The following is a 134,857-nucleotide window of genomic DNA, read 5'->3' on the forward strand; positions in this document are numbered from 1 at the left end:
CCATTATTTTCTTTATAAGTCTGGCAAATGGTTTATCAATTTTGTTTATCTTCTCAAAGAATCAGCTTTTAGTTTTATTGATCTTTGCTATCGTTTCCTTCATTTCTTTTTCATTTATTTATGATCTGATCTTTATGATTTCTTTCCTTCTGCTAACTTTGGGGGTTTTTTGTTCTTCTTTCTCTAATTGCTTTAGGTGTAAAGTTAGGTTGTTTATTTTGAGATGTTTCTTGTTTCTTAAGGTACACTTGTATAGCTATAAACTTCCCTCTTAGAACTGATTTTGCTCCATCCCATAGGTTTTGGGTCATTGTGTTTCCACTGTCATTTGGTTCTAGGTATTTTTTGACTTCCTCTTTGATTTCTTCAGTGATCTCTTGGTTATTAAGTAGTGTGCTGTTTAGCCTCCATGTGTTTGTATTTTTTACAGAGTTTTTTCCTGTAATTGATAACTAGTCTCATAGCATTGTGGTCGGAAAAGATACTTGATATGATTTCAATTTTCTTAAATTTACCAAGGCTTGATTTGTGACCCAAGATATGATCTATCCTGGAGAATGTTCCATGAGCACTTGAGAAGAATGTGTATTCTTTTGTTTTGGGATGGAATGTCCTATAAAAATCCATTAAGTCTATCCTGTTTAATGCATCATTTAAAGCTGGTGTTTCCTTATTTATTTTCATTTTGGATGATCTGTCCATTGGTGAAAGTTGGGTGTTAAAGTCCCCTACTATGATTGTGTTCCTGTCAATTTCCCCTTTTATGGCTGTTAGTATTTGCCTTATGTATTGAGGTGCTCCTATGTTGGGTGCATAAATATTTACAATTGTTATATCTTCTTCTTGGATTGATCCCTTGATCATTATGTAGTGTCCTTCTTTGTCTCTTGTAATAGTCTTTGTTTTAAAGTATATTTTGTCTGATATGAGAATTGCTACTCCAGCTTTCTTTTGATTTCCATTTGCATGGAATATCTTTTTCAATCCCCTCACTTTCAGTCTGTATGTGTCCCTAGGTCTGAAGTGGGTCTCTTGTAGACAGCATATATACAGGTCTTGTTTTTGTATCCATTCAGCCAGTCTATGTCTTTTTGTTGGAGCATTTAATCCATTTACATTTAAGGTAATTATCGATATGTATGTTCCTATTACCATTTTCTTAATTGTTTGGGGTTTATTATTGTAGGTCTTTTCCTTCTCTTGTGTTTCCTGCCTAGAGAAGTTCCTTTAGCATTTGTGGCAAAGCTGGTTTGGTGCTGCTGAATTCCCTTAGCTTTTCCTTGTCTGTAAAGTTTTTAATTTCTCCGTCAAATCTGAATGAGATCCTTGCTGGCTAGAGTAATCTTGGTTGTAGGTTTTTCTCTTTCATCACTTTAAATATGCCCTGCCACTCCCTTCTGGCTTGCAGAGTTTCTGCTGAAAGATCAGCTGTTAACCTTATGAGGATTCCCTTATGTGTTACTTGTTGTTTTTCCCTTGCTGCTTTTAATATTTGTTCTTTGTATTTAATTTTTGATAGTTTGATTAATATGTGTTTTGGCATGTTTCTCCTTGGATTTATCCTGTATGGGACTCTCTGTGCTTCCTGGACTTGATTAACTATTTCCTTTCCCATATTAGGGAAATTTTCAACTATAATCTCTTCAAATATTTTCTCAGACCCTTTCTTTTTTTTTTTTAATTAATTTATTTATTTATGGCTGTGTTGGGTCTTCGTTTCTGTGCGAGGGCTTTCTCCAGTTGCGGCAAGCAGGGGCCACTCCTCATCGCGGTGCATGGGCCTCTCACCGTCGCGGCCTCTCTTGTTATGGAGCACAGGCTCCAGACGCACAGGCTCAGTAATTGTGGCTCACGGGCCCAGTTGCTCCGTGGCATGTGGGATCTTCCCAGACCAGGGCTCGAACCCGTGTCCCCTGCATTGGCAGGCAGATTCTCAACCACTGGGCCACCAGGGAAGCCCCAGACCCTTTCTTTTTCTCTTCTTCTGGGACCCCTATAATTTGAATGTTGGTGCTTTTAATGTTGTCCCAGAGGTGTCTGAGACTGTCCTCAATTCTCTTCATTCTTTTTTATTCTGTTCTGCAGTAGTTATTTCCACTATTTTATCTTCCAGATCACTTATCTGTTCTTCTGCCTCAGGTATTCTGCTATTGATTCCTTCTATAGAATTTTAAATTTCATTTATTGCATTGTTCATCATTGTTTGTTTGCTCTTTAGCTCTTCTAGGTCCTTGTTAAACGTTGTATTTTCTCCATTCTATTTTGAAGATTTCGGATCATCTTTACTATCATTACTCTGAATTTTTTTTAGGTAGACTGCCTATTTCCTCTTCATTTTTTAGGTCTGGTGGGTTTTTACCTTGCTCCTTCATCTGCTGTGTGTTTCTCTGTCTTCTCATTTTGCTTAACTTACTGTGTTTGGGGTCTCCTTTTCACAGGCTGCAGGTTCGTAGTTTCTGTTGTTTTTGTTGTCTGTCCCCAGTGGCTAAGTTTGGTTCAGCGGGTTGTGTAGGCTTCCTGGTGGAGGGGACTAGTGCCTGTGTTCTGGTGGATGAGGCTGGATCTTGTCTTTCTGGTGGGCAGGTCCACGTCTGGTAGTGTGTTTTGGGGTGTCTGTGGCCTTATTATGACTTTAGGCAGCCTCTGTGCTAATGGATGGGATTGTGTTCCTGTCTTGCTAGTTGTTTGGCATAGGGTGTCCTGCACTGTAGCTTGCTGGTCGTTGAGTGGAGCTGGGTCTTGGCGTTGAGATGGAGATCTCTGGGAGATTTTCACCGTTTGATATTACGTGGAGCTGGGAGGTCTCTTTTGGACCAGTGTCCCGAACTTTGTTTTCCCACCTCAGTGGCACAGCCCTGACACCTGGCTGGAGCACCAAGAGCCTGTCCTCCACACAGCTCAGAATAAAAGGGAGAAAAAAAAGAAAGAAAGAAAGAATAAAATAAAATAAAAGTTATTAAAATAATTATTATGAAAAAAATTTTTAAGTAATAACAAAAAAAAAACCAGAACCCTAGGACAAATGGTAAAAGCAAAGCTATATAGACAAAATCACACACAGAAGCATACACATACACACTCACAAAAAGAGAAAATGGGGAAAAAAATATATATATCGTTTCTCCCAAAGTCCACCTCCTCAATTTGGGATGATTCATTGTCTATTCAGGTATTCCACAGATGCAGGGTACATCAGTTGACTGTGGAGATTTAATCCGCTGCTTCTGAGGCTGCTGGGAGAGATTTCCTTTTCTCTTCTTTGTTCCAACAGCTCCTGGGATTCAGCTTTGGATGGGCCCCGCCTCTGCGTGTAGGTTGCCGGAGGGCGTCTGTTCTTCTCTCAGACAGGATGGGGTTAAAGGAGCCGCTGATTCGGGGGCTCTGGCTCGCTCAGGCTGGGGGAGGGAGGGGTACGGAGTGCGGGGCGGGCCTGCGGCGGCAGAGGCCTGCGTGACGTTGCACAGCCTGAGGTGCACCGTGCGTTTTCCCGGGGAAGTTGTCCCTGTATCACGAGACCCTTGCAGTGACGGGCTGTAGAGGCTCCCGGAAGGGAGGTGTGGACTGTGACCTGTGCTCGCACACAGGCTTCTTGGTGGCGGCGGCAGCAGCCTTAGCGTCTCATGTCCGTCTCTGGGGTCCGCGCTCTTAGGCACGGCTCGCGCCCGTCTCTGGAGCTCCTTTAAGCGGCGCTCTTAATCCCCTCTCCTCACACACCAGGAAGCAAAGAGGCAAGAAACAGTCTCTCGCCTCTTCGGCAGGTCCAGACTTTTTCCCGGACTCCCTCCCCGCTAGCCGCGGTGCACTAACGCCCTGCAGGCTGTGTTCACGCCGCCAACCCCAGCCTTCTCCCTGGGATCCGACCTGTGAAGCCCGAGCCTCAGCTCCCAGCCCCCGCCCGCCCCGGCGGCTGAGCAGACAAGCCTCTAGCTGGTGAGTGCTGGTCGGCGCCAGTCCTCTGTGCGGGAATCTCTCCGCTTTGCCCTCTGCACCCCTGTTCCTGTGCTCTCCTCCGCGGTTCCGAAGCTCCCCCCCTCCGCCACCCGCCCTCTCCACCCGCGAAGGGGCTTCTAGTGTGTAGAAACCTTTCCTCCTTCACAGCTCCCTCCCACTGGTCCAGGTCTCGTTCCTATTCTTTTGTCTCTGTTTATTCTTTTTTCTTTTGCCCTACCCAGGTACCTGGGGAGTTTCTTGCCTTTTGGGAGGTCTGAGGTCTTCTGCCAGTGTTCAGTGGGTGTTCTGTAGAAGTTGTTCCACATGTAGATGTATTTCTGATGTAGTTGTGGGGAGAAAGGTGATCTTCGCGTCTTACTCTTCCGCCATCTTTTTTTTTTTTGCGGTACGCGGGCCTCTCACTGTTGTGGCCTCTCCCGTTGCGGAGCACAGGCTCCGGATGCGCAGGCTCAGCGGCCATGGCTCACGGGCCCAGCCGCTCCGCGGCATGTGGGATCTTCCCGGATCGGGGCACGAACCCGTGTCGCCTGCATCGGCAGGCGGACTCTCAACCACTGCGCCACCAGGGAAGCCCTCTTCCGCCATCTTGAAGCTCCTCCAAGTTGTACACACCCTCTGCCCGGGGAGAAATTCCAACGGCGGGTATTGGTGACACATCCTCTTCTTTAGCAGGTGGCAGACTGGCAACTCCTGGCACAAGGTGGCCATCCCTGGTTTCACATCAACATGATCTCAGGCACAAACCTCCTTGTTTTTACATTTTGTCTTTAAGTTACTTGTTGAAACAACTCGCCGACGGTCCCAAGGACTGTCGCGGCTTTCTGGTGGGGCTCCTCCAGAGCCAGCAGCTCCAGTGAGGCCGCTCTCCCCTCGGGCTCCAGGGCAGTTCAGTAGCAAGATCTTTTTTGATCCACCTCCGGAAAATTTTCCCCAGGACCAGCCTTCAGATGCCTCTCCTCACTGAATCACAGTTACAATATCTTTCATATTCTTCTGCGAGGCCGACGCCGTGTATGAGGTGCTGGAAAATGAAGCAGGAAAGACTTGTGCAACTCTTCCAGAGTCTTTGCTTCAAAACACTGGACTTATACCTTCCTGCGACCGGAAGGCTTCCCCAGCATTTCCCCAGGTCCTGGCTTTGTTAGAAGTGCTAACGAACGAGGTTCAGTGGCCGAATGCACAGCAAGCCAAACGCCAAGACTCCAAGGTTCTCAGCCCAGCGCAGATTTCTGACTGCCTGAAGCGCAGGGCTCAGGGCACTTGTGGGATCCCAACTATATTTCAATTTTTAAAAAAATCAGTGTAGAGAGGTCAGATGGAATTCTAAAGTATGTTCAAGGAAAGTCTGAGAAACAACACTTCAGCAGGGTTTCAGGCTACAAAATCAACACACAAAAATCAAACATACTTCAATATACTAACAACAAAGATGTGAAAAAAAATTAAAAACACAAGACCATTTATAACCACTCAAAAGCAAATGAAATACCTAGACATGAATCTAACAAAATATGTACATGATTTGCGGCTGAAAATTATAGAAGACTTTCTCATGTTTCCATGACTTTCCTGGCTTTAACACTTTTAAAGATCACAGGGCAGGTATTCTGCTGAATGTGGGTCAATTGGGGTTTGTATGATGCTCCTTCATGATTAGATGCAGTTTATGCATCTTTAGGATATGAGAGCGATCTGCTTGTGACATCTGTCACCCTATTGATTGCCAGGGTTGATCTGATCTGGCTGGCTAGGTGGGTGTCCCCGTCCTTGATCATGGTTCCACATGCTTCCTCCCAAAGCTGCACACTGACTGGGTCAAAGAGGACGAACTTCCCTGAAAGAGGAGGACTGATCTTCCACCAAGGGTATAGCTGTGTTCCCTGCTAGAACCTCCAAACGAGTTCTCAGGTTATGCATCTTTGGCGGGAATATCACAAAAGTGATGCTGCATTCTTCTCGTCGCATCCCCTCAGGGATCACAGGGCTTCAGTTTGTCCCATTACTGATGATGTTCACTTTGATTGTTTGATTAAGGTGTTGTCTCTCAGGCTTTTCCACTATTTGATGCACAGTTCTATAAGCTTGGACAAATACATAGAATCATGTAACCATTACCATAGACGAGATGCAAACAGTTTCATCACGCCATAAAATATTACTCCAGAAACACTGTAGTGAAGCCCTCCCTCTGCCCCTAATACCTGGCAACCACTGATCTGTTCTCCATCTCTGTAGTTTTGCCTTTTCATAATGCCGTATAAATGGAATCATACAGTATGTAAAGTTGCTCTATTGCCCTTTGTAATTAATAAATATTTAGGGGGAAGTAATTTTAAACTATGTAATATCCTGCTCCATATCAAACTTTCCGCCAATTTGTTTACCTATTTATATCAGTATGAACTTCCTGATTAATTAAATGGTTATAATCCATTACTATTATTATGTTTTTGATTCTCAAATTGTCCCTGACTTGACTAATGGGAATCCCTTCAAATTACTATCAGTGTCTTTTTGACATAGTCCTATCATTTTTGAGTACCTCCTGGCTTTCCATCAGAACATATCCCAGGCTTACTTGTGCTTATTCATGTTGGGATGTTCCTTCTCCCAGGTCCTTTCAGTAGACAGAGCAAGAGAATACATACGTATACACACACACACACACACACACACACATTTATTTCTATCTCTATTGAAAACTATAAGCTCACACCAATACCTTGAATTCCAATCCAACATCACAGGGTTTATTCAAGTCATGTTTGTAACGCCTTTCTCTAAGAGTGAGAAACGTGGCTCCATTCATCCTTAGTTATATAACCAATTTTGCATCACCGCCACCAGCCCCTCTCTCCTGCAAAATTCCCACTCAGGTTTTGACTTCTCACATAGGACAAGCCCACTGCATGAACACCCTCCTCTCCCTGCTTGGGCTCCAACACCCTATGCCAGGCTGGCCTTCTACATGGATGCCCACCTTTCCACTGCTCAGGCTCTGAAACCCAACTCTGGGCCTCCCCAACAACCCCATGTGATTTCCTTCCCCACCCTGCTCAGGACCTTACACTCAAGACAGCCCCTTCCCCTCTCCATTGGGATATCCTCCTCACCCTTCTTGGGCTCTGAGTCCCCAGGATGGGCCACCCCCACTTGTGAATGCATTTCCTACGCCAGCCTGCCCCTCCCCTGCCCCATGGACACCCTTGTCACCCTGTGCTGGCAGCTCTGCAATGAAATACCCTCCCCATGTTGTTCTGGCTCCTACACTGGGCCTTAGGCCAACTTCCTGCATGGATGCCCTCCTCAGACTGGCAGACAGACAGATTAAGGCAGATCACCTTGGTCAAGTTAAAGCTGGTCTATGTCCAGTGTGCATTTACCTCTAGAGCAGTACCTGTTCATGGGTCTCAGTTGGTGAACTTTAAACTCCTACATGTGTCTCCTCATAAATGTGAGACTGCCAAAATCTCTGCTTAGCTCTTTAGCCCCTTGGTAACTTTATGTTCATTTTCTTGGAATCTCATGAGCTCAGTTTAAGTGTCAACAAATGTTGAGATGGGATTATAAATAGAATTTCAGGCTCACTTCTTTGTATTTCTCTCTCTTCTGGGATCTTTTCCCCTCAAATCCCACCTACCTAGGTAGCCCTGAACTCCAATTTTTGTCTCCCTTAGCCCAGTAAACTTGCTGCAGGTTCTATGCTTCTGCTTTATATTCAGTCTGTGTGGCCAGAACTGTAAATTGGCAACCACTCTGAGAGGAAGAAGTCACTAAGAATGTAGAACACAATCGATGCACTTCTCTCTGCTTGAGGACAATAGTCCTTCAAGTACTAGCTATCTTGCTTACTCTCGAATGCCTTCAAAAGATAAAAAACAAAAAAAAATCGGTTTACAATCAGACAAGAAAAAGGAATAAAAGGTATTCAAATTGGAAGGAAAGAGGTAAACTGTCACTATTTGCAGATGACATGATACTTGATATACAGAATCCTAAACACTCCACACAAAAATTATTAGAACTAATAAATGAATCCCTCAAGGTAGCAGGATATAAGATTAATATACAGATATCTGTTGCATTTCTTTATACTTACAATGAAATATCAGAAAGAAAGTTTTTAAAAATCCCATTTAAAATCGCATTAAAAAAATACCTAGGAATTTAACCAAGGAGGTGAAAGACCTTTACACTGAAAACTATAAAACATTATTAAAGGAAACTGAAGGTGATTCAAAGAAATGGAAAGGTATCCCATGCTCTTGGATTGGAAGAATTAATATTGTTAAAAATGGCCATACAGGGCTTCCCTGGCGGTGCAGTGGTTGAGAGTCTGCCTGCCGATGCAGGGGACACGGGTTCGTGCCCCGGTCTGGGAAGACCCCACATGCTGTGGAGCAGCTGGGCCCGTGAGCCATGGCCGCTGAGCCTGCGCGTCGGGAGCCTGTGCTCCGCAACGGGAGAGGCCACAACAGTGAGAGGCATGCGTACTGCAAAAAAAAAAAAAAAAAAAAAATGGCCATACTACCCAAGGCAATCTACAGATTTAATGTGATCCCCATCAAAATACCCATGACATTTTTCACAGTACTAGAACAAATAATTCTAACATTTATATGGAAGCACAAAAGACCCAGAATTGCCAAAGCAATCCTGAGGAAAAAAACTGGGGGCGTAACCCTTTCAGACTTCTGACAATACTACAAAGCTGCAGTTATCAAAACAGCATGGTACTGGCACAAAAACAGACATATAGATCAATGGAACAGAACAGAGAGCCCAGAAATAAGCCCACACACTATGGTCAATTAATCTACAACAAAGTAGGCAAGAATATACAATGGAGAAAAGACAGTCTCTTTAACAAGCAGTGTTGGGAAAGCTGGACAGCTACATGTAAATCAATGAAATTAGAACACTCCCTCACACCATATACAAAAATGAACTCAAAACGGTTGAAAGACCTAAATATAAGACATGACACCATAAAACCCCTAGAAGAGAATATAGGCAAAACATTCTTAGACATTAATTGTAGCAATATTTTCTTAGATCAGTCTTCTGAGGCAAAATAAATAAAAAGCAAAAATAAACAAATGGGACCTAATCAAACTTGAAAGCTTTTGCCCAGCAAATGAAACCATCAACAAAATGAAAAGACAGCCTACGGAGTGGGAGAAAATATTTGCACACAATGTAACCAACAAGGAGTTAATATACAAAATATACAAACAGTTCATGCAACTCAATATCAAAAAAACAAAACAACCCAATAAAAAAAATGGGTAGAAGACCTAAACAGACATTTCTCCAAAGAAGACATACAGATGGCCAACAGTCACAAGAAAAAACACTCAATATTGCTAATTATGAGAGAAATGCAAATCAAAACCACAATGAGGTATATCACCCCGCACCAGTCAGAATGGCCATCATCAAAAATCTACAAATAATAAATGCTGGAGAGGGTGTGGGGAAAAGGGAACCCTCTTACACCGTTGGTGGGAATGTAAATTGGTGCAGCCACTATGGAAAACAATATGGAGGTTCTTTAAAAACTAAAAATAGAGTTACCATCTGATCCAGCAATCCCACTCCTGGGCATATATACAGAAAAGATGAAAACTCTACTTCAAAAAGATAGGTACACCCCAATGTTCATAGTAGCACTGTTTACAATAGCCAAGACATGGAAACAACCCAGTGCCAATCAACAGACAATTGGCTTAAGATGTGGTATATATATACAATGGAACATTACTCAGCCATAAAAAAGAATGAAATACTCCCACTTGCAGCAACAAGGATGGACCTAGAGAATATCGTACTAAGTGAAGTAAGTCAGACAGAGAAAGACAAATACTATATCACTTATATGTGGAATCTAAAACAATAATACAAATAAACCTATATACAAAACAGAAACATGGGAATTCCCTGGCGGTCCAGTGGTTAGGACTCCACGCTTTCACTGCTGAGGGCCCAGGTTAAATCCCTGGCTGGGGAACTAAGATCCCACAAGCTGCACAGCATGGCCAAAAAAAGAAAAGAAAAGGAACAGACTCACAGACATAGAAAACAAACTTATGGTTACCAAAGGGGAAAGCAGGGGAAGGATAAATTAGGAGTATGGGATTAACAGATACAAACTACGTATACATAAAATACATGAGCAACAAGGATATACTATATAGCACAGGGAACTATATTCAATATCTTGTAATAACCTATAATGGAAATAATCTGAAAAAATACATATAAAACTGAATCACTTTGCTGTACACCTGAAACTAACACAGTATTGTAAATCAACTATATTTCAATTAAAAAAAAACCCAGCTTTTAAGCAAATCTAGTTTTCATAGTGGTTTTCAGTAGGAGAATAACTCTGATACCAGCTCCTCTGCCATAGCTAGAAGCAGACATCTACATCTGAAGTTTTGGTTTTGTTTTTGTTAAATGCTTCTTTGAATTGGTGAGTCAATAGGTTCACTGTGTGATTTGGGCAGTGGGGGGAGAATTGGATTGGAGTATGTGTAGACCACCATCCTTCTAGAGCAATTGCCTACTTAGGCACTGGAAAAAAACTAGGTGTATTCTGTTCTTCTCTAGAAAGAGCTAATATGAAACCAGCCATCCTATAAGAGCAGTGTTCTCCATACCCTAAAGGGCTCAGATGAAGGTGGAAACTGTTTCTCTTAGTAGACAGCACATTTCTTCCTTTTATCAAGTCTATATCAACATAAAGAAATTTCAAATTAGGGTTACAAAAATTATAGCATATTTTAAGTGTTTATATGTAACAAATGTGACCTTTATAAAAAGGCGAAACATGCAATTCTTTACGTTTTATTTACTAGCTACTTATGAGAATATGAATTACAGTGCACTATCAGTACTGATGTTCATTAAAGGGCCACAGTTTAAAGCTGTAAGTGTACTTTGTAAAGAGAGATATGAACTTATTGGTATATGACATTTACAATTTAAATGCGAATGTTATTCTGTGAATTGTGGGTCCCTGGCCATCTGGCTATGACAGGCTCTAGCTGGGAGAACTTCCCAAAGAAACAGAAGTTATAAGGAAATCCCTGACTGTGGACCTTCCCCTTGGCATAAACTCTGAAGGAAGAGGATTAAGGTATTTAAAATTTACCACCTTTACAAGTGTTTTAGTAGGTTGTCTTCACACCCAAGTACCTGAAGGTAACTTAATTAATTTGGGGATTGTTTCCCCCAATGTAAAGAGAGATTATCCATCTTAATCTTACAGAGTTGTGAGAATTCAATGAGACGAGGGTACACGAAAGCACCTGGCAAATACTAGTTGCTTTTTTTAGTGACTATTTCCAAAGATGGTTCAAGATTTTATTAATGATTGCTAAGACTGTGTGGACACAATGTCTTGATTATCTGTTGCATGTGTAGAATACTTCCATTTTCCACAGTGGCTGGCAAAATTTTAATTCAGTAGTCTAGTTGGGTGAGAGCATCTATATATAATATACATATATTCATAGTTTTCATGAACACGAAATGATAAAGACCTAGAAGTCTCTTTAGGATTATCCTGGTTGGATCTCTTTATTTCATGGGTGAGGAAATGGAGACCCAGGAGGTGAAGTGTCTTGCCCTAGTATCCTCATTGGTTATTGGCAGTGAGACCAGCATGTGGGAGCCCAGACTTCTGACCGTGTTTACCTGGAGGCCTAGGGTCATAACTGGTGCTTTGTCTCTTCTGCCTCATTCTCATGGCCAAAGCAAGTCACATAGCCCACCCAGATTCAAGGCTGGGGAAGCGGGGTCCACCTCCTGGTAGGAGGAGCCACAAAGTCACATAACAACAGGCATGGATACAGGACAGGTTGAAGAACTGAGGATATTTTTGCAATCAATCTACCACAAAAAGCAAATGCTTCCCATGGCCCTGACACTTTTTTCAAGTACGAGCATTAAGCGTGTTTTTTGACTTTCTAGACATCTCGGCACTGTGGAGAGGCCTCGGGAAGGAAGTCCTGTGAGTAACTGCGAGCCTCTTGTGGGCTCTGCCCTGCGCAGGATGCCGAGGGGAGAACAAAGAGGTCGCAATATGCAGGACTCAGTGACCTGGCCCTGCAGGCTCCCGAGCAAGGTAACATACACATGGGGACAATCACGAGACAGTGAATGGCACGGAGGACAGGTGACCCAACGTGGAGAAGGAGGGGAAAGCAGACTGCCAACAGTCTGAACAACAAAACTTCCTTGAAAGAAATGAAATTTACACCAAGCAGGGGAAGGCAAATAGAACTTAACTAGCCAGACAGAGGGAAGAATGTCTTAGCTGAGGGAAATGATGTGATAGAAAGGGCAACATCAGGGGTGAGCTTGGGTTACTGAGGGAAGATAGCATTCGAGGTAGAAAGACAGGGTTAGGCCAGATAGTAGAATCTGTCCACCCAGGATGGCTGGGTCACAGTGAGGTGGCTGGAGCTGCACCTACAGGAGGGTCTGTGAGGCAGGATGTGGAAAAGGAGAACAGACCTGGTGGTACCTGTGAGGCAGGGCTGGGGCAATTTCCGGAGCAGAGAAAACAGAGAAGCCTTCTCTACCTGCCCAGGTGCCAATGGAAAAGAACTTGGGTTAAGGTCTGGGTGGTGAACCTAAAAGGTTAGCTGATTTGAAGGGAGAATTGGTAGGATTTGGAACATTTACGTCCCTTGCATTCAGACACTCATGGCAGACTGTATAAGCTAGTTCCGTGTTTAGTGATAGTGAATGCAGATGTGTAAAATTGGAGGTTCTTCCCCTCCATCACCACTGTCATCTCCACTCTTTTATCTTAAGTGCAAAAATATTAATCACTTGGTAGGTAAACAGAATTTGTCAGCTTATTTTTTCACCCCTGACAAAACATTTTAGTACCAAAACAAATCAAAAGTACATGTTAGGAAAGTTCCCTTTTGAAAATTCTGTATTTGATATTGCTCATCTGTAGCACTTAAAACCAATCCTATTTAGACTCAGTATTTCAGTATTTATATTCTAGACCTGCACTGTCTAGTCCAACAGAGAAGCCACTATTGAGTATATGAAATGTGCCCAGTCCAAACTGAAATGTGCTGAAAGTGTAAATTATATGCCACATTTCAGAGACACTTATATCAAAGAATGTGAAGTATCTCTTAAATAATTTTTATATTGATTACTTATTGAAATGATAATGTTTTGGATATATTGGATTAAATAAAATATATCATTAAAATTCATTTTACCTATTTCTTTTTACTTTTTAAACATTACTATTAAAAAATGTAAAATTATATATGGGTTCACTTTGTGGATCGCATTACATTTCTGTTGGACGGTGCTATTTTTTTTTCATATACACTTATTTTTTTTTGGCCATGGCGCAGCATGAGGGATATTAGTTCCCCAACAAGGGATAGAACCCACACACTCTGCATTGGAAGAGTGGAGTCTTAACCACTGGACTACCAGGGAAGTCCCAAGGACAGTGCTATTTTAAAGCTTCACTTTGTCTAGAAATATTATGTTATGAAGTGGCCCATACTGCAGTTAATGGCATTAACAAGTGGAATGATTTTACTTGCCTAATGACATGAAAAATTGTTCCGTACATTTCTATTTTCTTCCAGGTTGAATCTGTGATTTAGTGATAAATCATACAAATATCATGAAGCACATGCTATATTATCTGCTTTCAGGCACAGCTCTTTATGTGATTATAATTTCTTTTCCCATAAGGGAGGGAATATGAAAGAGATTTACAATAAAAATTTACATTCATTAAAAAATTTTAACAATGAGTATTTTAGATTATCATTAAAGCATGATAAATAATGTGCCTGCATCATTTTAGCATCAATTTACAAAATCTATATGCAGTCAGCAGTAGGCCCTTACTGAACAGGTGTTGTGTTTTGTTGCGGTTGTTATTGTTTAATTCGGTCTCTCAAATGTCTTTTTTCTTTTAAATAGATCTTTACTGGAGTATAATTGCTTCACAATACTGTGTTAGTTTCTATTGCACAACAAAGCGAATCAGCCATATGCATACATGTGTCCCCGTATCCCCTCCTTCCTGAGCCTCCCTCCCATCCTCCCTATCCCACCCCTCTGGGTCATCGCAAAGCACCGAGCCAAGCCGATCTCCCTGTGCTATGCGGCTGCTTCCCACCAGCCAACTATTTTACATTCGGTAGTGTATATATGTTGATGCTACTCTCACTTCACCCCAGCTTCGCCCTCCCACCCCATGTCCTCAAGTCCGTTCTCTATGTCTACCTCTTTATTCCTGCCCTGCAACTAGGTTCATCAGTACCATTTTCTTTTTTTTAAGATTCCATACATATTCGTTAGCATACAGTATTTTTCTCTTTCTGACTTACTTCACTCTGTATGACAGACTGTACAGCAGTCCCATTGCTGCTGCTGTTTCTTTTTCTTCATGGCATTGACTTTTTGAAGATTTTAGGTCAATTGCCTTGTAAAATATCCTACATGGCATCCTTTCACTTGTCCCACTATCCCCTGAATTCCTAGAAAATGGAGATCAGGTCTAGAGAAGCTTGATTACGTTCAGGCAAACGATTTTAGTAAGAATACTTAATAGTTGATGTTGTGTACTTAATATTGCCTCATATTAGGAGGCACAAATATCAAGCTTTTCTACAATTTGTCATGTTGAATTTGATCACTTGTTTAAAGTTGTGATCGCCAGACTTCTCCATTGCAAAGGTATGTGTTTCCATTTGCAATTAATATGTAATCTGGGGATGACACCATGTGGATGTATGGTTTCCTGACAATTGTTCACTTAATGGCTGCAGCATATATTACTAATCCTTGCTTGAACCAATTATTTCATTAGGAGTTGCAAAAAATGATGATTTTTAAATTCTATCATTCCTTGCCCTCTTCCATAAAGAATCACTTTTTTTTCTCTCTCTCTCTCTCTCCTTTTTATTACCATGAATTCATAGATTGTTATTTATGCATTATATTACAATTACAGTCATTGTTCTTTCTGATGCTCAAATTGTCCCAAATTTGGCCATTGTCCTTTAGACATGTCCCATCATTATTTGAGCACTTCCTTGCTTTTTGGCACAATGAAATGTCCCAGGCTTACCTTCTACTTTCTCTGCCCCAGATTGGGGCTGCTTTAGTGAAGAAAGATATTTAGAAGCCAAGATCTGAACATTAGGCACGCTCAGTGCTTCTAGGGTCTCTCAACGAACAGCTTTTCAAATTGAGATGTAATTACTATATGACAAAATTCACTCTTTAAAAGTGAACAATTGGGGACTTACCTGGTGAAACAGTGGTCAAGACTCCATGCTCCCAATGCAGGGGGCCCAGGTTCAATCCCTGGTCTGGGAACTAGATCCCACATGCATGCCACAGCTGAGAGTTCACATGCCACAACTAAGGAGCCTAGGTGCCACAACTAAGGAGCTGGCGAGCCACAACTAAGGAGCCCACCTGCAGCAACTAAGACCCAGCACAACCAAATTTTTTAAATTAATTAATAAAAAAGAGAGCTAATGCCTTAAAAGCAGCCAATTGAAAATGCAAATCAAAACCACAAGTGCTTGCTTCAGCAGCACATATACTAAAATTGAGATGATAACAGAGTTTAGGATGACCTCTGCACAAGGATGACATGCAAATTTGTGAAGCATAAAAAAAAAACCCACAGTAAGATACATTTCACATCTATTAAGGTGACTATCATTAAAAAAAATTTTTCTTTAAACAGAAAATAACAAATGTTGGCAAGAATATGGAGAAACTGAAACCCATGTGCATTGCTGGTGGGAAGATAAAATAGTGCAGCAATTATGGAAAACAGTATGGTGGTTCCTCAAAAAAATAAAAAACAGAGTTTCTCTATGACCCAGCAATTCCAATCCTAGGGATAAACCCAGAAGTACTGAAAGCAGGGTTTTAAAAAGATATTTTGAACGCCTATGTGCATAACAGCATTATTCACAACAGCCAAAAGGTTGAAGCAACCTGAATATATACAACCAGTGTATATATTCACATATATACTGAATATTATCTTCCTTTTAAAAGAAAGGAAGTTCTTACACATGCTCCAGCCTGGATGAACCTTGAGGACATTATCTCAGTGAAATAAGCTGCTCGCAAAAAGAAAAATACAGTACGGTCCACTTGCATGAGGTACCTAAAGAAGTCAAAATCATAGAGACAGAAAGTAGAATGGTGGTTGCCAAGGGCTGGAGAGAGGAGGGCGTGAGGAGTTATTGTTTAATAGGCTATGGAGTTTTAGTTTGTAATATGAAAAGAGTTCTGGAGATATATAGTGGTGATGGTTGCACAACAATGTAAATGTACTGAATTTCACTGAACTGTACATTTTAAAATTGTTAAAATGATAAATTTTATGTTATGTATATTTTACCACAGTTTTTAAAGTGTACAAGTTGATGATTTTTAGTGTGTTCACAACCATCACCACTATCTAATTTTAGAACATTTTAATCACCCACCCCCCAAGAAACCTGGTAGTAGCAATTACTATTAACAATCACTCCCCAGTCCCCATTTTCCCTAGACCCTAATTGACTTTCTATTTCTATATACTTGCCTATTCTGGACATTTCATATAAATGAAATCATAAAGTATGTGGCCTTTGTGTCTTTCACTTAGCATACTATTTTCAAGATTCATCCATGTTGTAGTATGTATCAGTAATTAATTTCTTTTCATGGCCAGATAATATTCCATTGTGTGGATATACCACATTTGCTTTTTCATTCATTAGTTGGTGGATATTTGAATTGTTTCTATGTTTTGGCTGTTAATGCTTAAAATGGACAACCTAGAAGAAATGGATAAATTCCTAGAAATGTACAGTCTCCTAAGACTGAACCAGGAAGAAATGGAGAATGTGAACAGTCCAATTACCAGTACTGAAATTGAATCAGTAAAAAAACAAACAAAACAAACAAAAATTCCCAACAAACAAAACTCCAGGATCAGATGGCTTTACAGGTGAATTCTACCAAACATTTAGAAAAGAATTAATACCTATCCTTCTGAAACTATTCCAAAAAGTTGCAGAGGAAGGAATGCTTCTGAGCTCATTCTATGAATCCACCATCACCAGACAAACCCAGACAAAGATATCACAAAAAGAGAAAATTACAGGCCAATATCACTGATGAACATAGATGCAAAAATCCTCAACAAAATACCAGCAAACAGAATCCAATAATACATTAAAAGGATCATACACCATGATCAAGTGGGATTTATCCCAGGGATGTAAGGAGTTTTCAATATCTGCAAATCAATCAATGTGATGCACCACATTAACAAACTGAATAATAAAAACCATATGATCATTTCAATAGATGAGGAAAAATCTTTTAATAAAATTCAACATCCATCTGTGATAAAAACTCTCCAGCAACTGGGCACAGAGGGAACCTACCTCAACATAGTAAAGGTCATATACGACAAACCCACAGCAAACATCATTCTAAATGGTGAAAAGCCGAAAGCATTTCCTCTAAGGTCAGGAACAAGACAAGGATGTCCACTTTCGCCACTGTTATTCAACATAGTTTTGGAAGTCCTAGCCATGGCAATCAGAGAAGAAAAAGAAATAAAAGGAATCCAAATTGGAAAAGAAGAAGTAAAATGGTCACTGTTTGCAGATGACATGACACTATACATAGAGAATCCTAGAGATGCCACCAGAAAACTACTAGAGCTAATCAATGAATTTGGTAAAGTTGCTGGACACAAAATTAATGCACAGAAATCTCTTGCATTCCTATACACTAACAACAACAAACTATCAGAAAGAGAAATTAAGGAAACAATCCCATTTACAATCACATCAAAAAGAATAAAATATCTAGGAACAAACCTGCCTAAGGAAGCAAAGACCTGTACTTGGAAAACTATAAGTCACTGATGAAAGAAATTGAAGATGACACAAACACATGGAAAGATATACCATGTTCATAGATTGGAAGATATAATATTAAAATGACCATGTTACCCAAGGCAATCTACAAATTCAATGTAATCCCTATCAAAATACTAAGGGTATTTTTCACAGAGCTAGAACAAATAATTTTAAAATTTGTACAAAAACAAAAAAGACCCTGAGTAGCCAAAACAATTTTTAGAAAAACAGAGCTGGAGGTATCATGCTCCTTGACTTTAGACAATACTACAAAGTTACAGTAATCAAAACAGTATGGTACTAGCACAAAAACAGACACGTAAATCAATGGAACAGAATAGACAGCCCAGAAATGAACCCATGCACTTATCATCAATTAATCTACAACAAAGGAGGCAAGAATAGACAATGGAAAAAAGACAGTCTCTTCAATAAGTGGTCCCTGGAAAACTGTACAGGTACATGGAAAAGAATGAAATTAAACCATGCTCTAACACCATATACAAAAATAAATTCAAAATGTAAGACTGGAAACCATAAAACTCCTAAAGGAAAACATAGGTGGAATACTCTTTGACATAAATTGTAGCAATATATATTTTTTTGATCTGTCTTCTAACGTAAGGGAAATAAAAGCAAAAATTTTTTAAATGGGACCTAATTAAACTTAAAAGCTTTTGCACAGCAAAGGAAACCATCAACAAAATTAAAAGACACCCTACTGAATAGGAGAAAATATTTGCAGATAATAGGACGAATACGGGGTTAATATCCAAAATATATAAATAGCTTATACAACTCACCATGCAAAAAACAAAAAACCCAGCTAAAAAATGGGCAGAAGATCTGAATAGACATTTTTCCAAATAAGACATATAGATAGCCAAGAAGTACATGAAAAGGTGCTCAACATCACTAATAATCAGGGAAATACAAATGAAAACCACAATGAGATATCACCTCACACATGTCAGAATGGCTATCATCAAAAAGAACACAAATAACAAATGTTGGGAGGATATGGAGAAAAATGAACCCTCATACACTGTTGATGTAAATTGATGCAGCCACTGTGGGGAAACAGTATGGAGGTTTCTCAAAAAACTAAAAATAGAACTACCCTACCATATGACCCAGCAATTCCACTCCTGGGTAGATAACCACAAAAAACACAAACAATAATTCAAAAAGAAACATGCACCCCAATGTTCATAGCATTATTTACAATTGCCAAGATATGGAAACAACATAAACGTCCATCAGCAGATGAATGGATAAAGAAGATGTGGTATATATATAATGGAATATTACTAAGCCATAAAAAAGAATTAAATTTTGCCATTTGCCAACAACATGGATGGACTTGGAGGGTATTATGCTAAGTGAAATAAGTCAGATACAGAAAGACAAATACCATATGAAATCACTCATATGTGGAATCTAAAAAATAAAGCAAACCAGTGAATATAACAAAAAAGAAACAGATTCACAGATATAGAGAATAAACTAGTGGTTACCAGTGGAGAGAGGGAATCAGGGAGGGGCAAGATGGGGGTAGGGGATTAAGAGGTACAAACTACTATGTATAAAATTAAAAAGCTAGGGAATTCCTTGGCAGTCCAGTGGTTAGGACTCCATGCTTTCACTGCTGAGGGCCCAGGTTGATCCCTGGTGGGGGAACTAGGATCCCATAAGCCATGCAGCACGGCCAAATCAATAAACCAATCAATCAATAAATAAGGTACAAGGATATATTGTACAACACAGGGAATATAGCCAATATTTTGTAATAACTATAAATGGAGTATAACCTTTAAAAATTGTGAATCACGTTGTACACCTGAAACTTATGTATTAATAATATTGTACATCAACTATACCTCAATAAAAAATTTAAAAAAAAATAACGCTGCTATGAACATCAGTGTACAAGGTTTTGTGTGAACATATATTTACATTTTTCTTCAGAATATTCCTGGGAGTGGAACTGGTAACTCTATTGTTTAATTTTTTGAGGAACTGCCAGACTGTTTCCCACAGTGGCTGCACCATTTTACATTCCTACCAATGTGAAGGTTTCAGGTGAACAGTTTTTGAATCTTGTCATTTTCTAAACTTTCTAAAAAGGTTGTATAATTTGGTTTAAATTATATAGTTTATGTTTTGTTTTGCAAATTTGTAATAAAATAAGCTGGGAATGCCACACATTATTTCAATAATAAAAAATATAATACTACCTCTGGTATCTATAAACTAGATTATTTTTCTATTCAACTCTAACACCTGTCGCCTTCTGACTACTTCACTGACCGACAGGAAAACATGCGGGTGATTCTCAGATAGACCTGGCACGTGGCCCTGGCGAGACTGTTTTAGCATTCAGCATCACTCCCATCCGTCCTCCGCAATGCAGAGCAGCAGGGAACTACATTTCCCAGAAGACACCCCCTTTCTCCACCTCCCACCCCTGCTTCCAGGCAGGAGTTTGCATGAAAGGAATTTGGGGGAAATTTGGAATGCAAAAAGGAGAGGGAATCTATTATTCTGCAGAGGTGGCAACAGCCAGATGCTGCACAGATATGAGTGAGAAGGCTTCCCAGCAAGCTCTCAGGAGCCAAACTTCAGGCTGACACCTTCCACGTCCACTTCTACCTTCGCAGTAGCTGCCCTGAGTTCCGCTCCCTCGGCTCTTCCAACAGTCCTGTAAGCCCCTGTTGCTATATTATGCCCTTTATACCCGGAAGACATAGAGTGGCTTGTGTTTTCCTGAACAAATCCTAAGTAATACACATGCATATTGGGACAGAGGTACCATTTAAAGTTTAAAATATTTAAATATAACGAGGGCGGGGAAATGCAGTGTGTCTAGAGACAGTGGGTTTTTTTTCACCAACGGGGAATTTCTGTTTCGGAGCCAAACTTGAGTCCAGGCTTGCTACTTTTTAATTTATCATGAGCATTTTAAAAAGGCGCCATTAAAAACTCATTGTAAACGCCATTTAATGGTAGAATAATCATCAGATATCCTGTGACTTAACGAATTAGTTCCATAATGTTGGCATTTAGGTTGTTTTTATTATTTTGGCTATTATGAATAATCCTGAAAAGAGCGACTTTTTTGATTGCTTCCTTTAGACAGATTCCAAAAAGAGACATTTCTGATTCAAAGAATAGAAACATATTAAAGATTATTGATACACATTGCTAGATTTGTTTCCAGAAATGTAGTAATTTACACTCTTACATGTGACCAAGTATTCGTCTTGCCACTCTATGACTGCCATCAAATACTGTAATGTAAAAATAATGTGTGCTAATTTGAAAGGTAAAATTTCAGGTTTATTTTTTATTCACTTGTTGATTAGCCATTTCTCTTCTCCCCGCCCCCCCTTCCTTTCCTTCTGTCCTAAAGTCCCTCCCCTCCTCTCCCCTCCCCTCCCTTCCCCTTTGCTCTCCTTTCCTTTTCTTTTTTCTCTTTCCTTCCTACTTTTTTTCTCTCTCCCTTCCTCCTTCCTTTCCTCTAGTCTTCCTTCCTTTCTAGAATTCACATACTTTGCCTATAAATCTGTCAAATGTTATGTTTTTATAAATCTCCCAACTTCCTGTTGCATTTAATTTTGTTTATATTTCATTATATAGCAGTATGTTTATGTAGCAGAAATCTATTCCTTTAGAGTTCCTAACATTGCTTTTAATATTAAATAGTTTATCTGCCATTCAGAAATCAGATGAGTATTAACTTCTGTTTTCTATTAGTTATGGCTTGATTTAAAATTGTGGCTGGGTTTTATACATTAACTCTTTGACTTACCTGAACTTTTTTTTTTTTTTTTGGTATATTTTAAAAGGAGAAGATGTAACTTAATTTTCTCCCCAAACAACTAGTTTCTTGAGCACCCTATGGTGCTCCCTACTATTATGTAATTATATTTTTTAGATTCTAAATGTGGCTCTTTTAAATAAGTAGGACATGCTTGTTGGAAAAAAGTCCAAATACTTCAGAAATACATAGTGTGGAAAGTGAAAGAATCACCCTCTAGAGATAACCATTGATAATGAATTTTTAAAAATTGGCCTTTTAAGTTGAAGCATACAAATAACATGCATAGATTTTAAGTGTATAGTTTGATGAGTTGTTGTTTTTGGGTTTTTTTGCGGTACGCGGGCCTTTCACTGTTGTCGCTTCTCCCGTTGCGGAGCACAGGCTCCGGACGCGCAGGCTCAGCGGCCATGGCTCACGGGCCCAGCCGCTCCTCGGCAAGTGGGATCCTCCCGGATCGGGGCACGAACCCGTGTCCCCTGCATCGGCAGGCGGACTCTCAACCACTGCGCCACCAGGGAAGCCCAGTTTGATGAGTTTTGACAAATATATACACTCATATAACCCCCATCCAATCAAGATATAAAACATTTCCACACCCACAAAGTTCCCTCTTGTCCGTTTCCAATCAATCCCCATTTCCCCAAAGCAACAACTATTCTAATTTCAATCTCTGTGGTTTTGTTTTAACTGTTCTTGAACCTCATATAAATGGAATCGTAAGCGTAAATTCATCTAGGTCTGGCTTCTTTCACTCGATGTAATTCTTTTGAGATTCAACCATGTTGTTCTGTGTAATAGCAGTTCCTATATATTGCTGAATAATACTCCATTGTATGGATAAACAACAACTTACCCATTCACTTATTGATGGACATTTGGGTTCTTTCCAGTTTGAAACTATGTCAACTAAATCTGCTAAGAACATGTTAGTACAAGCCCTTTTGTGGATATTTCTAGAAGTGGAATTACTAGGTAAGTAGGTGTAACTTTAATTTCATAAGAAACTGACATAAAATATTCCAAAGTGGTTGTACCATTTAACCATCTACCGGGGACAGCTGCTCTATAGCCTCACCAATACTTGGTATTATCTTTTTTGTGTCATTATAATTTTAATAATTAAAAAAAATAGCACAATCACAGAAGCTGCAAGTACGGTACAAAGAGTATTTTTCTTTCACCATTTTAGAATAAATGGCCAACCTGGTGCCCCAACTCCCCCTAATTCTTTAGTGTGTATTTAATACAAACAAGGAAATTCTCCTACATAACCATCATAAGTAGTAAGTTAATATTGGTGCATCACAACCATCTAATCTTCAGACACTATTCAAGCTTTAACAATTGTCCCAGTAATGTTCTTTCTAGTAAAAGGACCCAGTTCAAAAAGCATATATTGCATTTAATTGTCAAATGTCTTTACTCTCCATCACTGGAACTGTTCTTGTTTCCTTTTTTACAGTTTTGAAGTGTCCATGCCAATTACATTGTAGAATGGCCCCAAATTGAGGGTTTCTGATCTTTCTTCACAATTACATTCACGTTATACATCTTTGGCAAGATTATCATAGAAGGGACATGACTTTACTTTGTCCTTTTACTGAAGATGTTCATTTTGATCATTTGAATCCCCAGTGGGATCACCCTCTTCACTATGCTTACTCTCTGACACTCCACTCCTGATCACTCCTCTACCAGAACACCCTCCTCTCCTTGCTCAGGTTCAAGCTTTGGGCCTCCCATCCAAGTAGATGACCTTCTTAGTCCACTTCGGCTCTGACTCTACATGTTTGGCTCAGGCTTTAAGTCCCCATGTTGGGCTGTCTCCTGTATGGACTCTCTGCTCTTCCTGTTCAAGCTCTGACATCCAACGCTGGGCTTCCCTCTGTATAAGCACCTGTCTCACCCTGCTTATGCTCTAATATGCCACGTTGGACTGTCCCTGAACATGGTTACCCCCCTCACCCTCCTAGAGCGCTGCTCTAACCCATTGTGGCTGTTCCCTCTCCTCCAGTCTCCACTGTGTGGCACCTACCTTGCTTTGTTCCACATAATGGCCTGAGGACTGAGTCATTTTGAAAGGGAAGAACAAAAGGAAAGAGGAAGTGGTGTGGAAGTATTGTCATTCCTTTAAATCTTAGTTACTCTAAAGGGTATGACATGGTAGTCATTATGTTTTTAATTTGCATATCTCTGATGACTAATGATGTAGAACTTCTTTTAAGTGCTTATTGGGCATTTGTACACCTTTTGTCAAGTGTCTGTGTGAGGTTTTTGCCCATTTACAAAGTGTTTTTTCTTTGTCTTATTGATTTGTAAGAGTTGCTCATAAAGTCTGGATCCAAGTCCTTTTTAAATGTGTGTATTGAGAATGTATTCATCCACTCTTTGGCATGTCTTTTTATTTTCTTAATGGTATAGATGATCAGAAACATACTTTTTATGAAATCCAATTTATGAGTTTTAAATTTCATGGCTAGTGGTTTTTGTGTGTCATCTGAAATATTTGCCCACCTCCAATTCATGAAGATATTCCCCTGTATTTTCTTTTAAAGGCTTTAAAGGTTTAGATTTTATGTTTAGACCTTTGATGCATCTCAAATTAATTTTTGTGTATGCTGTCAGACAAAGGCCAAGATTACGTTTTTTCCATAGAGCTATCCAGTTGTGCCAACATTTATTGTTGCAAAAGATCTTCATTTCCTGATGAATGATCTCAGCTATTTTGTCAAAAATCAATTCTCATATATGTGTGAATTTATTTCTGGACTCTCTGTTCTGTTTCATTAATCTGCAGTGTACCAATGTACTAATACCCCCATTGTACTTGATTACTGTAGCTTTATATTCAGGTGGTGTAAGTGCTCCACTTTCATTCTTTTTCAAGATAGTTTATGCTACATCCTTTGGATTTCCATTAAACTTTAGAATCAGTTTCTTGATTAGCTACAAAAAAAATGCTGCTTGGAATTAGGATAATGTTGAATCTGTAGTTCAAATTGGGGAAAATTACCACCTTAATAGTATCAAATTTTCTATTCCAGGAACATTTTATATATATATATATATATATATATATATATATATACATATTCATTTAGGACCTTGTTAAATTTTCTCACAATGATTTATAATTGTGGGATAAATGTCTTACAGATCTTTCATCAAATTTATTCCCAAATAATTTGTTTTTGAATGATATTAAGTGTTTTTTTTGTGTGTGTTTTTTTTTGCAGTACGCGGGCCTCTCACTGTTGTGGCCTCTCCCGTTGCGGAGCACAGGCTCCAGACGCGCAGGCTCAGCGGCCATGGCTCACGGGCCCAGCCGCTCCGCGGCATGTGGGACCTTCCCGGACCGGGGCGCAAACCCGTGTCCCCTGCATCAGCAGGCGGACTCTCAACCACTGCGCCACCAGGGAAGCCCCTGTTCAGTGTTATTTTTTAAAGTACATTTTTTTCTATTGTTTTTGGTAGCATATACAAATACAGCTGATATTTATATATTAACCTTGGATCATGCAATGTTCTTTTTTATATTGAAATATAGTTAATCTACAATGTTGTGTTAGTTTCAAGTGTACAGCAAAGTGATTCATTTATACATATATATATTCTTTTACAGATTCTTTTCCATTATAGGTTATTGCAAGATATTGAGTATAGTTCCCTGTGCTATATAATAGGTCCTTGTTGTTTACCTGTTTTATAAAGAGTAATGTGTATGTGTTAATCACAAACTCCTAGTTTATCTCTCCCTGCTCCCCTCTCCCCCCGTCTCCACTATCCTCTTTTGTTTTTTATGTCTGTGAGTCTATTTCTGTTTTGTAAATAAGTTCACTTGTATCCTTTTTTTTTTAAGATTTCCCATGTAAGTGATATCATATGATATTTGTCTTTCACTGACTTACTTCACTTAATATGATAATCTCTAAGTCCATCCATGTTTCTGCAAATGGCATTATTTCATTCTTTTTAGAACTGAGTAACAGTCCATTGTGTGTGTGTGTGTACACACACACAACATCTTCCTTATCCATTCATCAGTCGAGGGACATTTAGGTTGCTTCAACGACTTGGCTATTATAAATACTGCTGCTATGAACACTGGCGTGCATGTATCTTTTTCAATTAGAGTTTTCTCTGGATATATTCCCAGGAGTGGGATTGCAGGATCATATGGTAACTCTATTTTTAGTTTTTTAAGGAACCTCCATACTGGTCTCCATAGTGGCCGTACCAATTTACATTCCCACCAACAGTGTAGGAAGGTTCCACTTTTTTACACCCTCTCTAGCATATTTTTTTAAACATCTTTATTGGAGTATAATTGCTTTACAATGTTATGTTAGTTTCTGCTGTATAACAAAGTGAAGCAGCTATATGTATACATATATCACCATATCCCCTCCCTCTTGCATCTCCCTCCCACCCTCCCTATTCCATCCCTCTAGGTGGTCACAAAGCACTGAGCTGATCTTCCTGTGCTATGCAGCTGCTTCCCACTAGCTATCTATTTTACATTTCGTAGTGTATATGTGCCAGTGCTAATCTCTGACTTTGTCCCAGTTTACCCTTCCTCCTCCCCATGTCCTCAAGTCCATTCTCTACATCTGCGTCTTTATTCCTGTCCTGCCCCTAGGTTCTTCTGACCATTTTCTTTTCTTTTCTTTTTTAGATTCCATATATATGTGTTAGCATACGGTATTTATTTTTCTCTTTCTGACTTCACTCTGTATGACAGATTCTAGGTCCATCCACCTCACTACAAGTAACTCAATTTCATTTCTTTTTATGGCTGAGTAATATTCCATTGTATGTATGTGCCACACCTTCTTTATCCATTCATCTGTCGATGGACACATAGATTGCTTCCATGTCCTGCCTATCGTAAATAGAGCTGCAACGAACATTGTGGTACATGTCTCTTTTTGAATTATGGTTTTCTCAGGGTATATGCCCAGTAGTGGAATTGCTGGGTCATATGGTAGTTCTATTTTTAGTTTTTAAAGGAACCTCCATACTGTTCTCCATAGTGGCTGTATCAGTTTACATTCCCACCAACAGTGCAAGAGGGTTCCCTTTACTCCACACCCTCTCCAGCATTTATTGTTTGTAGATTTTTGAATGATGGCCATTCTGACTGGTGTGAGGTGATACCTCATTGCGGTTTTGATTTGCACTTCTCTAATGATTAGTGATGTTGAGCATTCTTTCATGTGTTTGTTGGCAATCTGTATATCTCCTTTAGAGAAATGTCTGTTTAGGTCTTCCACCCATTTTTGGGTAGGATTGTTTGTTTTTTTAATACTGAGCTGCATGAGCTGCTTATATATTTTAGAGATTAATCCTTTGTCAGTTGCTTCATTTGCAAATATTTTCTCCCATTGTGAGGGTTGTCTTTGGTCTTGTTTATGGTTTCCTTTCCTATGCAAAAGCTTTTAAGTTTCATTAGGTCCCATGTGTTTACTTTTGTTTTTATTTCCTTTTCTCTAGGAGGTGGGTCAAAAAGGATCTTGCTGTGATTTATGTCATAGAATGTTCTGCCTATGTTTTCCTCTAAGAGTTGCATAGTGTCTGGCCTTACATTTAGCTCCTTAATCCATTTTGAGCTTATTTTTGTATATGGTGTTAGGGAGTGTTCTAATTTCATTCTTTTACATGTAGCTGTCCTGTTTTCCCAGCACCACTTATTGAAGAGGCTGTCTTTTCTCCATTGTATATCCTTGCCTCCTTTATCAAAGATAAGGTGACCATATGTGCGTGGGTTTATCTCTGGGTTTTCTATCCTGTTCCATTGATCTATATTTCTGTTTTTGTGCCAGTATCATACAGTCCTGATTACTGTAGCTTTGTAGTATAGCCTGAAGTCAGGGAACCTGATTCTTCCAGCTCTGTTTTTCTTTGTCAAGATTGCTTTGGCTGTTTGGGGTCTTTTGTGTTTCTACACAAATTGTAAAATTTTTGTTCTAGTTCTGTGAAAAATGACACTGGTACTTTGAGAGGGATTGCACAGAATCTGTAGATTGCTTTGGGTAGTATAATCATTTTTACAATGTTGATTCTTCCAATCCAAGAACATGGTATATCTCTCCATCTGATTGTATCGTCTTTAATTTCTTTCATCAGTGTCTTATAGTTTTTTTGTTGTTTTTTTAAAGGAAAGCCAACGTTGGGGGAAGATGTGGAATCTTTTTTTTTTTAATTAATTTATTTTTATTTTTGGCTGTGCTGGGTCTTCTTTTCTGTGCAAGGGCTTTCTCTAGTTGCGGCAAGCGGGGGCCACTCTGCATCGCAGTGTGCGGGCCTCTCACTATCGCGGCCTCTCATTGCAGAGCACAGGCTCCAGACGCGCAGGCTCAGTAGTTGTGGCTTACGGGCCCAGTTGCTCCACGGCATGTGGGATCTTCCCAGACCATGGCTCAAACCCGTGTCCCCTGTATTGGCAGGCAGATTCTCAACCACTGCACCACCAGAGAAGCCCAGTGTCTTACAGTTTTCTGAATACAGGTCTTTTGTCTCCGTAGGTAGGTTTATTCCTAGGTATTTTATTCTTTTTGTTGCAGTGGTGCGTGGGAGTATTTCCTTAAATTCTCTTTTGGATTTTTCTCGTTAGTGTATAGGAATGCAAGAAATTTCTCTGTATTAATTTTGTATCCTGCTACTTTACGAAATTCATTGATTAGCTCTAGTAGTTTTCTGGTAGCATCTTTAGGATTCTCTATGTATAGTATCATGGCATCTGCAAACAGTGACAGCCTTACTTCTTCTTTTCCAATTTGGATTCCTTTTATTTCCTTTTCTTCTCTGATTGCTGTAGCTAAAACTTCCAAAACTATGTTGAATAAGAGTGGTGAGAGTGGGCAACCTTGTCTTGTTCCTGATCTTAGAGGAAATGCTTTCAGTTTTTCACCATTGAGAACGATGTTGGCTGTGGGTTTGTCATATATGGCCTTTATTATGTTGAGTTAGGTTCCCTGTATGCCTACTTTCTGGAGAGTTTTTATGGTAAATGTTGTTGAATTTGGTTGAAAGCTCTTTCTGCATCTATTGAGATTATCATATGGTTTTTATCCTTCAGTTTGTTAATATGGTGTATCACATTGATTGATTTGCGTATATTGAAGAATCCTCGCATTCTTGGGATAAACCTCACTTGATCATGGTGTATGATCCTTTTAATGTGCTGATGGATTCTGTTTGCTAGTATTTTGTTGAGGATTTTTGCATCTATGTTCATCAGTGATATGGGCCTGTAGTTTTCTTTTGTTGGGACATCTTTGTCTGGTTTTGGTATCAGGGTGATGGTGGCCTCGTAGAATGAGTTTGGGAGTGTTCCTCCCTCTGCTATATTTTGGAAGAGTTTGAGAAGGATGGGTGTTAGCTCTTCTCTAAATGTTTGATAGAATTCACCTGTGAAGCCATCTGGTCCTGGGCTTTTGTTTGTGGGAAGATTTTTAATCACAGTTTCAATTTCAGTGCTTGTGATTGGTCTGTTCTTATTTTTTATTTCTTCTTGGTTCAGTCTTGGAATGTTGTGCTTTTCTAAGAATTTGTCCATTTCTTCCAGGTTGTCCATTTTATTGGCATATGGTTGCTTGTAGTAATCCCTCATGATCCTTTGTATTTCCGCAATGTTAGTTGTTACTTCTCCTTTTTCATTTCTAATTCTGTTGATTTGAGTCTTCTCCTTTTTTTTCTGGATGAGTATGGCTAATGGTTTATCAATTTTGTTTATCTTCTCAAAAAAACAGCTTTTAGTTTTATTGATCGTTGCTATTGTTTCCTTCATTACTTTTTCATTTATTTCTGATCTGATCTTTATGATTTCTTTCCTTCCGCTAACTTTGGGTTTTTTGTTGTTGTTCTTCTTTCTCTAATTGCTTTAGGTGTAAGGGTAGGTGGTTTATTTGAGATTTTTCTTGTTTCTTGAGGGAGGATTTTATTGCTAGAAACTTCCCTCTTAGAACTGCTTTGGCTGCATCCCATAGATTTTGGGTCATCATGTTTTCATTGTCATTTGTTTTTAGGTACTTTTTATTTCCTCTTTGATTTCTTCAGTGATCTCTTGGTTATTTCATAGTGTATTATTTAGCCTCCATGTGTCTGTATTTTTTAGGATTTTTTTTCCTGTAATTGATATCTAGTTTCATAGCATTGTGGTTGGAAAAGATACTAGATACAATTTCAATTTTCTCAAATTTACTGAGGCTTGATTTGTGACCCAAGATATGATCTATCCTGGAGAATGTTCCATGAGCACTTGCAAAGAAAGTGTACTCTGTTGTTTTTGGATGGAATGTCCTATAAATATCAATTAAGTCCATCTTGTTTAATGTATCATTTAAAGCTTGTGTTTCCTTATTTATTTTCATTTTGGATGATCTGTCCATTGGTGAAAGTGGGGTGTTAAAGTCCCCTACTATGAATGTGTTACTGTCAATTTCCCCTTTTATGGCTGTTAGCATTTGCCTTATGTATTGAAGTGCTCCTATGTTGGGTGCATAAATATTTACAATTATTATATCTTCTTGGATTGATTCCTTGATCATTATGTAGTGTCCTTCTTTGTTTCTTGTAATAGTCTTTATTTTAAAGTCTATTTTGTCTGATATGAGAATTGCTACTCCAGCTTTCTTTTGGTTTCCATTTGCATGGAATATCTTTTTCCATCCCCTCACTTTCAGTCTGTATGTGTCCCTAGGTCTGAAGTGGGTCTCTTGTAGACAGCATATATACGGGTCTTGTTTTTGTATCCATTCAGCCAGTCTGTGACTTTTGGTTGGAGCATTTAATCCATTTACATTTAAGGTAGTTATCGATACGTATGTTCCTATTCCCATTTTTTAATATGTTTTGGGTTTGTTATTGTAGGTCTTTTCCTTCTCTTTTGTTTCCCACCTAGAGAAGTTCCTTTAGCATTTATTGCAAAGTTGGTTTGGTGGTGCTGAATCCTGTTAACTTTTGCTTGTCTGTAAAGGTTTTAATTTCTCCATCGAATCTGAATGAGATCCTAGCTGGCTAGAGTAATCTTGGTTGTAGGTTCTTCCCTTTCATCACTTTAAATATGTCATGCCACTCCCTTCTGGCTTGCAGAGTTTCTGCTGAAAGATCAGCTGTTAACCTTATGGGGATTCCCTTTTATGTTATTTGTTGCTTTTCTCTTGCTGCTGTAATATTTTTTCCTTGTATTTAATTTTTGATAGTTTGTTTATATGTGTCTTGGCATGTTTCTCCTTGGATTTATCCTGTATGGGACTCTCTGCACTTCTTGGACTTGATTGACTATTTCCTTTCCCATGTTACAGAAGTTTTCAACTATCATCTCTTCAAATATTTTCTCAGACCCTTTCTTTTTCTCTTCTTCTTCTGGGACCTCTATAATCTGAGTGTTGGTGTGTTTAATGTTGTCCCACAGGTCTCTGAGACTGTCCTCAATTCTTTTCATTCTTTTTACTTTATTCTGCTCTGCAGTAGTTATTTGCACTATTTTATCTTCCAGGTCACAATATCTGTTCTTCTGCCTCAGGTATTCTGCTATTAATTCCTTCTAGAGAATTTTTAATTTCACTTATTGTGTTGTTCATCATTTTTGTTTGCTCTTTAGTTCTTAGGTCCTTGTTAAACGTTTCTTATATTTTCTCCATTCTGTTTTCAAGATTTTGGATCATCTTTACTACCATTATTCTGATTTTTTTTTCAGGTAGACTGCCTATTTCCTCTTCATTTATTTGGTCTGGTGGGTTTTTACCTTGCTTCTTCATCTGCTGCATGTGTTTCTATCTTCTCATTTTGTTTAACTTACTGTGTTTGGGGGTCTCCTTTTCACAGGATGCAGGTTTGTAGTTCCCATTGTTTTTAGTGTCTGCCCGCAGTAGGTGAGGTTGATTCAGAGGGTTGTGTAGGTTTCCTGGTGGAGGTGACTGGTGCCTGTGTTCTGGTGGGTGGGGCTTGATCTTGTCTTTCTGGTGCACAGGACCACGTTCGGTGGTGTGTTTTGGGGTGTCTGTGAACTTAGTATGACTTTAGTCAGCCTCTTTGCTAATGGGTGGGGTTGTGTTCCTGTCTTGCTAGTTGTTTGGCGTGGGCCATCCAGCACTGGAGCTTGCTGGCCATTGGGTGGAGCTGGGTCTTAGTGTTGAGATGGAGATGTCTGGGAGAGCTCTCACCGATTGATATTACATGGGGCTGAGAGGTCTCTGGTGGTCCAGTGTCCTCGACTTGGCCCTCTCACCTCCGAGGCTCAGGCCTGACACCCGGCCGGAGCACCAAGCCCCTGTCACCCACACGGCTTGGAAGAAAAGGAAGAAAAAAAAGGAAATAAAATAAAATAAATAAATTTTAAAAAGAGAGAGCAACCAAACCAATAAACAAATCCAGCAATGATAACAAGCACTAAAAACTAAACTAAGAGAAACATAAAAATCAGAAACAAATCAGTCACAGAAGGCAAACCCCAAGTCTACGGTTGCTCCCCAAATCCACTGCCTCAATTTTGGAAACATTCTTTGTCCATTCAGTTATTCCATAGATGCAGGGTTCATCAAGTTGATCGTGGGGATTTAATCCATTGCTCCTGAGGCTGCATGGAGAACTTTCCCTTTCTCTTCTCTGTTCGCACAGCTCCTGGGGTTCAGCTTTCGTTTTGGCCCCACCTCTGCGTGTAGGTTACCCTGAGGCGTCTGTTCCCGCCCAGACAGGAGGGGGTTAAAGCAACAGCTTATTAGGGCTCTCTTGCTCACTCAGGCCAGGGAGAGGGAGGGGTACTGCAGTCATAATTGGAATGCAGGGCGAGCCTGCAGCGGCAGAATTCAGCATGACATTGCGATAGCCTGAGGCATGTCGTGTGTTCGCCCTGGGGAAGTTGTCCCTGGATCTCAGGACCCTGTCAGTGGTGTGCTGCACAGGCTCCCAGGGAGGGTGTGGATAGTAACCTGTGATTGCACAGAGGACTCTTGGTGGCAGTGGCAGCAGAGTTAGCATTTCCTGCCCCTCTCTGGGGTCCAAGCTGATAGCTGCAGCTCACGCGCATCTCTGGATCTCGCTTATTCAGTGCTCTGCCTTCTGTGGGCACAGGGAGAAGGAATCCCCTCTCCTTGTGCACTCCCAAACAATGGTCTGTTGCCTCTTCGGCAGGTCCAGACTTTTTCCCTGACTCCCTCCAAGCTTGTTGTGGCGCATTAGCCCCCTTCAGGCTGTCTTCACGCAGCCAGCCCCAGTCCTCTCCCTGGGGTCTGAACTCCAAAGTGCAAGCCTCAGCTCCCAGCCCACACCTGCCCCAGCAGGTGAGCAGACAAGCGTCTCAGGTTGTTGAGTGCTGGTTGGCACCAATCCTCTGTGCAGGAAGTGCACTTTGCCCTCTGCACTCCTGTTGCTGCACTCTCCTCTGTGGCTCTGAATCTTCCACCCCGCCCACCGCCTGTCCCCGCCAGTGAAGGGGCTCCCTAGAGTGTGGAAACTTTTCCTCCTTCAGAGCTCCCTCCCAGAAGTGCAGGTCCCATCCCTATTCTTTTGTCTCTGGTTTTTCTTTTGCCCTACCCAGGTACATGGGGATTTTCTTGCCTTTTGGGAAGTCTGAGGTCTTCTGCCAGTGTTCAGAGATGTTCTGTAGTTGTTCCACATGTAGATGTGTTTTTGATGTATTTGTGGGGAGGAAGGTGATCTCCATGTCTTACTCCTCCGACATCTTGAAGGTCTCCCCTCGAGCATATATTATTTGTAGACTTTTTGAAAAATGGCCATTCTGACCAGTGTGAGGTGATACCTCATTGTAGTCTTGATTTGCACTTCTCTAATAATTAGCAATATTGAGCTTCTTTTCATGCTGGCTATCTGCATGTCTTCTTTGGGGAAATGTGTATTTATTTCCTCTGCCCTTTTTTTTTTTTTTTTTTGCAGTATGCGGGCTTCTCACTGTTGTGGCCTCTCCTGTTGCGGAGCACAGGCTCTGGACGCACAGGCTCAGCGGCCATGGCTTGTGAGCCCAGCTGCTCCACGGCATGTGGGATCTTCCCGGACCGGGGCACAACCCCGTGTCCCCTGCATCGGCACGCGGTCTGTCAACCACTGTGCCACCAGGGAGGCCCTGCCCTTTTTTTTAAATTGGGCTGTTTGGTTTTTTTATATTAATTTGTGTGAGCTGTTTGTATCTTTTGGAAATTAATCCCTTGTTGGTAGCATCATTTGCAAAACTTTTCTCCCAGTCCATAGGTTGTCTTTTTTTTTTGCTGTACACAGGCCTCTCACTGTTGTGGCCTCTCCCATTGCGGAGTACAGGCTCCAGACGCACAGGCTCAGCGGCCATGGCTCATGGGCCCAGCCACTCCGCAGCATGTGGGATCTTCCCGGACCGGGGCATGAACCCGTGTCCCCTGCATCGGCAGGCGGACTCTCAACCACTGCGCCACCAGGGAAGCCCCATAGGTTGTCTTTTTGTTGTGATGATGGTTTCCTTTCTTGTGCAAAAGTTTTTTCATTTAATTAAGTCCCATTTGTTTATTTTTGTTTTTATTTCTATTACTCTAGGAGACAGATCCAAAAAACTATTCCTGTGATTTATGTTAAAGAGTGTTCTGCCTATGTTTTCCTCTAGGAGTTTTATAGTATCCAACCTTACATTTAGGTCTTTAATCCATTTAGAGTTTATTTTTGTGTATGGTGTTAGGGAGTGTTCTAGTTTCATTCTTTTGCATGTAGCTGTCCAGTTTTCCCAGCACGACTTATTGAAGAGACTGTCTTTTCTCCATTGTATATTCTTGCCTCCTTTTTCACAGATTAATTGACCATAGGTGCATGAGTTAATTTCTGCACTCTCTATCTTGTTCCATTGATCTATATTTCTGTTTTTGTGCCAGTACCATACTGTTTTGATTACTGTAGCTTTGTGGTATAGTCTGAAGTCAGGGATGTGATTCCTCCAGCTCTGTTCTCTTTTCTCATGATTGTTTTGGCTATTTGGGGTCCTTTGTGTATCCATACAAATTTAAAACTTTTTTGTTCTAGTTCTGTGAAAAATACCATTGGTAGTTTGATAGTGATTGCATTGAATCTGTAGAATGTTTGGGGTAGTATAGTCATTTTCACCATGTTGATTCTTCCAATTCAAGAACATGGTATATCTTGCCATCTGTATGCGTTGTCTTCAGTTTCTTTCATCAGTGTCTTATAGTTTTTGGAGTACAGGTCTTTGCCCCTTAGGTAAGTTTGTTCCTAGGTATTTTATTCTTTTTGATGTGATTGTAATGGGATTGTTTCCTTAATTTCTCTTTCTGATATTTGTTGTTAGTGTATAGAAATGCAACAGATTTCTGTATATTAATTTTATATCAAGCAACTTTACGGAATTCATTGATGAGCTCTAGTAGTTTTCTGGTAGCATGTTTAGGATTTTCTACGTATAGCATCATGTCATCTGCAAACAGTGACAGTTTTACTTCTTCTTTTCCAATGCAGATTCCTTTTATTTCTTTTTCTTCTCTGACTGCTGTGGCTAGGGCTTCCAAAACTATGTTGAATAAAAGTGGTGAGAGTGGGAATCCTTCTCTTGTTCCTGATCTTAGAGGAGATGCTTTCAGCTTTTCACCACTAAGTATGATGTTAGCTGTGGGTTTGTCATATATGGCCTTTATTATGTTCAGGTATGTTCCCTCTCTGACCACTTTCTGAAGAGTTTTTATCACGGATGGATGTTCAGTTTTATCAAAGCTTTTTCTGCATCTATTGAAATGATCATATGGTTTTTATTCTTCAATTTGTTAATGTAGTGTATCAGATTGATTGATTTGTGGATACTGAAAACTCCTTGCTTCCCTGGGATAAATCCCATTTTATCATGGTGTATGATTTTTTTTTTTTTTTTTTTTTTTTTGTGGTACGCGGGCCTCTCACTGCTGCGGCCTCTCCCATTGCGGAGCACAGGCTCCGGACGCGCAGGCCCAGCAGCCATGGCTTACGGGCCCAGCTGCTCCGCGTCATGTGGGATCCTCCCAGACTGGGACATGAACCCATGTCCCCTGCATTGGCAGGCGGACTCTCAACCACTGCGCCACTAGGGAAGCCTGGTGTATGATCATTTTAATGTATTGTGGGAGTCAGTTTGCTAGTATTTGGTTGAGGATTTTTGCATCTGTGTTCATCAGTGGTATTGGTCTGTAATTTTCTTCCTTTTGTGATATCTTTTTCTGGTTTTGGTATCAGGGTAACTGTGACCTCATAGAAGGAGTTTGAAAGTGTTCCTTGCTCTAAAATTTTTTGGAATAGTTTCAGAAGGATAGGTGTTAACTCTTCTCTAAATGTATGGTAGAATTCACCTGTGAAGCCATCTGGTCCTGGACTTTTGCTTGTTGGAAGTTTTTAAATTACTGATATAATTTCAGTACTGGTAATTGGCCTGTTCATATTTTCTATTTCTTCTTGCTTCATTCTTGGGAGATTGTACCTCTCTAAGAATTTGTCCATTTCTTCTAGAATGTCCATTTTGCTGGCATACAGTTGTTTGTAGTAGACTGTTATGATCCTTTGTATTTCTGTGGTGTTGATTGTACCTTCTCCTTTTTCATTTCCAATTTTATTGTTTTTGGCCCTATCCCTTTTTTCTTGATGAATCTGGCTAAAGGTTTATCGATTTTGCTTATTTTTTCAAAGAACTAGCTTTCAGTTTCATTGATCTTTTCTTTTCTTTTTTCTTTTTTTTTAGTGTCTATTTCATTTATTTCTGCTCTAATCTTTTTTTTTTTTTTTTTTTGCGGTACGTGGGCCTCTCACTGTTGTGCCCTCTCCCATTGTGGAGCACAGGCTCCGGACATGCAGGCTCAGCGGCCATGGCTCATGGGCCTAGCCGCTCCACGGCATGTAGGATCTTCCCAGACTGGGGCACGAACCCATGTCCCCTGCATCGGCAGGCAGACTCTCAACCACTGCGCCACCAGGGAAGCCCTGCTCTAATCTTTATGATTCCTTTCCTTCTACTAACTTTGGGTTTTGTTTCTTCTTTATCTATTTGCTTTAGTTGTAAGGTTAGGTTGTTTATTTGACATTTTTCTAATTTCTTAAGGTAAGCTTGTATCGCTATAAACTTCCCTCTTAGAATTGCTTCTTCTGCATCCCAAAGGTTTTGGATCATTGTGTTTTTATTTTCATTTGCCTCTAGGTATTTTTTGTTATTTCCTCTTTGATTCTTCAGTGATCCATTCGTTGTTTAGTAGCATATTGTTTAGCCTCCACGTTTTTGTAGTTTTTGCAGTTTTTTCATTGTACTTGATTTCAAGCCTCAGAGTGTTGTGGTTAGAAAGGATGCTTAATGTGATATCAGTTTTATTAAATTTACTGAGGCTTGCTTTGTGACCCAGCATGTGATATATCTAGGAGAATGTTCCATGTGCACTTGAAAAAAAATGTATATCCTCCTGCTGCTTTTGGATGGAATGCTCTATACATGTCAATTAAGTCCATCTGGTCTAATATGTCACTTAAGGCCTGGGTTTCCATATTGATTTTCTGTCTGGATGATGTGTCCATTGATGTAAGTGGGGTGTTAATGTCCCCCACTATTATTGTGTTACTATTAATTTCACCTTACAAGTCTGTTAACATTTGCCTTATACATTGAGGTGCTCCTATGTTGGGTGCATATATATTTACAATTGTTATATCTTCTTTTTGGATTGATCTTTTGATCATTATGTAGTGTCCTTCTTTGTCCCTTGTAACAGTCTTTATTTTAAAGTCATTTTGTCTGATGAGTGTTGCTACGATGGCTTTCTTTTGATTTCCATCTGCATGGAATACGTTTTTCCATTGTCTCGCTTTCAGTCTGTATGTGTCTCTAGATCTGAAGTGAGTCCCTTGTAGGCAGCAAATATTTCGGTCTTGTTTTTATGTCCATTCAGCCAGTCTGTGTCTTTTGGTTGGAAAATGTAATCCATTTACATTTAAGGTAATAATCAATATATATGTTCTTATTGCCATTTTGTTAATTTTTTAAATTTGTTTTTGTAGTTCTTTTTTCCCCCTCCTTTTGTTCTCTTGTGACTTGATGACTATCTTTAGTGTTATGTTTAGATTCCTTTTTCTTTTTTGTGCATATATCTATTATAGATTTTTGTTTTGCAGTTACCATGAGGTATTTGTTTAGGAGTCTAAATTTTTATGTGCTTAAGTTGCTGATCTCTTAATTTCAAATGCATTTTAGATACCCTGCATTTGTAGTCTCCTCCCCTCACGTTTACTGTTTTTGCTATTATATTTTACATCTAATTGTTTTGTGCATCCCTTAATTGCTTATTGTGGATACAAATGATTTTACTAATTTTGTCTTTTAACCTCCCTACTAGCTTTGTGCATGGATGATTTTCTACCTTTATTGTATGCTTACCTTTACCGGTGAGATTTTCCATTTTGTAATTTTCTTGTTTCTAGTTGTGGCCTTTTCCTTTTCCTAGAGCATTTCCTGTAGCAATTGTTGTAAAGTTGGTTTGGTGGTGCTGAATTCTTTTAGCTTTTGCTTGACTGTAAAGCTTTTCCTTTGTCCATCAAATCTGAGTGAGAGCCTTGCTGGGTAGAGTATTCTTGTTTGTAGGCAGAAGAGGAAGTCAGAGGATTCCAAGCATGAGAAGGCATGGACGTGCTTTTGCTTGTTTGAAGATGGAAGGAGCCACATGAGAAGGAATGTGGGCAACTTCTAAGAGCAAACAGCAGTCCCTGGCTGATGGCCAGCAAGGAAATGAGGACCTCCATCCTACACCTGCAAGGAACTGAATTCTGCCACCACCTGAGTAATCTTGAAAGTGGATTCTCCTCCAGTACCTCCAGATAAGAGTTCAGCTGGTCCATAACTTCATTTACCCTGAGTAGAGCCCAGCTTAGCCTGCCCAGGACCCCTGACCTACACAATACAAGGTGAAGGAATTGCATTAAGAAAAACCTGGAGGGGAGAAGCGTCCAAAGTCATGGAGTAGAAGGAAGCTAAGCTCACCTCCTCTCACAAGCATACCCAAATCAAAACAGTTTGCAGAACAACCATCACTGCAAAAGACTGAACCCTACCAGAAAAGATCCTCTACAACTAATGTCATAAAGATGGAACCACAAGGAGATGGGTAGGAGGGGTGGACTTGCAATGTAATCAAACCCCATACCCCCTGGGTAGGCAACCCACAAACTGGAGAATAATTATATTACAGAGATTCTCCCACAGGAGTAAGAGTTCTGTGCCCCATGTCAGACCCTCCATCCCAGGGGTCTGGAAGTGATTAGAGAAGCCCCCAGACCACTTGGCTGTGAAGGCTAGTGGGGCTTGACTGCAAGAGCTCCAGAAGATAGGGAGAAATAGAGACTTCACTCTTTTTAAAAAAATTTTTTTATATATCAGGTTCTTATTAGTTATCTATTTTATACATATTAGTGTATATATGTCAATCCCAATCTTCCAATTCATCCCACCACCACCCCCACACCCGCTTTCCCCCCTTTGTGTCCATACGTTTGTTTAGAGACTTCACTCTTAAAGGGCACACACAAAATCTCAGGTGCACTGGGACCAAGGGAAAAAGCAGTCATTTAATAGGAGCCTGGGCCAGACCCACCTGTTGGTCTTGGAGGGCCTCCTAGGGAGGCAGGGGATGGGTGTGGCCCACCTGGGAACATAGACACTGGTGATGGACATATCAGGGAGTATTCATCTGTGTGAGCTCTTCTGGAGGCGGACAGTTTGGCAGCAAGCCCTGGCCCCACCCAACAGCCTGTAGGCTTCAGTGCTGGGATTCCTCAGACCAAACAACACACTGGGCAGGGACACAGCCCCATCCATCAGTAGACAGGCTGCCTAAAGACTTCCTGAGCCAACAGGCACCTCTAGACACACCTCTAGCCTTGCCCACCAGAGCACCAAGATCCAGCTCTACTCACCAGGGGGCAGGCACCAGCCCCTCCCACCAGGAAGTCTGCACAAGCCTCTAGACCAGCTTCACCCACCAGATGGCAGACACCAGAAGCAAGAAAACTACAGTCCTGCAGCCTGCAGACCAAATCTGCTAACATAGGCCAATCATTACCCTGGGACCATCTGGCCCCTGGCCCTTGGGTGACAAGAGAGGAGTGCACTGCTGGGATGCATAGGACATCTCCTACAGAGGGCCACTTCTCCAAGGTGAAAAAATATAACCTGCCATATACATAAAAATATCAATAGCAATTTAGACAAAATGATGCAACAGAAGAATATGTTTTAGTTGAAGGGACAAGATAAAACCCCAGAAGAAGAAGTAAGTGATGTGGTGATAGGCAGTCTACCTGAGAAAGGGTTCAGAGTAATGATCATAAAGATGATCAAAGAATTCAGGAGAAGAATGGATGCACAGAACAAGAAATTAGAAGTTTTTAACAAAAAATTAGAAAATATTAAGAACAACCACATGTAATTAAAGAATACAATAACTGAAATGAAAAATATACTAGAAGGAATCGATAATAGACTAAATGAGGCAGAAGAACAGATCAGTGAGCCGGAAGACAGAGTAGTGGAAATCACTGCCGCCAAACAGATAAAAGAAAAAAAAAATGAAATGAAATGAGGACAGTTTAAGAGACCTTTGGGACAACATCAAGCACACTAATATTTGCATTATAGGCATCCCAGAAGGAGAAAAGAGAGAGAAAGGGCCTGAGGAAATACTTTAAGAGATAATAGCTGAAAACTTCCCTAATCTGGGAAAGGAAACAGTCGACCTAGTCCAGGAAGCAGAGAGTCCCATTCACGGTTAACCCACAGAATACACCTTGACACATTGTAATCAAAATGACAAAAATTAAAGATAAAGAGAGAATATTAAAAGCAACAAGGGAAAAGCAACAAATAACATACAAGGGAACTCCCATAAGACTATCAGCTGATCTTTCAGCAGAAACTCTGCAGGCCAGAAGGGAGTGGCAGGATATACTTAAAGTGATGAAAGAGAAAAACATACAACCAAGAATAATCATATAAAGTTCTTAAATCCACACTTCAGTTTTAGTATTTTTTTCATAGATTTAAAAAGTTTTTAACGTAAACTATCATATTGTCTGTAGTAAAGACAGTTTTACTTCAACCTTTTACAATCTGTATACCTATGTCTTTCTCTTGTTTTGTCACATTGGCTAGGACTTCCAATACAATGTCAAACAGAAGTGATAACAGTGAAAATGCTTGCCTTTTTCTGACCTTAAGGCAATATTTTTCAACATTTCACCATAATCGTACTGTGTTAGCTCTAGGATTTTCTTAGATGCCCTTTATCAGGTTGAAGAAGCTCCCTGCCATGCCAGTTTAAGATATTTTAGTTGTGAACTGATGCTCCCTTTTACTGAATGCTTTTTCTGAATCTACTGAGAGTATGACATGGGTTTTTACCTATACCTTATTATTGTGACAAATTTCAATGACTGGTTTTCTCACGTTAAATTGCCCTTGCTACCCTGGAATAGTTCTCATTTGCTAAATTTTATTTAGGAATATGTACCTATGTTCATGAAAGATATTGTTTTGCTGTGATTGCCTTTTTTGTAATAGCCTTATAAAGTTTTATATCCAGGTTATGCTGAACTCATAAATGCATTAGGAAATATTCTCATCCTCTACTCAAAGAATTTATGTAAGTTAGCATCTTTGCTTCACTAAACATGTGATAGATTTCACCAGTGAAGCCATCTGTGCTTGGAGTTTACTTCATGGAAAGGTTTGCTATCAATTTATTTTTTTTAATATTTATTTATTTATTTGCCTGCATCGGGTCTTAGCTGCAGCACACGGGATCTTCAGTTGCAGCATGAGAACTCTTAGTTGTAGTGTGTGGGATCTAGCTCCCTGACCAAGGATTGAACCCAGGTCCCCTGCATTGGGAGGATGGAGTCTTAGCCACTGGACCACCAGGGAAGTCCCGCTATCAATTTATTTAATAGATATAGGACTATTCAGATTTTCTATTTCTTCTTGATTATATTTTGGTAAATTGTGTTTTTCAAGGAATTTGTCCATTCATCTAAATATTCATATTTGTTGGCATAAAGTTATTCATAATATCATCTCTTTCTTGATACTGTTGTGTGTATGTGTGTGTTCTCTATTTTCTTACTCAGTCTTGCTAGGGTTGTTTTTTTTTTTTCCCCTAAAAAACAATTTTTGGCTATATGGATATACTCTATATAGGTGTATATTCTATTTTGATTTCTGCCCTTATTTTTATTATTTCCTTCTTTCTACCTGCTTTGGATTTTTTAAAAGTTCTTTTTCTAACATCTTGCATTGGGAGCTTAGGTCATTGATTTACAACTATTCTTCTTTTCTAATATATATATTTTGATCTATAAATTTATTTTAACATATTGTTTTAACTGCATCTCACTAATTTTGATAGGTTGCATTTCCATTGTAACCTAAGCTAATGCTCAGATTACTTTATAATTTCCATTATAATGACTGCTTTGATCCAAAGTTTATTTTTGAAGTTTTTCCCTTAATTTCTAAATACTTGGAGATTTTTAAAGTTACAGTTCTGTTAGTGTGTACTAATTTAATTCTATTGTGGTCAGAAATAATACACTGCATGATTTTAAGCCTTTGAAATTTGTTGAAACTTGTTTTATGGACTGAAGTATGTTTTATTTGGTAAGTGTTACTTGTACTTGAAAAGAATGTGTATTCTGTACTTTTGGGGTATAGTATTCTATAAATACTAATTAGGTAAATTTGGCTGAGAGTATTGCTTAGATATTCCATTTTTAACTTTTCTGATCGTTCTGTGTTGAATTCTCCAAATATGATCGTGGATTTGTCTATCCTTTTACTCTGTCAATCACTGCTTTATGCATTTTATAGCTATATTCTTAGGTGCACTGTTGTTGCTTCTTGTTGAATTAACTCTTATCAGTATGGAATTTCTTTATTTCAAGTAATAGCTTCTTGGCTTAAAGTTTGCTTTCTCTGATTATTTGATTATATATGATTATATTAATGTAATCATACTTATTTTCTTTGGTTAGTTGTTTAAATGATATATTTGATTTGTCTTTTCACACAAAACTTATTTGTGTTTTCATACTTTGGTGTATTTTGGCATGTCTTGTGTAAGCAGCATATAATTGGGTCTTTTTAAAAAAATCTTCACCAGCCTATGTTTTTATCGGGTGTTTTGTTCTTTACACTTACACTTGCTCTATTATGACATAATTAAGTTGGGGTTAAGTCTACTATCTTGCTATTTGTTTTCTATTTTTTCCCATCTGTTCTTTTCTTCCTCCCTTCATGCCTTCTTTTTATTAATCAGGTATTTTAATATTCCATTTTATCTTTTTTGTTTCCCTTTTACTGTCAATCTTTCAGCACTTAATCCTAGAATTTAAAAAGTGTATTCTCATTACAATGTATCTATCATTGTCACAAATAATGCAAGAATCTTACTACAGTTTATCTCCATTTATCCCCACACACATATTTTTATTGATTTTATGTATTTTATTCATTATTATTGTTAATAGTCAATAGTCTTTTATATTTACTGAGTATGCTGATGTAGGATCATTTCCCTTTAACCTGAATAAATACCTTTAAGATTTATTTATTTATTTAGTCATGTAAGCCTGCTAGGGATACAATTTTGCAGCTTTTATTTATCTGAGAACATTTTTTTAACTCTCATATTTGAAGATTTTTTTTTTCCTTTTCTTTTTGGTATGGAATTCTAGTTTGACAGGGTTTTTTTGTGTTTTTTGTTGTTTGTTTTACCTTTTAGCAGTTTAAAGATGTTTTTTCATTGTCTTTCAGCATCCATAGATTTTTGTTAAGATATCAACTACTATTTTTATAATAGTTTCCCCAGGAGATACTGTGGCTTTTTTTCTGGCCACTTTAAAGATTTTCTTTTTAACTTAACTTTTCAGAAGTTTGACTATGGTGTCCTTAAGTGTGGTTTTCTTTTATTATCCTGCTCAGTGTTTGTGAAGCTTTTTGAATGTGTGTGATTTATCATTCCTTAGATTAGGAAAATTCTCAGGCATCAATCTTCAAATATCACATATGTCCTGTCTCTCTCTCCTCTCCTTTTGGGACTCCAATTACATGTATGTTAAACCTTTTGCCTGTGACCCAAATCTGTCTCATACTTTGTTCTTTTTCAGTATTTTTTCCTTCTGTGTTCGGTTTAAATATTTTATATGACTATCTCTGAATCTAGACTCATACTGTAACCATTCAACTAGTTCTTAATTGCAGATATTTCAACTTGCATTTCTAGAATGCCCATTTGATTCCTATTCTAGATTTAAATTCTCTACTGAAGTACTCTTTTTATCCATTTTGTCTCCATTTTCCTCCAATTTCTTTAACATACTAAGTATAGTTATTTTGAAGTTTTTAAGTGATAACTCTAATATATGAATCATCTCTGGGTCTGCTTCTTTTACTACTTTATCTCATGATGATTTGGTTGTTTTTTTCTTTTTCCTCTGCATGTCCAGTGGCTGGTTGTGTGTGTGTGTGTGTGTGTGTGTGTGTGTATCCACTGGTACAGTGGTTAATACAGTGAAGAGGCTCTGAGTTTGAATCTTGTTCTGGCAACAAGTGTCTATTTAAATCTAGTCCTTACTCCTATTGGTAACACTGCTAGTTCATGGTCCTTAACCCTAGAATGTGGTCTTTCTGGGGTCTCCATTAATGCGTAAGTATCTGTGAAGGTTTATACATTCTACATTAGGCTGGACCTAACCTCTCATGTCTCCCCATATTGTGAAACCTCTGAAATCTCTGTTCAGCACTCAGCCTCCCAGAAATTGTCCTCTGCTAGGTCTCCTGGAGTCTTGCCCTGCTCATTCACATCTCAACAATGGGACAAGTACCTGAGGGAAATTTTTATGCAGTTTTGGAGGGCTTCTTCTCTGCAGCTCCCTTCTCTAAGGCACCTTGCCCTTCAAACCCAGCTGGGTTAGCAGGTCTGAACTTTGATCTCTGTTTCCTCTGCCCAGAGACACTCCTATTCTCTGCTTGGGCTGTATATCCCTATACTGGAATGAACATGAAGCTGACCTCATGTGCTTCCCTTTTCTGCCTTGGTTGCTGTCCGGTGCCTTCGATCATTGTTTTACACAATTTATCTAGCTTTTATTGTTGTTTACAGCAGGAAGGTGAGTCCAATGTCCGGTACTCAATCACAACCAGAGCTGGAAATCAAGAGATTCATTTTTTAAAAGGAATGAATTTAAGGAACCATTATGTTTTTCTCATCTCTAGCTGTAGAGAAAGGCTAAGCATAAAGATCCTCTTATCAAATGCTCCCACTCAAATTTAAATTCCAAATTGAAAGTCCTATGTTTTTATAGAGTTCTGTCCTTTATTTTCATGCCTCCCTTAAAACAATTAAGAGCTTAATAAAATATACTCATTCTAATCTTTGCTAAATTTTCTATTCATATAATTGGAGTGAAACTAAAGCATTTGCATATTGATTTTCATATTTATAGAGCATTACAGACAAAAAGTTAGATTTCTTAGCTCAAAGATAGGACACAGTAGTATAAGTGCTCAGATTTCCTTAGTTTTAGGTATAGAACATGATGCTTTGATATATGTATATATTGCAAAATGATTACCACAATAAGGTTAGCTAACATCCATCACCACAAATAGTTATTTTTTTTCCTGTTATGAGAACTTTTAAGACCTACTCGCTTAGCAACTTTCAAATGTACAATACAATATTATCAACTTTAGTCACCATGCTGTACATTACATCCCCAGAACTTATTTATCTTATAACTGGAAGTTTGTACCTTTTAACTACCTTTACCCATTTTCCCCTCCCCCCATCCCCCACCTATGGCAACATCAATCTGTTTTCTGTACCTATGAGTTCAGTTTTTTAAGATTCCACATATAAGTGAGATCATAAAGTATTTGTATTTCTCTGACTTCTCATTCAGGATAATGCCCTCAAGGTCGATCCATGTTGTTGCAAATGGCAAAATTTCCTTTTTTTTTTTTTTTCGGTTTGCGGGCCTCTCACTGTTGTGGCCTCTCCTGTTGCGGAGCACAGGCTCCGGAAGCGCAGGCTCAGCGGCCATGGCTCACGGGCCCAGCTGCTCCGCGGCATGTTGGATCTTCCCGGACCGGGACACGAACTCGTGTCCCCTGCATCGGCAGGCGGACTCTCAACCACTGCGCCACCAGAGAAGCCCTCCTTCTCTTTTTATATCTCACATTTTCTTTATTCATTCATCCATCAATGCATACTTAGGTTGTTTCCATATCTTGGCTATTGTAAATAACACTGCAGTGAACATGAAGGTGCAGATATCTTCTCCAGATAGTGATTTTTTTTTCCCTTCAGCTGTATACCCAGAAGTGGAATTGCTGGATCATATGATAGTTCTATTTTTAATCTTTTAAGGAAACTCCATACTGTTTTCCATAGTGGGTACACCAATGTACATCCCCACCAGCAGTGCACAAGGGTTCCCTCTTCTCCAAATCCTTGACAACACCTGTTATCTCTTGTATTTCTGATAAAAGACATTCTAACAGGTGTGAAGTGATAGGTCATTGAGGTTTTGATTTGCATTTCCCTGACGATTAGTGATGTTGAGCACCTTTTCAGGTACGTGTTGGCCATTTGTATGTCTTCTTTGGGAAAAATATCTGTTCAGTTCCTCCATCCATTTTTTAATTGGGTTCTTTTTGTTGTTGTTGTTGTGGAGTTGCTGTTTACATATTTTGAATATTAACCTTATCAGATACACGATTTGCAGATATTTTCTCCCATTCTATACGTTGCTTTTTCCTTTTGTTGATAGTTTCCATTGCTGTGCAGAAGCTTTTTAATTTGATGTAGTCTCAACTGTTTACTTTTAATTTTGTTGCCTTCGCTTTTGATATCATATTCAAAAATCACTGCCAAGACCAATGTCAAGGAGTTTACCCCCTATGTTTTCTTCTAGAAATTTTATGGTTTCAGATCTTTGAGCTTTGTTGTCTTGCTTTTTGATGAATGTAAAACCCAAAGGAATAAATATTGTGTACCTTCACTAAAACTGGCATAGACACAAAATTAGAGTTAGGGAGCTCTGTAATTCCCATCTCTCCAACAAGTTGTCTTTTAAGACGATTCAATCCCTGGGTAGGAGCCTCAAATAAAAGACAATTCCTGAGTAGGAGTCTAAAATAAAATTTTTATAGTAGACAGCCTTCTGTGTTATGGTCATAGAAACATGAATTTATTTTTGTTTCCCTCATGTTGGAAAGAATAAAGAAGTTACTTAGCAATCCCTGTTTCCCCAATACCCTATTGCTATTTATGTGACATTGAAGATCAAAGTTACTTAAATGTTTCAGAGGAACTATTTCCCCCCACCATTTCCCCATTGGTAACTATAAGTATGTTTTCTGTGTCTGTGAGTCTGTTTCTGTTTTGTAAATAAGTTCATTTGTATCACTTTTTTAAGATTCCACATATAAGTGATATCATATGATATTTGTCTTTCTCTGACTTACTTCACTTAGTATGATAATCTCTAGGTCCATCCATGTTGCTGCAAATGGCATTGTTTCATTCTTTTTTATGGCTGAGTAGTATTCCATTGTATATATGTACCACATCTTCTTTATCCATTCATCTGTTGGTGGACATTTAGGCTGCTTCCATGTCTTGGCTATTGTAAATAGTGCTGCAATGAACATTGGAGTGCATATGTATCTTTCCAAATTGTGGTTTTTTGTGGTTATATGCCCAGGAGTGGGATTGCTGGACAAAGGAACTTTTAAAAGTAGAGTGCCCACTATGCTCAAAGCATTTATTTAGTATATATATATATATACACACATGTGTATACATTTTATATATATGTATATATAATGCGGGGGTAACAAAAATGTGTCAAATATTATTCTTACCTTCAAGAATTTATTGTGGGAGGGGTAAATAAACATAGTACATGGAAGTAAGTGGTCCCTTGATACCCTTTACAGTGTTATGAAAGTTCAAGGAGAGGAAAGACCTTATTTGTTTAGGTGGATCATAAAAGGTTTCGTGATACAGTGCCATCAAAATTGATCTTAAATTTTGGGTAGAACTTTGACTGATGAGGATAAAAAGAAAAGGATATATAAGCTGGGAGAATCAAAGATAGAAAAGAAGGGAATAGCAGACGGTCTGATTTGTCTGGAAATTAGAGATAATAATGGGAAGGTAGTGTGGGTTCTTCTTTTTGGGAGATTAAACGCCAGTTTGTTGGGGGGTAGGCCACCTGGAACCAAAGAGGCTACTGTTGATCAAAGGAGCACCGTGACTGGAGCTCAGAAATATTCATCTAGCTATGAGAGGATATCAGGACCTCAGGACCAATGCTGGTCCACGGAAGAGTTTCTAACTACCTGAGTAGAAAATCTTGGAGAATGTCATGATTTGCATAAAATTTAATTTATTTAAGGTAAAAGGCTTTCCTATATTCTGAAATGAGCCCTCTCTACCTTACTATTTTAAAAATAGTCTATAGATAATATATGATAAATGCATATGTTCATTGCAGCATTATTTACATAGACATGGAAACAAACTGTCAATGGATGAATGGATAAATAAAATGTGATATATAAATGTGATATATATTTTTATATGAATGTTATTCAGCCATAAAAAATTTTTTTTAAATAATGTTCTTATTTGGCCAAATTAAAAGTTTGCAATCATATGTTGGTCCCTAAAACGCTTTTTTTTTTTTTTTTTTTGCAATGTTATTGGCCAGAAAACTAGAAGCCTGGGAGCTACTGTTACATAGGGACAATTAGAGCTGGTTGAGTACTCGGATAGAGTGGAGAAAGTGTGCTGAAGGAGGAAAGATATTTGGGAAATAAAACTTAGAAGATGAAGCAACCATTTGGCTATGTGAGTCAACAGAGGACAATTCGAAGGGTGCCCTTGATAAAAACAGGAGAGTGGGGAGCATGATGGTATTTTGGTAGAGGCAGAGTAGGCAGAGGTTGACAGGGAAGATCATTTTAGTTGTGGAAATGTTCTGCGGATGTTCCTGTAGGAAACTGTTGAAAAATGTCCCTTGGGCAACTGAAATCAGTCTGGAGCTTGGGAGGGAGGTTCATTTACTGTTGAGAAAAGATATTTATTTTATACCGACTATGACAAGCACTAAATTTGGGGGGAAAGATATATTTGCATGTCATTTATATAGACTCCCTTACAATGATCTTTTCATTAAGTACTTGTTACTTAATACAGTCATCCCTCGGTATCAATGGGGGATTGGTTCCAAGACCCACTGTGGATACCAAAATCTGTGGATGCTCAAGGCCCATAGTCAGCCCTCTGTAACTTTCAGTCTGCATCCATTGATTCAACCAATGTGGTATTGTATTCTACTGTATTTATTTTTTTGAATCCACATATTAGTGGACCCACACAGTCCAAACCCATGTTGTTCAAGAGTCAACAGTATAACTCTTTTATTTCTGTTTAATGGTGCTTTAGAACCTCTAATTCAAAGATATATTGCAAATACAATGATAAATATTTAAAATTTACAATTGACCTACAAAATCATAAATGAATCAAAAACTAAGACTGAAAAAAGTTTTATTAGTGTATTGGTTAGCCTAGGCTGCAGTAACAAATAAACAAACATGTAACGGTACAGCATCTAAAAGTTTCTATCTTGGTCACACTCTGTCTCCTGATGAGCAAGTGAATAGGTTGGTAGAACAGCTCTCCATAGAGGCCCAGGCAGATGGGGGTTCCACCTTCGTGAACAACACATGGCACCTAAGGTCACTCTGTCACTTCCATCTCAGTCAGCATGCATTCAAGATTTCAGCCCTCCAAGTGGCAAACATTACTTCTACGCACACTCCCCTGGCTAGAACTCAGTCATATGGCCCAATTTAATGACAAGGGCAGCTGGAAAGCATAGTCAAGCTTTGTGTCTGGGAAGAAGAGGAAATGGATTTTGTCGAATAATCAGCTGTCTGCCACGGTTTGTATTAAATCGTCTGAGAAAGAGTTAAATTCTAATAAGTAAAACACTTGATCATGAAGAGCATTTTGTATGTCAATGAACAGAATCTTGAGCACTGCATCTCTGGAGAGAAGTTACTGCCATTTATAAGGAACTTCTATTCATGTAACCGTTAAACCATGCTTTAATAGTTGTAAAAATAAAACAGCTGAATTCCTATAATGTTGTGCAGAGTCCTTGCAAGGGTATCATTTGCTTTTTTCAGCTGAAAAGCAGTCTAAGCTAAGTGACCTGAAATGATGGGGGGCAAGACGCAAAAGGACAGCGTCCCAAGATTAATATGTTTTCTATAAGCAGATCCTTTCCGACCTTCCTTTTTGTTCCCAGGAATATGAACCTCTTTGATGTGTTTGTGGTTTTTGCATTTCTTTCACCATCAGCATTTTTTCTTCAAAATTGTCCTTAAAGTGACTGCATCCTATTGTGAACCCTTAGTCTATGACCACTTGCCTACTTCCAATAATTTTTTACTACAAATCTCATACCCCTCAGCTTAGTTCTGCACCTGAGCCTGAAAATACGCTCACAGCAGCAGATAGAAACCCATCAGCAGTAATATATCACTACTCAAGATCTTATACCACAAGATATCCAGAGATCTTTGCATTTATTCATGACAAATGACTTGTAGGTTATTCTCATCTTTAGCATAACCCTTAGGACTAAATTCCTTGTAATGTAAAATCAATTATCTCTACTGGGCATCCTTCTTCTCAAAGTCTTAGAGTTATTACCAGCTCGGATTTGTTAAGTATTTCATTGACATCAACAATAGTACATTGTTTCTTCTGGCCTAGGGTCTGGAGAGGGAAGCATTTGAAAGGAAATCAAAGAGTTCAGATATTAGCTCTGTTTTAGGTTGATCCTAGATAGGTGATGCAGTCTTGTTTTAGTATGTTTGGGTTCCTACAACAAAATACCACAGGTTGGGTGGTTTACAAATTAAAAGAAACATTTATTTCTCACAGTTCTGGAGGCTGGGAGTCCGAGGTCAGGTGCCAGCATGGTTGGGTGAAGGCTGTCTTCCAGGTTGTAGATTTCTCACTGTGTCCTCACATGGCAGAAAGGCTAGGGAGCTCTGTGGGGCCTCTTTAATAAGGGCACAAATCTCAATCATGAGGGATAAAGATTTAGTCACCTCCTGAAGGAGAAGGCCCCGCCTCCTAAACCCAACACTTTGGGGATTAGGATTTCAACATCTGAACTGTAGGGGGAGGTACACAAACATTCAGACTATAGCAAGTCTCTTCCTCGTAAACAGCAGTGAGCAGGGGAGGAGCTCAGACAAGGCTAATTTGGATCATTAGGAAACCTTCAGAGTATGGTTTAATCAGAACACTTCAGTGGATTTTGCTTTTGGTCACCTAGCATCAGAATACTCTTTGGGCAGAATCCTAAAATAGATGGGAGGCAGGGTCACACACCCCACTGTAGGAGCTAAAGGGGTCAGATAATCTTTTCCCCTGACAGCTGGGGCATCTGCAAATATTCCTGCCAAGGGCTCTGAAGCTTGAGGGAGTGACACAAAAATGAAGGCTCCTGAAAGATCATTCGCGGCAATGGAGGGGTGCAGAGTCCACAGCCTAGAGGTGACTTCCAAGGTATGGGGGTCTTCTGTAGACTATGCCTGGAGTACCATCTTGGCTGCTCCAGGCTGCCCAGCTTCCCACTTCCTGCTCTTTTCCTGTACCTTGTTCTTTGGTTTGTGACAGGATTATAAGAAATTGCCTACTGTTTGTATCGGTCAGGGAAAGTTTCCATTGTCTGCAACTAAGAAATTCTACTAGCACAAGCATCCCCCAAATCTGTTATACCTGTATTTTCCATTAAAATAACTTTTTCTTGTTGCAAAAATTATTTATCAACTGAAAAACTTAGAAAATATAGACAAAAACAAAAAACAGTGTAACCTCATCACCCACAGAGAACCTTTGTAAAAAAAATTTTTAACATTTTCTGGTGCATACTCTCCTAGACTTTTTTCCTGGGTATATGAATATATTCTTTGTTTCTTTCTTTAGCTGTTATAAAAAGTGCTACCACATTGTGATCAACGTGCTTGCTATTTACCTGCTATTCTGCCTCATCTATAGCTTTGCTTCTGCTCATGAACGTGAATATAGACATAATGAGTTGGTCCAGCCTAGTGAAAAGTATTTGTCACCCTTACTCAAGTTGCCTTTGAATAAACATACGTATAAGTGATATAATTCTCTTATACAATAAGGCATACAAAATTATTTCAGAGGACAGTGTTCCTTTGCTGGCTAAGAGTCGTCATATGACTCATTTGGTCAAGTGCATTGGGTGTAATTTTTATATTCAAGTTGCTAGAATTCAGAATTTTCAGAGGAAGTTCAGGTTATAGGTATACTCTCCTGAGGACCTAATATTTCCACTAGAAATAATTTTTAAATTACTAATTTCTCAGAATGCATTAAATTCATCTCTAAGAAGAATTACATATAAGTAATTATATGTACAAATAATAACTGCCATTACAAAGTAGGTAATCTGAGAGGACAGTTTTACCAGGCATGCTTAAACTTATAAACACTAGTTGCGGATAGTAAAAATATTAAAAGCTCTTAGAAAATCTGTTCTCTACCTCTTCCATCTTAATAGACTTTAGTACTCTTTTCTTCATAGAGGTAAACTTCAACCCCAGATAGATTAAAATGAATTCGTAGATTCTAAATGAATTGTATTTCTATTTTTTCAACCTAGGTTGTCCTCAGTCTTATTCTATGGCTCCTTATCCCATTATTTGTCTTTAAGGCATCTATTTTTTTTCCTTTATAGCCATAATTACTACTAAAAATAAGAGATTATAGCTATGGCTTTCTTCCTGGTGAGTGGTATACAAACTTTCCTCTTATTGCTACCCCCAAATTACCCTTAATAAATATATTTAAGAAACAGACTCACAATATTTCTAGTGAGTTTCTAACAAGTGTGTAGATGATAGGTATTTTTCTATCTATAAGCTATCTTTAAGCTCCTTTTATGATTTTTACTATTTTTAAAATCACATATAATGACTATTTTCATTATATATTTCATAATGACAGTGCTTTTTCTCCATGACCAATGCATTGATAAGGTAACTATTCAATAATTTGAAAGATAAAATCATCCAATGCTTTATTAAGCAAAAGAATTAAGAATGGTTAACTTTTTAAATCCTGGACCTCAACGTGCCTTTGCTATTCAAATCAAAATGCAGTAGTCTTCACATTTGTTACCATGAATTTCAAAAGAACAGTCTACAGTTTTAAAAAACAAGAGGAAAAAAAGAATAATCTACATTTCTAAAAGCTATTTATATAGAAACACAAAAGAGAACATAATTAAGCTGGAGTCTTTCCATATCTTTGTCTTTTGGGGTCCAGGCAGCAGAACCATGATGTAGGTGAAAAAGTACTATGGCCAGGTTCCAGTGTATGTGATTCAAGCTGAAGAACAAAAAGTTGAACTTGTGAATACATTAACTTGACTCATAAAAGGATGCTAACCAGAGGGTCTCCACCTTTAGAGGCCAAACAAGGGCAAATGAGTTAAAATGGCAGCAACATCAATGTGAGTTATTTATAAAACAGTGTTTTCCAAAATGTATCAAGAGGCTAAGGACACCCATTGCTTATACCTCTTAAAGAATAAGATGGGCTGCTCATTTGTTTGGAATGGTTCTTGCAGGAAAATATTATGTAAGGCAGGCAGATCTCTCTCCTTACTTGAAGGCCATTTCTCCCTAGGGGCTCAAACCTTTGAACTGCATCTCATTTATTCTTCTCAGTGTGAATCAAATCCAGTTCTGCAAGTTACAGACTCGACATCTTTCATAACCTAACTCCCATTGTAGAATCTCTCAGGAGTTAGGAACTCATCCTCTTCCCACTCCACCTCAAAATTCAGCCCATATTCCTTGATATGGGGCTTCTTTTCTTACTATATGTCTGATATTCAGAGCCATTCAAGGGCATTTATTTCCTGTAATATGCAATGAAGTGCAATTTAAGAAACAACTCTGTAGAATAGGGACTGTAAGGGCAGTGTTTGTTGTTGTTGTTTGTTTGGATGTTTGGTTAAGTAGCCTGGGGCAAATGGCTCAGCTTTGGCTGAGCTATATTCCTATTTCCTTTTGATAATAACAAAAATCAAAATCACTAAAATTTTCTGAGAAATAAACTACAAAGAAATCTATTTGTGAAAGTGAGAGAAAAATCTCTCCTTTCAAAGTATGTTGGAAAGATGGGAAGTTAAGTATTCAATTGGCTAAATACACTTTTTGAATATTTCAGCTTCTGTAATGATTGACATCCAGTGAAGCCTTCTTTCGATTTTCTAAAACCAGTACAAAAGCTGTTATCTAAAAACAACCGTTAAGTTTAACATTTTGAGTAGTAATCAAGTCATGACTTTTTCCATTCTAATTTGTTCCTGTACATTTTTTAACGGGGGGTTTGGGCTTCCAAGTCATCCTCTCCAGTCTTTGTACGATAAAATGAGCTATTTGCTTCCCTTTAGCAGAGCTGGATGGGGGCTATCTCTGCATTTGATTGGTTGGCTTTTAAAGGATTACTTCTCTGGAAAGGTACCGTGCCATATCACATTGCTAGCGGCGTGGACTTAGTTGTGGTTAAAATTTTTAATTGAAGATGAGCATTTACCACCAGAGAGAACATAAACTTCAGGACTCCTGTGCTATATAGATTCTAGACATCATATTGGCTAAATGTGATTGATGAAGAGCTCTGTTTTGAAACAACCTTAAACACCATATCCAGAAATAACAGCTGACTCTGGTAAAGAGAGGAACTTTGGGGTCCCTGTATGTTTTATAACGAAGCCAATTTTAAAAAGAATAAATTCCAGCTCCACAAATTGACCTCAATAAGATTAACAAAACTGAGGAAGACTGATGTCAGCTAAGGCAACAAGTCAAATAAATTACCCCATACTATTTATATGCAGATGAAATAAAACAATGGCTTTCCATTTTTATTTTGCATTTCACAGCTACTCAGAGTATACATGATCACTTTTCCAATTCCACTTAATATTTTGTCTGAAAGAAGAATTTACTGAGTAAAATGCTTAGTTGCAGGATTTCACATTTGCAATCCATCGGGTTACAATATTAAAGTTACTACAGTTTCTTCCCCAGTGTAAGCATTCTATATGTGCCTTTTATTTACACTGTCACTTTTTATTTCCTCCTAAATTTTGTATGCTCAAGAATGAAACTGTATTGGTGTTATGTAACAATATTTCAAACTTGCAACATACATATTGGTTTATCTCCCTTGAACCCATGTCCCTGAAAAATAAACACAATGTATGTAAAAGAACTACCTTGGAGTGCATGAGGAAAAGTGTAGACGTGTAGAAATAAAAGAATCGAAAAACAGTTGTGTGGAGATGTATCTGTCCTGTTGACAACAATCCCCGTGATTTGTTAACAGACATAGGCAGCCAACGCAGTACACAACACTGTCCTAGAACTGGCCATAAGTTGTTAACCAAGTGGGAATTAAGGCTTTAAGGTCTCTTACAACTAATGTGATTCAAAAAACCGAAAGCAAGCAAACCGTAAAACTTGGAGAAAGTGCTCCAAATAGAGCCTCTTTGCCAGCCCAGATTGAACCAAATGACTCAGGTGGACAATTAAAATAAACTGTGCGCCGTTTTCTTTCACTAGGTCTATAAAGCCCATAAATTATGTTCGGTCCAGAAAACCAGGAGTTACTAGCACCTTCCCTTTCCATTTTTTAAAATATTCAAAGTATTCAGCATCAATTCTTAGTCCATGGTCTTCACTCATTTATTGATTAAACAAAACCCCGGGTGCCTCTTGGTGATCACTCCTTCCAAGCTGACATGCAAACTGAAATGCCTCTCCATGGAGAGGGTCGAGACCGCAAGGCAAGTCATCCAGAAGTGGACGCATCTTGCTTTTTATTTACTTATGTATTCAAGGGGCTGCGATGCCCACGGCTGGACTACGACGAGGCGGGAGGCGAAGGGGCGCGCGGGCTGTGAGCCGCAGCCCGGGGGTGGGAACCCGCAGAGGAGATGGGGGGCAGCAGCCACGCTCCACTAGCTCTGCCCGCTGGACCCAGAAAATGACCAGCCCCTCCCCCCACCACACCCTTGACCCCTCCCCTCTTTCCAGGCCTTTCATCTGCCCGCCCGCCAGGCAGTCCGCGGCCCCCAGACCTCTCGCCGTCTGCCTCTTTCCACAACCCGGTCGTGCGGCGCGGTCAGGCCCGGGGCAACCCCACAGAGCCCTTGGCCCGGCGCGGACCCCGACCCCCTGCCCCTCCGGCCGCGCCCCTCCCTTTCGTATAACGCACCTGCGGCCCCGCCCCCGGCCAAACGCTGAGGCGGCGGCGGGCTGGCGAGGCCGGGCGGCTCGGCCCTCCAGGCACAGTCACCTTCCCTTCCCCCTACATTCCGCCCACCCCCCTTGCTCAGCCGCCGAGCTGCCGCCGCGCTCCTCAGCCGCCCCGAAATCTAAAGGGGTCCGTCTCCGGCACCACAACCAAATGGCTGAGCCTCCCTGGCCGGCTGCGCAGCCCACCCATTGGTCCCTTCCCCCCCGCCTCCGCCACCATTCGCTGTTGCCCGGAGACCCTCGGCGGCGATTGGCTAAGGCTGCTGCCACTCTTCCGGGCTGCCAATCCCGCCTCCACGGTGATCAGGTTAGTGTGCGCCGCGGGTGCTGGGGGCTCGAGAACCGAGCGGAGCTGGTTGAGCCTTCAAAGTCCTAAAACGCGCGGCCGTGGGTTCGGGGTTTATTGATTGAATTCCGCCGGCGCGGGAGCCTCTGCAGAGAGAGAGCGCGAGAGATGGACATGGACAAACGGATTCATTTAGAGCTGCGGAACAGGACGCCCTCTGATGTGAGCATTTGCCAAAAATATCTCTGTCGGTCCATTCTCCTACTTTGTGTGTGTGTGTGTGTGTGTGTGTGCGTTGGGGGGAGGCACTTTTTTTTGAGGGGGGCGCCCGGGAGATGTGGGTTTGGGGGTCGGACTGCAAATGAATTGCAAGGTTGGGGGGTTGCAGTGCCATCCGAGCATGTTCTGGCTGCCGCCGCCGCTGCCCTTGGTGTGTGACTACCTGTGCGTGTGCTCCCGCGTGTGCGAGTGTGGGTGCGAGAGTGTGCACCCATCGGGGGCCGGCGGGCGCACGCGTTTGGGTCGGAGAGAATGAGGCAAAATAACCCTCTGAGCTCGCTGCTCCCGTGACTCCGTCTGAGGGAAAGATTAACAAGAGAGGAGGAGGAGAGGGGCTGCCTCCTGGATTTAACAACAAAAAAAGGGGGTTTTATATTTTATAAATGAATCCCCCCTTCCGCCCCCCTCCCGCGCCTTCCCCCTCCCTTTCTCTCTCGCTCGCTCGCTCGCTCGCACACACACAATAAGTTTTGGGCTTCGCGAGTCCGGTTTAGTTTCTGATAAATGTGGGCCGAGGCCCCTGGGGAGAGCGCGTGGGGAGGGGGCTGCAGTGGAGTTGGGAATGGCTCGAGTTTAAAGTGCGTCTTCATTTCTTTGCAGTGATGAGGCGAGAGACGGGGGAGCCATATTTGTAACTTTGTAGTGTTCGTGAACGCGCCCTTTCTCTCCCTCCCTCCCTTTCTCTGCCTCCCTTCCTCTCCTCCTCTTTCTCCCTCACTCTTTCCACCCCACCTTCGGGCCAGATGCTGATGTTTCTTCCTTTCCTTCCGAAGGGAGGATAAATTGGAAGACGGGGGGAGGGATTTTCGAACGTGCAAAGGCACAGATAATCCCCGCGCCTCCCCACCTCGCGCGATCGCTACTGCAAGTTACCCAAAGGCTATGTCCCGGTCCCCCCTCGCCCTTGCTCCTTCTGGCCTCCCTAAGATGCTAGGCTTTGAGCCCTGGCCGCCCCCCCCCCGGCCCCGACCCCGACCCCCGGCCCGTCTTTCTCTGGGGTGGGCTCCTTGGCAGCCATTCGGCGCCCAGTTAATAAATGGGCCCGGGAAACTTTGTCAGGACGCGAGCTGCCCAGAGCTGGTGCCTGTGGTGGGTATTGGCTGGGTCCAGATTTATGCGGGCTTAGCAGACACGCAGCTCCGGGATGGGAGTTTGCCTTCCCGTCGCCGTTATTGATTGGGCAGTAGCGGGAGTACGGCCGGAGGAAACTTAAACCGATGGGAACTGGGAGGCTCGGGCAAAAGCCTACCCCCGAGGAGGGGAAAGGTGAGGGTGGGTTACTCGAACGCCCGTTTTTGTCTCCCTCTCGCTTTCAAACACTGTTTTATGTGAGTTGGAGGCTCAGCGGAGGAGACCCCGGGTCTGGGGCGGAGACGCTGGCTGACTTCTCTCGTGGCCCCTCCGGGGACCAGCGGAGCGCGGGCGGGAGGACCCCTCACCCCAGCCCCGTGGCCAGGGTTCCACAGAGTTGGGAGTTTGGGGTAGCACTGTGCGCTGACCTGTCGCCCCTCCAGCCCGTTAAAACCCTAATTCCTGGCGCAGGCAGGCCTTGCTTCCTCTTTTCTCTACTTCCTCCCCCAAACCTGAGTGAGACTTTTGAAAACAAGATCCTTTTTGTGCCCCCCCATCATAACGCAGCTGTGGACTGTAGACGTGCAATGCCTTATGGCGCGCAGGGCGGGGAGGGGGTGGCGGAGGGAGGGGAGGGGTTGCCCGCCGGAGGACGCTGGAGTTTCCGCGAACAATTTGCCGGCGGTTTGCCTTTCTCTGGCCGGTTTCATCCCAGCTTGGACCCCGAGCCAGAGGATTGGGGGGCTGGGTGTGGTGATGGGGGAGGGGGCCGGAGCCGCGGGCTTCCCGCGTACTTTCCGGAAGCCCCCCGTGCGGAGGGGGAAGGGCGCCAAGTAGGGGGCCGGGGTCGCGGAGGGAGGGTGCGGAGGCGCGGTTCGCCCGGCCAACCCTATCGCCGCTGCTGGCCAACTGGGAGCGAGATCGAAAGCGGGTCGAACCGGCTCTTTAAACTTCCCGAGTGTGTGCTGGGGGAGGGGAGCGCGCCGCGCCGAACTGGGAGCGATTTCTCACGCTTACGCCCCCTCGCCTTCGAGTCTCCCGGCCCACACGCCTGCCCCCTACCTTGAGGCGGGGTGGGGCGCGGGTGGGGGTGGAGGGGGCACTTTCTGTCCGTTTGCGGAGGAGGGGGAGAAAGCTAGCTAATGAGGGACAAAAGGGGTGAGGGAGGAGAAACTCGGTTTTTTAAACGTTCTTAAGACAAATAGCTCCCAGAGAGCGCCCCCTGCACCCCTCCCTGCCGTGCTCCCCCCAGGGCCCCCACACACCCACCTTCGGAGCCTCTCCCAACTCTGATCCGGGGGCTGGTGGCCACGCCGCGACGCCGAAATAGGACAAGCAGCCATGTTTCCCGGGTCTCGCGCGGCCCGCCCCTCCCCTCCCCCATGGCGCGGCCGGCGCCGAGCGCGGGGCTCCTAATGCGGGCGCCAGGCTCCATGCGGCGCAGGGCGCGGGCCGGCGGTCGGGCGACCCGGCGGCCGGGCCTCGCGCGCGCGGGTCGGGGCGCGGGCGCGCCGGACTGGCCCCAGGGCGGGCCTTTTGGCTTCCCGAGCTGGTTTGGAGCTCGAGGTGTTTTATTTATTATTATTGTTTTTGTAACGGCCAGGCCTGCCGGAGGCCGAGCCCGAAGGGCGCCGAGGCGTTACTGGGGGGCAGGGGCGGCCGCCGGGGCCCTGCTCGCCTGTGGCACGACTGCCGGGCGCCGGGCTGCCATTTTGTCACCGTGGCTGTTGTCCCTGGGTGGGGGGGGGGGCGCAGACTTGCGCCATCGCCCCGACGGCCCCGGACGTGGAGGCAGCAGGGGGAGCGGGCTCCGGGGACCCCCAGTTGTGCTCTGGGCCCCAATGGGGGTCCCCGCCCCTTGTCAACGGCCTGAGGCTCTGCTGGAGCGTTGCGGCGGCCGTTGCTCCGGGAGGGCGACGATCCTCCCGGCGAGTGCTCCCCCCACCCCCCAGCGCGCTCCCTGCCTCCCCCGCCCCTCTTCTCGCCAGTATTTCGTCCTTCCTCCTGCAGGCGTTTTAGACGTAGTTCAGTGTGGCCCTAAAGACGAACGGATCGCCCTGGTGTTTGCTCTTTCTGCGGAACTGATAGGAGGGTGGGGGGAGAAATTAAACATGAGGTTTCTTTTGGCGGGGGGGGGGGCGCACGCGACTCTAGCGGCCCTGACTGAAGCCGAGGACAGCAGCCGCTTAGCCGGCAGGGACGAGTTGATGCGTTGGGGAAACGCCCTCCGGGGCTGGGCTCTCCGGGAAGGTAGGTCGCGCTCGGTGTTTCAGGTGGGTGTTGCAGCGCCCTGCTGGCTGCTAGGGGAGGCCCCCTTGCTCTCTCTCTGCCCCTCCCCCTTTTATTTTTGCCCAGGGGAAGGCAGCCACAGTAGTAAATGTAACCCTAAACCGAAAAGATTAGGGAATAAGGCGTTGCTTTTTAAAAAGTAAATAATGTCTTTTTTTTTCTAACTGCCTTGCTCTGGCTGTTGACTGTGAGCCAGGCAAGGCATCGCGTCGCCGGCATCTGTCTGAGACTTTTTAAAAGCTGATATCCATGCTGGTTAAGCACCTCACAGGTTAAGCTCTGGTAGACGTCTGCATGGAGACTAGCTTTCATGGCAGTGCCCTGACAAGACTGCCCAGGAAACCAGGTTTAACTTTGACCTTTGGAATACATCACATCATGTTTTCCAGACTGACTTACTGCCTAATTGGGTTCAAGTAGGCTGATATTAACTCCAGTTTATGCAAGCCTACCAGGGATCCAGAGGCAGAAAATTGAGCATGAGTTCCACATGGACATGGTCAGTTATGTTTTGGTACTGGATTGCTGCTGCTCATGGTAGTTTTGAGCCTGAGGGCTTCACGGGGGAGCTGGGTAGTAGAACCACACAGGCCTAAGTGTAAATTCCTCGTGTCACAGAGGTAAGATAAATTAACCTGCCCTGCCCCTGTGATCTCAGGCCGGTTAACTTAACCTACCTCTTTGATCCTTGGTTTCCTCACCTGTAAAATGGGAATAATCCTATTTAATGAGTCAGTGACAAAACTGGCTGGATCGGGCCCTCAGGTGCTCAGTATGTGGTAGTGTTATTCTCAGAGAGATAGGGGGGTGTGATGCAGCACAACTTTGGGCATTTCTAGGGTTTAGAGAACAACAATAATAATAGCTGACGCTTGTATAGCACCCATGCTACGCCTGGTACAGTTTTAAGTGGATTACACGTATCAGTTAATTTAGTCCCTACAGCAGCACTAGGAGGCAGGTACTATTATAATCCTTATATTAACACAGGAAATCGAGGCATAAAGATGTTATCACAGCCAATCTGCATACTCAACCTCTATACCCCCTCCCCTGAAGTACCCTCACTTGTAAGAGACTGTGGGGAAGAGCTTTTTCTTCCTTGGCTTTGAAATATTGCCACCTTATGAGAGAGTTAGAAGACTGGACAGCCTCCTGGTTGAAGATACTGAGGTGGGTGGTCAGGATCAGAGGCTCTCTGGCTTGTCGGTTTTAAGGGGGAGGCCATACATACACTTCCCTAGTTTGGGTTAGCACATCACATCTGGTTAGAATCTGGCCTTTTAGGTGTTGGGGGACACATTTTGAGGAATGAGAAGATAAGCAGGAGCCACTCAGGCAGTGGTGTGTGTGGGATCGTGCGTGTAATGCATTTCCCACTTTTATTATCAGACAAAAAGCTGAACAGAATTGGCATGTCCTTGGTTTCCAGGACCTAGTTTACTAATAACACTTCATGGATCATCTCACTTAGTCCCCCAACAACTCCTTAAGGATAGGCCAAGCAGGGTGACATCCTCTGTTGTGAGGGTGAATCATCCAGGCTGGGAGAGTAGGTCAAACAGCTGGTAAGCAGCAGAGTTGGGTTTTCCTCCCACTGTAAAACCAGAGGCCCTTAGTTAGACAGTAAGGACTTTGAAAATTGTATAGTCTGTTGGGTCCCAAACGTGGCCCATCACCAGAATCATCCCGGCGCATGTAGAATGCAGATTCCTGGCTCCACCCCTGGACATTGGTTTAGCACAGGCATTGCCAAATTTTGGGTGAACTGCCTGTTTTTGTATCACGAGCTAAGAATGATTTGTACATGTAAACACTGCAATCAGTTTGATGATGTGGAACACTGAATCCCAGTTAAGGGAAATGTTGTCTCCCTTTCCCCCCTGCAAGGAATTATACTTGTCTCCTTGGACCTTTATTAGGAAAAAAATTGTGCTCATTATATGTTTTGAATTTTATCAATAAAAGAATTGTGGAAACTTGTTTTCTTTCATTATAAAAGTGCCTATGTAGTATTGTCAGTTTTGCCTTTAGGTAAAGTTTACTATCTTGCCCCTTACAGAAAAAGTTCGGTAATCCCTAGTTTAATAGATTGTGGAGAAGGACCTTGGGATCTCAGTTTTTAAATTATTAAATTTTTTATTAAGTGTGTAAGAAGCCTTTCTTCTGGGTCGTACCTTAGGGGTCTTTCCAAGTCCTTTGACATGTGCCTTTTTTGTTTGTTTGTTTGTTTTTTTGTGGTACACGGGCCTCTCACTGTTGTGGCCTCTCCCGTTGTGGAGCACAGGCTCCGGACGCGCAGGCTCAGCGGCCATGGCTCACGGGCCCAGCCGCTCCACGGCATGTGGGATCTTCCCGGACCGGGGCACGAACCCGTGTCCCCTGCATCAGCAGGCGGACTCTCAACCACTGCACCACCAGGGAAGCCCTGTGCCTTTTATCTAGTTGATGTCTGGTGGAAATCAGCCTCAATCCATGAACATCCATAAGAAGAGAAATCGTACTTGTTGCTGGTGTAAAATTGAGCATCCCTTCTATCCAGAAGTTATTCTGTGTAACCAACCGAAATTCTTCATCTTGCATATTCAGGATATTTCAAAAGGTTTTTGCATACCTTGTAGTTAAATGGTTACCCTTAAGTTTTAGATGTCTTCTCAGAGCTAGAGAAAAGGAGCTTTGAACTGCAATGGTTTGAGCTTTGAGGTCTGGAAGGTGCAGCAGCTGTGTACCTGGTGGCTGACATCAGAACTTCAGAGCACAGATCACTGGAAAGCACAGATAATCCTAGAATCTCTAGTTTGGGCCTGCTGCTCTTCCACCGTGCATGTTGCCTGGGGAACGTACTAGCAGCAAAGTGGCTTTGAGTTCCAGAGCCCTTCTTTCTACCTCTCTAGCCTCTTGTGCCTGAGCTAATAAGCAGAAGGAATGGATAGAAAATTGGCCAGGCCGCGAGAGGAGGCGATAAATCCAGGAGGGTGAATCCCAGTCCCCATAACCGTGGCCTGTACTTTAAGGACAGCAAACTGCAGACCCAGTTCCCTCTCTGGGCCGCTGCTGCACCACCAGCCTCTCAAGGTAATACAGGCACCTTGATTGAGCTTTGGGGGCTGGTCGTCTAGAGCTTCATTTTATATTAATTTTACCACATTGAAATAAAAAACCTCAGGGCTGTTGGGGATCTTTTATGGAGATTGTGTAGGATGCTCATCAGATGTCTCGTTACCACGGTGCCTGCCCTCTACTCTGGTGTATCACTTAGGAAAGGAGCAGAGAGAGCTTGTTGCTGAGTGGTCATGAGCCCTGGTCGAATGAGCTTGGCTGAGTTGTTGAGCCTGAATTATGACTTGGTGAAGAGGAGGCTCATTACTCTGGTGTCCAGAGGGGGTACTCCCTTACAGATGTTCGCTACCATGCCCTCCCAGGCAACACACACATTTTGACCTGTCCACCACCTCTAGCTAGTGCTCTAGTCTCCTAGGAAGTACCCTCTCCCAGTCCCCCATCACCACTTCCTTCCTCCCACAAGCAAAGTAGAGAAATAGTGACCTGAGTCTGAATCTTATATTACATTGTAATATAATTATATGACAAATGATAAATAACCCAACAATGATGTTTTCATTAAAGAGATGGAGTCTGGCAGGGATGGAGACTTGTGAAGGCATCTGTTATTCCGAACTTCTCATTTAATAAAATGGGTTGAAGCTAGATGAACAAAGCTGCCGTTGGCCTGGGCCCCCTTCCCAGACATGGAAGCAGCCTCCCTGCATAGTAGAACCAGTTGTCCTGATGACATTTGTTAACACGAAGCCTATAAAACGAGATAAGATGTCTTTGTTCACTGGCACTGGGCCCCATCGAGTGCCTCCTGGGCCACACCCTGAAACCCCTATGTTTTCACTCAAATTTATTTTGTTTCAGCTTCACAGATGCCCTGGTGCACACATCTGTTGCCGCCTTTTACCCGAACTTGCTCCAGGTGGCAGATCTAAAAGATGAGTTTACTTGACCCCACGATCACTTACTCTAATGTGGATTAAAGTCTGGGTTATCTTTCCCAGAGGGATTTGCGTTTGGAGATTCTGGTTTGGTGAGGAAATTACCAGAGAGCTATTAGAGACTTGGGTGCCCTTCCCAGCCTTTCTGTTAACTAACTTGGACAGTTGTTTGGCCGCTTTGGGCCTCTGTTTTCTCCACTCTAAAATGGGAGTGTTGGGTGAGGTCAGTGACTTTCAAACTTTTTGTTCCTATACTAAGAAATATGTTTGAAAACACTACCCAGTATGTATATATGGACACATACAGAGGTTATCTGAAAAGCTGACGGTATGCTCCCTTACTGGGAATAAAACACTTATATTCATTAAAAAAAAAATGCTGGCTTTGACCCATAAATTGATTTCATTACTTGTTGGAAAGACATTAAAAGATGAATATTAATGCTCGTTCCTTCACACTCAAATGTTTTGTGGTTTGATTTGGAGGAGTGCGGGAATGCCATTTGCAGCTTTGTGAAATCTCTCCGCCGAGGGTCAGTAGTGATTCCTCCTGCTTTGAAGCCATCTCATCTTGGGTCCTATGTTCTCAAGCTGCTCTCCTAGCCCTTTCCCAGCCCAGACCTTCTCACAGCATTATGGAATCATTATCCTAAATTCCTGCCTGGATGGATGCCTTCCAAGTCTCCTGGTTGTGCCAGCAGCCCTCCGCCAAGCATGTTCCTCCACCCCCTTCTCTCTACCCTCACTGCCCCCCCCTTTGTCTTTGTAAAATGACAATGTAATAGTGCCTACCACACAGTCTGGCACAAAGTACGGGCTCGATAAACATTAGATGTCATTGTTATTATGGTCTGTTTCTAGACACCACAGTTGGCATTCACTTAAAAAAAAAAGTTTACATTATCAACAGACACATTATATCAAAAAGTAACATTTGTTTCAGTGGGGAAAGAGGTTAGAAGCTAGAGATTCAAACTTGCCAGTTGTTTTTCCCCACAAGCAATTCAACAGTAAATGTGTTGTTTCTCCATCTAATGAGTGTAGCTCTAGCATCTAAACATCATGGAACAGCCCCAGCACTGGATTCTAAATAGGTAGTTTCTGCTGAGGGTAATAACATGACTCTCCCTTTTCCTGGGCAACACCTGGTCACTACCTAAAGCGAGTAATTCAGACTCTACTCCTCAAACTGCCTACCAACCCTCCACCCCCTCCCTCCCAGCCAACGACCTTCCCCTCACAGAGAAAATGGAAACTTCCTGGTTTCCTAAGAAACTCCTAGACCAAACCTGTACCCAGCTCAGCTGTCCTTTGGGTCTTACCTGTGCCTGCCTTTCAGTTACCTTTTTCCTCCTGGGCACCTAGCTACTCTCCTTTGGATCCTTCTCAAGCTTGGGGTGTTTCTCCCATCTTAAAGCAGACAGGAAATGTCCCTTGATCTCCTATCTCACTCTAGCAACTGGCCATCTCTCCCCTTTTACATTCAAACTTCCTGAATTGTCTAACCACCTTCTCCCTTCCCTCACTTCTCTCACACCTCAGCCTCCACAGCTTCCTAAACAGCTCCCCGAGTCCCAGCAGCCCTTACTGTCTTTTACATGACTCCTCAGCAGGAGTACTGTATCCCCATCCTTGACCTTCATGAGATATGTTCCCCATTACCTCCCCCTTTCTCCAGTATTTCCCCTACGGCTGTGGCCACTCCTCAGTTTCTGCGGTTCTTTGGCCCTCCTCTCTGCAGCCGTGAAGTATCGGACTCAGTCAAGCCCAGGCCCTGAGCTCTCTCTTGTTCTGTATTCCCTCCCCACAAAATCTTGTTCTTCCTCACTGACAGCTGCAGGTACTTTGTGGTGCTTGGGGTCTGACGTTTACTGTTAACATCTCCGGCCTGACCTCTTGACTGAGCTCAGGACGCACCTAGTGTCTCCCCCCGAGTGTCCCCAGGGCACCCCACATTCAGCATGTCCATTGGGAACCCATGGCCTCTGCAACCTCCTCCATCCTCCCCACATGCACACGTGTGATCTTTCCATCACAAATCCTGTCAGTTGAAAATATCATCCAGCCGATTTCCCCTGCACAAAGCCCCCTTGAAGCCATGCTTCAGCCTTGTTAGAATGATCTTACCAAAATGCAAGTGTAATCGTGTCACCCTGTACTTAAAATACACCATTGTCCTTAGGATAAAGCCCAAAAGCCTTAATAAGACCAACAAGAGTCCTGCGTGGTCTGCCTCTTACTCTCATCTTTTCCCTCACCCCCCTTTCTCACTGCGCTGGCCTCACTACCGTTTACGCTCTCAAATCTACTCCACTCTGGAACTGCCACCATTACTTCCCTAGCATCTAATCATCTTTATGATCTCCTTCATCCGATATCCCTCCTCTGCTCTAGGTCTTCTTTTGTTCTAAAACTCTTATAGAAATTTCCTTCAAAGAGCTTCAGTTTGTAATTAGACATTCCTGCGTGTGTTTGAAATGGCATCTCTGTCCCCATGTAGCCGGTAGGCTGCATGATTGATGGGACCTGTTTGGGCTCAGCAGTGCACTTGGCACGTGCCAGGCATTGTAGAAGTATTGGTTGAGTGAAGGAGCCATGGTCCTTGTACGTTCTTGTCATTTTCATCACCCACGGTCTGGTGAGCCAAGCACGAAGCCACTGAAACAAAGCATCCGACACACCACTGTGGTTTGGTGTCCTCAGCTTTCCCAGGGTCAGTGTGAGCTCCTGCCTCTGGGTGGCTGATTCACACCTTCTCAGCCTAGTGGTCTTCACGTTTTTCTGGGTTTTATATCCCGTGTCGGTAAAAAATTTGAACCTGAGCCCTGGCCCCGGTGTGTCTCCCTTTAGTTAGGAATTATTCACATACACTGCCTATAAATATGTACATTGTAAAACCACCAAAAAATTAAAACTTAAGAGGTTAAGTTAAAAAATATTAAAAGTCCGAGGGTTTACTTCCTGCAGCCCCGTGGATTGTCTGGGGATGATCCACTTAGGGGACCACTCCTCCAGTCAGTTGCTTTTTTTTTTTTTTGAATTTTTAAATTTTATTTTACTTATTTTTTATACAGCAGGTCCTTATTAGTTATCTATTTTATACATATTAGTGTATGTATGTCAATCCCAGTCTCCCACCACCGCCGCCACTTCCCCCGCTTGGAGTCCATACGTTTGTTCTCTACATCTGTGTCTCTGTTTCTGCCCTGCAAACTGGTTTGTCGGTACCATTTTTCTAGGTTCCACATATATGCGTTAATATACGATATTTGTTTTTCTCTTTCTGACTTTGCTCTGTATGACAGTCTCTAGATCCATCCACATCTCTAAAAATGACCCAGTTTCGTTCCTTTTTATGGCTGAGTAATATTCCATTGTGTGTGTGTGTGTGTGTGTGTGTGTACATATATATATATATATATATATATATATATATGTATGTATATATATACATACCACATCTTCTTTATCCATTTGTCTGTCGTTGGGCATTTAGGTTGCTTCCGTGACCTGGCTATTGTGAATAGTGCTGCAGTGAACATTGGGGTGCATGTGTCTTTTTGAATTATGGTTTTCTCTGGGTATATGCCCAATAGTGAGGTTGCTGGGTTGTATGGTAGTTCTATTTTTAGTTTTTTAAGTCACCTCCATACTGTTCTCCATAGTGGCTATGTCAGTTTACATTCCCACCAACAGTTCAAGAGGGTTCCCTTTTCTCCACACCCTCTCCAGCATTTGTTGTTTGTAGATTTTCTGATGATGCCTATTCTAACTGGTGTGAGGTGATACCTCATTGTAGTTTTGATTTGCATTTCTCTAATAATTAGTGATGTTGAGCAGCTTTTCATGTGCTTCTTGGCCATCTGTATGTCTTCTTTGGAGAAATGTCTATTTAGGTCTTCTGCCCATTTTTGGATTGGGTTGTTTGTTTCTTTAATATTGAGCCAGTCAGTTGCTTATTTTATTTTTAATTTGGTTACGAAAGTTCACGGCATACAAGAAATGCCTGTGTCTTATTAAGTGCCCTTTCCTTATTAAGATCTTCCTCGCCCTGGTGTTGATGGGTAGGAGTGGAGAGCATTCTTAGCCCTTCTTTGATAAGCAGAGAAGATCCAGTGGTCTGCCTGAGCTCCCCAGCAAATCAAGCGTCTGTTGCCCCATGTCAGTTGGGTGCTGCCTGGTCAGGCTGTGTGCACAGACCCTCCTAAGTTCCCTCAGGTCGTCCCTTGGGGTCCAGTAAAGCCAACTCCTGGGCTGCTCCTGAAGATGCTTGGAATAGCCCAGAAGCACCTGAGATGAGAGGATTCCATCAGCCATAGACTTCAGCTGGTCATTGAAGTAGGGGGGAGGAGGCTTTCTCCTGCTTATCCCTCAGGCTGGAAATAAGTCAAAGGCAGGATCTGTGTGGGCCAGAGGGAAACCTGGAGGAGAGAAGCCTGCCGGTGTTCCCGTGTGTTTTTGTGGGGCACCATCAGCAAGGTTGTGCCAGGACTCTGCAGTCAGAAGTGCCCAGAAGGTCTGGATCGGTGGATTCTGCCGCCTCTTGCAGAAGGCGTGAGTGAATGAGGGAGATTCCTGAGTGAGTGGGGGCTGCGGGGAAGCACAGCCCTTATAGTAAATTTAAAGGGATTAATTGTAGATTTCTTCAGGGGCGTGCATCATGAGGAGAGACCCATCCCACGTAATGTAACCAGCTTTCCCCTGAGCCGTTGGCCTCACCAACAGGCCCAAATGGTGTGGCTGTGGAGGGGAGGGTGAGGGGAGCTCACTTTCACTGACATGGGTTGTGTGCACAGCCTCCAGGATGATGCACGGGGCTTTAGGAATGCTCTGTAAGTATCCGTGTAGCAGGTAGAGTTCATTGAATCTAGTTACTTATGTCCTGGGCTGGGGGCAAGGGATATGAACATGGGGGAGCGGGTTACAGAAAGCTGGTACTTACTGCCCGTTTCTGTGGTGGAGCTGGGGAGGCATATATATGTAAACACAGCACATAGGCAGGAGGAAAGGTGTGTGGTTGGTAAGGCAGATTTCAAGCCCAGCTGTGTATCAGAACCACCAGGGGAGCATTTTGAGAAATTCCCAGGCTCTACCCAACTCCCGAGTCAGTCTCCCAGGGTGGTGCCCAGTCTGTGTATTTTTAGAATGCTCTAAAGGGGTTCTCTAAAGCAAAGTTGGAAGCCGCCACATTGAGGCGGGGTGCAGAACTTCACAGCGGGTAGGAAGAAGTAAGCTAAGCGGATGTAAGAGAGAGGAAAATGGAGCAAGGAAAACAGGAGATTGGAAAGGATGCAGGATTTAAGCTGCTGAGGTGCTGCGACCCGGTCCTTGGCCTGCTCACTGTATCCCCCCGCCAGCCCCACCCGCCATGGCCACACACATTTCACACGTGCCCAGATTCCTGCTCATCACACTTGTGAGTTTTCATTTACTTGTATCTCATGAGGCTGCTGAGTGCTAAGTGGGATTTATTGAGCAAGGCTGGACTTGGCCCATCCTTGATCTCCAGGGGACTGAGGCCAGTGGGCATTTTGTGAAAAGGAGGGGACCAAAGGGCCAAGCAGTCAGATGTACTGGGCTGTGCCAGGGACTGCTGAGCCCTGTGGGTGGAGGATAATCTAGTAGGTTACGTTTTTAAGCCTCAGTTGCCTCATCTGTAAAATGGTGACTAACACTAACACCTGCTTCCCAGGGGCTGTTGTCAGGACTGAAAGAAATAAGGTTCATGCCAGGTGTGTGTTGTGGACAGCCCCTGAAGATTAGTAGATTCTAACCAGCCTGGGCTTGATTGAGCTGCTGGAATGAGGGGGAGCCAGCCCGGCTAAAGAAGGCCCTTGCTCAGTGTCTGAGCTTGTGTGTGGTGGGAATACTTCTTGGGAGAGCTGTCTTTGCCTGCCTCAGAAGGAGGCCTCACTTGGAGCTGCTCAAGCAGGTGGGCGAGGGCAGGACGGGTCCCAAGCAAGGGACAGAGCCCCCAGTTTCTTGTTGAGGTGGGGCTGGAGCTATGTCAGCCAAGCTGCAGACATCCCCTGCCCCAGGGCCTCCCTTCCCATCGTGGGGTAGGCGTTAGAGGCTCTCTACCAGGCATGCTCTGTGCCAGCAGCCCCTCCTTCCTCTCAACTCCCCTCCTGGCTACAGAATTCTGGGTCTGCCCCGCTCAGGCCTTTATCTTTCATCCAAACAGCTCCTGAGAGGTCTCCTCCAGGAAGTCTTCCTTGACTCACTGGAGGAAGGGGAGCAAATTATGTCCATCCCAGGTGATGTCAAGATGTAAAGTCCCCAGGATTTCTAGGTCATGCAGCAGTGTTCTCTCCACTAATTCTGGGATCACCTCCTTAGGGTGTGCGTGGTGGCCCCTCTCTCCTTGGATTAGTCAGTGTCCCTTTATTCCCCCCTGCCGGAGGGCAGCGCTGACGGTTTGCAGAGCCCAGCACAGCTCCCCTGTAGCTGGGTGCATCAGGAAGGCGCTGTGATGATGTCATGTGGCCTCCAGCCTCCCGCCTGGCTGCCAGTGGGAAGGATCTGTCTGTTCTGGCACAGGGGCCTGTTCCATATGGAGGGCCAGGAACAGGCCATTGCAGTCACTCGGGGCGTTCCTTGCACTGCTGCACGTCTCCCTTTCCCCATGGAGATTCGGGTGTACCCCGGTGCAGCCCAGGGAGAGTGGGCAGGCGTGGACTTGAGTAAAGCTCCCCAGCTGTCTGGGAGGCCTGAAGAAGCCTCTGCAGAGGTTGGCCTGCTGCCATGATGAGTGGTTCTCCTCTGAGCCCCCATCTAGTTTGCAACTCCGTTGCAGACATGCCTTTGTGAGTCTCGGTTAAGAGAGCTGGTGTGTCTGTACGTTGAGGTGTGTGTGGTCTGGGAGTCTGGGGAGGCTTCTAGGGTAGGGCCCTCCGGGGGCTGCTGTGTGGGGTGAGGTAGAGCAGCCAATCTGGGAGGAGAAATGGAATGCTGGCTTCTTAAAAGCGAGGGGGACTTGGCTCAGGGCAGACAGTTGGCCTCTGTAGACACTCAGGAATCTTCCCTCAGATCCCGTGGCCAGTGTGGTCATTGTCAGGAGTAGACACCCAGGAAGGTCAGATGTGAGAGTGAAAAAGCACCTCTGAACTTGACCTGTGGCCTTAGACTCCAGCGAGGTCTGAATCCCTGTTTGAGGTGTCCACTGTGCTGGAAACCAGACTCATATTGGGCACATGGCTTGCCAGCCCCAGGTGGCTTATTATGTCCATAGATGTCCCTGATGATGAGCAGCGCTGGCCAGCTAGTGCCTGATGGTAGCCAGAGTTGTGAGGGTGATTTCTGAAGATAGAAAATACTGTGGAGGGTCATTCGTTTCCACATATTGATTGAATGCCCGCCCTGTGCCAGGTCCTTTCCTGAACATTCCGGATACAGCAGTGAACAGGACAAGGACATTATCTGGGCTGCCCATGTGGGGCTTCCATTCCGTCGAGGGAGCCCATCAATAAGTTAAGCAAAGGCATGACTGCTGGTGTGATAGGTCCCACGAAGACAGATAAAGCTGTGTTAAAGGGGATAGGTGACCCAGGAAGGCTTCTCTGACACGGTGGCATTTGAGCAGAGGCTCAAGTAGCCTACACTGGACTTGTGGCCCCCCTGAGCCAACAACTTAGAATGTCTGATTTGGAAGCACCTACGAATCATCTTGCTGAGGAGAAAGCTGAGGCCCAGCGAGGTTAAGATGAGAATTCATGAGCTAATGACATGATACAAAAGAGTGACAAACTATAACTGGCCAGTACTCTCTGCTCTCAACCTTATGCCTCTCCCCAGACCAGCTGACCCTCTGCCTTTTCGTCCCATAATGTCTTTTATCACCCTCTTGAGGCTCGCACTTTAAAAGATTGGTACTTCCAAATTGCGTTGGTTAACAATAGTAGATTTATCTTCTCATTTGTGGCTGGTGTGTTGGGGGTTGGGGAGCAGGAACACATCTGTAACTGCCAGTCAGCCCCCCAGGCATGGCCTCGCCGCCGGGAGCTGGTTATGCTCCTGTCTCGGCAGAGATGCGGCCCGGTTTGGGTAACGACAGGCTCTTGCTTCTTTTCACGGTGGGATTTCTATCCATCCTTCTGAAATAGCAGAGTTTCTTGAAGGACCCCTATTGGTACTCTTTGGATTCCATCTGGATCTTTCAGGCCCTCCCCACCTGGTTTGGGGGGCCAAGCGCCTTTGAGTGGGCAAGGGGGACCCTGCCAGAGCCTCTGATGAAGGATAGTAAGGCAGAACTCAGAGGCCCCGGAGCTTATTTTAGGGAGAGAAACCCACAGTTAGGTCAGATCACAAATCCAGCCATGACCCACCCTCTCCCGAGGACCGGGATGAGCCTTAATTGGCTGATAGTTTTCATCTGGAAGCAGGCGTCTTGCATGAATATGAAAGGAGCTGCTGGTGAAGTAAGACTTCATTAATCAGCCTGCTAGGAGCCTGGCTTCCCAGTATGATGGGGGCTGGGTAATTTGATGCCTCCTGTTCTGCTCTGAGCTTTTAAAGGAAAGGCACTAGATTTTCATCTCTTTGCTAAGTATTGAGAGAAAGTAGTATCTTTTGTATGTGTTTTGTTTGTTTTTAACTGTTGTGGTGTCTGGCACATGGGTACTCATTTGTTCTTATTTCATCTATACAGAAACACTACGAATGAATGGGATTATTCCCACTTTAGCAGATGAGGGAAGTGAGGCTCAGAAAGCTAGTGAACTAGCTCAAGGTCACATAGTACTGAGGAGCTGTGCTGGGTGCAAAGCCAGGTCGTTGGCTTCAGAGCAATGCGTGGAACCTTGCGTCTTAACTTTGACCTCTTGCCTCCTCTCAGCCACTTTTGGGGCTGCTGTTAATATGGAAAGACTCTACACTCCTGACTTCCATTTCTTTCTTTTCTCTGCTGCATTTGTTCCCCCAGGAAAGCAAAACAGATGATGCCGGAATTTCAGATTTTTTAAAGTGTATTATTGTGAAATAGAGCACATTTAAAAGTAAACAAAACAAATGTGAGGTTCAGTGATTTTTCTCCTTCAGGTTTTTTTTTTTTTTTCCTTTAAATGATTATTTTACACTGTCAGGGAAATCCCAACAAAATCAACTTTATCCTTGCCCTTCTGTGCCAGGGTCTTTAATAAATATGTGTCTGGGTTTCCACTGACAGCTCAGATGTACTTCAAACATGAGGGCTTGTGCACACAAATGAGAAATATACCCAGGATACCTCACAGTACGAAAGAGGGTTTGGAAGGTGGGAGAAGGCCAAATCATTCTCCCATAAAAGTGGGCTAAGACATAATTAGGGGCTTGGGTGCTGTCTCAGAAACTAATAGTGCATTCCAGCCTTCTGTAAGGAAAGTGTTGTGAACGGGCATGGCAGTGAGCGTCATGTGTTTTGCCTAGAACACCTTGCTGCCCTTGCCATCAGTAAGACCCCTTCTGGGACAGGAGTTAGGCTTATCCCTTGTTGAGTACCTGCTCCGAGCCTTGCTTCGTGTTAGGTACTTAGCAAGCATTACGTTTTGATCCTTTAGAACGCCCCCTACAGTGCAGGTCTGGCCACCCTGTTACCAGACAGGGAAACAAGCCCACAGAGGTCAGGTGGCCTTCAAGGCACACTGAACTTGCCCGTGTGCTGTAGCAGTCCCTTCTGCTTGTCTATCCCAGACTGAACACTCTGGGGGCAGAAGGCAAGGATACCTTTATCGTTGGAGCCTGGTGCAGTGCCTAGCATTTGGTAGGTTCTAAGTAGTAGTATTGAACGGATGGAGGCGAGGTAACTTGTTCACACAGGTACAGTGGTGAGCCCATTAGATTCTAGAACTCCCAGTCTCTACGACTGCCGCCCTGCAGGTCAGAAGTGGTGTCTCATTCCGGCTCTTTGGTTAATAAGCTGGGTGAATGCAAAATGACACATGTGCCAGCTTATCTGTATTGCAACGTTATAGCAAAAGATTGGAAGTAACTCAAATACTCACCAAATAAGGGACTGGTTAAGAAAAATGATGGCACATCCACACAACGGAACACAATGCAAATAAGAAACAAGGACGGTTTTTTGCATACTGTATATTACACAAACTTCATGAAAAAAGGCAAGGCAAAGATCAATGTATAATATGTTAATTTGGTATAAAAGAGAGAAAAATAAGATTCTTCTTTTTTTTTTGGCTGTGTGTTGGGTCTTCGCTGCTGTGCGCAGGCTTTCTCTAGTTGCAGTGAGCGGGGGCTACTCTTCCTTGCAGTGCGCAGGCTTCTCGTTGCGGTGGCTTCTCTTGTTGCAGAGCAGGGGCTCTAAGGCGCGTGGGCTTCAGTAGTTGTGGCACGCAGGCTCAGTTGTTGTGGCACACGGGCTTAGTTGCTCTGTGGCATCTTCCCAGACCAGGGCTCGAACCCGTGTCCCCTGCATTGGCAGGCGGATTCTTAACCACTGCGCCACCAGGGAAGCCCGAAAAATAAGATTCTGAATTTGTTTGTGTATGTATAAACAAACTCTGGAAGGATTTTTAATGGGTGGAATAGTTACTGGAGAGGACGAGAAGGAGAATTAACTGTATATGTTGAGAATGAAGTGGCTTTGGACTAGCTAGTCTATGTATCTGGGCTTCAGTCTCCCCATCTGTAGTGAGGTGATTGGATTAGATCAAGGCTTCATGTGGATGGCATGGTGTATATATTGTGTATCTCTGGTTTTCATGGGCTTTTCCAGGAGCTGCTGACCCTGTCCTAGGATGGTCTGCGGACCCTTCTTTCGTTGGTGGCCTGGACTTGGATCAGCTCAGGCTGCTGGAGAAAGACTGGGGTGATGCAGAGAGCCAGGAGCCTTCTGCAGAGGGGTCGGGCCCAGTTCCTGTCCCCATTCCTGGGACTTTATCCTCTGAACACCCTGCCCTGATGTGACTCAGTTGGTTCTTCCCCTAAATGAAGGATTACAGAGAAGAGAGACTGTTCCGGAGCATTCTGGCAAAGTGCTCCAGTTTAATAGGAAGAAAGAAAAATGGCAGCATGTTTTCCCAGGTTATTTTTAATGCTTTTCAGTTCAGCAAACATTTATTGTGAGCTAAGTGCAAGGCGGTATGGGGGAATCAGCTGCATAACACCTCCTCTCTGCTCTCTGGGGTGCCAAGTTTTGGGTATGAAACTTGCTCGTAAAATTCCTCCCTGTACCCTCCAGGACAGCACGGTTTACCTCATCCAGTCCCACAGAGATTTGTGGGATCGGTAGGGATTCTTCTCTCCATTTTACAGATGAGGAAATTAAGTCTCAGTGAAGTCTTGCCCAAAGCCACACAGTTCCTAAGTGGTAAAGGCTGGAACCAAACCACATTTTCTGACTACTTCTCATGCACCCAAACGCTCATAAGCAAAACCTTCTGCCATAGGCTATTCCCCAGGGGTGTAGCCAAGGGCCGTTTCTACTGGGAAACATTGGGTGAGCACAGTCCTGAGTAAAGCTCCTTTTTTCCTCTAAGGACAGGCAAGAGAAATCTCAGGCTTATGGTCAGGTCTTGGGTCTTACCCCCTTTGCTGTGGTCCAAACAATTCTGACTTCCACTGCTTGTGAAACCCATCACCCTGCCACCAGTTAGGTGCAGAATGTCCCATGGGTGTGCACGAGTGCGTGTGACAGACAGCGCCTTCTCCCCACCCCTTTCTCACTCCACCACTTCCTTTCCTTCCCTTCCACAAATTCCGTTACCACCACCTGTCATCCTAGCTGTTCCCCCAAAAGGACCAAGCATGTTCCCTGCTCAGGGTCTTTGCCCTGGCTGTGCCCTCTGCCCTCTTCACTTGGCTTCAAGTCCCCACTGAAAGCTCAGCTTGGATCGGCCTTCCCTGGTACGCTTTGTAAAGTCCTCTCTCGTCATGATCTCTTTTCTTTCCCCTTTTTCCCTTTGTAGCAATTATATAGGTTGTATATAGACATATACACTTATTGGCTTATTATCTCACTCCTCCACTAGATTGTAAACCCGTGGGCTAGGCACCCAGTTTTGGTCTCTGCTGTTTGGTCACTGCCTAGCACAGGTGCCCAGCATCTGACAGATAACTCTGTTGATATTGTTGAATGAGTAAATCGGGCCTGTGGCCTAAACACATAATGCTTCTTTAAAGAGGAAAGAATCAATCATAGCGTTTTAAGAGGTGAAAAGACCCGAGGCTCATCTCTTATGCGGGACTTCATCATACAATATTATTAATTCATTTAATAATTGTTCAGTGCTGTTTATATGTACGGTTCTTTGCAGACGGTCACTGAGCAGTCTCCAGTGCGTATGCTTACTGGGACAGGGGGATCACTGATTTTCTTAGAACAGCCTATTCTTTCGTGGGACAGCTGTAAAGATTTGCTGTAAAGATTTAAGCACCCTCTTATGTTTTACGTTGGGCCAAAAACTACGTATTTGTAATTCCTGCACACTGATCTTAGCTCTTGGGCTGCTGGAGAGCACAGAATAAATGTACTTTTATTTGCATACGACTCTCCTTCAAATAATTGGAGAGAGAGAGCTATCATGAGTCACCGCCACCTCTGGCCTAAACATTACTAGTTCCTTCCATTGTTCTAGTGTCACGGTTTTCAGAAGCCTTCCCACCCTTGTCACCCTCTTCAGGTTTGTTCTGCTTCAGGTGTTGGAGTTTCTGGTTTGGTCCCATCAGAGCAGAGTGTTCTGGGACGGCCTTGTCTGTGTTGGCCACCTTGGCGGGGACCTCCTTTATGAGCTTCTGATGAAGACTAAAATCTCTAGGCTCTTTTTTTTTTACATCGTCTCTATTTATCTAGCCCCTCGCTGACTCTTCAAGAATCATGAAGGCTTTTGTTTTGTCTTCGTTTTTAGCATTTTAAGATTACAGCAGCTGTAAATCTGTGAACAGCAATGAATTCAACCTGTACTATATTTTAAAAAACAGTAAATATACGTAAAGCTCTGTCACCAAGATCTAGGTGAAGAGGGTGGAACTATGGAAGTAATGAAAAACCCACAGAGCCTTTAAGTTTCTCCTTTCTGCCCTCTTTTTGACTGCCTGTGTCCTTTTCCCAGTGTCCATCTGTCCCCCCCGCCCTCCGTGTTCCATCCCTCCCCCTCCTTCCAGCAGCCCCTCACCTCCGCTTCCTTCCTTGCTCTCCTTCCATTGCCTCCTGTTTTACCCCTTCTAGCTAGTAGCATATGGAACTAACAGTACTCCTTAGCATTTCCTGCACTTCCATCACCAATACTTTTACTTACCATAAGCACTTAATTTCCAGACGAAGGCAGGCTGCACATGTCACATTTCTCTAAGGGAGGAAGAGATTAAATTCCTTCGTACGTGTGACCCTCGGCTAATTTGTTTTGCGGTCTTGGAGAGAAAAAACTTTCAGTCCCCAGCTTTATGTTCTTTTGCATGATTGGTTCCCTTTTCTGCCCACATCAGCGGTTTCCGATTGGTGGTTGGACACGAGGGCTTCAGTGCCACGGTGTTTGCTCGGCTTCTGTCATTGCCCATGTGGCTGTCATTTTGGTAGAGGTGGCAGGGAAGGAGGCCAAGGTCGAGGGTTTCTTCTCTGAGTCCACTGAGCCCTCCCTGGCCCCTTCTGCCCTGCCAGCCCTCCTGGGGTACATGGAGAGGCAGGCAGGGGTCGGGGAGGAGGGCTGGGTCCAGGCCTGGGGCTCTTTTCCTAACAGCTGTTTTCTTTCTCCTACTCCGTTTCCTCTTGCTTCAAGGAGTTCACCATGGAGAGGCCTGTGTCTTTGGGGTGCGGGCCCTAAGAGGATTAAGAAATGGCCCACGGTTTGGTTCCATAAAGGGCTAACTGTGTGACCTTGGGTGAGTCACGGTGTTGGTTTCCACCTGGCCTTGTTAGTTGCCTGAGGAGCTGGACTGGATCCAGTGGTTCCCTAGAGTTACGATGAGGGAATCCTTTAGTTCTCTGAAGCACTTTTCTAAAGCCGACTGGAAATTTGGCAGGGGCCCATACGAGGGCTGTGGGAAGTGTCTCAGCCCGAGTCTGAAGGCATGGTGTCTTCTTAGATGGGCTGTGCTGTTCGCCTGGGCTGGGTAGGGGCTATGAACCGCTGGCCTGTGGATCTCTGTGTGGTGAAGCTGAGGAAATGAATTAACTTCTGTTTTGCAGACCATTCTTCCACTTGGTCCCTGGCGAGTGGGTAGCTGTCACCACCCACACCAGACCCACGGCAGAGACGCTGGGCTGTGTCCTCTTTTCAGACCCTGCTGACTCGAGGACTCTGGTGGGATTTCCACAAGTGGTCCCAGCCCAGCTGGGCTCAAATCCCTGAAATTGATTTCAGGAACCCAAATTAGCCACATCAGTGCAGCTGGGACAGGGGGCCCAGGAAGCCCTTTTTGTATCGTTTTGTTGATTTGCCCGCGAGTGGAGTTAGTGGAGTGCTTTGCTTCCAAAAGTGAGTAAGGGGTCAGAGCCATTGCCTTCCCCCGCTCCATCCTTTCCTCTTGAGTGACCTGGTCCAGTTTGACCACTTAGCCAGCCCCTCTGGGCAGGGCACCAGCAGGGGACACCAAGACCTCAGACCATAGCAAGGCTGTGTTTGGAGGGGAGACCACAGGACGAAAGACTGCCAGGCATCCTGTGACCGAGCCATGGTTCTCTGAGGGCCCTGGTATAGGTGGACAGGGACGGTTTCCAGGGGGTGGGATCCAGTTGTCTGTGGATTCAATGAGGTGATGCCTGGGGAAGCACTTCGTAAACTGTAACGTGGGGAAGAAATGCCAGGTGGTGTCACTGTGTTTGCTGCCAATCAGGGAGGCTGGCAGAGGGGTGAGGCAGGGACAAACTTGAAAAGAGGCACAGGGTTTTAGTCAGGGGACATTGATGGTCGGGGGGCTGGGAATTCTCCCCTGGATTTGGCACTTGACTCCCTTAGCCATTAGAGGCTTCTGGACAAGGAGTGATGGGCCATGACGTGGCATTATCAAAACAGCATTTTGGGAAGGTTGCCCAGGATGTACCCCCTCTGCTCTCTGGGCCTTCCTCTTCACTCTCCTCAGGGCTCTTCTGTCGCATGGGGCCAGTGCTGTGGCTCTTGGATCATCATGGATGGTGTGGTTTTTTATGAACCACAGGATTGCACAGCAGGCAGTAGGACCCCATGTGTTGAGATACCTGCTCCAAGCTGCCCTGTAAGGTGGCAGGCATCAGATGGGGCGCTGCTAGACTCCATCATTCGGAGCCCAAAACCTTGAGCCCTGGGGGCTGTTTTTATGATCCCGGTGTGTTTTAAGAGACTACATGATTGATTTTCGCATTTCAGTAATTATCCGGGATAATTGCCCGGCGGCCCAGATTTCCTTTTTGGCATCCCTCAACGCGATGAATCCTGGGCTCCTCTGGCCCATAAAATCTCCCATCTCCTTTTGGGGAACAATGATTGAGTTTGGATGTGGGGCAGGACTAAAAGTGGGTGGACCCACAGAATTTTGAAACTAGAAGGGATCTCGTGTCTGTCTGTCCAGTGTGCGGATTCGGGGACTGTAGAAGCCCAGAGAGTGTAGATGTGACTCCCCCCCCCGGGGCACATCTCAAGTTAGTGGCAAAGTGGGCCCAGAGTCCAGGTCATCAGACTGCCTGACGAGCATCCTTTGCACCAAACCTCCGTGCTTCTTGTCCCTCTTCCTTCCCCTGGTCACCATTCAAACACTGCCTGCTGGGACTGCACCTTCCCTGGGCTCTGCTTCCAACTCCTGCTTCTCACACCTTCCAGTACCCGCTGAAGGTAGCAAGGGACACAGCCAGTTAGAAGATGCAGCCTGCTAGATTTTCGCTTGATCATGTCATTCACCAGTTCCAAAACCCTCATCTCTCCCTGTCCCCACTGCACTGTCACCCCCAACACACACACACACACACACACACACACACACACACACACACACACACACACGGTAAAAGTCAGACCCAGCTTGACTCCTCCCCACTTCCTTTCCCGCAGACAGCACTCCGGGCCTATTTTCTCCGGCTCTGGGAATTGTTCACCTGCTGTTAAGTCAGGCAGGGCTAGGGCAGGGCTGAGCAATCAGGGAAGGCTTCCTGCAGGAGATGGAACTGACAAGTCCTTGAAGTGGAGTAGAATCTAGACTGGCTGGAAGAGAGGAGTGAGGTTCAAGGGGAGGAAAGCAAAGGCATAACATTTGCTTTCCAGCTCTGCCAGGCTTCACTAGCTAAGCAGGTCCATCTGATAAGCCCAAAGCCCAGCTCCTATACCAGTTGTGCCAGTCCTGGGGTTACTGCCCTGAGTCTGTTCTTCTGGCCGGAGAAGCATCTGCAGTGGCACCAGCTCCTCTGTCTTTGGCGAGGCAGAAACCAAGTCCTCCCCAAGCTTGGGGCAGGAGGTAGGAAGCAGGTTCCAGGCCGCGAGGGAGCCAGTCACAGGGTTTATGTTAATGTGGGCCCTCCCCCAGCCGGCGCTTAGCCTATTACCCAGGCCCTGCCGACAGCTTAATTACCGCCGCAGCGAGCCTCGGCCTGCCTTCCATGGTTCCCTAAAATAATAAGGATGGCGTCACCGACTTCCCGCGCCATGTGCTCCCACCCGTGCCTTCAGAGCTCTATTGTAGGAAACAAACAAAATCCAGAGACCCAGATGCTTTTTTTCTTAGAGAGATTTTTTTGTTTGTTTTTGTTTGTTTGTTTGTTTTAAAGTAAGGTGGGACTCTGCCCCTTAGTTAAGATTTTAAAAGATCTTTAAGAGGTATGGAGACCTGAGTCTTAGCTACCACTGAGGCTGCAGAACAGCCTCCTATTAGCAGAAGCACGAAAGCTACGTGGTTGATTCCCCGGTCTTCCACTGGGGACTGATTTCCGATCAGAGCAGCGGCGTGGTGTGGTGTGGTGTGGCAGGAGAATCACGCAGCTTGGGGTTCCTGGGCTCTTGGCCAACTCTGGACCTTGCTTCTTCCTCTAGAAAAAGAGAGCTAAACTAGACCAGCATTTTGCAAACTGTGGGTCACATTATTTTTAAATTATTTTTTAACGTAATAGAAAAGAGTAATTGTAACAGGGTAAGTTTTGTTTCAGTGTGTATTCCTATACACACACAAAAACATATGTGTGCTGAGCCAAGGTGTTAATGTATTTTTTATTGTGGGTTGTGGTCAGAAAGCCACTGACCTAGATGATCCTGAAGGCCTTTCTAAGCTTTCGAAATGTCCAACTTTTCCCCCAGAGCCTGACTTTTCCCCCATGGAACCCGACTGATTTTTGCATCTTTTGCCACACTGACTGTTAAGCAGAACTAGAGATTTTAGGGACAGAAGCACAAGTGTCTATCACTGCTATCGATCACCTCTGAGAAGAAGCCCATTTCCCCTCAGCCTCGGTGTCTCAAACAGTTGGTCTTCGAGCCAGAAACGGGATCTGCAACAGGGGATGGCCCATTTAAAAGCTGACCTATTTAAAACCCATGAGCACCAAAAAAACACGGGGTCAATCTGATTTAAGTCTTCTGTTGGAAGCCTGGGACCTGAAAACTAAATTGGTCAGGGACTGACAAGGTTGAAACCAAAGCTACAAATATTTATTACATTCTTGTTTGGTGAAAGAAAAGAAGATCAGGCTTCGAGTTTCGTGGGACAAACTAAACAAAACAAGGTGTAGGTATAAAATCCAGCAGGGGCTGTCTTCTGGGCACAGCATCTTAGCCATCCAGAACGTGGAGAGGCTTCTGTTCCATGAGGAAGCCTTGAGGGCAGCAGGGGTGACTCAGATCTGCGGGCCTGCCTTGATTCCCATTCTTGTGCCTTGACTCGGTCCACAGGCCGTGGATTGGGGAATAGGCAGGTGGCTTTTTCCAAGCTGGGGATGCTCTAAGTGCATTGTTTCATCTAATCCAACCCTAAGTGGTGGGCACTATTGTCATTGGAGGAAACGAGCTCAGGAGAGGTGAGATGATGAGCTTGCAGTGGGGCATTTGAACTCGAGCCAGGTGCGTCCGACTCCGGAGCCTGCCTTCTGCCCACCTGTCCACATTGCCTCAGGAAGTGCTGGAAAAATAAAGAGCAGCGCCCTCTCGAGCTTCCTTCGCTCTGGTTCTGGCCTTCAGAGGGCTCTGCTTTAGGCCCAAGCTGTCCATTTAAATCAGGGCCAACTTCATGGGCATGTGACCTGTGTGGTCACACAGGCTCCATGCTTAGAAGGTCCCTCCCTGCTCTTGGGTTTAATGCGTTCCTGTCACTGTCTGGGAATCCTTAAAAAATTTTGAGCAAGGGGTCTCCCGTTTTCATTTTACACTGGGCCCTGCAAATTATCTGGCTGGCCCTGGCTTTGCTATAGTGCATCCCCTTTCTTGGTCTTTCTGGGTCCCTCCTGCCTGTCCTTAGTGTGCCCATCCTCTCGGGGTGGAGGCATGCGAAGCATGCACCCTGTTCCCAGCCTCGGGCCTGCTACGTGGCACAGTGGACTATAGTTGTTTACCAGGGGTCTGTCTCCTCCTAGCCCGCCACCACACCTCTTGCTGGCAGGGACCCCCAGCTGTGGCTCTCCGTCACCTCCGTGTCCCCTCAGCTGCTCAGATGGACAGTGTCACAGGAGCTTGCTGGGTGGAGAGAGGGGTTTCTTACGGGCAAGAGACCTGAGTGCAGACCCTTGGGTCGGGTCAAGAAGAGGGTGCACCATTGACCTACCTCCTCTTGGGGCTTATGCTTACCTGGGGGGACACAAAACACACGAGAACACGTTGTTGTTATTGTTTATAATAAGGGAGGGCTTGTTCAACGTGTATCGGACCGGTTGCACTGTGTCACGATGCTTTGTCTCCCTCTGTATGCCCCAGCACCTAGTGCTGTGGCTGGCACGATAAGCAGGAACATTGGTTAGGCAGTTGCTCCGGTGTCCGCTCCCTGCTAGGCTGATTACGGAGAAGGACAGTTCCTGACCTCTAGGAGGATCGGATGCTTAATACGCGATTAAATGATTCATGCGGCAGCTGCCCTCGGTGCCCCGGGATGCTCAGAGCTGGGCGCAGACGGCTTCCTGGGGAGGCGGGCTTAACTAGATCTGTAGGCGAGTGTCAGAGGTGGGCAGGGGGCGATGAGATTGGAGGAAATGGGGAGACGTCGAGAGTGGAGGGCCTCCTTGGGTCAGTTTAGGACCTTGAATTTTTTCCCAGAGGCAGCGGGAAGCCAGGAATGTTTTCTAGGCCAGAGTTTGCACTTTATAGGTTAAACAGATATCATCCTCCCCTTTCTTCGAGGCAGAGCCTGAGACCTCAGGGATCGAGTCAGAGTCATTCAGCCAGCCAGGCCTTGGCCTCCGGGTGGGGGCCTATTCCCAGTAGTCCAGCATTCCCACTGTTACGTGGACCCCATTTGGAAGCAGAAGCAGACTTAGAGTGACTTAGATGACCGTGACCAGGACTGCAGTGCCGGCAGTAGAGAGGAATGGTCAAATGTGAGAGATCTGTAAAGACAAGATTTCACAGTTTTGAAACAAGCAACGGGTTGTTCCTTAGAGTAATAATGTGTTCGTGTTTATCACAGACAGTTCAGCTCCCCTTGGTGAGAAGTGACTGCTGCGTCCTTGCTTTGGGGACAAGTTTTTCAGGAAATGCCGGAGCCGCGCAGTCTGATTTCTTGGGAACCCTCAGTGCCTCCCCACTACTATCTCCGGGGGGGGGGGGATGGGGGGGGCGCTGAGTATGAATATGCAGACACTTCTTGGGTGTTAACGCTGGAGGAATGAAGCAAAGGATCCTGTGGAGGGTTTTTGGGGTGATTGAAAAGTTCCCGATACAAGCAGAGTAATTCCAGTTTTGGGTTCTGGAGAGAGTAACCGCATTCGGATATTTTTAAACGGCCAGTGGAGTTGGGAGAGAGTCTAAACCCAAAGTACAAATTTTCGGTTTAATTTTAACTTTGCACTTAGCTCACACCCATGGTTTGGCGGGGAGAATGGGCCTCACTTTTTTTTTTTTCTTTTTTAAGCAGAATACACCCTGGATGTAAAAGGGACGTTCTCTTCACATGGAAGGGTTTGCAGCAGCAGCAGCAGCAGCAGCAGCGAGCAGAGATGGGAGGAAGCGGGCTGGAATTGCAGCAGGGTTTCAAAGTCAGTTTAAGGAAGGTTGGGGTGGGTTTGACGTTTTGAAACACGTTAGCCTGCCCGGGAGCTGTAAGAAAGCGTGGGCTTGTGTGGAAGCAGGTGGAACAGGGGGTGGACGGCATACCTTCCACAGGTCAGCTTTTGGGCTGGAGTTTTTGTTTTTTCCTGTTTGGTGCATTACAGACACTTCACAGGCTGCTTACTTGCCATACCCGATGTGACTCGTCACCTCACAGAGAGGCAGTGGGTTTCCCCCGATGTGGTTTGGCCTCTCTGACGCAAGCCTCAGCCCACCCCTCCCCTCTTTGATCTCTCCCCAAACTGTGCTGAAACCCCGCCAGGAAGGAAATGCAGAAACCATGGGGATCCCGGAGGCCCCACAGACCTGGAGCAGCCACCTGGACTTCCAGACACCACAGGCTTTCCCTCCCGAGTGATGGGAAGCAGCCTCTTTCTCCTTGGGGAAGAGCGGGGTCTCAGGCCCCCGGGCCCCTCTCCAGATCCTCCCCCACTGACTGCAGTGTCATTGGAACGGGGGCTGGGTTAAGTTTTGTGCTTTGGTTACCGAGGAAGTGTAACCAGGGTGGGACCGCTGGGAGTGGCCCCCACTCGCCGGTGGAACAGTTAGAAGAGGGGCCGAAGGGGGTGTAGGTGCCGTCAGGGTAGCTTGTAGGATCAGTTGGGGGTCTGCAAGAGCCTGTGCCCTGCACTTGGGAATAGCAGGGAAACCCTCCTTATCTTGCGGCAACACTGACCATCGGGGTCCATTAGATACCCTCCTATGCCCATTCCTGGGGCTTTAGGATCTGTGGTTCAGATGTGGCTGTAAAATGGGAGAATACCCCAGGAACACCCTGTGGAGCGATTGTGAGGGTTAAATGAGACAGTGCCTTTGAAGAGTGTGCCTGCTAAGGGCTCTGGAAAGAGCCCATGATTGTTGACAATAAAAGCATTAGTAGTGGTGGCTTGCATATTGTCCCCGAGAGGAATGGCCACCAGTTTGGGCATGGTGCTGGGAGCTGGGGCTGGAACCTTGGGTCTGTCTGTAGAATTCCCAGGCAGCATTGTGCCTCTCCGGGACAGAGGCTGACTTCCAGGAGGAATTCCCTTGACTCCACAGCACCATCTCCCCCTGTTACTGAGGCCTCCTCCTTGGCTGATGGCCGTAAGAGGAGAAGCCCTTGACCCACCTAGAAAAACCACATGTCTGAAATCTTTGAGGGTGGACTGGAAACCCTTCTCATACTTGTCTTTCTTTGGTGGAGCTTAAACAATTCCCAGGGCCTTCCAAGGAAAGGAGTGACTGAAGGAGCCACTCCAGTGGCTGTGTGACCCCAGCAGTAACTGCAAACGAAGGGGAGGTGACTCTCCCTCCCCCCGGGAAAGTTGCTCTCCCTCCACTGCTCCCCTAAGTAAGGCCTGGTTTCCTGGCTCTACACTGATTTCCTGCCCTAGGGCAGAAGGCCTCATGGGATTTATTCCCAGGCACACTTGCAGTGACCTTGAGAAAGGTGGCTTGACCTGGACATTCCCTCCCCTGGGGACTGAGAGAGTGGGAAAGAACTTAACTTCCCCCATCCCAGATCCAAGGGAAAGGTGGGCCCTGGCGCTGGTGCTTGAGCCGAGAGCTTGCTAGCTCTGGGTGAGAGCTGCCTCGCCTGGCTTTGCCCCTCCTGGCAAATTGCTGCAGTCCTAGACTGAGCAGGCTCTCTCTCTCTCCACCAGGGAAGAAGAAGGCAGGGCAACTATAGGGTGCTGTGGCCCAGACGTGCCCCGAGCGCTCCTGGTCTGACCACTGGCAAGGGTGGACTGAGGAGGGGCACAGCAGCCTGCTGTGGGTTCTGTTCCCCCGGGTTGGCCCAGGGATGCCCGAGTAGGAGGACCACTGAGACAGACGGTCATCCTGGGCCGTGCAGGAAGAAGCTGGGCAAATGGGCCTGCTGAGAGGCAGGGAGCAGCCCTGGACAGGGACTGCTTAGAATAGGCCTGTCTGCTTATCTAGGAGGAGAAAAGCCTGCTCCCTGCCTCTCAGCAGGAAATGACAATGCAGGGCTGCTATGGAGAAGGACGGGCCTGTACCGAGTGACCCATGGGTGAGAAATCCGAACCTGTGGGTGGAAGTCCCAGGGAGGCATCATATCCAGGTGACGTCAGTACATGTTTCCTGGAGGCTGCAGGGAGGGGGCACGTGGAGATGCTGTGTCAAGCACCAGGTGCAGCCAGGAGGGATCACCTTTAAGGTGCCTGCCAGCCCTGGAAGGCCAGGGAGCAGCCCTCTGTCAGCTCAGGACAGGAGTGGATAACTCTGGGCATCTCTCTGGAGGGCCAGGCAGCCTGGCGTCCCTTGCTGACTCCCCTGGGTCATTTCAGGCCTGAGACCTGAGGACTCTTCCTCAGCCTGTCTCCCTGCCATCTGCGCTGGAACCTGCAGCCAGGTCTGCCTTTTAACAACACAGTGAGACGGTAGCTCTTTATCAGCTCTTTCTATCTCATTTGAAATAAGGATTTAGGGCCCAAATTTTGAGTAAGAAGAGAAGAGAGGGGAATCTAAGAACTCTAATAGGGCAAAACCACCTCCAGGGAGTTGGCGGGGGCAGGCAGGGCCACAGAGGTGCCTCCAAAGACTAACTTTTGGACTTTGCCAACCTCAGCATTTCTATATGGGTCCATCCTGGGTTTGTGGATATCCATTCTCTCCTTCCATATCTACTCCCAGGACCCTGAAGAGCAAAGTCTAGAGCCATGATATTCCATATGGTAATTTACATGTGCCTCTTTACACTTATATTGATTAAAACTAAATAAAATTTGGGACTCTCTGGCAGTCCAGTCAGTGGTTAAGACTCTGCGCTTCCACTGGTTTGACCCCTGGTTGGGGAACTAAGATCCCACGTGCTGTGCGGTGTGGCCAAAAAAAGAAACCAAGTAAATAAAATGTAAAACTTAGTTCCTCAGCCTCACCTCGGCGGCCACATGTGGCTAGTGGCTCTTCTCTTAGTTGGGTTTCCATCGTCACAGGAAGTTCTGTTGGTTCTGGTGGACAGCGCTGGTCTAGAGGATGGAGAGTTGGAGGGGTCCCTGGTCTGTGACCCTTACAGTGGGGCCAAGTGGTGAATGCCAGGCCGGATGGGCAGGCTCTGACCGTGGTGGCAGGGGCAGGTACGAGTGCAGGCAGACGGGGACGTCCTGGGAGCCGTCCACGGACACATGGAGGTGAAAGGCCCGTGGGGGGCTGAGGAGGCGAAGTCGTAGGTAGCTGGCCTCAGTAAGACGGTCAGGCGGGGCCGTGGTGGGCGCTGGGAGAGGGGCTCTGATGGAATGGCAAGGCCGAGAGGTTGCCAACAGTGTTATGGCTGGTACAGTGGGGAGCTGGGGGCTGAGGTGTGGCGGTAGGGTTGGAACGAGACACCGCCCCCAGCCTTGCCGACAGCAGCAGGGCTTATTGCGTTTGTCTTCTCCAGTCCAGCCAAGGCTCCTGTCCGGAGGGGCCCCCTGGTTCTGCAGCTCCGTTCACCGCAGCGCTCCCCTAGATCCCCCCAGCATTGGTAAAGGCAGAAAGATCAGGGTGGGCGCTGGTGCTGCGATGCTTCCTGGCCTGCCTCCTGCCCTCCCCCTACCCCGGCCTCGGTCCCGATTCCTCGCCCAGTTGGTTCACGCCCTCCTTCCCTTTCCAGGTGAAAGAGCTTGTCCTGGACAACTGTCGGTCAAATGAAGGCAAAATCGAAGGCCTCACAGATGAATTTGAAGAACTGGAGTTCTTGAGTACAATCAACGTAGGCCTCACCTCAGTCGCAAACTTACCAAAGTTAAACAAACTTAAGAAGGTAAATAGAGCGGAGGAGCGTGTGTGCTTGGGAGGCCGGGCTGGGGAGGAGGAAAGGGTCATTGTTCCACATTGAGGGAGCGTAACTGAAGGGGGGAGGCCAGGTGCGAGCCCCAGCACGCCTGCCAGGTCCTTAGCCAGCTCCCTTCCTGGCCTGTCTGCGGGGAGCCGGCCGCCTGAGCCCAGAGCCTTCATTTTAAAAGCCGTTTCTGCTTTTTCTCTCCCTGCCTCTTTAGCTTGAACTAAGCGATAACAGAATCTCAGGGGGCCTGGAAGTATTGGCAGAAAAGTGTCCGAACCTCACGCATCTAAATTTAAGTGGCAACAAAATTAAAGACCTCAGCACAATAGAGCCACTGGTGAGTCATTGGGGTCCTCCCCTCTCCACTGGGGTGGGAGGGATTGATATCAGGGAATACTACTTTTGCATTTGTATAACATGCTTTTTTGTTTTTACTCTAATCGTGTGCCATGAGATAGAGTTGGGGCTCCTACTTCTGGTCCGTCCGTAGAGAAACTGAGGCCTAGAGAAGCTAAAGAGCTTGACCAGGGTCGCACAGTTGGAATGGGCATCAGGGTGAAGGATGCTGTAGGACCCAGGTCTCAATTTCTGGTCTAGTGCTTTTCTTCTTATAGTTTCTGCTCAGCTTTGGAAACCCGAGCTGTCATTTCTTTAGGCTTAGAGCATGGCTTGTGCCCTTCTCTGGGGAGAGAGGAGCCATCCGGGAATTAAGCTGACCCTGGAGGTGGTCACCTGCTTTCTCCTTGGGTCACTGGCCAGAGGCTAGCACCTCTGAACCGTGGAAGGTGGGTTGGTCCTGACACAGGCCCCCTGGGATGACAGAGAGCCGTGTGGCACGGGAGCCCCATGCAGGCCTTCCCCTGTCGGGCGTAGAGAAGAGGGACCCTGGTCACCGGTCCTGGGTGTGATGGTGACCAGGGACTCAGAGATCTGGGCCGCATTTCCTCCTCCGCTGGTCCACATAGAGCTGAGCACACCCCAAACCTCACGATTCACTAGTCAGAAAGGGGCAGGCCGTGGTTCATGGTTAGAATAACAGTTTCTACATTACCCAGACCTGAATGACTGTATTCCCTTGACTTCAGAGAAGTCAACTGTAAGATGTATCACTGATTCATGATAGCTTTTTTGAAATGTAGAAATAACTGCCGCATTAAATTAACACTTATTGTAAATATATACGTAAGAATTACTTCCTAAGCCATGCACCTTAGGATCAGGGAAAGGCCGTGGGGATATTTGGCCAAGTGTGCCACGCCTCCCTTTTCTGGGTATATAGAGTGGCAGTTGGGACATCTCTCAGTTTGTGTTCTTGTCCAAAACGCGTTCCTTGCCCTTCGTGGATGCTTGAAGGGCAGCTTGATGGGCCAGCGTGGCAGAACGGGAAGCTGGCATTTCTCCTCCCAACTCAAGACTTTACCTGCTCACCTGTGGCCTGGGGTCAGCTACTAGACTGTGCTTCCCATTGAACTTTCTTTCAGGTCTTCTACCAATTTCCTTGGGGAAAGCAAAGCTATTTTGATCTACCTGGAAGCCTTGATTTCATCATTTCATTGTAAAAGGAAAATATCTTTGAAGTTCTGTAAATGTGTGTTTTAGTTGTGATTTGGGTACCATTATCTCTCTCTCTCTCTCTCTCTCTCTCTCTCCCCCCCTTGCCCAGACCACACATTTTGTACCTTCCTCCCTGATTATCAGTGTGATTAATGTGTTTTACTCACTTCTGAGGGTGGGGGAACCGCCTTTGGTTGGGAGATGCTGGCCTCACCTACCCAGTCCGCAGCTCGGACTCCTTCCCTGCCCTTGACCCTCTGCTGAGAATGACCGGGTCTCAGTCACGAAATCTCAAGAGAGCAGCCTCATTCCTGACATTGACCCTGAGGGACAGTAGCCTTAATCAGCAGTTATGCCTGGCCCCACTGGAACAGGGACTTGGCCCGGGGTGGGGTTCCTGCGCCTTGAAGACGTGTGAGGTAGGAAGTCAGGAGGCAGCTGTTTCTTGCTAGATGTATGACCATTTTGCTTCCTGGGCCTCAGATTCCAGCCACCAAGTGGGTATAATATAGGCCTAGAACCCATCGATACATAAAGCTTTGATAAAGCCAGTTGTGTTAAGTACTATGGACAAAATCTGGATGCTTCACTGGTTTTTCTCTTGTCCTTTTTGACAGGCAAAGAGTAAGAGCCCAGGTCTGAAGTTGGGCTGCCTGATCAAATCCCAATTCTCTGCCCTCTACTTCCTTGTCTGTAAAATGAACGAATAATTATTTCTGCCTTATCGGGGTCATGAGGATAAATTGAGTTAATCCATAAAGTGCTATGTTAATTGCCATTATTATTATTATTCATAGAAGGAGGTAGTTTGTTAGTTCCTGTGGCCTTTTCAGTTCCTCTCTGGCTCCTTAGTCACAGGGGCAGGCAGCAAAGCTCCCGGCTTATGCACCAAGAGAGCCCCGGGTTAATTTCAGGTGCGCGTCACTGTTACGGCAAGAGCTGTAATTGCAGAATAAAAGTGTTGGCATCGGATGAGGCTTCGAAGATCCTCAAGTCCAACTTCCCATCTTCCACGTGAATGAACATGAGGCCCCCCGACCAGGGCTGAGACGGCCGGGCAGGGCCAAACCAGAGTGCGCTCATCACCTGTGAGCGTGGAGCTCTGCACGCCGTCTCACCTCACCCCCGTCTGTCCCCCCACCCCGCCTCCCACGCCGCTCACTGTCAGCTTTGTTGTTTGCTTGCAGAAAAAGTTAGAAAACCTCAAGAGCTTAGACCTTTTCAATTGCGAGGTGACCAACCTGAACGACTACCGAGAAAACGTGTTCAAGCTCCTTCCTCAGCTCACGTATCTCGATGGCTATGATCGGGACGACAAGGAGGCCCCCGACTCGGACGCCGAGGGCTACGTGGAGGGCCTGGAGGATGACGAGGAGGATGAGGATGGTGAGTGGCGCCAGGGAGAGGCCAGGCCAGGCTTTATGGGGGGGCGGGCTGGGTGTCAGGGGGCCCCCACCGGCCCCCGAGGGCTATCGACCTCTTTCTAGAACTGTGGAGGGGAGTGGGCTGTCTGCTCTGTTTACTGTTGTCCCTGGTCTGTCTCATTGATTGATGCCCCTAAAACAGGGCCTGAGCCCCAGAGAAACATCCTGAGGTTCTCCAACTGCATAATAACTCCGTAAAAACCATCTGAGTCTTCCTTCAATTTTTTTCCCTTTTCCAAAGTCCCCCTGAAAATGAGATCCTACAGTGTGTCTCTCTATAGTGTGGTGCTGGACTCAAGATACTCTTCCAGGGAGGGGATGAGCGGATGGAGGAAGGTGGGGTGTGGCCTGAGGGTCCCCTCTCTCCATCTAGGGTCCGGTAGTGGAGATGAGGTCACGGCTGGAGAGGTCGTGGGGCCCCCAGCTGACTGCCGCCCACGGGACCACATGGTAGGACCTGGGGGATGAGGACTCAGGAGCCCCAGGGGCCCAGGAAGCAGAGGAGGCTGCAGGCAGCACGTTGGGCTCCCTGGTGGTGCGGTGAGCAGTCAGGGACCACAGGAAGGAAAGAAGGAAAAGGAAGGAGAGCCTCGCATTTCCTTCCCACACTGCCAGCTCAGTGTGGCTTCCCTGCAGGTCTTTGTGGCCAGAGTAAAGTTGAGGGTTGAGACCTTGCCTGAATAATTCAGATGTAAGAGTGCTTTTCCCTTGTTAGGTGGGAGTATTTTACAAGGGATTCAGACACCCTGTTTGCCTTAGTTTGTTCCATCTTGTGATGGGACAGAAAGGTCCCAGGACTGGAGCCCTGAGACCAGGCTTCTAGGCCCAGATCTGCCGCTAACTCCAGGTGTGACCTTGAACAACTCACTTCTCCCCCTCTGGGACTCAGTTTCCTCACCTTCAGGGCAGCGCGTTTGGCTAGATGCTCTTTGTGAATGAATTGACTTCTCAGCTGTCCCAGGCCTGTAACTTGGTTCTCTGATCCGGCATTTTCTCTCCCATCTCAGCCTCCACGAGAGATCTTTTGCTTTCGTAATACTTGGGAGGAGGGCTTACTTTAGGATGCGTTCAGTCACATTAGAGCATCCAGGCCGTGGGCCTGGACGGGCGTGGGAGAGTCGTGGGCCCCACACCTCTGGTGCCAGGCCCTGGGCCTGTGCTGTGGGAGGGAAGGGCCAGCTCACCACCAGTTTGTTCTTGTCCCCATTCCCACTGCACAGAGGAAGAGTACGATGAAGATGCTCAGGTAGTGGAAGATGAGGAGGACGAGGAGGAGGAGGAGGAAGGTGAAGAGGAGGATGTGAGTGGAGAGGAAGAGGTGAGAGGTTGGGCTGGGCAGGGAACCGTCTCTCAGAGCCCCCCTCACCTACCCTGCTGCCTCTGAGTCAGTCCCACTAACTGCCTCAGTGATCCGCCTCGGCAGCCGGGAGCCCTGGCTGGGAATTGAACCCACTTCAGGGCCTGTTACTGGGTTGGTCTGGGAGAGGCAAGCCTTGCAGCTGGCCCTGGAAAAGAAAGAGGGAGGGGATTCATCTGCTGGGGCAAGCCTGGCACTTGTTTCCACATGAAAATTAGTTCCTGTAGAATCCACATCCCCTTTTTCTACCTCTTTGCATTAGTATGTTAATTCAGATATTCAGTGAGCACTGACAGTGTGCTAGGGAAAATCAAAGACTGCCTTGAACTGGTGGGTAATAGGATAAGACGCTGCTGGATTCCACATCAGAGGGTGACAAGGGTCCCCTGTACACAGTGGATAGTGCCATTATCCAAACACTGTCTGGCATCATTTTTTAACAAGGTCTGGGATGTGTCTGTGACGGGGTGGATCCCAGCTTCTACCACTTGCTAGCTGGGTGTCCCTGGACAAGTTCCTTGACCTTCTGAACCTATTTCCTCATCTGTACAATAGGTGTCATTTTACAGCTGGGTTGTAAATAGGGATCAACTCACTGGCTTAAGAGGATAAAGTAATTTGTAAGTAAAATGTTTAAGGACAAGGGAGTGTTTGCCCACTTACTATTTTAGGCTTTCACACCCTTCTCCCAGGTCCTGGCTCTGTGTGCTGGGTTTTGTGTTTGGACGTTCTGAGTCTTTCTATAGCAGAGTCATTTTCCCTGGCTTTTTAGATTTCTAAATCAACTCTTGCTAATTGCAAAACTTAGACCGAGAGAGGTTTAAAATGATGACAGCATGGATAAGGTACCTGCCTTCTCCCCCAGTTCCCTGTCTCTCTCCATCAAGGGCACAGATACCTGTCTGCCACACAGACCTGCTCAGGCGGGATCTCCCAGCCAGCCCCCCACAAGCTGGGGAGAGGCAGGTCGGGGTTAGTGAGAAAACTGGTGAGATAGGCCTGGTTCCCGTCAAGTTGTGCTGCTGGGTGTCTCTTCTACCCAGGTGTAGGCTGCTAGGCTCACCTCTGAAGAATATTGTGTATTTTAAAAATAGAGACCTAGCAGAATAGGCCCCCCCCTAGGACAGGGCAGTAAGTCATGCTGGCTAATGGATTTTTCGTCTTGCTCTTCCTGTCAGGAGCCGCCAACATGTAGAGGTTGTTTTTGGTCTGGGGTCGGTTTTTTGTTGTGGTGGTGGTTTTAGTAATCTCACTGAGTATCTGCAAATTTCCAGCTTCCAGTAAAGGAGCGCTCGCGCACACGCGCACACACACACACACACACTCTCTTAGCAAACAGACTGATTAAGGAACTATTTGGTGACATTATGAAAGGATATTTCCCTTGACAAAAAGAAGTCTATTGCCAAGTTCTTATTAAACAGTGGGCTGCCTGGTACTTTAGGAACAGTATTCATGCAGAGATTCAACTAGCCTGGATCTACCGGACCAGCGTGAAGCGTGGTCCTGTGTTGAGGGTGAATTCACACCCCTTGCTGAATCTCACGGAGCTGGGAGTGATGTCCTGGGCAGGGGGTGAGAATTGTATTTTTCCTCCCTCCAAGTGACCCAAGTTTGCAAGACGGTGAAGGGGCTGCACTCACCCACAGACTGGGGTCTGGACTGGGGTCTTCTCTTGAAGCCAAAACTAGAGTGAGGACAGATGAAAGCTCGGCCTACTTCACACGATGGAGAGTCGGCTGGGAAACTTGTTCCCCTAGGAGGGCACACTGCGGAGCTGCCTGAGTTATAGGGACTTCAGGTCAGGAATTCTTAACGGGGGATAGAATCCACCCCCCTCTGCTGACACTGTGTGCAGATATGGTGTGTAATGTGGGTATTTTCTAGGGAAGGGGTTCAAAACTTTCTACAGATTCCTAAAGGGGGGTCCTTGATACAAAAGAACTTCTGCTTTAGGTTCACCGGTGCGAAGCCGGTCCGTGGGAGCTCTGAGGGGCTGGGGGCGGCCCCTACCTTTCTGAGCTCGGTGTCAGGGAAAGTGGCATCCTCCACGTGTCCCACGGTCGGGGCGTTCCTAATGTCCGGTGTCCATCTTCTCTCCTAGGAGGATGAGGAAGGTTATAACGATGGGGAAGTAGACGATGAGGAAGATGAAGAGGAGCTTGGTGGTACGGCAGCGTTTTTACTCTCCGTGGGTAGCAGGCTGGCCCCCTCAGTTGACAGTAGATGGCCTGGGTCCTGAGGACCTGGCCTTGGTTTGCCAGGGTTGGCAAAGCGTCCTAGACATACGGTCCCCTGCTTTACCAGCGGGGGGGGGGGGGGTTGAGTAGGAGGCGGGATCCGTGTTTAATCTGAATGCCTTTTCCTTACTCTTCCAGAAGAAGAAAGGGGTCAGAAGCGAAAACGAGAACCTGAAGATGAGGGAGAAGACGATGACTAAGTGGAATAACCTATTTTGAAAAATTCCTATTGTGATTTGACTGTTTTTACCCGTACCCCCCCAAATCCCGCTCCCCGAAACTTATTTTTTTCTGATTGTAACGTTGCTGTGGGAACGAGAGGGGAAAAGTGTACTGGGGGTTGTGGGGGGAGGGAGGGGGGAGGGGGTGGAATAAAATACTATTTTTACTGCCACTCTTTATTTTTTTCCCCTACTTTTTCTTTGTGTCTGTTTTGTCCCTGATAAATTTGCGATAGCTGAGTACACACACAAGTGAGCGTTTGTTCCTTACCCTCAAAGAGGACGGTTTGGAGATCTCTGACATTTCCTGGTATTTCCCGAGTCTCTTGAGTTGGTTGGAAGGCCATGGCTGGCCTCAGTTTGGTTTCTCAAAGCCCAGGAGGGGCTGAGCACCAGCCGCATCTTACCTCTTGTTCTGGTTCTCGTGATTTCCGCATTTCTTGGGCCTGCTAGAGGCAGCCAGCGCCCTGGTTTGTAAATAGCAACCTAAAGGCGTATTTTGGCACTGGTCGGGGGATCTTCCCCGTCTCCCGTCCCCTTTCCCTCTTCACAGATGGCGGTGGGCTCCACTGTCCGAAGAAGGCTCTGGTGTCGCTCTTGTGATGAGCCAGAGAGCTGAGAGCAGCAGGCTTCTGAGTTAGGAGTAAAATGGATTTGGTAATTCTAATTAAAAGAGAAGAAGCAAACCCTCAAACTTCAACCTCTTTCAAAGATTAAAAACAAAACTGTCCTATCTTGTTCTGTAAAATATTAGAACGCTTTGTTTTACAAAATGACAAGAGAATTCTTCTACATGTCCTTCTGTGCTTAGACCATTTTTACAAACCTAAGCACAGGAGACGCTGCTGCATGTCGGCTGGGTTTTTTTTTCATACACCCGAGCACGGAAAAACTAACGCAAAATTGTATTTTCTTACCTAGTGGAAATCTGAAATGACTGCAAATTCCTAGCGAATGTACAGGTTTGCTTTCCTGTCCCTCTTCTGGATTGCTTTTGAAGTGACGTGTGATTCCTTAGCCCGTGTTTCATCTGTATAAAAGAACATCTGCACCGGTTTTCCTCCCCCTCAGAAGAGCCAAACTTTGAGTTTTATGTCTGTTTGTCATTGATAAATTTCAATAAATCTTTTTATACAATTTTTTTGGGGGTGGCTTCTTTGAGTCCAACAGGTCACTGATCTAGGATGAATTCCAGATAACCTGCTAGCTGATGGGGGTGGAGGGGTGAGCTTCACATTGGTTACCTGACAAAATCGTCTTTCTTACAGGATATATAACCTGATACACTAAGTTTGGATACTTCGGGTCTCAACTTGAGACTCAGTGGTGTGCTATCTTCATTAAAAACTTCATTTGGGTGGGGAAGTGGGGGTGGTGATGTAAAGAGAGAAAGATATAAAAAGAGTTATTAAAAAACACTCACCAGGAAGGCCAGCCTTGGGACCGTACTTTGAATATCTTTCATCGTTTTGTTGTTCAGACTAAAAAGAATACAGGAAAACCTGAGGAATGTACAAAACAAATTTGTTCCTTTTTTCACTTAACGTTAATTATAATTTCTCTACCTCTAAAGAGTCTTCACAAGCATGTATCTGAAATGGCTATGTAGTAGTCCATTAACTATTCTGATTTGCTTAATTCTAACCAAACGGTAAGATGTTTGGGTTATTTCCAACTTACCACTAGACATTCTGTTATACTTTGCAGAGTCACTACACCAAAAGGTGACATTTATAAGGCTCATGTGCAAGGTTCCATGTTTTCCAGAAGGGTTATACCAATATACCGTGGTAATTTATACCCATATATTCATTCTCAGCCGTATGGCCTTGAACCCGACAGCAAGCCCTAGATCCTGTGTAATTCCAGCAGAATGAAGTGTTCTCAGGAGAGACTGACCCACCCCACCCCCCGGGTAGCACCCTGACACCTACTGCCCTCTTCTTTGGAGCAGACAGACATCCTCTGGCTCCAGGTGTAGGCTTGGGAGGGGGCCTTGAGGCCAGGTCCTATGCTAGGCATCAGGACTATGAGGACGAACTGGCCAGGCATGCTCTGACCCTCCCAGAGCTGGTGAAGGAACATGGCAGTGGAGTGAAATCCAGAGGCACTCAAGCCTGGACTCAGGTTTTCTGGCCCTGACTCCATGGGGACTTTAAGGATTGGTTAACTTCACGTAGATATGGAAATAAATGCTATAAAATGTAAGGTAAAATGGGTGATGAGGGATGGGTTCATGCTGATGGGACCAAGGGAGGAAAACCCTATCTATGTCAGTCATATCAAGCAGTTACATCAGCACCTGAGATACGGTCTTGTGCCCATTTTACTGATGAGGAAAACCTAGGTCCAGTGACTTGGAGGTAAGAAGAGGGGGAGGCAGGGTTAAACCTGTTTGGGCTATTTCCATTTCATCGAACTTAGCCACGAATGGCAAGGAGGAGGGGGAAGCTCATCCAGAGGAGGAGAGGCAGTAAGAGCTGACCTTTATTGAGTTCTTGTTGTGTGCCGGGTATCAGGCTTTACGTGCAGCATCTCATTCATTTGAGATGAATCCTCACAACCTCCTTAGGTGGGTGCCATCGCCCTTGTTACACAGGTGGCTCAGAATGTGATTGGCCCAAGGTCCTGCAGCCCGAAAAGAGCAGCATCAGTAATAAACTAGGGGTGTGTGGTTCCAGCACCAGCCCTCTTGCCTTCTACTAGAGTGCCTCCTGTCGACTCCTCCCCCAGCTGCAACCACCTGTGTGGGCCAGCTGTGTTGAAGCAGTTCCTCACCCCCTGCCCAGCACAGCCCCGGTGACAGGTTTCCCCACCGGGTCTAGCGAATGCCACAGGATGGACCCCTGAAATGGAAGGGCCCTTAGAAACCACCTAGTCATCAACCAGCCCTCTCATTTGATGAAAGAGGAAACCAAAACCCAGGGAGCGTAAGTGACGTGCCCAAGGTCACCCCGCAAGGCAGTGCCAGAGCCCAGCTGGAGCCCAGGACTCCCATTCCTGGGCTTCTGAAGCACCACATCTCTCGCAGCTGCACCGTGTGGCTGCAGGGAAGCCAGCTGTCATGAGATGCAGAAGGCACACAGTGTAGTGTCTTCCAGAACACAACCAAGCCTTGGGGGGACAGGGTGTAGTGAATGCATGGCACATCTCTCTGTCTCATGTGGCTTTGGAGTGCATCCTGTGTTTTTAACTATTCACAGTGGGTAGTATCTGAGATTGATAATCCCTGAAAAGGGTGTGCATTTCTTGGTAATGCGATGATTCTTGATCATGAGTTCCTACTCTGTGTCATGTGCTATATCCATTGCCTCCCTCATCCTCGTACAGATTTCATAGATGTAACCAAGGCTCAGAGAGATGAGACAACTAGCCTCAAACCTATGTCTTTCTGATGCAAGAGACCTTGTTCTCATCCACTGTGTTGAAAGAGCCAGGCAGATGAGGGAAGAGGGGATGAGCAATTCAGTTTGTCTCATTTGCTGACTTGAAAAGGCTGTTTTTATCCTGATTCAGAAACTCATTGTTCTTGGTTGGAAGGATTCCCAGTGGATCCCTAATAAAGCGGCTTTGGATAATGGCTGACCTGAGTCCCTGGACCAGCCCTTGGACAGGCCCCTGTGGCCGGCTGGACCCAGGGGTGAGCGGGGCCAAGGAGAGGGCTAGAGATGGTGGGACAGATGAGGGCAGGTCTGAGGCTGAATCGGCCTGAGGCCCTCAAGATAGCCACGAATATGCCAGCAAGGGGAGAGACTGGAGAAAGATTCAAATCTGATGGGGCATCTGTAGACTGCTAACTGTCTCTGACTTTAGGAGCTGATGAAGGAGACATCAGTGTAGTTGCCGGCCAAGCGTCAGTTGCTCTTGGTCTGGCAACAACACTACAGGGGCCGCTGGAAGGACTCACATGGATATGGACCCCTCCCGTTCCTGAAGCTCAGATGGGGCTTACCCACCGCTCTGGCTCTTGGGGTGAGCAGGTGACACTGTCCTGGCCAGTCAGCATATTCCCAAACTTTGACCATAGTGACTGGTACAAGGAGGAGCCTGGAACCCAAACTGGTTAAATGAGGCTTGGTCCCTGGGATTTGGAAAATGAGAAACCTCCTACTGGGGGTACGGGGCTGGGAGGATGGAGGCACATCCCTTGGAGAGAACCTCTAGATGTTTCCATTTCAGCCTGAGAGAGTCCTGACTAACACAGTGAAGTGAGGACATCAGCATACATTTAGAACTTATTGTTTGCTGGGCATTGTACATTATTTTGCTCGTTTCTCATAATGTCCTATCTGGTAGTCATTATTATCCCCATTTCGAAGATTGAGCACATATATAAGTACTTGATAAATATTAGCTGCTCGGTGACAGGCACACAATAAACGCTTTATAAAAATCAGCCTAGTGTTTCCCAAATTTCCCTGATAAGAATCCCTGGGGCTTGTCAGACTGCCAGGTCTCACCCCTGGGAATTCTGCTTCAGTGGCTCTGAGGCGGTGCCCAGGAATCTGTGTTTTAACAAGTGCCCAGAGGATTCTCATCATCGAGGACATCTGGGAAATGTATTCCACTCAACCCCCACCACAGCCTACTGAGGAAGGTATTACAGCCATTTTTATTCAAAGTTGAGGAAAGTGAGGCTCAAGAGAGGTCTATAACCTGCCCAAGCTGACACAGGTGGTGAGTGACAGAGCTGGGGTTTGAACCTGGGTCTACGTGACGTTCACACTCCTTGGGGAAAAGGGATGATAATGACTGCCTGTGTATCTCACAGATTGTGAGATGATGCAAAAGGTTGAAAGAACATGGCAAAGTGGAAAGTGAAAACCACTACGGAGAGAGAGAAATGGCTGTTTATGAAAAAGAAGCCCAAGCAACTCAAATATTTTCTCTATCCAGGGAAAAACAGAAGTCCTAAAAGCCACCTGGTAATTAAGATAATCTACGTGGAAGTTTTTTTCCCTCCCTTTAAAATTTACATGGTAATAAGATTCACTCTTTGTATCAACCACCACAGTCATGCTAGATCTTAGTTTGTAGAATATCTTAGTTGTAAAAAGAAATGGATTTGCACTCTGGGGGGTATCCTAAGTCTCGCTGATGGCCTTTTGAAGGTGTTACAAGTTTTGGCCAAGGCTCGCAAGACCTAGACTCTCATCTTTGCTCTGAGACTAACAGCTGGGTAATTGCAGACAGGCCACCTTTACATCCTGTGAGAAGAGTGATGCAGACTGCATGACTCTGACAGCCTCAGTCGATAGTTTGTTACATTCTTTCCCTCCCTGCCCTGAGGCTCTACTTAGGGCTTTGTTGAATGTGCAGTTTAGGAAAGGCATTCCCTGGTAAAAACTTCGAGGTGACAGAAGGGTTAATGTGGGAGAAACAGCCTTCCTGCTGAGGCAGGAGCTCTCTGATGACTTTCTAAGGTCCCAACGAGTAGACAGCCCAGTCTATACCCACCCACAATTGCCTGGGTCATCCAGCTCGGCCAATAAGGAAGCAGAGAGAAAACTAATCTGAGCTGGGTGCCCAGAGCTCGACACGGGTGCTCTCATTTCATTCTTGTTGTAGAATCTCCCTTGAGGTATTTATTATTCTCCCCACTTTCCAGATGAATACGCTGAGGTTCAGAGACATTACGTCATCTGCTAAACATATACAGCCCAGGAAGGCATGAGCTGTATCAGAACCCCTAGCTTCCTGGCCCGAAATACGGAAGTGTTTCCTCAATTCTCAGGTCCTGTGAAGCCTACAATGAAGTGCAGGGAGATTCATCTCCTCCAGATCTTGGTGGACTAATTTCATACCTTTTCTCAAGAATCTAGCTGTCAGGCCTAGCACACTCCTCCCACTCATCTCTGCAGTTCTCCAGACTTCTACATCTGACAAAATCAGCCTCGCCATGGTCCCTGGGAACAGATGTCTTACGACAAAAATGATCTGAACCTCAGGAACAAGGAGGATGGATCGCTACCTCTGGAGAGAGGGACCCTAGATGTTTTGAAGGATCAACAGCACCTCCTTCTAATGCTTGAAAAATGGAAGAGACAGCAAGGCTGGTGGTACCAGCCTGGGCTAGAGCTGGGAGGCCTGTGTGACTGGGGACGAGCCACCTCCCTGGAGTGTGTACCTCCCAGAAGTGTAAGGAGATACAGAGATGATAGAACTGGTCCAGTGGAGAGGGAGGCATCAATGATGTAGAAGAGACAGAATCTGGGAGAAAATCAGAGGCCTGGGATCCTGTAACAGAAGCTTAGCCTTTGGTAGAGGAAAGGACACTTCTTCCTTTGCGACAGGAAAGAAGGGAGAGAAAGGTTATGGGTGCAGGTGGGTGGGTAGCTTTGGTGTAGGGACGAAGGTAGAGTTCCATCGGCTTTTGAAGGACATACGAGCCAAGGTCACCAGTGGGGTATGGGGTCAGAGAGGGGCAGAAAGGGAGTAGTTGTTTGAAGAGAGACAAGAAGGTATGAGACGTTGTTCTGGGGGCTAGGTAAACCACCACCCCTGGGAAGCCTGGTGGGGGGGTGGGTGAACGCCTATTTACCTGCAACAGATGACCCCGACTTTAAAGGAGGACCTGTCAGCATGGCTCAGCTGCTAGAGTGCAGGCATCAAGGTGGCAGACAGTTGTGTTTAACTAGCCGGACGATTGTAATGCACACAGCGTGAGGCAAAGAAGACGGGGTGTTTAGAAAGTTGTAAGAGTGGACCGTGTGTCCTAAATTGGCTAAAGAGGGAAGTGAGTCATGACTGAGAGTGCGTGAGAAAGCAGGAGACGGTCGGTAGATTGGAGAATGGCTGGAGCTGAAGGATTGTTGGGATGGGAGCACCAAGGTAGGTGAGTGGCAAGAAGAAGAGGCAGTGGTCAGAGAGTGGAGGTGTCCAAGGTGGTGCACTTATTGGTGAGAAGGTCAGAGAAATGACCATGTAGGTAGGATGGAGAAGCATGTCTTCATTGGAGGTGTGGAAGTGAGGAGTCTGCAGAACTGAGAGCCCAAGGTATTAGATGGCTCTTTTTTATTTTTTTAACTGTTAGCTTTTTGTTTTTTGTTTTTTGTTTTTTCTGCCACACCACGAGGCATGCGGGATCTTAATTCCCTGACCAGGGATCAAACCTGTGCCCCCTGCAGTGGAAGCGCAGACTTCTAACCACTGGACCACCAGGGAGGTTATTGAAGTTGCCAAGAATGACAACAGGAACAATAATAGGAAAAAAGATGATAAACCAACTGCTAGAGCCCTCACTAATGAGGAGGCAGATGACAGCAACAAAGAGGTAGACGTGACTCTAAAAGAGGCAGGAGGAGAAATGGAAGCGGTGATGGGGAACGAGAATAATTCTCCAGTTCCATGAGGAGGGGGCCAGCCTGCCCTGTGGCCTCCTCCTGAGAAGACTGCAGGGGAAGTGGCGTCATTAGGCTTCAGTTAGGATAAGAGACGAGGCCCATCAGCTGCTTTCTGACGGACCATACACGCTTCCAGAAAGACTGAGGAGGGGAAGAGCGTGGGAAACAGCCCTGGCTCTCCCTGACACAACCTCCACGTACTTTCAGGTTGGTGGGGGGGGGCAGGGCTAAGGCAGGAGAGAAGGCTGGGTCTTTTCCATTCTGGTGCTTGTGGGAGTCCACAGAGGAGCTGGCTGTCTTGTGTTGTTTGTTGTCTCAGATTCTTTGGAGCTCGCTGGCTTCTCCTCTCAGGGGCTGCCAACTCCCTGTGACCCCACACCCCTGACATCTCTGTTCTAGCCGGATAGAGGTGATGATCTCTGCCTGTTGACTTAGCCCCACCCACCCTGGCAAGATGCTGGCTGATTGAGCATCCAGATATGCAATCCATTGGCCAAATGTCTAAGCCAGATGTCCCCTCTTACTTGCACACCTTTGGCCAGTGTTCCAACTTTATCAGTGGGATTCAGATGGTAGGGAGGAAAGCAGGAAACACCACCATGGCCTGCCCCTCTGGGTCCTAGCCCCTCACAGAGTATACAACAGGCATATTGGAGAATTGCAGCAAAGGCTCCTTTGTCACTCAGATATAATGGCAGCTCTGGGGCCTCAGTCATTCAGTAGATTCTGCTGCTCTCTGCACACCCCACGTTCCCCTCCCCAGGCAAAAATAAGCTGCCTGAGCTGCTTAGTCATGGGCAGTAGGGAACCTCACTTATTGGTCAGGTTCTGGCCTGGACACCAACCCCTGCTTCATTCGTCTGGCTGTGGGGGCTCCAGCTGTAATTTATAAGCCCTAAGGACTGTGTAGAAAGAGCTGCCTGGGCACAGAGAGTCCCATACAGGATTCACTGAAAGAGGAACACACCAAGACACACCGTAATCAAAATGAGAAAAATTAAAGACAAAGAGAGAATACTAAAAACAGCAAGGGAAAAGCAACAAATAACATACAAGGGAACTCCCATAAGGCTATCAGCTGATTTTTCAGCAGAAACTCTGCAGGCCAAAAGAGAATGCCATGATATATTTAAAATAACGAAAGAAAAAAGCCTACAACCAAGAATACTCTACCCAGCAAGGCTCTCAGTCAGATTTGATGGAGAAATCATAAGCTTTACAGACAAGCAGAAACTAAAAGAATTCAGCACCACCAAGCCAGGTTTCCAACAAATGTTGAAGGAACTTCTCTAGGCAAAAAAGAAAAGGCCACATTAGAAACAAGAAGATTACAAAATAGAAAAGCTTACCAGTAAAGACAAACATACAGTAAAGGTAGGAAATCATTCAAAACAAAGCTAGCAGGGAGATTAAAAGACAAAAGTAGTAAAATCATTTGTATCCACAATAAGCAGTTAAGGGATACACAAAACAGTGAGTTGTAAAATATGATATCAAAAACAGTAATCAGGGCTTCCCTGGTGGTGCAGTGGTTGAGAGTCCGCCTGCCAATGCAGGGGACACGGGTTCGTGCCCCGGTCCGGGAAGATCCCACATGCCGCGGAGCGGCTGGGCAGGTGAGCCATGGCCGCTGAGCCTGCGCGTCCGGAGCCTGTGCTCCGCAACGGGAGAGGCCGCAACAGTAAGAGGCCCGCGTACCGCAAAAACAACAACAACAACAAAAAAAAAACCCAGTAATCATGAGGGGGAAGACAGTACAAAAGCAGGGTATTTAAAATGTATTTGAAATTAAAAGGTCAGCAACTTAAAACAATCATGTATATATAGAGACTACTACACAGAAACCTCATGGTAACTGCAACCCAAAAACCTATAATAGATAGACACACAGAAAAGAAAAAGGAAGCCACACTAAAGAATCTCATCAAATCATACGAGAGGAGAACAAAAGAAAAAGGAAAAAAAAAAAAGGCCTACAAAAACAAATCAAAAACAATTAACAAAATGGCAATAAGAACATATATATTGATAATTACCTTAAATTTAGTCCATAAATGGACTAAATGCTCCAACCAAAAGACACAGACTGGTTAAATGGATACAAAACAAAGACTCATATATATGCTGCCTACAAGAGACTCACTTCAGATCTAGAGATACACACGGGCTGAAAGTGAGGGGATGGAAAAAGGTATTTTACAAAAATGGAAATCAAAAGAAAGCCAGAGTAGCAATACTTGTATCAGACAAAATAGACTTTAAAATAAAGACTGTTACAAGAGACAAAGGACACTACATAATGATCACAGGATCAATCCAAAAAGAAGATATAACAATTGTAAATATATATGCTCCCAACATAGGAGCACCTCAATATAGAAGGCAAATATTAACAGACATAAGAGGAGAAACGCACTAATAGTAGGGGTCTTTAAAACCCCACTTACATCAAGGGACAGCTCAATGGACAGATCATCCACACAGAAAATCAATAAGGAAACATAGGCCTTAAATGACACATTAGACCAAATGGACTTAATTGATTTTTATAGAGCATTCTATTCGAAAGCAGCAGAATGCACATTCTTTTCAAGTGCACATGAAACATTCTCCAAGATAGAGAACATGCTGGGTCACAAAACAAGGCTTGGTAAATTTAAGAAAACTGAAATCATATCAAGCATCTTTTCCAACCACAACACTATGAGGCTAGAAATCAACTGCAAGAAAAAACTGCAGAAAGCACAAATACGTGGAGGCTAAACAATATGCTACTAAACAACCAATGCATCACTGAAGAAATCAGAAAGGAAATCAAGAAAATATCTAAAGACAAATGAAAATGAAAATATGATGATCTAAAACCTATGGGACACAGCAAAAGCAGTTCTAAGAGAAAAGTTTACCTCAGGAAAAAAAGAAAAATCGCAAATAAACAACCTAACCCTACACCCTAAGCAACTAGAGAAAGAACAAACAAAGCCCAAAGTTAGTAGAAGGAAAGAAATCATAAAGATCAGACCAGAAATAAATGAATAGACACTAAAAAAAAATAGAAAAGATAAATGAAATAAGGTAGTTCTTTGAAAAGATAAACAAAATTGATAAACCTAGCCAAACTCACCAAGAAAAAAAAGGGAGAGGGCCCAAATCAAAAAAGTCAGAAATGAAAAAGGAGAAGTTACAACCAACACCACAGAAATACAAAGATCATACGAGACTACTATGAACAACTATATGCCAATAAAATGGACAACCTAGAAGAAATGGACAAATTTTTAGAAAGGTACAATCTTCTAAGACTGAACCAGGAAGAAATAGAAAATATGAACAGACCAATTACCATACTGAAATTGAATCAGAAATTTTAAAATTCCAAACAAACAAAGGTCCAGGACCAGATGGTTTTACAGGTAAATTCTAATGAATATTTAGAGAAGAGTTAGTGCCTTAATAGAGTTAATATCCTTCTGAAACTATTCCAAAAATTGCAGAGGAAAGAACATTTCTGAACTCATTCAATCAGGCCACCATTACCCTGATACCAAAACCAGACAACAGTAGCACACACAAAAAAGAAAATTACAGGCCAGTATCACTGATGAACATAGATGCAAAAGTCCTCAACCAAATACTAGCAAACCAAATCCAACAATATATTTAAAGGATCATACACCATGATCAAGTGGGATTTATCCCAGGGATGCAAGGAGTTTTCAATATCCACAAATCGATCAATGTGATACTCCACATTAACAAACTGAAGAATAAAAAACATATGATCCTCTCAATAAATGTAGAAAAAGCTTCTGATAAAATTCAACATCCATTTATGATAAAAATTCTTCAAAAAGTGAGCAGAGAGGGACTTCCCTGGTGGCACAGTGGTTAAGAATCTGCCTGCCAATGCAGGGGACACAGGTTTGATCCTTGGTCCAGTAAGATCCCACATGCCACGGAGCAACAAACCCCATGCGACACAACTACTGAAGCCCATGCACCCTACAGCCCGCGAGCCACAACTACTGTGCCTGCATGCTGCAACTACTGAAGCCCATGCGCCTAGAACCTGTGCTCCACAACAAGAGAAGCCACTGCAATCAGAAGCCCATGCACTGCAACGAAGAGTAGCCCCTGCTCGCTGCAACTAGAGAAAGTCCACGTGCAGCAACAAAGACTAAATGCAGCCAAAAAAAAAAGTGGGCATAGAGACAACATACCTCAACATAATAAAGGCCATATATGACAAACCCACAGCTAACATCATACTTAGCGGTGAAAAGCTGAAAGCATTTCCTCTAATATCAGGAACAAGACAAGGATGCTCACTCTCACCACTTTTATTCAACATAGTTTTGTAAGTCCTAGACACAGCAATCAGAGAAGAAAAAGAAATAGAAGGAATCCAAATTGGTAAAGAAGTAAAACTGCCACTGTTGGCAGATGACATGATCCTATACATAGAAAATCCTAGAGATGCTGCCAGAAAACTACTAGAGCTCATCAATGAATTCTGTAAAATTACGATACAAAATAAATATACAGAAATCTGTTGCATTTCTATACACCAACAATGAAATATCAAAAAGAGAAATTAAGGAAACAATCCCATTTACCATCACATCAAAAAGAATAAAATACCTAGGAATAAACCTACCTAAGGAGGCAAAAGACCTGTACTCTGAAAACTATAAGATGCTGATGAAAGAAACTGAAGATGACACAAACAGATGGAAAGATATACCATGTTCTTGGATTGGAAGAAACAATCTTGTTAAAATGACCATATGCAAGGCAATCTACAGATTTAATGCAATCCCTATCAAATCACCAATGGTTAATTATAGAATCTAAATGGCAAATATGTGAGTGGTTAATGTACAATTTTTTCATGTTGTCTGTATGTATGAAAAATTTCAGGATGAAATAATGAAGTAGAAGATAACATGTGACACAGCCTCTCAGGCTCCTAACAGCCCCTCCCGCTCTTACAGTAGGTTCCAATAATATTTAATTGCGTCTTGCGGCGTTCTGACTTAAAACTCATCTGTAAGCTACCAGGTCCCTTGATTCAGCCAAGTCCCTCTGCGCTCCTTCCTCTCTGAGATAAAGCACCAGGCAGAGGGGGATGGGGGATTGGACTGGAAGGACCCCTGAAAGCGGTGGCCTCACCTAGAAAAGAGGTTGGGACCTGAACTATCACAGACGCCCCGGGACCCTTACGGCAGAATCGAGGGAGACAGTTAGGAAGTGGTACCTGCTGCCTCAAGTGTTGTGGTCCCTAAGCTAAACCTGGTCACCTCTTTTGAGCAAAGAGCCCTGGGATATGAAGAAAAGGAGGCAACAGTCATACACCCAGCCGTGTGGATGAAAGGCTCTTGGTGCTGCAGCCAGGAGTCACTGCTGTGCCTCTGAGGTGGGACAGCTAACTTCAGGACACCGGTCCACAAGAGACCTCCCAGCTCGACATAATATCAAATGGCGAAAATCTCCCAGAGATCTCCATGTCAACAACAGCACCCAGCTTCACTCAACGACCAGCAAGCTACAGTGCTGGACATCCTGTGCCAAACAACTAGCAAGACAGGAACACAATTCCACCCATTAGCAGAGAGGCTGCCTAAAATCATAAGTCCACAGACACCCCAAAACACACCACCAGATGTGGACCTGCCCACCAGAAAGACAACATGCAGCCTCATCCACCAGAACACAGGCACTAGTCCCTTCCACCAGGAAGCCTACACAACCCACTGAACCAACCTTAGCCACTGGGGACAGACACCAAAAACAACGGGAACTACCAACCCGCAGCCTGCAAAAAGGAGACCCCAAACACAGTAAGATAAGCAAAATGAGAAGACAGAAAAACACACCGTAGGTAAAGGAGCAAGATAAAAACCCACCAGACCTAACAAATGAAGAGGAAATAGGAAGTCTACCTGTAAAAGAATTCAGAATAATGATAGTAAAGATGATCCAAAACCTTGGAAATAGAATAGACAAAATGCAAGAAACATTTAACAAGGACCTACAAGAACTAAAGATGAAACAAACAATGATGAACAACACAATAAATGAAATGAAAAATACTCTAGATGGGATCAATAGCAGAATAACTGAGGCAGAAGAACGGATAAGTGACCTGGAAGATAAAATAGTAGAAATAACTACTGCAGAGCAGAATAAAGAAAAAAGAATGAAAAGAACTGAGGACAGTCTCAGAGACCTCTGGGACAACATTAAATGCACCAACATTCGAATTATAGGGGTTCCAGAAGAAGAAGAGAAAAAGTAAGGGACTGAGAAAATATTTGAAGAGATTATAGTTGAAAACTTACCTAATATGGGAAAGGAAATAGTTAATCAAGTCCAGGAAGCACAGAGAGTCCCATACAGATAAATCCAAGGAGAAATACGCCAAGACACATAGTAATCAAACTGTCAAAAATTAAATACAAAGAAAACATATTAAAAGCAGCAAGGGAAAAACAACAAATAACACACAAGGGAATCCCCATAAGGTTAACAGCTGATCTTTCAGCAGAAACTCTGCAAGCCAGAAGGGACATATTTAAAGTGATGAAGGAGAAAAACCTGCAACCAAGATTACTCTACCCAGCAAGGATCTCATTCAGATTTGATGGAGAAATTAAAACCTTTACAGACAAGCAAAAGCTCAGAGAGTTCAGCACCACCAAACCACCTCTACAACAACTGCTAAAGGAACTTCTCTAGGCAAGAAACACAAGAGATGGAAAAGACCTACAATAACAAACCCAAAACAATTAAGAAAATGGTAATAGGAACATACATATCGATAATTACCTTAAATGTAAATGGACTAAATGCTCCCACCAAAAGACACAGATTGGCTGAATGGATACAAAAACAAGACCCATATATTTGCTGTCTACAAGAGACCCACTTCAGACCTAGAGACACATACAGATTGAAAGTAAGGGGATGGAAAAAGATATTTCATGCAAATGGAAACCAAAAGAAAGCTGGAGTAGCAATTCTCATGCCAGACAAAATAGACTTTAAAATAAAGACTATTAGAAGAGACAAAGAAGGACACTACATAATGATCAAGGGATCGATCCAAGAAGAAGATATAACAATTGTAAATATTTATGCACCCAACATAGGAGCAGCTCAAAACATAAGGCAAATACTAACAGCCATAAAAGGGGAAATCGATAGTAACACATTCATAGTAGGGGACTATAACACCCCACTTTCACCAATGGACAGATCATCCAAAATGAAAATAAATAAGGAAACACAAGCTTTAAATGATACATTAAACAAGATGGACTTAATTGATATTTATAGGACATTCCATCCAAAAACAACAGAATACACATTTTTCTCAAGTGCTCATGGAACATTCTCCAGGATAGATCATATCTTGGGTCACAAATCAAGTCTTGGTAAATTTAAGAAAATTGAAATCATATCAAGTATCTTTTCCGACCATAATGCTATGAGACTAGATATCAATTACAGGAAAAGATCTGTAAAAAATACAAACTCATGGAGGCTAAAAAATACACTACTTAATAACGAAGTGGTCACTGAAGAAATCAAAGAGGAAATAAAAAAAACACCTAGAAACAAATGACAATGGAGACACGATGACCCAAAATCTATGGGATGCAGCAAAAGCAGTTCTAAGAGGGAAGTTTATAGCAAGACAATCCTACCTTAAGAAATAGGAAACATCTTGAATAAACAACCTAACCTTGCATCTAAAGCAATTAGAAAAAGAAGAACCAAAAAACCCCAAAGTTAGCAGAAGGAAAGGAATCATAAAAATCAGATCAGAAATAAATGAAAAAGAAATGAAGGAAAAGATAGCAAAGATCAATAAAACTAAAAGCTGGTTCTTTGAGAAGATAAAAAAAATTGATAAACCATTAGCCAGACTCATCAAGAAAAAAAGGGAGAAGACTCAAATCAATAGAATTAGAAATGAAAAAGGAGAAGTAACAACTGACACTGCAGAAATACAAAAGATCATGAGAGATTACTTAAAAGCAACTCTATGCCAATAAAATGGACAACCTGGAAGAAATGGACAAATTCTTAGAAATGCACAACCTGCCAAGACTGAATCAGGAAGAAATAGAAAATATGAACAGACCAATCACAAACACTGAAATTGAAAGTGTGATTAAAAATCTTCCAACAAACAAAAGCCCAGGACCAGATGGCTTCACAGGCGAATTCTATCAAACATTTAGAGAAGAGCTAACACCTATCCTTCTCAAATTCTTCCAAAATACAGCAGAGGGAGGAACACTCCCAAACTCATTCTATGAGGCCACCATCACCCTGATACCAAAACCAGACAAGGATGTCACAAAGAAAGAAAACTACAGGCCAATATCACTGATGAACATAGATGCAAAAATTCTCAACAAAGTACTAGAAAACAGAATCCAACAGCACATGAAACGGATCATACACCAGGATCAAGTGGGGTTTATTGCAGGAATGCAAGGAGTCTTCAATATATGCAAATGAATCAACGTGATACACCATATTAACAAACTGAAGGAGAAAAACCATATGATCATCTCAATAGATGCAGAGAAAGCTTTCGACAAAATTCAACACCCATTTATGATAAAAACCCTGCAGAAAGTAGGCATAGAGGGAACTTTCCTCAACATAATAAAGGCCATATATGACAAACCCACAGCCAACATCGTCCTCAATGGTGAAAAACTGAAAGCATTTCCACTAAGATCAGGAACAAGACAAGGTTGCCCACTCTCACCACTCTTATTCAACATAGTTTTGGAAGCTTGAGCCACAGCAATCAGAGAAGAAAAGGAAATAAAAGGAATCCAAATCGGAAAAGAAGAAGTAAAGCTGTCACTGTTTGCAGATGACATGATACTATACATAGAGAATCCTAAAGATGCTACCAGAAAACTACTAGAGCTAATCAATGAATTTGGAAAAGTTGCAGGATACAAAATTAATGCACAGAAATCTCTGGTATTCCTATACACTAATGATGAAAAATCTGAAAGTGAAATCAAGACAACACTCTCACTTACCATTGCAACAAAAAGAATAAAATATCTAGGAATAAACCTACCTAAGGAAACAAAAGGCCTGTATGCAGAAAATTATAAGACACTGATGAAAGAAATTAAAGATGATACAAACAGATGCAGAGATATACCATGTTCTTGGATTGGAAGAATCAACATTGTGAAAATGACTCTACTACCCAAAGCAATCTACAGATTCAATGCAATCCCTATCAAACTACCACTGGCATTTTTCACAGAACTAGAACAAAAAATTTCACAATTTGTATGGAAACACAAAAGACCCCGAATAGCCAAAGCAATCTTGAGAACGAAAAACGGAGCTGGAGGAATCAGGCTGCCAGACTTCAGACTATACTACAAAGCTACACTAATCAAGACAGTATGGTACTGGCACAAAAACAGATAGCTCAATGGAACAGGATAGAAAGCCCAGAGATAAACCCACGCACATATGGTCACCTTATCTTTGATAAAGGAGGCAGGAATGTACAGTGGAGAAAGGACAGCCTCTTCAATAAGTGGTGCTGGGAAAACTGGACAGGTACACGTAAAAGTATGAAATTAGATCACTCCCTAACACCACACACAAAAATAAGTTCAAAATGGATTGAAGACCTAAATGTAAGGCCAGACTCTATCAAACTCTTAGAGGAAAACATAGGCAGAACACTCTATGACATAAATCACAGCAAGAACCTTTTTGACCCACCTCCTAGAGAAATGGAAATAAAAACAAAAATAAACAAATGGGAACTAATGAAACTTCAAAGCTTTTGCACAGCAAAGGAAATCATAAACAAGGCCAAAAGACAACCCTCAGAATAGGAGAAATTATTGGCAAATGAAGCAACTGACAAAGGATTAATCTCCATATTTATAAGCAGCTCATGCAGCTTAATAACAAAAAAACAAACAACCCAATCCAAAAATGGGCAGAAGACCTAAATAGACATTTCTCCAAAGAAGATATACAGACTGCCAACAAACACATGAAAGAATGCTCAACATCATTAATCATTAGAGAAATGCAAATCAAAACTACAATGAGATATCATCTCACACCAATCAGCATGGCCATTATCAAAAAATCTAGAAACAATAAATGCTGGAGAGGGTGTGGAGAAAGGGGAACCCTCTTGCATTGTTGGTGGGAATGTAAATTGATACAGCCACTGTGGAGAACAGTATGGAGGTTCCTTATAAAACTACAAATAGAACTACCATATGACACAGCAATCCCACTACTGGGCATACACCCTGAGAAAACCATAATTCAAAAAGAGTCATGTACCAAAATGTTCATTGCAGCTCTATTTACCATAGCCTGGAGATGGAAACAACCTACGTGTCCATCATCGGATGAATGGATAAAGAAGATGTGGCACATATATACAATGGAATATTACTCAGCCATAAAAAGAAACGAAATTGAGCTATTTGTAATGAGGTGGATAGACCTAGAGTCTGTCATACAGAGTGAAGTAAGTCAGGAAGACAGATACAAATACTGTATGCTAACACATATATATGGAATTTAAGGGGAAAAAATGTCATGAAGAATCTAGGGGTAAGACAGGAATAAAGACACAGACCTACTAGAGAATGGACTTGAGGATATGGGGAGGGGGAAGAGTAAGCTGTGACAAAGCGAGAGAGAGAGGCATGGACATATATACACTACCAAACGTAAGGTAGATAGCTAGTGGGAAGCAGCCGCATAGCACAGGGAGATCAGCTTGGTGCTTTGTGACCGCCTGGAGGGGTGGGATAGGGAGGGTGGGAGGGAGGGAGACGCAAGAGGGAAGAGATATGGGAACATATGTATATATATAACTGATTCATTTTGTTGTAAAGCAGAAACTAACACACCATTGTAAAGCAATTATACTCCAATAAAGATGTTAAAAAAAAAAAAAAGAAGATAACATGCAAAAACAAAGATATTGTAGAATTAAGATTATGGAGGACTTTTTAAAATCACCTAAAACATTAAATTGTGTTTTATATTCAATTTAAATACTTTAACATCATTCTTGCATTACCAAAGTAAAAAAAAAAAGATTATTTTAGAAATTTTGGAACATGCAGAAAAGTAGAAAATTTTTTAAATCTGTAAACCCATGACCCATAGAGCATCACTTAGTAACATATTAGTTTATTTTTTTACTTAATATATCTTGAACATTTTCTTGTCCATAAATGTTCTTAAAAGCATGATTTTTAGATCTTATATTCCATTGTATGTATATACTATATATAAAGTATAAAAATCATTCCCTATTGTTAAGCACTGGTTTGTTTCCAAGTTTTTCTGCTGCAAACAAAGTTGGGTGAACATTTCTCTGTGTACATTTTTGACCACATTTAGATTTTTCTTAGGATGGATTCCTTGAAGTTGGGTTACTAGGTCAAAAGTTAGACACATTTTTTACATTTAACACTAGCAAATTTACATACTCCAAGGAGTGTACAAGAGTCTTTTTTTTCATGCAACATAGTCACCTTTGGATATATATATTTTTTAATTCAGTTTTTTTTGTCAATTTCATAGATGGAAGATCGTATCTTATTATAGTTTTAATTTGTATTCCTTTCTACCAAACATTTCTTTTTCCAAATTCTAATAGTGATTTGTATATCTTTTGTGAATTATCTATCCACATCTATTTCCCTATCATTCTGGGGGATTTTTACTATTTTAATTATTGATTAACTAAAACTTAAAAAAAATTTATATTAAAGCTTATATTATATATTAAATTAGCTTTATATTAAATATATAAATTAAATATATAAATATTAATATTAGCTTTATATTAAAGCTAAAATGAGTTTATTATCCCATGACTTATGTGCTTGCTACAGATATTTTCCCCAATTTATTGCTTCCTTTTTTTAACTGAAATTTTTAGTTTGAGATACTTGTAGATTCACATGTAGTTGTCAGAAATAATGCAGAGAAATTCTGCACACTCTTCACCCAGTTCCTCCAATGGTAAGATCTTGCAAAATTATAGTAATATATCATAACCAGGATATTAACATTGATACGGTCAATAAGCAGAACATTTCTATCACCACAAAGATCCTTCATGTTGCCTTTTTTATAGTCATGCTTTCCTCCTGACCCCAGACCCTCCTTAACCCCTGACAAGCATGATTGTGTTCTCCATTTCTATAATTTCATCTTTTAGGAATTCTGTATAAGTGGAATCATACAATATGTAAATGTTTGGGATTGTCTAATTTCACTCAGCATAATTCTCTGTAGACTCATCCCAGTTGCTGTATCAATAGCTCCCTCCTTTTCATTGCTGAGTAGTATTTCATGATACAGATGTACCAGAGCTTAACTATTCCACCCATTCTAGGACATGTGGGTAGTTTCTAGTTTTTGGCTATTATGATAAGATTGTATAAGAATTCCTGTATAGGTTTCTATGTAAACATAAGTCTTCATTTCTCTGGGATAAATACCCAGGAGTGCAATAACTAGATTGTAGGGAAATTGCATGTTCAGTTTTCAAAGAAACTCTCTCTTTTCTAGAGAGGCCATTCCATTTTACATTCCCACCAGTAATATGTAAATGATCCAGTTTCTCCTCATCCTTGCCAGCATTGGTGTTGTCACAATTTTTTTTTTTTTAATTTTAGAAATTCTGCTGGTTGTGTAGTGGTAGCTTATGGTGGATTTAATTTGCATTTCCCTAATGGTTAATGATGTTAAACATCTTTCCAGGGACTTCCCTGGTGGTCCAGCAGTAAAGACTCTGCACTCCCAATGCAGGGGGCCCAGGTTCGATCCCTGGTTGGGGAACTAAGATCCCACATACCACAACTAAGCCCGCCTGCCACAACTACTGAGTCCGCGCACCACAATGAAGAGCTCGCGTGCCACAATGGAGACCCAGCACAGCCACAATTAAAAAAAAATTTTTTTCCATGTGCCTATCTGCCATCACTACATCCTTTTTTTGGTGAAATGTCACTTCATGTATTTTGTCTGTTTTCTTGTTAGGTTCTTTCTTCTTATTTCTTTTCCTTTCTTTCTTCTTTTTTTTTTTTAAACTGTTGAATTTTGAGAGTTCTTTATGCATACTAGTTACTAGTCTTTTGTCACATATGTGGTTTGCAAATACTTTCTGCCCCTCTTAACATCCTCTTTTCATCCTCTTAACATGGTCTGCAGAGCGCAAGTTTTTAATTTTAATGAAGTCCAGTTAATCCTTTTATGGATGATGCCTTTGGTGTCAAGACTAAGAACTCTGTGTTTAGCACTATATGTGAAAGATTTTCTCCTATGTTTTTACCTAAAAGTTTTATAGTTTTACATTTTACTTTTAAGTCCATGATCCATTTTGAGTTAATTTTTATATAAGGTGTGAGGCTAAGGTTGAGGGTTTGTTTGTTTTTAACCTATGAATGCCCAATTACTCCAGCACCATATTTTGAGAAGTCTGTCTTTCCTCCATTGAATTGCTTTTGCACCTTTGTAAAAAAATCAATTAGGCATATATGTGGAGATCTATTTCTATCTATCTATCTATCTGTCTATCTATCTATTTCTGGATACTCTATTCTATTGATCTAGCGTTTATCCTTCTGCCAATAGCACACAGTCTTGATTACTGTAGCTACTTAATAAATCTTGAAATTAAGTAGATGAATTACTTCCATTTTTTATTTAAAATTGTTTTAGTTATTCTAGCTTCTTTGCCTTTCCATATAAATTTTATAAAAACCTTGCCCATGTCTACAAAAAAAATCTTTGTGTGATTTTGATAGAAACTGCATTAAACTTATATATCACTTTAGAGATGAGTGGCATCCTTACTGTGCTGAGCCTTCCAATCCATTCATGCAATGTCTCTCCATTTATTTAGATCTTCTTTGATTTCTTTCATTAGTGTTTTGAGTTTTCAGCACACAAGCCCTCTCATGTTTTGTTAGAGTTATGCTTAAGTATTTCATTTTTTGAACAATTTAAAATGGTATTTTATTTTAATTTCAGTGTTCACATGGTCATTACTAGAATATAGAAATATAATTGATTTTGTTATGTGGATCTCGTATCCTGAAAACTTGCTGAACTCACTTATTAGTTTTAGAAGGGTTTTTTGGGTAGATTCTTTGGAATTTTAGGCAGACAATCATATCATTTGCAAATAGTGCCATTTTTGTTTCTTTCCTAAAATCTTTTTTTTTTTGCGGTACGCGGGCCTCTCACCGCTTCGGCCCCTCCCGCCACAGAGCACAGGCTCCAGACGCGCAGTACCAGTGGCCATGGCCCACGGGGCCAGCCACTCCGCGGCATGCAGAATCCTCCCGGACCAGGGCACGAACCCATGTCCCTTGCATCGGCAGGCAGACTCTCAACCACTGCACCACCAGGGAAGCCCCCTAAAATCTTTATTCCTTTAATTTCCTTTTCCTGCCTTAATGCTCTGACTAGAACTTCCTGCAGTATGTTGATGAAAGTGGAAATACTTGCCTTGTTCCTGAAATTTGGGAGAAAGAATTTGGTCTTTCTCCAGTAAGTAAAATGTTAGCTGTAGATTTTTTTCTATCAAATTGAGGAAGTTCCCTTCTGTTCCTTTTTTTCTAAGAGTCTTTATCAAGAATGGATGTTGAATTCTGTCAAATGCTTTTTCTGAAATGACTGATATGACTGAGTGATTTTTCTCCTTTAGACTGTTAAAGTGGATTACAGTAATTGATTTTCAAATGTTGAATCAACCTTGCATCCTGGGAATAATCTCCACTTTGTTATAGTGTATAGTTCTTTTTGTATAGTGCTGAATTCTATTTTCTAATATTTTGTTAAGGATTTTGCATGTATATTCATGATGAATATTGGTTTGTAGTTTTCTTTTTTGTAGTATTTTTATTTGTTTTTGGTATCAGGGGAATACTAGTTTCATAAAGTGAATTGGTAAGTATTCTCTCTTATTTTCTGGAAGAGATTGTGTAGAATTGGTGTTAATTCTTTAAAAATTTTGTAGACTTTTCCAGTGAAACCACCTGGGCCTGAAGCTTTCTTTTGGGGGGAGTTTTTATCAGTTTCCTTAATAGTTATAGGGCTAGTTACTCAAGTTATCTGTTTCATCTTAAGTAAGTTGTGATAGTTTGTGTTTTTTTAGGAATTGGTCTTTTTTCATCTAAGTTGTCAAGTGTATGTGTGTAGAGTTGTTCTTAGTATTTCCTTATTTTTCTTTTGATCTCTGCAGGGTCTATAGTGATAACCTCAATTTCATTCCTGATATTGGTAATTCATGCCTTCTCTCATTTTTGCTTTGTCTTCCTAGTTTTGTCAATTTTATCAATCTTTTCAAAGAACCAGCTCTTTGTTTCATTGATTTTTCTCTATAGACTTTTCTGTTTTCAATTTCATTGATTTCTCTTCCTGTCCATATTATTTCCTTTCGTCTTCTTGCATTGAGTTTATTTTACTCTCTTTCTAGGTTCTTGGGGTTCTTCAGAGTTTAGATTGTTGATCTGGGATTTTTCCCTCTTTTCTAATGTATGCATTTAGTGCTAAAATTTCCCTCTCAGCACTGCTCTAACTGCATTCCACAAATTTCTATATATTTTATCTGAATTCAGTTCAATGTATTTTTTAAAATTTTTATCTAGGTAAAGTCAATTTACAATATTATGTTAGTTTCAGGTGTACAGCAAAGTGATTCAGTTATATATATTTTTTCAGATTATTTTCCATTATAGGTTATTACAAGATATTGAATATAGTTCCCTGTGCTATACAGTAAATCCTTGTTGCTTATCTGTTTTATATATAGTAGTTTGTATCTGTTAATCCCATAATCCTAATTTATCCTTACCACCCCTTCTTTCCCCTTTGGTAACCATAAGTTAGTTTTCTACACCTGTGCTGTACAATGTATTTTTTATTTCTCTTGTGACATCTTCTTTGATCCATGAATTTTTTGTTAGTAGTGTGCTGTTTAGCTTCTAATTGTTTAAAAATCTCACTGTTATCTTTTTGTTATTGATATCTAGTTTGATTCCATTGTGTTCAAAGAAGAAACTCTTCATGATTTTAATTCTTAAATTTGTTGAGGCTTGTTTTATGGCCCAGGATATGGTCTATCCTCGCATATCTTGGTATATTCCGTTAGGGCTTCAAAGGAATGTGTAATTTTGCTGTTTTTGGGTGGAACGTCCTAAAAATGTCAATGAAATCCTGTCAGTTGTTGTTTTCCTCTTTATCCTCGCTGATTTTCTGTCTAGCTCTATCTCTTGTTGAGAAAGGAGTATTGAAGTCTTCAACTCCAAGTGTGGATTTGTCTATTTCTCCTCTCAGCTCTATCAGGGTTTTTTTTGTTGTTTTTTTTAGCTCTATCAGTTTTTGCTTCATATATTCTGCAGCTTTGTTGTTGGTATATATACATTTAGGATTGTTACACTTTCTTGGTAGATAGGTCCCATTATCACTGTGTAATGTCCCTCTTTGTCCCTGGTAAAATTGTTTGCTCTGAAGTCTACTTTATCTGATATTAATATAGCCACTCCTGCTTTCTTTTGATTGCTATCTGCATAGGAGTTATATTTTCTAAAGAGCTTCTTTAAAATGGAAAATAGATGATGAGAATTCTAGTTAAATACTTTTTAAAAATAGAATAAACTTTTAGTTTTCCATAGTGAAAAGAACCCGAAATTGCAAAGACCAAGCAGCATTGCTGAATTTACTCCCCATGCGCTCTCTTGTGGGTGAACAAATTAATAAAAAAAAAGAAATGAATCCTAGTAACTTTGATATGCCTGATTCAAAGCTGACTTATACCAATCCTTGTAGAATTTATGCCAAAGAACAGAACTACAGTCAGAGGTCTTCTCCTAATTTGTATTTTATGGTGATGATTCTCCCAACCTCTAGAATTTTGCTGGATTCCCCCAGGTCTCACATTCACAAAAGATCTTAAATATAAAATTTTAATATTTTTTCCAAATGAAACCATACACATAACCACAGAGGCATGCAAATAAAACTGAAAGAGGCTTATCCAGGAAGTTTAAACTTGTGGTCCATTACTGGACCACATTGCTGATTCTGTGTTGTGGATTAATATTTTTATGAATTCTGTAATTATCTTCTATTAGCACAATTATAGTAAATTTTATTATTTCTGATTTTTTTGTATTAAAATGGCCAACTTTTAAAATGTAGATATTTAAAATATGCTTTAATACTTGTGGCCCCATTCAGACACTTCTTCATTTTATGAAGAAATGGCCCCATTCAGACAATTCTTCATTTAACTTACCAGGAATCCTAAAAAATGGCATTAACAGAGTTCTCTTTTGATGGCTCTGGTGAGTCCTGAGTCCTTTGAGTATAGTATGCCCTGATCTAGGATGACTGGATTCATATTAGCTGATTATCTAGGCTTTTATCTAGAAAGAAACAGAGCCCAGGTATTTTTCCCCTTGTGTTGGAACAGCACCCTGGAAGAATCAACACTAGAAGGGTTGCTTTCTACCCACCCTCATGAAACATCAGGCTGGGATGCTGATCTACCAATTCAAATAAACCATTTAACAAAACTAAAATGTATCACATCTTGTCCTTTATGTCTGTAATAGCAGGCAGATTCCCAAACTAAATACAAATACAAAGTAGACATTTTATCACCTTTTCTGGAAAGCCAAAAGCTTTCTCAAAATCCACTTGAAAGCTGATGCCACGACTGTGTAATATAAATACAGGCCAAGGACCAAGTTCCAGTCCTTCAAGATGGGATATTTTTTGGTAAATCTAGATATTTAAAAAATTCATATCCTCCAAATTATAGAGGATAGTGGAAAATGTCAGGAGAGTTAATGGCCTTACTAAATTGAACACTGTCATGAGTTAAAAGACAAAAAGAGGGCTTCCCTGGTGGCGCAGTGGTTGGGAGTCCACCTGCCGATGCAGGGGACACGGCTTCGTGTCCCAGTCTGGGAAGATCCCACATGCCACGGAGCGGCTGGACCCGTGAGCCATGGCCGCTGAGCCTGCGCGTCCAGAGCCTGTGCTCTGCAACAGGAGAGGCCACAATAGTGAGAGGCCCGCGTACCGCAAAAAAAAAAAAAAGACAAAAAGAAAAATCAGTCCACAACACAACTGACGTTCATGCCATTCCACTGTTCACTCACTGGAGGTGACAGCCCAAGGCAGCACTGTGATCAAAGAGAAAGGTGGAGGGCTTCCCTGGTGGCGCAGTGGTTAAGAATCCGCCTGCCAACGCAGGGAACACGGGTTCGAGTCCTGGTCCAGGAAGATCCCACATGCCGTGGAGCAACTAAGCCCATGCAACACAACTACTGAGCTTGCGCTCTAGAGCCCATGAGCCACAACTACTGAAGCCCACGCACCTAGAGCCCATGCTTCGCAACAAGAGAAGCCACCACAACGAGAAGCCTGTGCACCACAACAAAGAGTAGCCCCCGCTTACCGCAATTAGAGCAAGCCTGTGCACAGCAACAAAGACCCAACTCAGCCATAAATAAATAAATAAAATTTATTAAAGAAAAAGAGAAAGGTGGAATTATGTGTGGGTTATATGTTACCATCTTCATATTGGCATGGTCTGGCAGAGCCATATATAGGTGTTATGATGGGATTCAAGCCTTGAAATCATGGTATTTGTGATCAGGATTAATGGAGGTTTTCATCTGTTATCCATTGCTACTTTAAAAACAATAAAACAGAATCCTTCTGAGGCTTAAAAGATAAATATTAAAAGAGCAAATGGGTACAGAAGTCTCATTAACTGATTACTTAGGATCACTTCTCTCAAACCACTGACATATTAATTTGAAGCAAAGTTTAAATTGTTTTGTTATGGTTTAAATAAGTAATACACTCACATGGGTCAAAAATCAAACAAAGAGCTGTGCAATAAGAATAAAATATCTAGGATCAAACCTACCTAAGGAGACAAAAGAACTGTACTCAAAAATTATAAGACATTGATGAAAGAAATTGAAGATGACACAAACAGATGGAAAAGATATACCATGTTCTTGGATTGGAAGAATCAATCTTGTTAAAATGACCATATAACCTGAAGCAATCTACAGATTTAATGCAATCCCTATCAAATTACCAATGGCATTTTTCCCAGAACTAGAATAATTTTAAAATTTGTGTGGAAACACAAAAGACTCTGAATAGCCAAAACAATCCTGAGAAAAAAGAACAGAGCTGGAGGAATCACGCTCTGGGACTTCAGACTATACTACAAAGCTACAGTCATTAAAGAGTATGGTACTGGCACAAAAACAGACACAGATCAATGGAACAGGATAGAAAGCCCAGAAATAAACCCACACACCTATGGTCAATTAATCTACAACAAAAGAGGCAAGAACATACAATGGAGAAAAGACAGTCTCTTCGATAAGTGGTGCTGGGGAAACTGGACAGCTACATGTAAAAGAATGAAATTAGAACATTCTCTAACACTATATACAAAAATAAACTCAAAACAGATTAAAGACCTAAATGTAAGACAGGATACTATAAAATTCCTAGGGGAAAACATAGGCAGAACACTCTTTGACATAAATTGCTGCAATAGTTTTTTGGATCCATCTCCTAGAGTAAAAGCAAGAGTAAACAAATGGGGCCTAATTTGACTTAAAAGTTTTTGCACAGCAAAGGAAACAATCAACAAAATGAAAAGAAAACCTATAGAATGGGAGAAAATATTTGCAAATGATGAGACTGACAAGGGAGGGAATAATTTCCAAAGTATCCAAACACCTCATACAGCTCAATAAAAATAAAAAATGGGCAGAACCTAAGTAGACATTTCTCCAAAGTGGATATACAGATGGCCAACAGGCATGTGAAAAGACGTTCAATATTGCTAATTATTAGAGAAGTGTAAATCAAAACTACAATGAGGTATCACCTCACACCAGTCAGAATGGCCATCATCAGAAAGACTACAAATAGGGCTTCCTGGAAGATGGCGGAAGAGTAAGACGCAGAGATCACCTTCCTCCCCACAGATACACCAGAAATACATCTACACGTGAAACAACTCCTACAGAACACCTACTGAACGCTGGCAGAAGACCTCCCAAAAGGCAAGAAACCCCCCACGTACCTGAGTAGGGCAAAAGAAAAAAGAATAAACAGAGACAAAAGGATAGGGATGGGACCTGCACCAGTGGGAGGGAGCTGTGAAGGAGGAAAGGTTTCCACACACTACAAGCCCCTTCGCGGGCGGAGACTGCGGGTGGCAGAGGGGGAAGCTTCGGAACCACGGAGGAGAGTGCAGCAACAGGCGTGCAGAGGACAAAGCGGAGAGATTCCTGCACAGAGGATCAGGGCCAACAGGCACTCACCAGCCCGAGAGGCTTGTCTGCTCACCCGCCAGGGTGGGCGGGGCTGGGAGCTGAGGCTCGGGCTTCGGTCGGAGCACCGGGGGAGGACGGGGGTTGGCGGCGTGAACACAGCCTGCAGGGGGTTAGTGCGCCACGGCCAGCCGGGATGGAGTCCGGGGAAAAGTCTGGACCTGCCGAAAAGGCAAGAGACTTTTTCTTCCTTCTTTGTTTCCTGGTGCGTGGGGAGAGGGGATTAAGAGCGCTGCTTAAAGAAACTCAAGAGACGGGCGTGAGCCGCGGCTAAAAGTGCGGACCCCAGAGAAGGGCATGAGACGCTAGGGCTGCTGCCGCCGCCACCAAGAAGCCTGTGTGCGAGCACAGGTCACTATCCACGCCCCCCTTCCGGGGAGCCTGTGCAGCCCGCCACTGCCAGGGTCCCGGGATCCAGGGACAACTCCCCCAGGAGAGCGCACGGTGCGCCTCGGGTTCATGCAACATCACGCCAGCCTCTGCCGCCGCAGGCCCGCCCCGCATCGTGCCCCTCCCTCCCCCCGGCCTGAGTAAGCCAGAGCCCCCGAATCAGAGGCTCCTTTAACCCCGTCCTGTCTGAGCGAAGAACAGACGCCCTCCAGCAACCTACACGCAGAGGCGGGGCCAAATCCAAAACTGAGCCCCTGGGATCTGTGAGAACAAAGAAGAGAAAGGGAAATCTCTCCCAGCAGCCTCAGAAGCAGTGGATTAAAGCTCCACCCTGCATCTGTGGAATACCTGAATAGACAACGAATCATCCCAAATTAAGGAGGTGGACTTTGAAAGATTTATGATTTTTTCCCCTTTTCCTCTTTTTGTGAGTGTGTATGTGTATGCCACTGTGTAAGATTTTGTCTGTATAGCTTTGCTTACACCATTTGTCCTAGGGTTCTATCCATCCTTTTCTTAAATATTTTTTTCTTAATAATTATTTTTTATTTTAATAACTTTATTTTATTTTATCTTATCTTCTTTCTTTCTTTTTTCTTTCCTTCCTTCCCTCCTTTAGACAACAAATCATCCCAAATTGAGGCGGTGCACTTTGAGAGAAAGACTAATGATTTTTTCCACTTTTCCTCTTTTTGTGAGTGTGTATGTGTATGCTTCTGTGTGAGATTTTGTCTGTATAGCTTTGCTTCCACCATTTGTCCTACGGTTCTATCCATCCGTTTTGTTTTATAATTTTTTCTTTCTCTTAATAATTACTTTATTTTAATAACTTTATTATATTTTATCTTACTTTATTTTACTTTATCTTCTTTCTTTCTTTTTTTCCCTCCTTCCCTCCTTCCTTCCTTCCTCCCTGCCTCCATCCTTTCTTTCTTTCTTTCTACTTCTACTTCTACTAATTCTTTCTCTCTACTTTTTCTCCCTTATATTCTGAGCCATGTGGACGAAAGGCTCTTGGTGCTGCAGCCAGGAGTCACTGCTATGCCTCTGAGGAGGGACAGCCAACTTCAGGAAACTGGTCCACAAGAGACCTCCCAGCTCCACAAAATATCAAACAGCGAAAATCTCCCCGAGATCTCCATCTCAACACCAGCACCCAGCTTCACTCAACGACCAGCAAGCTACAGTGCTGGACATCCTATGCCAAACAACTAGCAAAACAGGAACACAACCCCACCCATTAGCAGAGAGCCTGCCTAAAATCATAAGTTCACAGACACATCAAATCACACCACCAGACGTGGACCTGCCCGCCAGAAAGACAACATCCAGCCTCATCCACCAGAACACAGGCACTAGTCCCCTCCACCAGGAAGCCTACACAACCCGCTGAACCAAACTTAGCCACTGGGGACAGACACCAAAAACAACAGGAACTACGAACGTGCAGCCTGCAAAAAGGACACCCCAAACATAGTAAGATAAGCAAAATGAGAAGACAGAAAAACACACTGTAGGTAAAGGAGCAAGATAAAAACCCACCAGACCTAACAAATGAAGAGGAAATAGGCAGTCTACCTGAAAAAGAATTCAGAATAATGATAGTAAAGATGATCCAAAACCTTGGAAATAGAATAGACAAAATGCAAGAACTATTTAATAAGGACATAGAAGAACTAAAGATGAAACAAGCAACGATGAACAACACAATAAATGAAATGAAAAATACTCTGGAAGGGATCAATAGCAGAATAACTGAGGCAGAAGAACGGATAAGTGACCTGGAAGATAAAATAGTGGAAATAACTACTGCAGAGCAGAATAAAGAAAAAAGAATGAAAAGAACTGAGGACAGTCTCAGAGACCTCTGGGACAACATTAAATGCACCAACATTTGAATTATAGGGGTTCCAGAAGAAAAAGAGAAAAAGAAAGGGACTGAGAAAATATTTGAAGAGATTATAGTTGAAAACTTCCCTAATATGGGAAAGGAAATAGTTAATCAAGTCCAGGAAGCACAGAGAGTCCCATACAGGATAAATCCAAGGAGAAATATGCCAAGACACATATTAATCAAACTGTCAAAAATTAAGTACAAAGAAAACATCTTAAAAGCAGCAAAAGAAAAACAACAAATAACACACAAGGGATTCCCCATAAGGTTAACAGCTGATCTTTCAGCAGAAACTCTGCAAGCCAGAAGGGACATATTTAAAGTGATGAAGGAGAAAAACCTGCAACCAAGATTACTCTACCCAGCAAGGATCTCATTCAGATTTGATGGAGAAATTAAAACCTTTACAGACAAGCAAAAGCTGAGAGAGTACAGCACCACCAAACCAGCTTTACAACAAATGCTAAAGGAACTTCTCTAGGCAAGAAACACAAGAGAAGGAAAAGACCTACAATAACGAACCCAAAACAATTAAGAAAATGAGAATAGGAACATACATATCGATAATTACCTTAAATGTAAATGGATTAAATGCTCCCACCAAAAGACACAGATTGGCTGAATGGATACAAAAATAAGACCCATATATATGCTGTCTACAAGAGACCCATTTCAGACCTAGAGACACATACAGACTGAAAGTAAGGGGATGGAAAAAGATATTCCATGCAAATGGAAACCAAAAGAAAGCTGGAGTAGCAATTCTCATATCAGACAAAATAGACTTTAAAATAAAGACTATTAGAAGAGACAAAGAAGGACACTACATAATGATCAAGGGATCGATCCAAGAAGAAGATAAAACAATTGTAAATATTTATGCACCCAACCTAGGAGCACTTCAATACATAAGGCAAATACTAACAGCCATAAAAGGGGAAATCGACAGTAACACATTCATAGTAGGGGACTATAACACCCCACTTTCACCAATGGACAGATCATCCAAAATGAAAATAAATAAGGAAACACAAGCTTTAAATGATACATTAAACAAGATGGACTTAATTGATATTTATAGGACATTCCATCCAAAAACAACAGAATACACATTTTCCTCAAGTGCTCATGGAACATTCTCCAGGATAGATCATATCTTGGGTCACAAATCAAGTCTTGGTAAATTTAAGAAAATTGAAATCGTATCAAGTATCTTTTCCAACCACAACGCTATGAGACTAGATATCAAATACAGGAAAAGATCTGTAAAAATACAAACACACGGAGGCTAAACAATACACTATTTAATAACGAAGTAATCACTGAAGAAATCAAAGAGGAAATAAAAAAATACCTAAAAACAAATTACAATGGAGACATGATGACCCAAAATCTATGGGATGCAGCAAAAGCAGTTTGAAGAGGGAAGTTTACAACAATACAATCCTACCTTAAGAAACAGAAAACATCTCAAATAAACAACCTAACCTTGCATCTAAAGCAATTAGAAAAAGAAGAACCAAAAAACCCCAATGTTAGCAGAAGGAAAGAAATCATAAAAATCAAATCAGAAATAAATGAAAAAGAAATGAAGGAAATGATAGAAAGATCAATAAAACTAAAAGCTGGTTCTTTGAGAAGATAAAAAAAATTGATAAACCATTAGCCAGACTCATCAAGAAAAAAAGGGAGAAGATTCAAATCAATAGAATTAGAAATGAAAAAGGAGAAGTAACAACTGACACTGCAGAAATACAAAAGATCATGAGAGATTATTTAAAAGCAACTCTATGCCAATAAAATGGACAACCTGGAAGAAATGGACAAATTCTTAGAAATGCACAACCTGCCAAGACTGAATCAGGAAGAAATAGAAAACATGAACAGACCAATCACAAGCACTGAAATTGAAAGTGTGATTAAAAATCTTCCAACAAACAAAAGCCCAGGACCAGATGGCTTCACAGGTGAATTCTATCAAACATTTAGAGAAGAGCTAACACCTATCCTTCTCAAATTCTTCCAAAATATAGCAGAGGGAGGAACACTCCCAAACTCATTCTACGAGGCCACCATCACCCTGATACCAAAACCAGACAAGGATGTCACAAAGAAAGAAAACTACAGGCCAATATCACTGATGAACATAGATGCAAAAATCCTCAACAAAATACTAGAAAACAGAATCCAACAGCACATGAAACGGATCATACACCAGAATCAAGTGGGGTTTATTCCAGGAATGCAAGGAGTCTTCAATATATGGAAATCAATCAACGTGATACACCATATTAACAAACTGAAGGAGAAAAACCATATGATCATCCCAATAGATGCAGAGAAAGCTTTCGACAAAATTCAACACCCATTTATGATAAAAACCCTGCAGAAAGTAGGCATAGAGGGAACTTTCCTCAACATAATAAAGGCCATATATGACAAACCCACAGCCAACATCGTCCTCAATGGTGAAAAACTGAAAGCATTTCCACTAAGATCAGGAACAAGACAAGGTTGCCCACTCTCACCACTCTTATTCAACATAGTTTTGGAAGCTTGAGCCACAGCAATTAGAGAAGAAAAGGAAATAAAAGGAATCCAAATCGGAAAAGAAGAAGTAAAGCTGTCACTGTTTGCAGATGACATGATACTATACATAGAGAATCCTAAAGATGCTACCAGAAAACTACTAGAGCTAATCAATGAATTTGGAAAAGTTGCAGGATACAAAATTAATGCACAGAAATCTCTTGCATTCCTATACACTAATGATGAAAAATCTGAAAGTGAAATCAAGAAAACACTCCCATTTACCATTGCAAAAAAAAAGAATAAATATCTAGGAATAAACCTACCTAAGGAGACAAAAGACCTGTATGCAGAAAATTATAAGACACTGATGAAAGAAATTAAAGATGATACAAACAGATGCAGAGATATACCATGTTCTTGGATTGGAAGAATCAACATTGTGAAAATGACTCTACTACCCAAAGCAATCTACAGATTCAATGCAATCCCTATCAAACTACCACTGGCATTTTTCACAGAACTAGAACAATAAATTTCACAATTTGTATGGAAACACAAAGGACCCCGGATAGCCAAAGCAATCTTGAGAACGAAAAATGGAGCTGGAAGAATCAGGTTCCCTGACTTCAGACTATACTACAAAGCTACAGTAATGAAGACAGTATGGTACTGGCACAAAAACAGAAAGATAGCTCAATGGAACAGGATAGAAAGCCCAGAGATAAACCCACGCACATATGGTCACCTTATCTTTGATAAAGGAGGCAGGAATGTACAGTGGACAAAGGACAGCCTCTTCAATAAGTGGTGCTGGAAAAACTGGACAGGTACATGTAAAAATATGAAATTAGGGCTTCCCTCGTGGCTCAGTGGCTGAGAGTCCGCCTGCTGATGCAGGGGACACGGTTTCATGACCCAGTCCAGGAAGATCCCACATGCCGCGGAGTGGTTGGGCCCGTGAGCCATGGCCGCTGAGCCTGCACATCTGGAGCCTGTGCTCCACAACAGGAGAGGCCACAATAGTGAGAGGCCCGCGTACCCCAAAAAATAAAATAAATAAATAAAAAATATGAATTTAGATCACTCCCTAACACCATACACAAAAATAAGCTCAAAATGGATTAAAGACCTAAATGTAAGGCCAGAATCTATCAAACTCTTAGAGGAAAACATAGGCAGAACACTCTATGACGTAAATCACAGCAAGATCCTTTTTGACCCACCTCCTAGAGACATGGAAATAAAAACAAAAATAAACAAATGGGACCTAATGAAACTTAAAAGCTTTTGCACAGCAAAGGAAACCATAAACAATACCAAAAGACAACCATCAGAATGGGAGAAAATATTTGCAAATGAAGCAACTGACAAAGGATTAATCTTCAGAATTTATAAGCAGCTCATGCAGCTTAATAACAAAAAAACAAACAACCCAATCCAAAAATGGGCAGAAGACCTAAATAGACATTTCTCCAAAGAAGATATACAGACTGCCAACAAACACATGAAAGAATGCTCAACATCATTAATCATTAGAGAAATGCAAATCAAAACTACAATGATACCATCTCATACCAGTCAGAATGGCCATCATCAAAAAATCTAGAAACGATAAATGCTGGAGAGGGTGTGGAGAAAAGGGAACCCTCTTGCACTGTTGGTGGGAATGTAAATTGATACAGCCACTGTGGAGAACAGTATGGAGGTTCCTTAAAAATCTACAAAGAGAACTACCAAATGACCCAGCAATCCCACTACTGGGCATATACCCTGAGAAAACCATAATTCAAAAAGAGTCATGTACCAAAATGTTCATTGCAGCTCTCTTTACAATAGCCCGGAGATGGAAACAATCTAAGTGTCCATCATCGGATGAATGGATAAAGAAGATATGGCACATATACACAATGGAATATTACTCAGCCATAAAAAGAAACAAAATTGAGCTATTTGTAATGAGGTGGATAGACCTAGAGTCTGTCATACAGAGTGAAGTAAGTCAGAAAGAGAAAGACAAATACTGTATGCTAACACGTATATATGGAATTTAAGAAAAAAAATGTCATGAAGAACCTAGGGCTAAGACAGGCATAAAGACACAGACCTACTAAAGAATGGACTTGAGGATATGAGGAGGGGGAAGGGTAAGCTGTGAGAAAGGGAGATAGAGGCATGGACATATATACACTACCAAACGTAAGGTAGATAGCTAGTGGGAAGCAGCCGCACAGCACAGGGATATCAGCTCGGTGCTTTGTGACCGCCTGGAGGGGTGTGATAGGGAGGGTGGGAGGGAGGGAGAAGCAAGAGGGAAGAGATATGGGAATGTATGTATACGTGTAACTTATTCACTTTGTTATAAAGCAGAAACTAAGAGACCATTGTAAAGCAATTATACTCCAATAAAGATGTAAAAAAAAAGAAAAAAACCTAAATTAGACCTACACTACTTGAGGAGACAGCTTCTAATTCTGGCAAATCCTGAATCACATGAATTAAGAAATTGAATCATGATAAAATAAAAGATAAAGTCCATATTTGACAACTAAAAAAAAAAAAAAAAAAAAGAAGACTACAAATAATAAATGCTGGAGAGGGTGTGAAGAAAAGCAAACCCTCCTACATTGTCAGTGAGAATGTAAATTGGTGCAGCCACTATGGAGACCAGCACAGAGGTTCCTTAAAAAACTAAAAATAGAGTTACCATGTGATCCAGCAATCCCATTCCTGGGCATATATCTGGAAAAGACAAAAACTCTAATTTGAAAAGACACATGCATATGTATAATAGATAACTAATAAGGACCTACTGTATAGCACAGGGAACTCTACTCAATACTGTGTAATGGCTTTCACAGGAAAAGAATCTAAAAAAGAGTGGATATATGTATAACTGATTCAGTTTGCTGTACACCTGAAACTAACACGACATTGTAAATCAACTATACTCCAATAAAAATTTTAAAAAAGAAAAAGACACATACACCCCAATGTTCATAGCAGCACTATTTACAATAGCCAGCACATGGAAGCAACCTAAATGTCCATCAACAGCTACATGGATAAAGAAGATGTGGTACATATGTACAATGAAATATTACTCAGCCATAAAAAAAGAATGAAATAATGCTATTTGCAGCAACATGGATGAACCTAGAGATTACCATACTAAGTGAAGTAAGTCAGAAGGGAAAGACAAATATCATACAATATCACTTATATGTGGACTCTAAAAAAATGATACAAATGAACTCATTTACAGTACAGAAATAGACTCACAGACATAGAAAACAAATTTATGGTTACCAAAGGGGAAAGAGGAGAAGGGATAAATTGGGAGTTTGAGATTAACAGACACAAACTACTATAATAAAATAGATGAACAACAAGGACTTGCTGTATAGTACAGGGAACTGTAATCAATATCTTGTAATAACCTATAATGGAAAAGAATCTGAAAAGTATATATATTGGGCTGGCCAAAAAGTACCTTCAGTTTTTAACTAAAAATAAAAGACACATTTTTCATTTTCACCAAGAACTTTATTGGAGAACGTATTCACCCTTTTTGTTCCACTACCTTCTCCCATTTTTCAGGCAACTTCATAATTCCGTCTTCCCCAAAATTTTTATCTTTTTGAGCAAAGAACTGTTCCAGATGCCCTTTACAGTCTTCCAGGGAATTGAAATTTTTTCCATTAAGAGAATTTTGTAAAGACCTAAATAAATGGAAATCCAAAGGTGCAATGTCTGGTGAATATAGCAGATGAATCAGAACTTCCCAGCCAAGCTGTAACAGTTTTTGCCTGGTCATCAAAGAAACATGCGGTCTTGGGTTATCCTGACTCAAGATTCTGCATTTTCTGTTGACTAATTCCAGACGTTTTCGTCGAGTGCTGCTTTCAGTTGGTCTAATTGGGAGTAGTGCTTGTTGGAATTAATCATTTGGTTTTCCGGAAGAAGCCCATAATAGAGGACTCCCTTCCAATCTTACCATACACACAACATCACCTTCTTTGGATGAAGACCGGCCTTTGGTGTAGTTGGTGGTGTTGCATTTTGCTTGCCCCACAATGTTTTCCATTCCACACTATTGTACAGTATCCACTTTTCATCACCTGTCACAATTTGTTTTTTAAACAGAACGTTTTCATTACATTTCAGTAGAGAATCGCATGCAGAAATATGGTCAAGAAGGTTTTTTTTGCTTAACTTCTGTGGAACCCAAACATCAAATTGATTCACAAAACCAAGCTGGTGCAAATGATTTTCAGTGCTTGATTTGGATATTTTGAGTATGTCGGCTATCTCCTGCGTGGTACAATATTGATTGTTCTCAATTAACATCTCAATCTGATCACTATCAACTTCAACTGGTCTACCCGACCGTGGAGAACCATCCAGTGCAAAATCTCCAGCACAAAACTTTGCAAACCGCTTTTGACATGTTCGGTCACAGCACCTTCTCCATACACTGCACAAATCTTCTTTTGCGTTTCAGTTGTGTTTTTACCTTTCTTGAAATAATAAAGCATAATATGCTGAAAATGTTGCTTTTTTCTTCCATCTTCAATAGTAAAATGGCTACACAAAAATTCACCAATTTTGATGTCTTCTTTTAAATGCACACTGATATGACAGCTGTCACATACAATCTAACAAAATTGTTTCGAATGAAGTTAAAGACAACTAAGTGCTACTAGAGCCATCTTACAGAAAAAACCGTACGAACATTTTGGCCAACACTATATATATATATATATATATATATATATATATATATATATATATATATATATATATATATATATATATATCTGAATCACTTTGTTTTACACCTGAAACAAACACATTATAAATCAACTATACCTCAATAAAATAAGTAAATAAAATTAAATTAAAAATTTTAAGGGCTTCCCTGGTGGCACAGTGGTTCAGAATCTGCCTGCCAATGCAGGGGACACAGGTTTGAGCCCTGGTCTGGGAAGATCCCACATGCCGCGGAGCAACTAGGCCCGTGAGCCACAACTACTGAGCCTGCGCGTCTGGAGCCTGTGCTCTGCAACAAGAGAGGCCACGACAGTGAGAGGCCCGCACACCGCGACTGAGAGTGGCCCCCGCTTGCCGCAACTAGAGAAAGCCCTCGCACAGAAACGAAGACCCAAGAGCGCTGCTTAAAGGAGTTCCAGAGACGGGCGCGAGCCGCGGCTAGAAGCGCGGACCCCAGAGATGGGCAGGAGACGCTAAGGCTGCTGCTGCCGCCACCAAGAAGCCTGTGTGCGAGCACAGGTCACAGTCCACACCTCCCTTCCGGGGAGCCTGTGCAGCCCGCCACGGCCAGGTTTCCAGGATCTGGGACAACTTCCCTGGGAGAATGCACGGCGAGCCTCAGGCTGGTGCAACGTCACTCCGGCCTCTGCCACCGCAGGCTCGCCCTGCACTCCGTACGCCTCCCTCCCCCACTGGCCTGAGTGAGCCAGAGTCCCCGAATCAGCGGCTCCCCGAATCAGCGGCTCCTTTAACCCCGTCCTGCCCCAGCTAAGAACAGACGCCCTCCAGCGACCTACACGCAGAGGCGGGGCCAAATCCAAAGCTCAGACCCTAGGATCTGTGAGAACAAAGAAGAGAAAGGGAAATGTCTCCCACCAGCCTCAGAAGCAGCGGATTAAAACTCCACAATCAACTTGATGTACCTGCATCTGTGGAATACCTGAACAGACAACCAATCATCCCAAATTAGGGAGGTGGACTTTGAGAGCAAGATTTATGATTTCTTCCCCTTTTCCTCTTTTTATGAGTGTGTATGTGTATGCTTCTGTATGAGATTTTGTCTGTATAGCTTTGCTTCCACCATTTGTCCTAAGGTTCTATCCGTCCATTTTTTTGTTTTGTTTTTTAATTTTTTTAATAATTATTTTTTAATTTAATAACTTTATTATATTTATTTTATTTTACTTTATCTTCTTCCGTCCTTCCTATCTTTCTTTCTTTCTTTCTTCCTACTTCTACTAATTCTTTCTCTCTACTTTTTCTCCCTTTTATTCTGAGACGTGTGGATGAAAGGCTCTTGGTGCTGCAGCCAGGAGTCAGTGCTATGCCTCTGAGGTGGGAGAGCCAACTTCAGGACACTGGTCCACAAGAGACCTCCCAGCTCCACATAATATCAAATGGCAAAAATCTCCCCGAGATCTCCATCTCAACGCCAGCACCCAGCTTCACTCAACGACCAGCAAGCTACAGTGCTGGACACCCTATGCCAAACAACTAACAAAACAGGAACACAACCCCACCCATTAGCAGAGAGGCTGCCTAAAATCATAATAAGTCCACAGACACCCCAAAACACACCACCAGATGTGGACCTGCCCACCAGAAAGACAACATGCAGCCTCATCCACCAGAACACAGGCACTAGTCCCCTCCACCAGGAAGCCTACACAACCCACTGAACCAACCTTAGCCACTGGGGACAGACACCAAAAACAACGGGAACTACGAACCCACAGCCTGCAAAAAGTAGACACCAAACACAGTAAGATAAGCAAAATGAGAAGACAGAAGAACATACAGCAGGTGAAGGAGCAAGATAAAAACCCACCAGACCTAACAAATGAAGAGGAAATAGGAAGTCTACCTGTAAAAGAATTCAGAATAGTGATAGTAAAAATGATCCCAAATCTTGGAAATAGAATAGACAAAATGCAAGAAACATTTAATAAAGACATAGAAGAACTAAAGATGAAACAAGCAACGATGAACAACACAATAAATGAAATGAAAAATACTCTAGATGGGATCAATAGCAGAATAACTGAGGCAGAAGAATGGATAAGTGACCTGGAAGATAAAATAGTGGAAATAACTACTGCAGAGCAGAATAAAGAAAAAAGAATGAAAAGAACTGAGGACAGTCTCAGAGACCTCTGGGACAACATTAAATGCACCAACATTCGAATTATAGGGGTTCCAGAAGAAGAAGAGAAAAAGTAAGGGACTGAGAAAATATTTGAAGAGATTATAGTTGAAAACTTCCCTAATATAGGAAAGGAAATAGTTAATCAAGTCCAGGAAACACAGAGTCCCATACAAGTATATCCAAGGAGAAATACGCCAAGACACATATTAATCAAACTGTCAAAAATTAAATACAAAGAAAGCATATTAAAAGCAGCAAGGGAAAAACAACAAATAACACACAAGGGAATCCCCATAAGGTTAACAGCTGATCTTTCAGCAGAAACTCTGCAAGCCAGAAGGGAGTGGCTGGACATATTTAAAGTCATGAAGGAGAAAAACCTGCAACCAAGATTACTCTACCCAGCAAGGATCTCATTCAGATTTGATGGAGAAATTAAAACCTTTACAGACAAGCAAAAGCTGAGAGAGTTCAGCACCACCAAACCAGCTTTACAACAAATGCTAAAGGAACTTCTCTAGGCCAGAAACACAAGAGAAGGAAAAGACCTACAATAA

The 134,857-nt window shown here is 43.1% G+C and overlaps 1 protein-coding gene, 1 long non-coding RNA gene and 1 other non-coding gene across 7 annotated transcripts; 2 read left to right on the forward strand and 1 right to left on the reverse strand.

The window, feature by feature from the left end:
- Positions 1-15,547: 15,547 nt before the first annotated feature.
- LOC115802786 (U6 spliceosomal RNA) lies at positions 15,548-15,652 on the forward strand. Its single transcript, XR_004023336.1, has one exon. It is a non-coding gene; the product is annotated as a U6 spliceosomal RNA (small nuclear RNA).
- Positions 15,653-49,314: 33,662 nt separating this feature from the next.
- Positions 49,315-59,568, reverse strand: LOC111177765 (uncharacterized). The gene is made up of 2 exons (XR_002645461.3): positions 59,073-59,568; positions 49,315-56,599 (listed from the first exon to the last, which is right to left on the reverse strand). It is a non-coding gene; the product is annotated as an uncharacterized LOC111177765 (long non-coding RNA).
- Positions 55,743-95,926, forward strand: ANP32A (acidic nuclear phosphoprotein 32 family member A). Of its 5 annotated transcripts, none has more exons than XM_089907064.1 (7): positions 55,743-56,474; positions 87,821-87,970; positions 88,206-88,328; positions 90,733-90,931; positions 92,190-92,287; positions 94,431-94,494; positions 94,705-95,926. In XM_089907064.1, the coding sequence occupies exons 1-7, from the start codon at positions 55,758-55,760 to the stop codon at positions 94,764-94,766; spliced, it is 1,413 nt and encodes a 470-aa protein (XP_089763190.1). In that variant the 5' UTR covers positions 55,743-55,757; the 3' UTR covers positions 94,767-95,926. The 5 variants fall into 5 exon arrangements, 4 of the variants coding, with proteins under 4 accessions (XP_089763190.1, XP_089763191.1, XP_022435603.1 ...); XM_022579895.3 differs by lacking the exon at positions 55,743-56,474 and adding an exon at positions 56,500-56,675; XM_089907066.1 differs by lacking the exon at positions 55,743-56,474 and adding an exon at positions 84,099-84,152.
- The last annotated feature ends 38,931 nt before the right edge of the window (positions 95,927-134,857 follow it).

The sequence above is a fragment of the Delphinapterus leucas genome, chromosome 2 (genome assembly GCF_059928025.1).
Source record: "Delphinapterus leucas isolate spDelLeu-1000000601 "Yukka" chromosome 2, BTC_Dleu_Yukka2, whole genome shotgun sequence".
In the NCBI taxonomy this organism is placed as follows: Eukaryota; Metazoa; Chordata; class Mammalia; order Artiodactyla; family Monodontidae; genus Delphinapterus; species Delphinapterus leucas.

Excerpts from the sequence above, each read along its gene's own strand:
- ANP32A (XM_089907064.1), top strand. The coding sequence starts at position 55,758 with ATGCCCACGGCTGGACTACGACGAGGCGGGAGGCGAAGGGGCGCGCGG. Across the intron at positions 56,475-87,820 it reads CCCGCCTCCACGGTGATCAG|GTGAAAGAGCTTGTCCTGGA; the intron begins GTTAGTGTGCGC and ends TTCCCTTTCCAG. Across the intron at positions 94,495-94,704 it reads AGATGAAGAGGAGCTTGGTG|AAGAAGAAAGGGGTCAGAAG; the intron begins GTACGGCAGCGT and ends TTACTCTTCCAG.